Below are 144,179 nucleotides of genomic sequence, written 5' to 3'. Positions count from 1 at the left end.
ATGCACCCCTTAAAGTTGGCCGCGTTTATATTCTATTTCAATCGCTACTTTTGCGGCCGTACGTCGGTCTAATATTTCGGAGGAGTTATCGTCACCGCGTGCTCGAATCAGCGCGCTTGTTTGTAATACTCAAATGCTGGTGAGTGGCTCACTAATACTTCATTCAGTAGCCGCATGATGTTTCCATGTGAAGAAATCCTGTTCAAGAAGAAGACGTTGTAGTGCATCACTTATTTTTTATTAACGCATTCGTATAAAGAACAATAAGCATACCGTAATAAAAACCACCCACTCATAAACTTTCCTGAACTGATATCACTTAAGTGAACTAGCGGTGTCGCGTGTTGGTTGAAGTATAGCGTCGTTACGAACACTTAACAGGGCGCATCATTCTGACTTTTCAACATATTTCAGCGCATAGCTGCCGTGCACGCGCAATACGCGTTTTCATTGCATTTAATGTGTGGCTTGTATAGCGCAACTGTGGCGTTTTGCGTGCCAAATGTTCTACATGATCATGAGGCACGCCTTAGTGAAAAATTTTGGATCAATTTTGTCCATTAGGGGTTCATTTAACATGTACATACGTCATAAACACGGGTGTTCTTGCATTTGGCTGCTATCGAAATGCGGCCGCCGTGGCCGGGAATTGAACCCGCGTCCTCGAGATCAGCAGCGCGACACCTTACCTGATAAGTGTGACTTGTGGTCTTATTCTAAATGTATATACATCATACTATATCCGTTGAGCCACTGACCCTGTGGAACCGCTAATTGCAGTCGCACTTCTTTTCAGTTGCCCAGGCCGACAGCTCAACGCGGGCCAATGGCTACCTGTTGGCGCTTTACATCGCCATGCCGTATTGAAAACGAAAGCCTAGAGAATACTGCTCTTGGGTTCGTCCTTGGCTTTGGCATAGTCAAAGCCGTTCGCATGTTCGACGCCGTTCGCGTTCTTTACGATAGCTGCTGGCACGTGTTCCTCTGATGTTCGCTCGAACATGATTTTCTCAAGTTGAAAGACGGGAGCCTCGATGAGTATATGCAGAACGTAGGCGAACACGATGCTCAGAGCGAAGACGCCCAGCGCAGTGTTGAGCTGTAAGGAAGAGAGAAGGGTTTTGTCGGACACAGGCGGCCTTTTCACTTTTTACTTCAGCGAATAAAATGACAAATGCTCACAGATAGCGTGAGAATGGGATACTTGCTTACGTAATGACAGAGCTAACATATTATCTACAATTTCTGCTTTACTTATGTCAGTGCCTCTTACATGTTCGTGAAAATTGAACGGTGGAGGGAAGAGGAGGGAGGGGGGAGAGAAAGAGACAAAGAATGTCATGTTTGTTATCTTTTGTTCCTCACGTAGAGTTCGACGCTGCTCGCTTCCAGCAAACAAATTACGACCATTTCGGTTACTGTGACGTTGTTCCGTTCTTTTTTGTTTTATATTTCTCACCTGGTAGAATTCATCGGTGTTAATGTATGTCCGGAGACGAATCATGCGGACGATGTAGATGAGGACGTGAACAAGGTAGATGCAGAATGTCAACCTTGACAGCGGGATGAAAAACTTCCACGAGAACATCTTGTTCAGCCAGCCTGCATTGAAAAGAGCGAATGAATGCAGGCGCAAATTAACGAGCAGGTATAAAAGCAACTCAGCACAAGGACATGAACAGCGCCTCGCAATGATTCACCTAACACAAAATATAGCGCAAAATATGTCTGCTCTTTGCCATAAAGCAGTGTATTAGCAGCGCTGCGCTTGAATTCAGAATGGTTTGCCATGACAACGGCGTCCTCATACTTGTTTTCCTTCGGGGAAAAGAGCTGGGAATGGCGATTTTTAATATTGCATGTTGCGGCAGCAATGTTCAAACTCTCGTTTCCTGCGTTTGTTGCTGTTGTAGACTCGTGTGGGCCACGTACCAACACGCTCGCGCGAAACTCCGAGACTACAGAACTAAGTGGAAGACCACATATTGCTGCCATAATGCTGCCATTCGTGTGACACCAATGCAGTTTCTTCATTGGCTGAAGATGCTTATGGCAGAAGAAGATGAGAACGGCCATAGTCAATAGTTTCGAAGTGTTGCGAGTGGCAGTTCTCGTGCAGCGCGGCGCGGCTATCCTGAGCCCACTTAATTGGTCACGTGGATGCTTAACCAATTCAAAAAATAAATAGATATCATCATAATCAGGTTTATGCAAGACAGCTTCGCTGCCGGCCGGTGGAAGGAAAACTATAGATACGCCTTCAAGGAGCCAGCGCTGTATCGTCATCACGTAACGAGACATCGGCGTCCCAGCCCACGCGGACTGCCAATGGAACGGGGAGTACTACGTAAGGATGTCTAGATCTCAGCAACAGAAACGTTCCCCAATTTCATCATGATCGAGGCCGCTCATAGAGAGAGAGAAAGAGAAGAGGAAAGGCAGGGAGGTTAACCAGACGAACATCCGGTTTGCTACCCTGCACCGGGGATAAGGGAATGGGGAATAAAAAGAGGAAGAGAAGGAAAGCAATGCACGTTCAAAGGGGTACAATCAGTCACTGAGGCTGGAGCTTCTCTGAACTACATGACATCAGCGCTTTGACATTCCATTGGGGAATCGCGGCCTTTGAGAGGATTTGTGTGTGGGTAATGTTGAAGACAATCGTGCCAAAGACGCAGGAATTTTAGGCTAGAGAACATTAAGCTGCCCTATGAGCAAGGCACCTTGCAATTTCAATTATTAAAATGTAAAATGTGTTCTGCATTTTAAACGGCGGGGCTGTTTAAGCCGACCGTTAGTTCATGCAGAGCAAACAGAAGACTATTATCATGAACCAGCACGCACCCTCTTCGTCCTCTTCTTCATCGTCTGCTTCGCTCCCAGAACATGTGCACCGATTTGTCTGGGGTGGAATGCAGTAACGCTGATCGGCGAGAGAACGAGTACAGAGAGGGAAAGAAAGAGATAGAAAGAAAGAGAAAGAGAGACATTCTTGGCGAAAAAATTTCTTGGTGAGGTGGGATTCCAACCCGCGTACCCGCGATCCGAAGGCGTGCGTCGTAACCACTCGGCTATCCTTGTAGCCTTGTGTAGTATAGTATAGAAAAGGGGTGGGGAAGGGAAAGGATGGCGAGGAGGAGAGATGTGAGAGTGATTAGGAGGGAAAGGAGGAGTGGAGAGAGTAAACCTCAGCATAGAACGAAAGAGAAAGCGAGAAAGAAAGAAAGAAAGAAAGAAAGACAGAAAGACAGAAAGAAAGACAGAAAGACAGAAAGAAAGAAAGACAGAAAGAAAGACAGAAAGAAAGAAAGACAGAAAGACAGACAGAAAGACAGACAGAAAGACAGAAAGAAAGACAGAAAGAAAGACAGACAGAAAGACAGAAAGAAAGACAGACAGACAGACAGACAGACAGACAGACAGACAGACAGACAGACAGACAGACAGACAGACAGAAAGACAGAAAGAAAGAAAGACAGACAGAAAGACAGAAAGAAAGAAAGAAAGAAAGAAAGAAAGAAAGAAAGAAAGAAAGAAAGAAAGAAAGAAAGAAAGAAAGAAAGACAGACAGAAAGACAGAAAGACAGAAAGAAAGAAAGACAGAAAGAGAGAAAGAAAGACAGAAAGACAGAAAGACAGACAGAAAGACAGACAGAAAGACAGAAAGAGAAACAAATAAGGCCGCCCAGCTCCGCACTTCCGTCAGGCTTTGCACCCCTAGTGCGAAGGTGCCTTAATTTTTTGTTCCCGTTTCATATTGCCGTGATAGTGGATCAGAAAGCGCTGAGCACTGCACACGTTCACTCCTTATTTGCTCTTTGGCGCTAACGCTGCTGCAGTTCGCCTTGACAAGGTCACCTATCTGTATAGTTGGTTTATGCTAAACGAAAATCTGAAGCGGTAGTCGTTATGCTAGCCCATGGAAAATGTTACTGCAAGAATTTATGCGTAATTTAAATTCAGATCTCTTAAATAGTTGCGTATTTTAATGTCTAATAGCGAAGCGGTAGAAGGAGTGGCTCTGCTCAGCTTAGTCTCGCTTTGAAGGATATACCCCAATGCCATTCCAATTCTTTTTCTTTCTACGTATCGTCACTGGGCCGAGCGGCGCTCTCCCTATACGTGATCACTATAATCAGCCGGCCATTGTCGGCTGATTGTGGTGATAAATAAATCCTCGTATTGTACCAAGGCATTGGCCGCAAAGCTTTTATTTCTCAAGTAACGTTTGCAGTTCGCCAACCGCCTTTGCTGATTTCATCATCACGATTGGCTAGCCATGGTATTTACGAAAAGTTTTAGCGTAAGAACATTCTTGGGAATACAGGCCTGATTTCCAAAATTGCAGATTTGCCCGCGATAATAGCTTTGTACGTAAACTTCAATACTGTGACGGTATTATATATACTTGGGCCTAGATAAAATAGCATGATTATTGCCAGCGTTCAATACCGTTTGGGATACATTCATGACCACTAGTACTAGAAAGTAATGGCCAATAGAAGGATGCAGAATGTACTGGATAATGAACGAAAGGCGGGCGAGTTGGAATACTATCCGTTCTTACATTTAGTTATACACATTTCTTTTTCTTAAATGTTTTAAATACCTCAGCAATTTCCCGTGTGCGCTGATCGTGAAGTTTTACAATGATTGAAGCATCTTCAGTATAAGGCAGCCGTTTCATTCAGCCATCCGTTCCGATCGGTCAAACGAAGAGATCGCATTCATCGATTGCGCATGAATGCGTGACGATTTACTCACAAGCGATTTACATGCCTTTCACAAATAATCCCCACATGTTCTGTTGCTTCGAAATAAAAATTCCAGTTGCTAGACCAGCGATTCTCCTGTCCACTTTTCTGTTGTTTTGTTACCCTATGCGGGACCCGCCACGGTGGTCTAGTGGTTATTGTACTCAAATGCTGACCCGAAGGTCGTGGAATCGAATCCCGGCCGCGGCGGCCGCATTTTCGATGGAGGCGAAAATGCTTGAGGCTCGTGTACTTAGCTTTAGGTGCACGTTAAAGAACTCCAGGTGGTCGAAATTTCCGGAGCCCTCCACTACGGCGCCTCTCATAATCATATCGTGGTTTTGAGACGTTAAACCCCGAAAATTATTATATTATTACCTTGTGCGGGGCTGAAAGAACGAATATTAGAACGTGTGCAATCGATATAGGCGACATTGTTAGTTGTCTATTTGGAAGGGGAACAAGTGACGCAAGTAGCACACGTCCTGGCACTTTATGGTGCGGTCCTTGTCGTTTCGCGGTGCTTGCTTCCCTTAGAATGCATCGTTCGGCATTCTCGTACAGCCCATAGGCAGGTTCACGCGAAGTATTGGATGTTGTTTTTGAAACACGTTCTCATAATTTATCCGCACGTAATTGTATTTCACTTAAGGAACATTAATTCATGGTAAGCAATACACAGACTCGAACACAGACTTGTTGCTTTCCCGGTTTGTCCTTTACTGAAGATGCAAGCTTTTTCGAGTAAGTAAGTTCTATCAGCGTTATGTTGAAGAATATTCTGAAAGTATATTGACTTTCAATGAAGACCCTCTGAAGATACCATGCAGGTCTTAGACGAGAGTTATGAAGGAGCCATATAGTGCCTCTTACCACCTCTTCCTGTTGCGCATGCGTACGTTGGCCAGCAGAATCCGATAGCCCAGGCGATTCGGTGGAAGCCGCCATAGATGGAGTTGGTCACGTCCTCAGGAAGCATGCCTTGGTTCCAGGGCACAGTGATGAACATGACCGCGCAGACAAGAACCAGGGACAAGCACCACAAGAGAGCTTGCAGCATCTGAGCACCCATACATGCGTTGAATGCGTGAACGAGAAGCGACTTTACATGATGCGGTGAGAATTGAATACAAAAATGATTGCCTGATTATTCAAACCATTTGCTAAATTTTGTTATTCGCATACGCGCAACAGCTTCGAGTATGTGGCGTATTTGTCTCACTCTTTCCAAGACACCGAGGAGGCATGCTTCACTTCGGAATTCAGCTCCATTAGTGCCTCAGGTCACTGGGCAAGGCTCAACATGTGCTACCTTTAGGTAGCAGAGTTGCGCCTCTGTCTTCCAAACGCCGCTAGCAACCATGCATTGCGGAGAAGCTGACGCCTGGACCAATTTTTGTATTTCTCGACGCCGCCGCTGAAGCGAACTGAATTAACACTAGACATCGATAATCAATGTTTATCGCCGGTCTTCGACTCACCAGACATGTGAATCGGTGACACGGCAGGCATGTCGCCTGCAAAAATGGAGTGCGACTTCACCGCAAAGCTGTGGTTGCTAGCCAGGCCTATGCGCAACTTTGCTACCTTAAGGTAGTACTACCTTTAGTAGAGTTAATGTATATGCTCATATACAGTAACTCTACTCAACACAGATTTAGAGCGGCCTCTCCGCTTTGCTTCGACCAGCGTACCCTAGCAATTTTCTCTTAGCCGTCTGACGGGAGCTCTAGTGTGCGTGCGCACAACACTAATGATGGCAGCATAACGCATAGAACGTTGCGCGCGCTCTCCTTCTCAGCCGAGTGAGGTTGCGTCGGCTTGGCTGCTTTGATGCTGTGGAACCAAGCTGAGTACACCTCTGCTCATGCCCCGGGAAGTTAAAAATTTGATGTAAACATAATAGTTCTTTGCAGCCTTTTGGGCATAAGAAATTCAAGCGAGCAGTCACCGGGTGGAACGTAAGCGACACTCTGCTCTAGCTGTATCATCATCTTTCAACCGTGGTACTGGCTTAAGAACCCAGGGCCCGCATCGTCTTGTGCTAGAAGTGTTTGCAAGAGAGCATTTCCTCCTATCTGAAAGCTGAACATATCATTGGCTAAGCCGTTTGGCAGAGTTACGAACGAAAAGCTTTGTGAATTCGGCCACAGAGCTCGTATTCAAACGTCAGGCAGTGGGCAAAGCTGAAGCGCATATTTTCCCGTACAGGGGCGTTCAAGGCTCGTAGTCCTGCGAGAATTTTTGAAACTGTGATGAGGCAACACTTGGCGGTACACGTATCATTATTTCTTAAGCGAGGCGATATGAGCCGGACGAACCCCCTGAAGTGTTAAAAGCGCGAGGCTTCTGCCAGATGATAAAAAAAATTAAGGTCAGAGTCAGAGAAGAGTCAGAGAAGGCACTGTGATTTTTGCACCCTTACGTGTAGACAACGACGCAGCAAAGTAGAAAAGGCGAAATTACGCGAAGGCGTACAGTATTAAAAAATTCACATATTCCCGACGCATCAAGAATAATGAAAAAACCAATACTGTGTGGTTTTGTGGGTTTCTCGCTAACATCGGATCACGATAAAGTTAATAGGAATAATTTATTTTAGCTAGCTCGGGCGAACTATTTGGCTTCAACAGATTTGAGAGCAATTTTTCATCGCTTGAAAAGCACGGCGCAGCTTTCTGGCATGCTTGTTCGATCCTTGGCAGTACACTATAATTACACTTAATGCAAACTACCCGGTATAGTTTGAATATTCGCTGTTCAAATGATTTGGCGATCCAAGTATCTGCATGCCTTAACGTCATGTCTCAACGATAATGCGTAAGAAATTCCTTGTGTTTTTATTTTTCTATCGAGCTAGCTAAAACTGCGCGGAAAATACTTCTGTTTGTAGATTATGTGAACAAACCCGCGGACGTACCAAGTGGATGTGCTTATTCTTATGTTGACTTGCAGCGTAGCCGCAGAGAATACCCACGATGTATGTGGCCACATGGGTGAACGGCCGGATGTACAAGTATAAAAAGTGTCTTCTGCATTGTCCTGAGGAGGAACAAAAAAAATCACAGTTTCACCGCATGGGCGATGCAATAATGCGATAACGACAAATTGGAATGTCACGCAAAGAACGGCAAGCAACTCGAAACTTCCAGCGCGCTAGTCAAGCACAAAGGTTACGTAAAGAACACACACATGACGACCGCGAACTAACAACTGTCACAGCTCGACACTTTCAGCGCGCTCCTCAAACAAAATAAAGGACGCTCGAAAATAACGCACAGGTATACACAGGACGAGCGTGAACTAACAACTGTCACAGCTGTTACTTCATTGCGTTTGAGCAGCACGCTGCAAGTGTCGACTATGCACAACCAACTGCCCCTACTTTGGCTCTTTTAGCTAGCAGCTCACTCCTTTCGCAAACGCGGCCACTGACCTTCGTGCGCTCTGTAACTTCAACGCAAAATTTTGCGGTGAAAGCACAAGACGTACAAACCACCCTCCTCACGACATAAGCGCGCGCGCACGGGCGACCACGCCCTAGGGCAAAGTACAGGTGGTATAAGTAGGAGGCGCGCGCGCATCGCAACTCCGGTGAAAATCGAGCGGGCGACGACCTTGAAAGCGCGCCCTTCGCGCCGTCTCGCTGGTGATAAAGAAAGAGAACAAGCTGGAGCACCTCCGAGCTCTGGGCACCGCCAGCGGAAAATGGTGTATATAAATAGCTCGCCGTTGGAATGCTGAAGGATGTACGCTCCGTGGCCGGATCGTCTAACGCCGCGCGCTGCGGAGCAGAGGGCCGCAGGTTCGAATCCCGGTTGCGCGCATCGGAAAATATTTCCTCGGAGTTATTGTTCTTTGCGGCTTTATTTATATATATATATATATATATATATATATATATATATATATATATATATGTACAGGCCATTACGGCGACGCCGACGGGAAAAACCAGCCGAGAGTGTCCATATAATTGCTATCGTAATAAAAAAATTTTTCTTGCAATAATGTGCATCATCTCATAAACATGAACAAACAATTGAGAAAGCTGAAGAAAGTGGGATATTATTAATGCAGTGCTTCAATAAAGGACCAACTAACAGTGGGCATAAAAAAAAGTAACCGCGACGCAATGTATTCGCTATTCTTAGTCGACAGGCTGTCTGTCTGCTGTTAATCGCAGTCACTAGGTATGGTCGGAAATTGCGGCTATGCGCTGAATGCTATGCAGATGCTTGAAAGATGTGGCGTGAGGTTACAAAGGAGAAGGAAAAAAGACGGGACAGAAAGAACGCCAATAACGACTAATTTTATTTTTCGGAAGTAATCAGAATATGAAGGTTTTTGAAGACATGCGCAGACCTAGCCCATGTTTTCCTTCTTTGTTCTTCTCGTTTGTAACCTTTCGCCACGTCCTTCAAGTAGCTATGCACCAACTGGCACAGCATGGCGCGGTGTTGGGGAGGGGGGGTATGATAGCGAAATATAGTAGAAGAATGTTGGGAGGAAGCGTGCGGGGCTGTCTCCTCTTCCTTTGCCTTCACAGCGCCTACAAGTGGCATTCCTCTCTCGTTCTTCCATCTTGGATTCCACGGCCCCGTCTCCACTTTTGTCATGAACCCTGCGACATTCACCTCTTTTCTTCGGTCGTCTACCTTTTCTTGCTTCGCATTTAATGAGGAGCTTTCGTGCGCTCAGTTTCTGACGCAAACACCGAAGCTGCTCTCGCTATGTGCACACTGCAGCCGGGTGTCATAGGTGTCAGGCTAATAGATTTTTTTGCCATCGTGCAGTTTACACCTTCGAGACTTAGCGGAGACATTTAGGGGCCCACTGTTGAAGTATTCCGTGTATGGTCTATAGTCTCTAAAAGGGTTGAATATTTGGCTAGTTGGTGTTTTGACATTAAATTAATCGTAAATAGGGCAACGAAACACACAACAGAAAGGAAGACGAACAAAGGCGTAAACTGACAAGTGATTTTAATGAAGGCAGAGTCACAGGTCTGAAAGTCCACAAGCAGCGCAGGCGCACCGTCACAACGAACAATGGAGATTAGCAAACGGGAAATTATAAAAAAAATATAAATTAAAATCTTAATCTAAATCTAAAGTAGTGCAGAAATACTGGCTCTTGATACGTTAGAGGCATTTTTTTAATTAGTAAAGCGGGTAGGGAGTCCGTAAGCGACACATCGATCGCGCTGTACAATAGAGAAATAAAATTTCTTTCGCGCTTGCTTAGATCATTTACTGTTTTCTAATCTCCATTGTTTCTTGCAACGGCGCGCCTTCAACGAAATGAGTTGTCAATTTGCGCCTGTGCTCGTCTTCCTTTGTATTGTCCCGGTTTAGTTGCGCTGTTTGTGATGAATGTAATGTCTGCAATCTCTGTTTTCATTCTAGAGCTTTTAACGTTTCGAAGCAGAGCTGTGCATTTCACCTCACTTACCTCATGTCATTTGATCCACCGGTAAAAGCGTAGAAAAGGTTCCACGAGTGTATTTGAATACACGTCAGGATGCATAAGGCCACGGCCACGATGGCGCCGATCACATGAGACGTCTTCGGGTATCTAATTCACGTAGAAAAGACGGCAAATATAAGTGTTTGTCGATAAAGGACCACTATGTAATTACAGCAGAAGCGTGACCCATCGACGAACCATCGTTGCGCACGCAATAAACAGGGCCGTGAGCTCGGCCAGTTTTTCTGCGTGCCGGGCTTGGGTTAATTCAGCGCTATTGGGAATCATCTTAGCGCGTTGTGTAGGCTCTTGGTTATTAGGGTAACAGTGCGTATGTAGGCTTCGTCTCAATGTGAGAGTTGCATTTGATTACCATGAAGAACATAATAGCTTTTCTCATGAATTAAACAACAGTAGGCAGTTTGCTGTAATCAGCCTGCGTCATAATGGGCCGCCGTTTAAGTGGTCGCGCGGGAAAAAAAATATTCCTCTGAAAAATGTACTGACCGCAGGTGTTCGCATTGTCGAGCTGATGCGGCGTTACTTCGTCGCCTTGTGCAGTTGTAGAAACGCTATCTTGAAAGCCCCTTGCTATTTCTACGAGTACGAAATGTAAGTGCAGCTGCTAGCATGCAACGTATATGACGTTTTCCTTAACTCCGAGACGACATTATTATCCTATGTGCGCCTTCTTTATTTAGCTTCATAAACCGCCATGCGGCGTTATCCTGTTGTTATTTTGCAATCACCAACAACTTGTTTCACAATTTATCGCGAATTTATCCTGGAACATATATTGTCAGCGCTATAATATGGCGGCTGCTGCTAGACAGATCGAGATTTTGTTATAATGCTGTAATATGCTTTTGAAGTGAGCATTCATTGCACGCTTTTCATTTGAAAAAGACAGCAAAATGTTCTCAAATTAAAGAAAGTAGTAAATAGTCAGCCATCCGGCTAATGCAATCCGACATTTTTTTTGTAAATAAGCTCTTTCTACAAGCACTTAAGTTATTGACTCAAATATTCGTATAGGTCGTATATTGTTTTGCACTGACGTCCTGTGTATTTCGCAAACTGCAAGAGGAAGTTCCCTCTGTAACCATTTGTTATCATGACGGCTATGAAGGAATCTAAGGCAATGCTGTATTCGTAATGCGAATATAAATAACAAGCACGCAGCCTACCTCAGTAACATCAAGTTGCTGACACGTAGCCAAACGTGTGGTAGGGTTTTGATGGCGCGGTGTGTGTAATACTTATACATAAAATCCTGATTGTTAAAGTATTCAGGGGTTCTAATGCGAGAGTAGATATATTAGGTCCCCGGGTGTCACAGAGTGCTCGTAACCGGTCGAATTAGACGGCCATTACAAAGCTCTTAAAACTGCAACCTCAGGTACGTGGACTGCGTCCATTGATGTATAAACTGTAGGCTGTGCGACTGCCTCAGCACTGCTCGTGAGATTTGACTTGCTTACCGTCAGTTCACATTATACACCTCCCAAAAAGATATGGGGGTTGCATTTCTCGTCTCTCACTCATCATATTTCATGCGTGCGGCATCGTAAGATTATCTTCCTTTTTTTCCTACCATGTGAGCACTGCGACACTTGATTTTAGTGCAAGTCTGCCTGTTCACTGTGATGCATACGCAAGCGTTTCTAAGCGCACCATCATTTTTACATAACAGGACACTATGTAATCGTGTTGTGGGAGTGACGTAGTACGTTCCATTGTTCCGACTTGTAATTCAAGATATACGAGACCTTCTTACGAAGTGCCACACGCCACTAATTATGGTAAAGGTTCATTTCAGGTCGTTTCATTTATTATCTAATACATACTATTTTGGTTTACTTACTTGAGGAGTAGGAGACTCAGCGGAAAAGCGATGAACATAAATATCTGCAGGTCTGTGCTGACATACCACAAGTGCTGGAGGCACTGGAAATGACAGGAAGAAAATTCTGAGAAGAGTAATATTTCGCTTCAAGATAAAGGCGCTCAAAGCGATTAAAGTGTCTCTTTATTGCGACAGCAATTACATGGACAGTCTCGACGGGTTTTTGCCGTCGCCGTTGCCGTCATCTCCCTACCGTACGAAGTCTAAATTGATAAGATCCCCCCGCGCATCGTATGTTCAAACGCGGGTAAAAGCGCGCGAGCGAGGGCGACGAACGCGGCCGAAGCAGAGATCAAACGAGCCGGCCCATTTCCGTCGTTCTGAGGGTGCATGCGATAACATCACCCCGCTCGGGAGGTCTGCCGTCGAAACAGACAAGAAACACCCCGCCCGTCTTTAACGACCATGAAAAGACGCGAGGGGATGCGCGAAGGGGGGGGGGGCAGCGAGCAGCAACTTTGAACTTTGAATCTAATGGCGCAGTCGCGATCGCTGGCGCTATCTCGACAGCCATCACAGCGGGCGGCTCCTATACACTTCTACGTGCTGCGCTCTCAACGTGAAGTAGCTATGCGGAGAGCATCTCTCCCTCGAGCGGCCGTATTCTCTTACACCAGCGTTTTGTAGTTACGCGAGATCGGATACAACACAGTTAGCTGCCAGCCTCACTTCCTATAACACTACAATTTGTTGCTATCGCATTCGTTGCTTCGCCCTTGCGGTGAAACTGTGACATTATTTTCTGTTGTCGCGGAATGGAATGATCATCTCAGTACACAAAAAATGACAGCAACTGTCAACAGGCGTATACTGCGAGAAACGGCTGTGATCGAAAGGAAATCGCAGTTTCGCCGCAAAGGCGAAGCAATGAATGCGACAGCGACCGATTGTAATGTCATGCGAAGTCAGGCTAGCAGCTAACTGATTTGGATCCGATCTCGCGGAACTCTACAATTTATGCATGGCTTCAACTGAACGCTCGTCGTAAAGGCCGATGTACAGCGGAGCTGAGGGGAAGCCTCAGCGATTAAATACAAAGTGATGCAAAGCTAGGCGAACATGGGGATGGTTTAGAACGGAAGGAATCTCCTCTCCACTCGATCACTTGCATGTCGCCACCCTCCAACTCGCCTCCCGCCTCCACTCGCCTCCGCTTTACTATTTTATACCCACCCTCCTCCTTACCTTCACTTCCCTTTCCCACCCCTTGTTACACTACACCATACATGGCTATGCTACGCTCTGCCCTCTCACCTCCTGCTTTCTCTCCTCCTCACCCTGAATTCCCATTCCCACCCCTTGTTATACTATACATGGCTATGCTATGCTTTACCCTCTCCCCTCCTCCTTTCCATCCTCCTAAACCTCATATCATCATCCTCACTTCCATTTCTCACCCATTCCTATACTATACTATACATGGCTATGCCAAGCTTTTACTCTTTCCCCTCCTCCTCAACTATACATGGCTATGCTATGCTTTAGCTTCTCCCCTCTCTTCCACGCCCTAACCCTCGCATCGCTCCTCCACACCTTCGCTTTCCTTTCTAACACCTTCCTCCTCCACGCATCGACTTGAAGTTTCCCACGCCCGACACCGCCCTACTAGGTACGTGGGCCGTTGCTCCTCCTCCCCGCTCACCACTCCTCCCCTCCACTTGACCACTTTCATGTCTACAACGTCCAACTTGCGCCGCTATACTATGCTATACCCTCCGTTGTCATTTCACATACTCCTCCTCACCCCCACTTCCCTTTTCCACGCTTTGTTATACTGTAGTATACATGGCTATGCTATGCTTTAACCTCTCTTCTCCTTCTTTCCCTCCTCACTCTCAAATACTCCTCCTCACCCCCTCTTTCCTTTCCCACACGTTGCTACACTATACTGTATACGACTATGCTATACTTTTACACTCTCCCCTCCTCCTGACCCTCACATCCCTTACCCACCCCCTTGCTATATTATGCTACACATGGCTATGCTACACTTCACTCTCTTCCCTCCTCCTCTTCACCCTCGTTCGCTAGGTTGCGGACGATACTTCGCCCGTTTGAGCTCGTCTTTAACAGTTCTGCTGTAGAACGTTGCTGTATGTAAGGGAGTACGGCCGCTCCATGGAGAGAAGCGGCTTTCGTGCAGTCGGTTGTCCTAATGTGAAGCGGCTAGAGAACAGCACGTAGAAGGGTGTACAAGCCGTTTGGTGACGTCTGCTGAGATAGCGCGCGCGCTAACAATCGTGACCGGCCCCGCCACGGTGGTCTAGTGGTTATGGCACTCGACTGCTGACACGAAGGTCGCGGGATCGAATCCCGGCCGCGGCGGCTGCATTTTCGAAGGAAGCGAAAATGTTTGAGGCCCGTGTACTTAGATTTAGATGCAAAGAACCCCAGGCGGTCGAAATTTCCGGAGCCCTCCACTACGGCGTCTCTCATAATCATATCGTGGTTTAGGACGTTAAACCCCAGATATTATTATTAGCAATCGCGACCGCGCCCTTATGATCAAAGTTCCCAGTTGCTGCTCGAGCGATGCAGCCCCCGCCCCCCTCCCCCGGCGTTGATTCTTCGCGCGAGGAAAGACAGGCCGGGCGTTTCCTCTCTGCTTGAAGAGCAATCGACGGCAGGCTTCGCACGCGGGGGTATGTTATCACATGTGTCCTCCGTGCCACGGAGGTGGCCGGCTTGTTTCACCTCTGCTTCAGCCGCGTTCGTCACCAGCGTTCGCACGCTTTTAGTAGCGGGTAGAACATACGGTGCGCGGAGCGATGTTATCGATTTGAACTTAATACGGAACATAAAGGTGACGGTGACGGCAAAAACCCGTCGAGAATGTCTATATAATCGCTGTCGCAATAAAGCAGGATAACGATGTGTGACGCAGGTCGACACTGTGGCAATGCTACAGTGTAGGCTGAAGAGGACGTATAGGCGGGACAAATTTGGAGGTTTTTAGAGAGTGCACAAACTTTCTTTGCTTGTTCCAGTAGCCCGTGTGAATAAGCCATGAAACCATTAGAGCACCAGGAAATCACTGGCATGCTTTCCGCAGCAACCGGGCCAGTTGTCGTTGAGAGTAACGGATAATACTAACTGCTAAGGCCACATGACCGCCTTTTAGGTTTTTAGGTTCCTTTACATGAAGCGTTGGAACTTGGTCGCTAATAAAGGGGCCCTGCAACACTTTTCCAGGTATTCATCGAATTACTTCTTTACAGGAGTTTATTGCCTCACGAATCGACTGCCGCAAAAATGTTTAAGTCCGTCAAATACGAGCAGGGATTCGTCGCACTCTTTAAACGTTTTTTCACATTTTGTACCAGCGAGCACGCTGAAAGCTACGCAGGAGGGAGGGGGACATGACAAGGGGGCAAGAAGCTACATCCGTTCGTCAGCGCGCGTCATGATCTTGAGCGCTTTCTTTTTTTTTTTTTTTTACCTTGAACGCATGCCTTACTTTCAGTGTGCTCGCGAGAGCGCTGGTCTAATTCTATACTGTGTGTAATTGTAGCACCATAGAATACATTGCGGCCACGTCGCGCCATCCCGCAGGGGCCGCGGTAACTATACAGCTCATGATGCTCAAATCAGCCAATGGCCATGGCCTTTGTGTTTATGATGCGATCGTTTCGGGTTATGGCATCATTTGTCGAGAGATGAGCGAGCGATTTATAGCTGACTTTGAAAATCAATTGAAAATTCCAGGCCGTGTGCTGCGCACCGCCTGTCATCTTTGGCTCACATGTTCTCAGGAGCCTCGACTACCGATCGGCAGGCTTTTCTGACTATGCTGAAAAAATGTTGCAGGGCCCCTTAAGATAACTTCGGAAGAATCATTTTATGTTCGCTCGCCTTCTTACCATTCTTCAACTATTGTTTCTTTTCATTACTTGCAGCAATTTGTCCGGCGTATTACAAATTAAGGAATTATTCTTTTCATCGTCAGTATGTGGTGTCAGTACTCTTGTCGGAATGAGAATATGCCTGAGTATTTTTGCGAGAAAGTTGTAAAAGATTACACCATGAGAACAAAGTTTATGGAAACATATGTAGTTAAAAGTGACGCAAAAAATTACACACACAACAACTTCAACCTATCCTACAAACACTCTTCCAAACCTCATTTATCCATCAGAACAGATTGATGATGACGTTTTTTTTTTATGGCATGACGACAAAAGGATACAGAGAAATGTGGTTCTGAGGCCGCTGCTCACCAGTTGACCCTCCTCGACAAAGTTCTGTGCTTGTACAATCAACCTCCACCAGTTGTGGTAGCAACTTCTGATGTGCTGGTTGTAGGCGTCCTCGTCTGCAGGCCCCGATCCCGTGAGAGGGAGCAAGAATCCCGCCACCAGCACCACCAACGTTGGAATGGTTAGCCTGTGTAGCCATACTTTGATGAGAGACCATAGCATTTGCGCGCAAATGTGATGACGTCACCATATGACGTCACGCTATGTCAGGTTTCGGCGTCACCAGCATAAATAATATTTTGATACCACAATTTTCGAACAAGAAAGGAAGTTTTCAAACATTATATAAATCAAGACACCTTACCTGATGTAACGGCGAACTCCTCGGCTTATGTAAACGAGTAACAAATTATTCTTTAGGACAGATGACCGCGATTCTGTTGTCAGGTACGAAAGTAGAAAGCCGCTAGAAAAGAAAATGTGATAAGTAAATAATTTAGGCTTTACCGCCCGCCTACTAATTTCGAGCGCCCGTATTAGAGTACGTACAACATCCACATTCCTTACCTAATGAAGAAGAATGTTGTGACGCTGAGGAAAGCATTGATGATAAACTGGAACGTGAAATTCCATGTCATGTACTCCATGGTGTAAACAGAATCTGAAAATAGCCCCCATGAATCGCAGTGATTGTGCGTAGTGCTTCATGCTCTAAATGTCAGGTTTAACACACACACACACACACACACACACACACACACACACACACACACACACACACACACACACACACACACACACACACACACACACACACACACACACACACACACACACACACACACACACACACACACACACACACACACACACACACACACACACACACACACACACACACACACACACACACACACACACACACACACACACACACACACACACACACACACACACACACACACACACACACACACACACACACACACACACACACACACACACACACACACACACACACACACACACACACACACACACACACACACACACACACACACACACACACACACACACACACACACACACACACACACACACACACACACACGGGCTTGCACTATGTACGGATCGTGTCCCTTTCGATGTCCAGACTCGTCTCTGACAGCACAAAACTCTGCTCACTACGACTGCTAGCCTCCTTTTTGGATATAGGTTTTTTTTTCTTTAGCGGTGTCCGTGTAAATATCTAGGCCATCTTTCTGAGTGGCTCCGCAACACTAGGTTATTCTCTTCGACCTACATATTTCAGCCTGGACTTTGGCAGCGCTGTAACCGCGACACAAGCAAAGTGACGTGACCTGTCATTTATTGCCGTGACACTTACTCATACAGGGCACATTCGATGTTTCTCATAAGGGGTCTTATGTTCGTCGTCTTTACCTATTTCCATACATATCCATAAGGAAGCGAGTTCATAGCGCTGCTTGCATTATGCGAACCAAAGAAATGAGAAACGCGGCTTCGCGTATCCAAGAATCCGAACTCCATTGTGCCCTTGTCCAGCAGCCTCCCCTAACTTTATGCCCCCCTTACAAACAAACAAACAAACAAACAAACAAACAAACAAACAAACAAACAAACAAACAAACAAACAAACAAACAAACAAACAAACAAACAAACAAACAAACAAACAAACAAACAAACAAACAAATAGAACAGTTAAAGGTGAGCTTGGTCGCTGCGCTTTGTTGGTTTGTACTTCCTACAAAGCAGAATACGCTTGAAGAGTACCCGGGAAAACTGCAATATAAAACTCAAGTACTGAGACTGCTCGTCGGCAAAGTCTGCATGAAACTAGAGCTATAAGAAACGGGAATTAGAGTGAGAAGGCTTTTCTGAATGGTCTACATGTATCGAGGAACGCAAATGTGTCCGAGTCAAACTTCGTATTCAAGCGAAATAACGAGCTGAGCTACCCGCTTTTCGACGCCACGTACGGTGCATGCCACTTATATAAAAAATGAATGGTATGAAGCACTTCTGTAAGACCTTGGTCATTTATTCAGACGCGCGAGCTATTCTGTTTTTATAATTTTATTTCTTAAGCTGCCTTAAGATGCTACAACAGGGTCCTCGTGGCATGAGAGACCCCGTAACACCTGCACAAAAAGGGGTCATTGAGTAACTTCGAAATGAAATTACATTATGCAATGTACACTCTACTTTAGGAGGCATGCTGGATGAATCTGGAACATTTAAACCAGTATGAATTTTGGAGCAGCACAACGCTTATCAGCTGGAGATAAACGTAGGAAAGATAAAGTTTACCACAGCGTCGAGGCTTCGCATCTTCTAACATATATCGTTGTCAGGACACCCTTTGTAAGACTAATATGTTTTTAAGCTTCTCGACTAAACACTCAATAATTAGCAGCTTCGAATAGTAAGTAAACTGCCTACTATGCTTTCATTGGTCACTAAAACATGTGCTTAATTTCGGGCGAAAAAAAATGAGTTACCTTCCGAGAGGTCTGTCATAATAATACTTTTGATAGGAAAACGTCCTCTTAAGTGAACATGGCAGTCCCAAACTCAGCTCTACTTAAAATGAACTGCCGACTTTCGACATCATTCGTTTGTCGGCGTATATTGCTATAAATTGGTCACTGCTCTCTGCTGCAGGTAAAAATTCACTCACGGAAGAATCCGGTCGGTACAAGTATGTAGGCGTGGCCAAGTACAACCCAGAATGCCATAATGACCTTCAGGCCAGCCATGAATCCGAGTGCTTTGCGCTCTGGCTTTATTTCGGTCCGTAGCAAGTACCATGTATTCGTGATCGCCGAGAAGGACAAGATGAGTCTGAGTGGCCCACCTGTTTGAAGGTTTCAAGAGGCAAAGAAAATAGACATAGTGATATAAAGGTTATCAAGCAACAGTAAGCGGTCGGCAGCTACACTTTGTCAAGTTATGCAAAGTTATTTTTGAGCAATGCAGATAGTAACACGAACATCTAATAAGCTGTATAACTGATGCGAATGTTTTTCAGGGTAAAATGCGTAAATTTAGTTACACATTTTTCGCTAGTTGCCGGCTAGATTTGGATGTTGTATATTTCAACACACTAATAAAATAAGGAAAACATTGTTGTACGCGAGTACGCTCTTGGCAGTTTGCAATGCCTTAGTGGAGCTTTAAAAGGGCTCATGTTCACAACCCTCTGAAGGCAGTGCGAACGCTACATATGTGCTATAAGAGCTCAAGGCATTGACTAAACATCATAAATACGTACCGGCCTGAGGTGCCTCGATTCTTACCAGTGAAGCTGTTTAAGCTTTTCGTTTCGCCGTTTCGCGTGACCAGAAAACTAAGCTGCGCCTAGCGCGTGCAACGCAATAATTCGGCCGGCTCGCGCTCTCTTCGTCCTCTTCTTCCTTTTAGGATTGACTATATTAAAAGACAGTTTGCTCTCGGCGACGTACGTTCGAGAAATGAGGATAGATATACAGTAAAATACCACTTGAACGAGCGTCAATCGAACGAATTATTCAGTTGTACAAACTTCTTTTAAATCCGCAATGCTAACGTACTTCAGTTTAACGAAATTCAGTGCAGAGACATTTCAGTTCTACTAACATTATTCTGTGACGCCATCTAATGCCTCCCAAGTCATGTCGATCACTTCAACGAGTGCAACCGCACTTTGTGCAGTGTAGTCTTACCGTGGCCTCTGCAATCAGCTTCGCCAACGACGCACCACCGGAGCTAATCGCTGAATTGTCGGAAAGATTTGGTACTTTCCGACAATTCAGCGATGCATTTGCTTTTTGAGGACTATGTCACCTGTGACCATAGGTCGGCAAAAAATATGGAGCTCACTCAGACTCACTCAGAAACATAACTTATCCTTAGGGCTCACTCGGACTCAAACTCACCAAGCTTTTCCTCATCCGGACTCACTCGGACTCAGACTCACTATAATTTTTCTCAACCGGACTCACTCAGACTCAGACTCACCAAAATATATTTCACCCGGACTCACTCAGACTCAGACTCACGGCTCGATCTGAGTCTGAGTGAGTCGACTCATGAGTCCGCTAGCCTATAACTAGCCTTTTTCGACCGTAATGTCAATGCTCTTTAACGCCAATATCTCGCATAATCGGTGCGCTACTTAGCGCATTTTGATCTCGTACCTTCAAAGACGAGTTATCTGAGTTTGCAGTTAAATAAGGACCAATTTATTCAAAGAGATGACTCGCACGTGATATTTTTATCAGTAACTTCCCGTGAAAAAGTTTGCGGGGGGAGGTCAAGGCACCTCCTCCCTGCTCAACTCATGCCTCTGATCAATAAATATTGAGCTGACGTATGAACGGTAGTGCGTTGAATTATGTGTGAGTATACGTGAGTATAAACGTGAGCCGACATAAGGCTGCTAGTGATGCTGAACTTGAGTTGATAAGACCACAGGTCGGCAAAAAATATGGAGCTCACTCAGACTCACTCATGCAATATATTTCGCCCTTAGGGCTCACTCGGACTCACACTCACCAAAAGTTTCCTCAACCAAACTCACCCGGACTCAGACTCACCAAAATTTTTCCCAACCGAACTCACTCGGACTCCGACTCACAAAAACTTTACTCACCCGGACTCACTCAGACTCAGACTCACGTCTCGATATAAGTCTGAGTGAGTCTGAGTGAGTCGACTCATGAGTGAGTTCGCCGACCTATGCCTGTGACTATCAGGTCGAGACATGCTCAACGCTTACTACCGAAAAAAATTGACGCGTCCATACTACCTCGGAACAAGAGGAGGAAGACGTAACTCTTGAAGAGGAAGCACCAAAAAATTCAGCTAGAGAACTGATGTGCTTGGAGAAACTGAAGTCCTTTGCTGTCCAGCAAAAAGAGTTGTGCCGGGGAAGGTTTCTAAAAGCTTGGACACAGTGACTCAATTCATTACCACTGCAGTGTTACGTGAACAAGTATAGCAAGGAATTACTGCATTCTTCACAAGATACATAATAAGCATGATTCACACGCAAGTGAGCAGCATGACAAATAAATGGGTTGAAATTTCTTTTAAGACGACTAATGTTTTCCTTTAGCTTGTAAAAGCAAGCTGGAACATAGCTGTTTCAGTTAAGTGAACTTTCACTTTAACAAACTTTTTCCTGAGGTCCCTTGAAGTTCGTTCAAATGAAGTTTTACTGCAGTGCATTTTTCTGTATCGCCTAATAACTTGTCGGACAATAAGGCCTGTGGCCAGCACACCCACTGAGGTTGAGAGGATGGACGTGCAATGTAGGCGTTTCTTCAATTCCTTCTGAAGAAAACCTTTTGAAGAAAACAAAAGAGCTGCTCAGAACAGATAAACGGAAGAGAAAGGAGAGAAAGAAACAGAGATAGAAAAAGAGACAGACAGGAACAGAGAGAGAGAGAGAAGAACATGCTAATTAAGACCGTGCTAATTAGGTCATGCCAGTTAACACCATGCCAATTAAGACCTTGCTAATAATCTACGTCGGCCACAAGCTCCGCTGTTAGTCTAGTCTTGCACCACTACTGCAAGCTGGCTGCATTTTGTTTTCCTTTCTACTCTAACATATCCCTGGCATATTTGTAAGCCCTAGATGTGCACTTATCACTTTCTGTGTTACTCGACCATCGTACGCTTTACCTTTGGGCTAAAAAACTGTTGTTTTATTTCGCACGAATAATGTCAATCGCACTGTGCCACACCAGAGACGGAACAAAATGTCAGGTGTCAGTTTACAGGAGTCTTCGTTCCACCTTTCTGATATCTATATCCTAGATTTCGTCCTCCTCGCCCACTCCCCCTGTTAATAACGAACGCCACCTATAGTGTTCCACCGTCAGTACAAAACATGTCAATGTTGTCTTGTTTGCTGCTTTAGATCACTGGGGCTATTGCGAAAACACTTCAATATATTACAAGGCTACATTCAACGGCGCGCAGTTTATGTGCATAAATTGCGCACGGCATTATCTGTATTTGATAAACTTGCGAGGACTGCAAACATCGACAGAAGAGGCATACTTTAAGTGTGGTTAAGAGGCGTCAAACTGGGACTATTGGAAGCCGGGCGGATGGGGTATTGCACATGTAGGAAAAATATAGAGTTGCTATAGAGTTGCTGAAAAATATAGAAGCGCACGAAATAAAACAACACCTCAAGAGAACATCTTAATAACAAATAGGACACTTTTATTACTGTTACGCAACCTGATAAGAGAGAGAGAAGGAGGGATGGATGGAGAACAACAAATGCAGGAGCATGCATTGAATAGTGTGAATGGCTATTTTGGAGCACCTCAGGACCACCACCGTGAAGAAAAGTAAAGAGTTAACAAAGCAACGCTTACGAGCCGGCGATGTCTTCTTGGGACACCTCTTCATAATTATCAGCTCAGTCATTGTGCCGACTAAGACTAGCAGTAGCAGAAAACCAAGAATAGATCTGTAAGAAAACGTTGAACAAAAATGTAACACCAGTCATGAAATTTCAACAGACTATATTTCATGTATATTCGCCAGAAATCGGGCTTTAGCGAAAGTGCGACGGCATATTGTGAACAATGTGACGGTGTTTGACAAACAATGAGAATCTATTCGACGAGTAAGCTTACGATAGAGTCGCGTGCACTAGGTAAACATACTGTAGACATACTGCGTGTATGGCAACATATAAAATATTAATAAGGATCCCTTTTTTTGTACAGAACGGCTTACGTTACGTAATGGATGCGGTCGATGGACCTGCTTTTTCAGCGACGCTAACTTTTGCTCATGGATGGCTTCCGTAGGCGAAGAGCTCCTTGATGTGCCACTCGCGTAGGCAGCACACTCCAATTATCAAACATTAGTGAAAAATAATCGGAAGTGCAGGAGCTGTCGTTTTTTTTATCTGTATGAAAGGATTTATTAGCGCCTCGTAGAGGCTACTCCTCTCGCCCGACGTGCGATAAGAAAGGAGCGCTCTGGGAAGGCCGAAGCTCTTGCGATACAAAAACGCCCAACAACATGACCCCGCGTGTATAGTTTCCTATAGGCCGTGACACACAAGCTACAAGGACGCAACACAATGCTGTTCACAAGCTGCAACACAAAACCTAAGCCCAATGCAGTACATGCCACAAACAGAACAATAAACATACAGGAACCCATCTCACGCATCATGGGGAATGTCTTGCCATAGTTGTCGCGTGTGTGTCGATAGATATGTCCGAATATTTGTAAATGGAAAGCATAAAAATCGTATTTCTTGCGAATTATTTTAAAATCTCTAATAATCTTCCACGATTCTCGTTTCTTAAAAAAAAGGCTATTAATGCACGTACTGCCCGTATTTGTGATGTTCCTGTTGGCCGCGCCACCCAAGGGTTTCCGGACGACTTAGGTTTCACGGCAGGTTTCGGAGGCAGGCCCAGTATTTGCTACATTGCAAACGAAACTGTTCCATGTCTTTACAGGATTGTTCACATGAAGAAATAGTGCAACCTGTGTTTCCTATCCTGTATAAGATGCACTTTTGTTGGAAGTACCCAGTCGTAGTCTATGTATTATTGCTTCTTTAGCGCGTCCGACCATGACTGGCATGGTGAGTTTCATTATCGGATCTATATACCGAATAATATCGAACTCTGAGCCCTGTTATTAAACCATGTTTTCCTTGGAATTGGGAATTAGATTTTGTTAATAGCGCAACGCTCGTTCCTTTCTCTCTCTCTCTCTCTCTGACACACACACACGCACACGCACGCACGCACACGCACGCACGCACGCACGCACGCACGCACGCACACACACACACACACACACACACACACACACACACACACACACACACACACACACACACACACACACACACACACACACACACACACACACACACACACACACACACAAAATAGAGGAACGAGGCGTTATGTTTCTCGAGCGCTAAAGCATCTACAGCGTGATTCCCGGCAATTCCACAATGGTTTGATACAAAGTGTAATGCTAGATCAAGCTCCTTCTTTTTGGCAATGGTGTAAGCCAGGGGTCGGCAACCTTTTGAGGCGGAGGGCCGAGTGGCATGAAGCCGCCATGGCGGGGGCCGCATGACGAGGGGCGGGGGGCGCTTTGCAGGCAAAGAGAAAAAAATTCGACGAATTGACAAAAATGCAATAAAAATAGAAATATCGAAATGATGTTTATTTTCACGACGCATGTCACAGAGCTGCAATTTACGAACAAGTTGCAAGTAAAAACACCATTTGTGGTCTAAATTACCATGTCGGCGTTCAGATAATATGTGGCAAGGAGAGGGGGGTGGGGGAGCGTTCTGACGTCGCGCCGGAGGCCGCAGGTTGCCGACCCCTGGTATAAGCCATTTGCATTGCGAATCATTAATAGCAAAGCAAATTTGACCTACCTTTGAAGGTATAATGCTTGAGAAGTACTTAAAAATACCTATTGGCGTCATATTTTTAGGATTGCCTTTAGCAAATGTAAAATTAAGTGAACAAGCGGTCTTTGAGTGTCATACACTATTTACAGTTGCTTATAGCCGCTTGCTGTCAGTGTCTTGCTTATTGGCATTTGTATAACCAGTAGTGTGCACGTTATATGCATGGGAAACAAAGTAAAGTGTAATTGCATTGTCAATATATTGTGGATTCAAGTGCAATACTGAAGTAACAAAGATTGACAAGGCATTCTGCCTTACAGCACTATTTATAGCTCCGCACATTGAATAAAAATATAGGCATGGACATAAAGAAATCAGTAGCGAAGCGATCGATACCTACAAGCAAATGATGTGGACTGTGCTGAGCGTCTTCGGATCTTCCGTCCGGCATGAAACCACTGTGGCGTTTCCACCATACAGGGTTAATACTGAAAAAAAAAGCATGTGAATGGATGAGCCGAAAATTCATAATCAACACGTGCCTCTGGAGTGCTGTACTGAAAACTTCCTTTAGAAATGATAAACCCTTAACGAAAAGCCGTATTGACATGACTAACACCAACTATCGAAGACGAGTCAGGCATACAGTCTAGGCGCGGGAAGAGAATAATTCTTACTTGGGCGTCTTTGCATGTGCTACCATTTTGATGGATAAAAAATGAACCATGTCTCTATCCGATCGGGTGAACAAACGATAATAGCGCATGTCATCAAGCCGCAAGCCATGGGCACGAACAACGATTTGAAAGGGGCTTATGCGTTCTTATACAGGCAGTTTTTTTGTTGCCAATTATATGGACACTCTCAACGGGTTTTTGCCGTCGCCGTCATGTTCATTATAAAGTGCAAGCCAATAACGTCGTCCCGCGCATCGTATGTTCTCGTAAGCGCACGAGCGCTGACGACGAACGCGGCTGAAGCGGAGATGAAACGAGCCGGCCATCTCCGTCGCACGGAGGGCGCATGCGATAACATCACCCCGCGTGCGAGGCTTGCCTTCGATTGCTCCTCAAGCAGAGAGGAAAGGCCCCGCCCGTCTTTCGCCGGGTGAATGAGCATGAAGCGATGCCGGAGGAGGGGGGGCTGCGTCGCACGAGCAGGAAATGCGAACTTTGATTATAAGGGCGCGGTCGCGAGCGCTGGCGCGCGCGCTATTTCGGCAGACATCAGCAAACGGCTCGTATACTCTTCGACGTGCTGTGCTCTCACCGCTTCGCGTTGAGACGACAGAGTGCACGAAAACCACTTCTCTCCCTGGAGCGGCTGTATTTCCTTACACCAAAGTTTTGTAGAGTTACGCGATATCGGATCCAAAAGAGTTAGCTGCTTGCCTTACTTCCTATAACATTGCAATTTGTTGCCATCGCATTCAGTGCTTCGCCCTTGCGCCGGAACTGCGATTTTTGTAGCTGCAGTGCGAAAGCCTTGAGAGCGTTGTAAAAACTTTTAGCTCCTGCCGAACGGCATATAGAAGATGTTTTTTTAGACAATACAGGTTTTTAAAATAAAAATTGTGTGACAGGCCGGCTGTTGTCGTTCTCGCGCACGAAATTTAGAGCTATGTCAACGCGGAAATACTTTGTCGCAAATGATGACATTGGCACGAACTAGAATTAGCAAAAACCGGTTAATTAACTTTTTAATTATTGACTTGACGGCAGTTGAGTTGTAGTGGTTAACAATTTATGGCATACCCATTTTTCATAAATCACGGAAGTTGCACCTAATTTGAGATAACCATAATCGAATTTTACTGACGATATCGAAACTGATCGCGCCCAGCGCACAGGAAGTGCGGCCACTTTGTTGCGTCAGATCGGAATTTCCTGTGACAAGTGACGAAATTTGAATGAAAGCGAGTCGCAACCGCTATATTGTCGTGAAAAGCGGCAACTCATCTCACTTGCACCAGCGGATTGCCTTACCTTTCGGTGTTGTGTTTGATGCTTATCTGTTTCCTTCGAGGTGTGCGCAAGAAAGCAGTAACATCAACCTTTTCTTTCTCTGTGAAGCATAAAACGCAGGGGCAGCCACTGCAGCGCTTCTTCTTGCAGACAGGCCAAATAGGTTTTCGCGCCGGTTTGTAGCGTAATTACGAAGAAGATAGGCGCCACATCGCGCCCAAATAATAAGCTCTCTACCTATATATTTCAGAATACTTGCCGAGTTTCCTGACCAGATTCTGCTTCGGCGCGCATTGATTCAAGTTCCGTTACTTCCTTGTGACGTGTAGTTCCGGTCTGACATAACGCAGAGGCCGCGTTTCCTGCGCGCCGGGTGCGTCCAGTTTCGATATCGCCATTAAAATTCGATGATGAACATCTGAAATTACGTGCAACTTTCGTGAATTCTAAAAACAAAAAACAAACGTTACGACTAGTTTTGCATGGCGTTGCTGCTGCACGGTGAAAGACAGAGCGGAGCTGTATTTTCTATTATTCTATGGTTTTGCTAAGGTTTTGCTGTGGTTTTGCTATAGTTTTGGCTAGCTTACCTCTGGAACGCCTATCGCGCTCTGGAACGTCTGTGCTACCGTTGGTGAGCGTCCTAGCGCTCCGTCTCTGGCTAGCTTACCTCTGGAACGCCTGCCGCGCTGCAAGAAGAGAGCACGTGCGTGATGCGCGTTTTCGTGGTGGTGACTACAAATGCGCTTTGTGAAGTTTGCGAAGTGGAGAGCCGACGACCGCTTGGCGAGCCGTAGCTGTCCGCGCTATATGGCCTCACGAGCATGCTGTGTTGACGAATGCGAAGACAACGGAAACGGGAAGTCTATATAGGCAGGGTTGGCTCAACACGAGATAAAAGGGTGAGTAGCGCGTTGACGACCAACATTTGACATTCTGCAACTTCACACTGCAGACGCATGTTTATTTGCCTACCCGAGTCTTTTAGTATGCTTATCTGAAACAGCAATGAAACACAATCTTATTGCTTACTGAAGTAATCAGCGGAATTCACGAAACCAGAAATAATGTGAGCGTGGTGAAAATAAAAAATAACGCCCACAGTCTTCTAGACGACTCGGAGCTGAAGACACCGAGTCCTGCTAGCGACGCTGATTTAAAGAACATAGGTTCATGAAGCGTCTTTATTTCTGTTGATTAATGAGCACTCACAGACAATAATGCGAAGGAAAGTATAGGGGATGTTTTTAGTAGCAAATGTAAGGTAAATGTGAAGAAAGAAAAGTGGACGAAAAGATAGCTTGCCGCGGGCAGCTATCTTTTCGTCCGCTTTTCTTTCTTCACTTTTTCCTTACATTTGCTACTAAAAACATCCCCTATACTTTCCTTCGCATTATTGTCTGTTAGTGCTCATTATTATTGTGTATAACAAAGAAAAAGAGCCCTTAAAGTTAACACTTCTTTCCTTTATTTCTGTTTGTGATATGAAATTTGTCGTCTCAAAATATCCTGGCGCACTCACACATAGGTCCATCCGCAACGCTGTGTAGCTCATGAAAGCCTGGCGCGCACAATACTTTCTGTCTCTCGGTGCACACAATACTTTCTGTCTCTGGCGTCTCTCGGATGAGATCGTTACCGAAGCACACACATTCCGTTAACATTTCGCGCAGCGAAACTATGACGCAAGCAACGTTGATTTTCAGCCAGTGCAACTTACTGGATCGGATCATGAAAGTCATGTCTTGTTCAGTGCACGTTGAGGGCGTGCAGAGGGCACCTCTTGTGTCGACACTCTGAAATTCATCGGCCGACGTTGCTGTCAGAGGATTCTTCCGTCCCTGCGACAGTGAGATAAGACTTATAAGAAGCAAATGGTTAAGCGCTAACAAGTAAGATGCAATTTACTAAAGCGCCCCGCCACGGTGGTCTAGTGGTTATGGCGCTCGACTGCTGACCCGAAGGTCGCGGGATCGAATCCCGGCCGCGGCGGCTGCATTTTCGATGGAGGCGAAAATGTTTGAGGCCCTTGTACTTAGATTTAGGTGCACGTTAAAGAACCCCAGGTGGTCTAAATTTCCGGAGCCCTCCACTACGGCGTCTCTCATAATCATATCGTGGTTTTGGGACGTTAAACCCCAGATATTATTATTAATTTACTAAAGCAACATTAAAGGCTTTCCGGTCTGCCCTGGTGATGCAAATATTAGTCAACAGGTTTTCTATAGCTTTACATTATCTAAAACACTCATTCTCGTGGTTCGTTCTTCAAAGTGATAAAATAACAGTGAGCTGAGCTAGTTGGTAAGTATTCATGTTAAAGGAGTACTGACACAATTTTGAAGTGCAGCAAAACGGACGTTTTTGGTTTCCTTGGCATGTAGTGTTAACGCTCTCCCCACACCGCATCCGGGAAACACGTATAAATATTTAAGTTTGATTTTAAAGTTTTCATCTCCCAGCATCTGCAAGGCAGCTTCACCGCATGGAGAGCCCTATGACGTTTCAAGTCAGCTCACTTGGTTTGCAAAGTCTGGGTTCCGCATGCAGCCTAAATCACAGAAATCGCTGCCGGAGGCACTGGACGACAGTTCACTCATCATGAACCACGTTCGACTGACAGCAAAGGACAGCAGGTGCATATTTCGTGGGTTGCAGTCTGCCCGTGACGTCACGGGCAGACTTGACACGTCACTATGAAGCCGCAGTCTCGAAACCGAAACCGAAACTGCTGATTGAAAGAAGCGGTATTAAAAATATATGCAATGCATCCCCAGGCACCACGACACTCTTTTTAGGGTTCTCGACACCCGTGCTTTCATTTAGAGCAACAACCCGAAAAATTTTTAAATTCATGTCAGTACTCCTTTAAAGAGACAGGGCGTGCGAACACGGACACATGAGAGATGACTTCTCTCTTGTGTCCATGTTTGCACGCCCTGTCAAGACAGGTGTCTTGACTTCTCTCTTGTGTCCGTGTTCGCACGTCCTGTCTCTTAAAAATGATGATATTTTACTAAGAAAAAGAAATATTGCAATGTTGATGATATACTCAAAATCGTACTTCTTTTAACTGTCACGCTGCAACTATACCTTCAACTTTCTATAGAGGCCTGTTGAATGTTTTTATTCTATCAACCTCATCTTTTTTTGTGTGCAGCATTTGGGAGAGCCGACCGAGTTTGTAAAGTCTTATTCCTAGTGTTTTTTAAAGGTCACATTTTCCAGAGTCTGGGATGCTGGAAAGAAAAGAGCCAGTTGCGGCAGTGAAACGTTAAACGCTGTTTGTATCTAAAGCTCAATGAGCAACTCAACCTCCAATTAAATACGAAAAGAAATCAAGATTTCTGTGTCAAAGTAATCTGAGAACCACTTTTACGCTAACATAAGTAGAGCTTTACGAAAATGATATTTCCTGTAGTGCAACTTTCCTCGTAATATTGCTATGACTTCAGAGCTGTTACCCGCCGCGGTAACTCAGCAGGCAAGGTGTCGTGCTGCTAAGCTCGATGAAGCGGGTTCGACCCCGGACTCCCGGACCACGGTGGCCGCATTTCGATGGGGACGAAACACAAGAGCACGCGTGCACTTAGATTTAGGTGCATGTTAAATAACCCGAGGTGGTCAAAATTAATCCCGAGGCCACCACAACGGCGTGTCTGGTAATCATATCATGGTTTTGCCACATAAATACCCCCCACTCAAAAAAAAAGAAGGAAATAAACTAACAAACACTAGCTCACTGGCAAAACATAACTGACCGCAGGCAACAAAGCATGTGATACGGCACTTGCACACTTGTTGATCACCAGAAACAAAGGTAATACCACCATGATAACTGTTTTAAGCGCGTGAGTCGGCTTGGGATAAAGATGGCGGAAGCCTTGAAAAGCAATAAGTGGTGTAGGGACAGTGAAAAGCAATGCAACAAAGGGCTGCACAAAACTGACATGCACGTTTGATCATATTCAAGTACACCGAGCAAATCATGCTCGCAGTCGTCTAAACAAAATGCATGCCAATGTTAAATATCCAACTGAACAATTGTACGTGTAAAGATATGACTTTTGACCGTACTTGTCAGAACATTGCATATTAGGTCGTTCTAATTTCTATTAGGATGTTCCAATTTGGCTATTTTAATAGTTCAATGGTTGAATGTCTAGAAACATCACTTACAGTCAACTCTCCAATCTCGTGGAAACGTTTGATGAATGTCTCGAAGTAGGCTGGTGGCAGCTGGTAGAACAGAGAACAGTACTGACCCTTGAAGTCCAGCTCACCGTCGGCCAGGTAAACGCGCGTGCGCAGGCACTGGTCGTAACCTCCCATGGCCACGTACGTGCCCTCCAGTGGGTTGTTGGACAGCATGGCGTTCGACAGGATCACTGTGAAAATAGTGAGTGGCTGTTTTGTAAAGTGGCATAGCATCGTAATGAAAACTTCATGGTTAAAAAAAATGATACAAGGAAACATTAGTGGCACCGTTTACCAGCGGCATCAGTCTCACTTCCATCTATGACTTCCATGACGACTCATTGTCATAACTCGGTGATGTAATTGTGTGGTTATGGTAACCTTACGCGTAAGTCAACGTTGTTCTTAAAGATGGCTGTAGTACACTATTACGTACGTGAAACGTCATGTGTCTTCCTATTTCACTAGGTCAGTTAAAATTGCTGCTGCTTTCAAGATCACCCAAAGAATCGAAATTTGTTGTAACGGCGCTTACAACGCAAAAGCAATACGCTAGCGAAATTTTTTATCCATGAAGATACCTTAATTTACTTCGGCGGTTTTGTGACGTGGTTACCTTTAAGGGGATGCAAGACCGTAGTAGCTTCTGATGCCTAGAATAGGTAATGGCTGAATATTGCAAGTAGTGCATAAAAGTAGAACAGATGGGGCAAGAGAAATTACCATTCGCGAAATGGGTATTCTGTGTGGTGGCAATTTCTGTACCGTAATTTCTCAAGACGCCGTCTATAATCTAAAAAGAAATTTATAATTGACGTCAGCGCCAAACGTTCAAGGCACTCTCTCTGTAATGTATAAAACATACTCTAAAAAATTAAGGCATCATTGCACGCCAAGCCTGAAGAGAGTGCGGAGCTGGGCAGCCTTGTTTGTTTCTCTCCAGTTTTCTCTTTCTTTCCTCCTCTCTTTCTTTATTTTTCTTTTTTTCCGTTTATTTTCCTGTCCTTTTTCTCTTTTTATTTCGATTTATTTCTTCCTCTCTCTTTATCTATTTCTTTCTCTTACTCGCACTTTCTATTTTTCTTCCTATTTTTTTTCGTTTCTTTCTTTCTCTTTCTATTTCTCGCTTGCTTCCTCTTTTTTTCTATTTTTATACGTGAATTTGCCTGCGTTACGCCAAGCGACGACAGCATACGACAGCCCAGCAGTGGCGTAGCCAGGGGGTGGCACACCGGGCCCGTGCCCTCCCCCCCTTCCGCCCCTTCGAATATTGTCTTTTTTTTTGCCGTGGCATCCAGAGCACAAAATGACACTGGACCGCATCTGCCTGCCCGGCCCCCACTTCGTATCAAGAAGGTGCCCCCCCCCCCACCTCCCCGAAAAAAATTTCTGCCTACGCCCCTGCAGCCCGGGCCCCTAAAGTGCTCCGAACTTTTCGTCATCAAGGCACTCGAAGAACAAGAGGAAGAAGACTTCTCCTCGTCGCGAGTGCACGTTCAATATGCTACAGATCGATATGCTATTCGTGGTTTTGCCTGCGTTACGCCAAGCTACGACATCATACGATGACAGCATACGACAGGCCGGGCCCCTAAAGTGATCCGCGCTTAGAAGGGCGTGTTGGGGGCGTGTTTCTATCACACAAAAATAATTGCGATTTATTCAATGTGCCCCTCTTTGCGTTATCGCCACGAGCCCGGCATTCACAGGACACGAACGGCGTACGTGATATCAGCATGATATAACATTCTTAATGACAATGTAGCGAGCGCGAAGTTTTCGACAAAGGTGCCACAAATAAAACAGACGACGATTATTTCTGCGTGGCTGATGCCCATGTACGGCTGTGTTTAAGTAGATGAATTTAAAGATAGGTTGTTGCCTGTGCGTGGCCCCGAGTATTTCTCGTCCATTACACAGTAGTTTTCGTTGCAGGTTGTCAACAAACACAAAAAACTGACAGATAAACACAGGAACAAATATTCGCATCCTCAAAGTGTCAGCGCTAGAACATAAATGTTCACGCAACAGGTGAGTTCAGGAAGCACAAACTTTCACAAAGCCAGAATCTTCACACAACAGGAGTTTGGCGCTTGCAAATAAGGTCTCTCTTTAGTGCAGAACTCTAAAAACAACAGTCATACACTCATTCATAAATTCCACATAAACGTTAAACTACAACAAACATGTAATCAAGCGTACCTGCTTTTTTTAAAGGGTGTACCTGTTCCAATAGTGTTTCTGGGTGGCGTGTTATTGTTTCGTGATATAATGTATTGCGATTCGGTATCTTTTTGTTATTTTATGTTAATAATTACATACTGCATGCCCTTAGATCCAAGCGAGTGGGCAGTTTTAATATCACACGATTAATACAGAAAGTGACGCAAGATTTTCTTGAGATTGGTGTGAGTAAGTGACATAACAACACAAAAAGCGGCACAGAAAACTGTTTTACGATTAATGTGAATAACAGACACAATAAACAAATAAGCTAAGTATCACTAATAGAATATATGTCGAGGTCACTGTAGCAAGAAGAATTACAACAAAATGAATACAAAGCCACAACACAACCATTTTCGCTTTTTTGGGCACAATAGCGCCACAATGACAAAGATGTGAGAACTGCATTGGTGCGCAAATGTTACTTTGGTGAGGAACGAGAGACTAAGAGGAGAGAGAGAGAGAGAGAGATAAAGGTTAAGTGAAAGGCAGGGAGGTTAACCAGAAGTTTTTTGGTTTGCTACCTTGCACTGGGGAAGGGGTAACGGGGGATAGAAAGGTAAGGAAGGAAAAAAGAGTAACAAAAAAAAAACGCACACACACTCAAGCACGGGAGCATCATAGTCGTTTAGCGAGGTCGGTTGAGCGGAGAAACTGCAGCAGCGCCTTCGTCGCTTTCTGGTTGGAAGCTAGAACGTACCGGCACTCCAAAATTGATTGCTCAGAAAGCGGCTGGTCGTCGAGGCGTGCTAGCGTTGCTGAGAGCTGTTGTCTTTGGGAGCAATAGTGAGGTTAATGACACAGGACGTGCGCAATGGTTTCCTCGCTGCCACAGTGAGCACAGGCAGCACTGTCTGCCATTCCGATTCGGTAAGCAAAGCTGTTCGTGAAAGACACTCCAAGCCACAGGCGGCAGAGGACTGTTGTTTCGGATCGGGATAGACCGGACGGAATTTGAAGTTGAAGGGACGGATCCAGGCGGTGAAGGCGGGTATGCAGAAAACCGGACGTATTACACATTGAATGCGTTAGATCACGTGCGAGCGAGCGAATGTTTGCTGCTGTATCGGTTCGTACTAATGGAATGGCTTCCTGCACGCCACTTTCATGAGCATTCTTTGCAGAATTATTGGCATGTTCGTTGCCGTCGATGCCACAGTGGCCTGGAAGCCACTGAAAAGTTATGTCATGCCCTTTGTCTCTTAATTGCTGATAGGTTTGTCTTATTTCCAATACTAGTTGGTCTTGTGCACCACGACGTAAAGCTGACGACAGACACTGCAGGGCTGACTTCGAGTTTGTAAATATGCCCCATTTCAGTGGCGACTGTCGTTGAATCCTTCGAAGTGCACTGCGAAGTGCCGCAAGCTCCACAGCAGTTGACGTAGTCCTATGAGACGCTCTAAAATGATAGGTTTCGGCTTTTGCAGGGAAGATAACAACTCCTGCAGATCCCCTAGCATTTGTAGAGCCATCCGTGTAAAGTTTAACGTGATCTGCGTATTCCTCGTGTAGCATGAGCAGAGACAGCTGCTTTAAAGCTGGCGACGAGAGCTCCGCCTTCTTCCGAAGCCCCGGCACTGACAAACGAAGTTTGGGCTGCTCCAGGCACCAAGGGGGTGTCATGATTCTTTCAGGAGGTGTGTAGCTTGTTGGAAGGCACTCTCGGAAAGTCGAAATCCTCTTGAAAAAGGAGGCACCGGGCCGATCTTCTGGAAGTGAGGCTAGGTGGTGGGCAGGGGTGCGAGCAAGGTGTCTAATGTGTGCCCTAAGCACCCTCCAAGGTTATGTGAATGTTAGCAGAATGATCCTTTGCAATGGCAATGGTCTCCGCTGTTGATGCGCAGCGTGGCAGTCCGAGACAAACTCTGAGTGCCTGACCCTGAGCATTTTCGATTGTACGTATGTTGCTTTTACAAGTGTTCGTCAGCACCGGTAGACTGTACCGCATATACCCGAGAAATAGAGTCCGATATAACTGCAACATAGCGTGCACCGATGTACCCCACGTTTTCCCTCCGAGGAACTTGAAAAGATGGGAGATGGCTGTCACGCGCTTCTTAAGACCAGCCACATGGGGACTCCAGCATAGGTCTCTCTCGATGATGACGCCCAAGAATCTGTGAGTCCTGGCGTAACAAACATTTTGCCCATTGATTGATACGGCGTATGCTGTCATTGGCTTCCGCGTAAATGCGACCAACGCAGATTTCTCAGGTGAAATCTCGAGGCCTTGTTCATTAAGGTACGCCGATATCGACATCGCGGCTTTTTGGAGCCTTGCACGCACCTGAGGCTGTGTTAGACCTGACGTCCAAACACAGATGTCATCGGCATAAATGGATATATGAACTGAACTCGGTATACGTTCCACGAGTCCGATCAACACAAGGTTGAATAATGTGGGACTTAAGACGCCACCTTGAGGAACACCACGGTGTGTGTAGTGCTGAGACGTTGGCCCATCATCAGTTTGCACAAAGAATGATCTCATGTGCAGGTTGTCGTATGCTCCTTTTACATCCAAGAAGAGCGCGACGGATAACCCCCTGCTCAATTTCTGGTGTTGGACGTAAGTTACCAGATCAATGACATTGTCAATGGAGCAACGAACGCGTCGAAAGCCGTCCATTGCATTTGAGTATACATTATAGCGTTCCAGGAACCACTCTAGTCTGGCAAGGATCATTCGCTCCATCAGCTTCCCTACACAACTATAGCCAGTGCTATTGGGCGGTATGATGCCAGCTCTAGTGGGGATTTTCCAGGTTTTAGAAGCGGGACTAGACGGCTCGTTTTCCATTCTTGTGGGACTTGCCCATTTCGCCAAGATTCGTTGAACACATCTAGCAAAGCTTCTCGTGCCCGCTCATTGAGGTTGCATAACATGCGATATGATATGCCATCTGGACCAGGTGCCGACGATCGATTGCATAAGGCGATAGCCGCATCCAGCTCCTCAATCGTGAAAGGCATGTCCATGCGTGAGTCCAATGAAGGAGGTGTGAAATCAGCAGCAAGGGCTCCTGTGCAAGTCGAACGGCCCACGACCTTAAGGAGGAATAGATACCAAGAGGATGCCTGAGTTATTTCGTTCCAAACTGAGGCCGTGCGAGGAAAATATGAATACTTATAAGCGTCAGTTCTACGGAAATAAGGTGCTAAAGAATTTGCGTAATGATGCCTTGTGGCTTTGGTTATTAAGGGTGTCAGATACGGAGATGGGTCTAACGCAAGCTTGCGGTTAAGAAGCAGAGAAATAAAGTCAATTCTGATCTGTTTTCTACGCCTGCTAAAAAGGGGAATGTCATTGGCTTTCATTATTAAATGCGAAGCATTTCTAAGCGAACCTCAGGCACTTTAGCCGTTTCTATCTATCTATCTATCTATCTATCTATCTATCTATCTATCTATCTATCTATCTATCTATCTATCTATCTATCTATCTATCTATCTATCTATCTATCTATCTATCTATCTATCTATCTATCTATCTATCTATCTATCTATCTATCTATCTATCTATCTATCTATCTATCTATCTATCTAATCTATCTATCTATCTATCTATCTATCTATCTATCTATCTATCTATCTATCTATCTATCTATCTATCTATCTATCTATCTATCTATCTATCTATCTATCTATCTATCTATCTATCTATCTAGCCGCCTACGTCTGGGCGCTCTCCTGGTCGTCTCCATATCTTGTAATATACCAAAATTGGCATCGCAGGGGACCAGTGTAATACGAACATGATTCGCTGGTCATGACATGAATAACGCAAGACGGCTGTCGCTTACCTCATGAAATCCTTTCCCTCAGTCACGTGTGTCACATAGCCCCGTACCACAGTTCATGTTATGCGGATATGAGCCACAGGTGATTCACAGTCTGAATCAACGCCGTAACGGCGAACATACACATTGAAACGCAAAGCAAGTGAGGCAGCTGAAGGCAGAACTCTCCTGGAAGACGCTCCACTGCCATCCACTCGTCCACGTGGTCCGCCGGAATGACGCATTGTTCTCTTCACAGCTTATGAGGTTCATGCTTACACGCGAAGAAGCCGCCGCTAAGTGCCCTGATGGCATACGGCTATACTACAGCAATGCGGACGTCGGCCGCTGTAACGCACGTTGCCTCGACGCTGCGGACAACGTGTTAGTCATCCCGCATGCAATAAAATAACTGGCTATAAGAACGAGCAGGTACACAGGGATGCCCTGACCAAGGTGCCATCATGAACGCAAGCGACATGGTTAGCCTGCCGTCGTCAATTTACCTTAGAATCGGCAAGCCGTACATAATCACGGCCAACATCGACGTAAGCGACGGCCTCGTTAGTGAAAACATGGGTACCTTGTGGTACATCGAGCGTGATGAATACGGTCACATCTTGCGAGTGTGGCTTGAATTTCCAACGTCCACTGTAGGCATTGTCGTCCCAGCCAGGACGAAGCACATCACTACCTCACACCCTCAATAGAATTGAAATGAGTGCCTGTGGGACTGCGAACCACCACAACCATGACATACGCCAGAAAAATAGATCGTGTAAGAGGGCACAGTTTCCCCTTTCACAAGAAAAGGCCACAACTATATACGAGTCATAAAGGGCCGCATACGCCCAGGTAGTCTTCGTATGTATACGATAAGCGCCATCCTTTGGAGCTGGTCTACGATAGCACTTTCCAGGGGCTACCATCCTCGACGCCCTATACCTCACCAACGCAAAAGGTGACTTCAGGTTCCAACATGTCGTCGGCTCTACCGGCAAAGTCTGTCGACGACATGACACGGCTAGCAAGCAGGCCTCTAGACATATTCTTGGAGCGGGCCACCACCTTCATTTAGTGCCACAACCACAACAATCACTTCACGCTCGCCGCTCTCAATGTTGAGTCGGTGTACGCGCACTTGCACAACCTCGAAAAAGACGTTCTGCTCACAGAAACTGGCATGTTAACACTTTCTGAAGCCTGGAGCGATGAACCCACTGTGTTGTCCACAGCAAGCGGCTTCATTGCAAGTTAACCTAATAAAATGCTCTGTTGGGCGTGTTGGTTCATTATGTAATAGATTGAGCGCAAATGGACGGGACAAAAGAAGACAAGACGACTAGACGAGCGCTCACTACCAACTGGTTTTATTCAGAAAAACATAAGTATATAAAGCATAGTACACCACAAGCGCGCCTGCGCACACATCACGTGAGAAAGAATTATTAAAAAAGTTATCTTAGATACCGTTGAATCAACTGAAACTCACTCCCCCGCAAGCATACTGACGTTTGGCTAACACAATCGGTGCCTTTCTTTTGGATGTGAAAAGCCTCCAGAAGCTCACGTGCCACGGTGTCTCTACTGCGGCCCAGCACCTTCAGTTCAGTAAACAGAGGCTCACAGTCGCACTCCGCGCAGTGCGCCGGAAGGTGCGCGCGCCGATCATTTGTGAGCGACAGCTCATGCTCACGTGCCCGGTCGTTGACACACCGGCTCGTTTGTCCGGTATAGGACTTCCGCAGCTCAGTGGCAACTCATACACGACCGCCTCCGCACATTCTCTGTAAGGCCGGGTGTGCTTTTTACCACAAGACGCTTTCCTTTTTCCCTCTCCTGCTATGCGCGCACAAAGCTTTGATAGCTTGTTCGGCGCTGATATGGCGATAGGCACATTGTGCCTAGCCGCCACTCTCTTGAGGTTGTGCGTCACGATGTTTATGCATGGCAGTACTTCGGGCCTGATGGCGCTTTTCTGTCTAGCTTTGCTCCTCCCCTTTCCTTTAATTTTCTGGAGCAGCGCCTCCGCAGTGGCCACCAGAACGGTTTCCGGATATCCCGACGACCGCAGCCGTTCCACTTGCTGGACGAAACTGGTTGAGGCAGTGTGTTCGCAAGACTTCTGGAGCGCGGATCCTAAAACAAGTGAGGCAATTGCTCGCTTAACGGTCTTAAAATGGACCGAATTGAACGGCAGCAGAGGTTTGCGGGAGCGTGGGTTATAGGTCCAGCAAACATGGGAAGGCGACAGGTTAAGCTTTACGTCTAAAAATTGCAGGTGGCCTTCAGAGGGAAGTTCATGAGTAAATGTAAAGGCCATGCCCCAACTGATGGAAAGTGTCTAACACCTCGCGCACAACACTAAAATAGCTAAAATCACTAAAATCCTGCTTCTTAAGAACAACTGAAAAATCATCGACGTATCTGCATACCTTAAGCACTTTGTCCTGATTAAAAGCACGATCTAAGCGTCTATCTACAGCTGACAGGAAAATTTCGCACAGTATCGGTGCGACACATGACCCGATGCAGATACCGCGTTTCTGCACATAAAGTTTGCTATCAAAGGAAACAACAGTAGCACCTAAGTAAAATCCAAAAGAGACATAAAGTCTTCGACTCTAATGCCTGCTCTGTTCTGAAAGAGTACGTCCCCATAGTTCTCAATGCACTCCCTTACGGCAACAAACATTTCTTTATGTGGGATGGAATAAAACAGGTCTACCACATTAACAGAGAAGAAAAAACCCACCGAATCAATGTCACTTACAAATTCAATCACCTCAGATGAATTTTTAGTTGCAAAAGGATCATCGATAGACAGACTACCTAAACACTTCAGAAGGTACCGGCTGAGGTACAACTCCAAGGATCCCTTCTCGCTTACAATGGATCTAAAAGGTATGCCGTCTTTATGGGTCTTCGCAGTAAAAAATATAGACAGACACTTACCTTTGCATGCAGAAAAATTCTTTGCCAGTCTACTCATCTCTAGCTGGTTGCACTTTTCCACGGCTGCAGCTTTTGTCTTAGCCAAGCTGGTTTTTACGGGAACAAAGTTCTTGGATAAAGCATTGGCTACTTTTTCTTTGAAACAGTCTGACGACATGACAACGAACTTGCCTTCTTTGTCGGCTTGAAGCAGACACATGCTGTTTTCTCTGAAGAAATCAACGAGTCGGGCTGTGGGCACCTTGGGCCGTGGAGCGGGCTTCTTCAAGCAAGCAGTGGAAATACTGTCGACTCCCTCCAGTAGGCATCGTTCCTGTTGTTCTTTGTCGGTCTTGCTGGCAACTCGTCTGTTCATCGCCAGCAGTTCATGCACAGGGACGTTTGGTTCAATAGAATACTTCGGTCCCATCTTCAAAACGCTGGTGAACTCAGGTGGGACAACTACATCCCCGATGATTACCGGGTCGTGTTGAACTTCCTGCCTCTTCCTCGGCTACTGCCTTCGGAAAGGAGTTGTCCCCAGCGGGGTGCTCGGACTGTTTGGTTTGATGAAACCTTCAGCGAACCATGAAAGAAGTGTGTGCCGCATTATCCGTTCTGAGGTTGGTAGGCAGAAGAGGCTGCTCAACGATTTGCTTCGGGTCACCTGCTACAATAAGTGCGGGGAAGTGGTAGGGTCTAACGTTTTACGTTCTTGGCGGCAACAGGCAGCGACGAGCACCGAGTTCCTTTGGCGCAACACATTGGCACAGTTAGCCAAACGTCAGGAGAAGAGGCACGAAGTTCAACACGACCCGGGATATCGGAGGTCATGATTAAAGCGTCTCGATACCAGAGAGGTAGACTGGCCGCGCTGGCGTCGCCGAGGCACCCTTGACGCAGTTGCGTTCTTTGCCTTTGGCTTCGTGTTAGCGTGCGTCCGCTCATCAGAGTAGTGCAGCTTCCACGTGCACCAACGGGATTTCTCCGCCGCCGACTGCTTCAATTGCGAGAGCACCGACTAACAAAACTGCTGCAATATGCGTTGCAGAAAGGACGCGATTTCGGCGGGCGAATGTCGTGCCTTGGTGGAGCGAGAGCAGCGCCTGCGAGACAGATGCCAGCGGGACGCACGCGTTTGCGGTTCAGGCTACGAACCTCTATCTCCCGTGTTGCTGAAGCGCAGTGTGTGTTATGTATGCATGAGCACAGGCGTCGGCTACCCATTACTAGAAAACGCACACCGTGCCGTTTCTCTCCTTAACTGACGACGCTTTGAAGAAGTGCATACCGGGTACCAGTGTTGATTATGAGTTTGTTGATATCATCCTTAGGCGGGATTCACGATTCGCTGTGTCCAAATATATGTTCACACCGTCAGCTACCACAATGGTTTAATCGTGATCATGGGCGTTAGTCGTCGCGATAGAGACATGCTGTCAACATAGGTGCATCCACCTCAAACGGTGCTATAGTTGCCAAACACGAATGTACATTGTACAAGCTCTCATATATCACTACACAATAAGCATTACTTCTGTGAAGACACGTTTCACTTTCGTGTTATACCGATTCCTATGATGGAGGGATCAGCCATGTTTTTTTTGTTTTTTTTTTGAGATGGAGTCAGTTCGTGAGAATTTGTAACAATGAACCGGACTGCTTTACTCTGTATTATTTCAAGACACTTAATGTTAAGTTGAGTATATGGTTCCCATACTGTACTGGCATATTATAATTTGGGTCTTAATAAGGAACAATAGCAGAATAGTTCAACATTGCTTGGGGTGGTGCGAAGTTTATGTATTAGGAAGCAGAGCTTTCTAAAACATAAACTGAGGTATGTAAGTAATATCGCAGCGCCTCTTCAATTTTTTATGCGCATATCTTTCTGGGTGCGTTAATAAGTCTTGGAACGTAGTGAACAAGAGCATAGCGACAAGAAAAATTGTACAGGCGCTTTATCTACTCCATCAGATTCGAGATTAATGCCCATGGTCCGATGGGGTAAATTCTGTAACAGCAGATGCATGCATATTATTGTACCGAGCCTGTCTGCTGTTCGTAACTCAAAACTTCATTCCATTGTTGTTAACGGATTCAGTGAGTCACTTGTGGCTTCTTTCATAATTCGATTAGTCTGTGTTGCTGGCACTTGCCTTAATTGCAGCAGTTAAAATGTTTGCCAATAAGAGAATTAAATACTTCGTCACATTTTATCGCCAATTATGAAACAAAAAAATCAAAATGTGTTATGACACTGCGCCTCGAACTGTATACAAGTGGCGTCAATACTGGAGGAACAGAAAGCTCAGTGTGTTGTGCTTATCAGAGTAACAAACGTGAATATAGAACTGGCTTTCTGAACGCAGCAGGTGTTATAAGCAGGAAGCGGCTGTAGAAGCCTTGCGAATAATAGGCCGTAAATATGTTATCTTTTATGTACATTTAGAACTATACGCAGTCCTTGTGATCGCAAATTCTCATCGCTATGTATAGCTAGTTTCTCAAGCGTACTCAAAAGGGGAAATCCTGCGTGTGTGTGTGTATCTTATTGGCGTCTCGGCTGGAGCCAATTTACGTGTTTAACTCAGGGGCTTCCCCGATCATTGAGTGAGCTCTTGGCTGCTTTTATGCTAAGTAGGGCTGCAGAAGCGCAACATGAATGTGGAGTCGTGACATCAATTATTCCGGGGATGAACTCTTGGTTGGTCTCTCTCCAAGGCCTTCAGCCGTTTTGTACTCCATTTTTTTCTGACGTTCGTTATGACCCTGGGAATGCCAGTTGGCATGAAATAGTGCGTGACGTTGCGAAAAAGAATTATCTCGTGCGGCAACTGCATATAAGGAAGTAAGTAGCGCGTTGTTTACCGCCTACAGAAGCTTCACGCGTGCATGTATGAAGCGGCGATAACAAGAACCTCGTCCAGCGGGAAAGAACAGAAGATTCCGGTCACACATGCGCCTCCACATCATGTACCTATGTCCTGATATTGAAGTGAATTTAAACCTCTCTGGGTGTGAGCTTTAGCGATTTGTTGTCTTCGTACCTGGTGGCAAAGCGTTTCGATGCAAGTGTCACCCTACAGAGCAGCATGGCAATGCCAGACGCACAGTTTTTTATGCGGGAAAGCTACGTTCAAGTTCCGATCGCAAGTTTTTCATTCGTAAGAAAACTCCTGGTTACGTTAAATCTGAAATTACGTGCCCACCCAAGGTCACAGACGATGATATTAGCACGGCAGCGAGAATAATTAAAACTGAAGCAGCAATTAACTGTTTGCGCTGGCACCTGTAAATGGCGACAAGCGCAGAGGGATGCTAAAGCTGATCCTGACTCACTGCTACCACCTATACGACGGTGTTGTTTCCAGTGCATGCCACATTGAAAAGAAGAAAAAAAAGAAAGTGGTTGTAGAAATTATGGGTGCTGTCCTCCCAGAAGTATCGGGCTGTTCGGGCCCCGCTTTCTCTACATGTTTTAGACAATAAAGTGTGCTACGGCAGGTGCACTTAGAAGAGGAAACCACACTGCCGTAGCCTCCTTACATTCATAAAATATTTTACGTGAAGCATAAAGCCACTGGGCACGGGGGCCCTCCCGTATTTTTAAATGCGAAGCATTTCTTAACGAACCCAAGGCACTTTGAGCGTATCTATCTATCTATCTATCTATCTATCTATCTATCTATCTATCTATCTATCTATCTATCTATCTATCTATCTATCTATCTATCTATCTATCTATCTATCTATCTATCTATCTATCTATCTATCTATCTATCTATCTATCTATCTACGTCTGGGTGCTGTCGTGATTGCCCCCTAACTTAGCGTAAACGAAAATTGGCATAGGAGAGTAAGATGATTTGACGAATATGACCGTCTGGTCATGACATGAATAACGTGCAAATCCAGTCACATACGTCGTCAAACCCTTTCCTCCAGACACATGTGACACATACCCGTTTACCACGGGTCCCGGTGTACGGGTATGAGCCACAGGTGATTGACAGTTTATATCTACCCAGGAACGGCGAGAACATACATTGGTAATTTAAACGCGAGCACGTTAAGAAAAACGACATCGGCAGCGTTGACCCGACAATTGGATCCCCAGCAGGAATCGAACACAAGCATTCTTCGTGGAAGTCACGTATTCTACCACAGAGCCACGCCAGTTCTAGAAACCGCCTTGGAAAAACGCCCTATGCAGCCATAATGTCGGTGCAACGTCAATTGTGGTTGTAGTGTTGGCTACCTAATTTCATAAGAACGCAATTAGCGCTTCATATGTACTTCTACAATGCAAGCGTCTTGTCAGGTTAACGTCTGTGGTTCCCGTGTTGGCTCCGCTTGTATAGCAGTCTAATAAACATTACGTTTGTATTCCTATGACTCAGCAAGCTATATTCAAGCGTAACTCGACACCTAAGTAGCACGCAAACGAAAGTCGCATATAACATTCACATAATCGCACAGTAAAGTGCACTTCATTTCGATAATACTGACGTATGTGCTCTAACGTGAGTGCTGGCGTCACGTCAGACAATAGGTTATCCTTTAAACGCCAGTGTTGTCGACGTGCCTGGTAAGCCCACGATGTGCACACAACTACTACACTTACAAAAACACGTCGATCCACCTCGTAACACTTGGCTCAAAGCCAAAAAATGCAGCACAGAACTATTGGCTGACTGCTTCGCATGAAACCGATTCCCACAGTGCGTGGTATCTGCCGATCTGTTTTTCATAAAGAAAACGTTTTAAACTTGCAAAATATTGAGCGACCCTCCCCCTCCTGATCTAAGTGTCTGACCTACATACCTGATACAGCTATTCCTTCGTCAACGCCGAAGTGCCAACGCCGATGTGTTTATACATGCTGCTATGTTTTGTTCTATGGCGCAAGGGTCCGGTCTGTGTTAAGAGCGCCACATGCTCATGAATATTAAATGTAACAATCAATGACAAATTCTATGTGCAATATGGCTTTACGGGGGCTTCAAAAACGTGTTGTACACTGCGTAAAATGAGCATACAGGTATTTAGACTATGTTAATGACTCGCGAATGCAGTGAGCTTAAAGAAACCTCTATGACAGGACGACGTACAAAAATACGAAACTGCCAGTAGCACTAGTGCCTCTTCATTACCTTTGAATGCAAAGTGAGGCACGGCCGCTTGGCATGTGCTATGTGAAATGGTGTCGCAGCGGCATCTTCTGGTGAGAAGACGTGCTACAAATTGCTTGCGCCTGTAACTTGCAATGCATAAAAATATTGCAGAATGTCTAAAACAAATTTGGTGTTGATGCTTGTACATTCTGGCCTGTATTCACAGCCGTTGTTGTTGCAGTCTAGGCGTTTTCTGTTAAGCAACTGCTTACGAAGGACACGGTTTAGTGAATTCCTCTCCTGGTCCCGCACACTAGAAGTTTTTCTTACGGTAGAACTAATCACAAGAATTCTGTCGCTGGTGGTGCGTCAGCAGGATTACGCTGTTTTTATGAACCCCACCTGTGAAATCACCTGTCTGCTGGGCAGATTGGACGCGCGATATAATGCTTCCGATTCAGCTGGCCTTGTGCCGTCATAAGACGTTGTCCTGCCTCCTGCGCGTCATCGCTGCACCATGTCCAAAATGCTTGCATGTGCTGGTATATACTTTGGGGAGAACAGGAGGTACATTTTATTTGTCTCAACGCAAAATAAATGTTTTTTTTTCCCCGTCCAAGCTCTTTAAAGTAGCATTCGCTGCTGATTCGCATGTTAAAGCAAGTTTAGCCCTGGTGGAGAGGTAATCCGATGCATTCGCCACTCGAATTTGGCGAAGCACGAGTCCTTGAGTTCTTGAAATTCCTCGAGACCAAGCGTACGTACGACGTACATGTCACCTTGAAGGCGACAGAAAGTGAGACATAAAAAGTCATGAAGCCCGAGTCAGCATACAGCGCCCTTGGAGCAGCTCTGTTTGTGCTTTTGACCACGCGAACACAAGGTCTGTGAAAAATGGCTCCTTTTCGTAGAACGACGAGCCGTGGTTTTGCCAGCCGCGCCACTCAGGCATGCGACGCCTCGCATTTTGGACGGGAGTCCAAGTTGAGCCTGGAATCGGCTTCTCCGATTTGCGTGCGCCATTCTTTCGCGCGTGAAGGCCGGCATTGTCAGATGGAACGCTAGGTTTCCGCATCGCGTTTCGTTTGCTCTGACGGCACGAATTATGGAACGACTCAAAACAATGCGCAGTTCTACATCTCTCTCCTTCACAACTGTCCTTAGTGCGGAATCTCTGCGTCGAGCGCTTTGCGCAAGAAGTAGAAAAACGAAAAAAAAAACAACAGGTGCCTTCTCCGAAGGCAACACACACCCAAAGTACCGTTGTATGTTGCGTGAGACTCCAGAAGGCTGCATTAACTGACGCGGCGCACCTACCCCTTAATGACTTCTCATCGATTCTGCGCGGGTATAGCTATTGTTGCCTATTGTTGCTTAACTTTAGGTAGTAGTCGCTGTCGTCGTTTCTTTGTATTGCAGAATGTCTTCAAATTTTCTGCCGACCATAGGTCGGCAAATCATTTGGAGCTCACTCAGACTAACTCATACAACATATTTTGCCCTTAGGACTCACTCGGACTCAGACTCACCAAAAGTTTCCTCAACCGGACTCGCTTAGACTCAGACTCACGTCTCGATATGAGTCTGAGTGACTCTGAGTGAGTCGACTTATAAGTGAGTTTGCCGACCTATGTCCAAAATCGTTGCGTAACTGTCAAGAGAAACGTTTACATACAACAATGAAATGTTGCTAGATTTAAAGTAGAAAGCACATGCAGCCATTAGCGCCGCCGCTGTTCGGTGGAAACACTTAACCACTTTGGCACTTGCTTCTCTTTCCTTGTGACGTATCCTGACATGGAAGGCCCAGTTCATATGACATGAGCGTGTGCTCAGAATTTGAAAGCCAATGCTAATGTAAGAAGAAATGTGCCGATGGCAAAATGGAGGAAGACAATGTTCATGGTGGCGATAGTTTTATGTTTATATTATCAACAAGAAGAGACCTACAGTGAGGAGCAAATGCGAAATAAGTAGAACCGCCCAGCAAAGAAAAATGAAGCGATTGCATACTGAAGATAAACAGCGCAAAAAACCGGCAGTTCCCACGCACAGTGGGAATCAATGCAATGCGAATCAATCAGCAAGGAGCTTCACACACCCCATTAATTGGCCTTGAGACGAATCAAGGCATTCATATCATGGCGTGCCATTCGCTATCACATGTTTTCCATGCATGCATGTATATTCTGGTACATACCACGCTAATGAAACGACATGAAATGACCACCATGACACCACAATGGCGCCTTGTCATGCATGTTGGGACATACGAGGCATGAAAGTTGCTATTCATGTCATGACCTACAGCACCTGCTGGTCATCCACTAAAGTTACGGCATGCCAAATTTGGTATACACCAAGTCAATGAAACGACCATGAGAGCAGGAAGACGTTGTCATGACGTGGATGCTTGACATGATATTCATGTGATGACCCGTCATTTACATTCTTGATACTCATGCCATGACGTAATTTTTGTTATATATCAAGTTAGTGAAACTGCCGCGAGAGCACCAAGACCATGGCATGTAAATCCTAACGTACACGACATGATTTTCATGTCATGGCTTGTTAATCATGTTCGTCATGCACTCATGTGACGCCATGTAGAATTCAGCATGTACCAAAGTAACGAAACTCCCGCGAGAACGCAAAAGCCACATTATTCAAATCATGTAGTACATGACATGCATGACATGATATTCATGTCATGACCTGTCATTTGTCATACACTCATATCATGTCATGCTGCTCTTGCTATATGTGAAGTTAATGAAGCGCCCGCGTTAGCACGGAGACCGGGTGATGTAATTCATGACACGGCAAGCCGTGCCGTGATTTTCATGTTCTGACCTGTCAAGCATGTTCGTCATACACTCAGGCCATGTCATGCCGATTTTAGTATGTATCGAGTTAATGAGGCACCTACAATAGCGCGGAGACCATATCATGTAAATCATGTCATGCATAGCATGCATGACATAATATTCGTCATAACCTGTCATGTACGTATACACTCTTATTATCCCATGCCAATTCTGGTACATTTCAAGTTAATGAAGCGCCCACGAGAGCACGAAGAACGTATCATGGAAATCATGGTGTGCATGACATGCACGACATCATACCCATGTCATGACCCGTCGTTTGTATTCGCCATACAATCATGTCATGTCATGCTAATTTTGGTATATATCAAGTTAATGAAACACCAGCAAGAACATGGAGACCGTATCATGTAAATCATGTCGTACGTGACATGCATGACATGAGTTTCATGGTATGACCCGTCATTTCTGTTCGTCGTACACTCATGTCATTCCATACCAATTTTGGCATACCTCAACATAATGAAGCGCCCGCTAGAGCACGAAGCGCCTATTCTGTAAATCATATCATGCATGACATAATATTCGTCATAACTTGTGATTTATGTTCTCCATACACTCATGCTATCTCATGCCAATTTTGGTATACATCAAGTTAATAAAACGCCTGCGAGAGCTCAAAGACGATATCATGTAAATCATGTCGCTCATGTCATACATGGCATGATTGTCATGTTACAACGTGTCATTTATGTTCATCATACACTCGTGTCATGCCCCACAAATTTCGGTTGTATCTAGTTATTGAGACGGGCGCTTAAGAACCAAGACCATGCCACGTAAATCACGACGTACATGTCATGTTTGTCATGATTGTCATGATACGACCTCTAATTTGTGTTCGTCATACACTCATGTCATGTTATGCCGATTTTGGCATGTATCAAGTTAATGACACGACCGCGAGAGCATCAAAAGCGTGTCATGTAAATCATGACGTACATGACATGCATGACATGATTTTCATGTTACGACATGTCATTTATGTTCGTCGTAAATTAATGTGATGCCATACCAATTTTGGCATATATCAGGTTAACGAAAGGGCCACGAGAGCACTAAGTCGTAGGCATCTAGATAGATAGATAGATAGATAGATAGATAGATAGATAGATAGATAGATAGATAGATAGATAGATAGATAGATAGATAGATAGATAGATAGATAGATAGATAGATAGATAGATAGATAGATAGATAGATAGATAGATAGATAGATAGATAGATAGATAGATAGATACGCTCAAAGTAGTTGAAGTTCGCTAAGAAAAGCTTCGCACGGGCTACGAAAAGCTAACATACATGGTCAGCGCTGTCTGCTTATCTTCAGTATGAATAACCAGCCTGCCCAGCCAACTACTTTAGCAAGTTATATTTCTAAGCCATTACAGTTTTTCAGCATTCAGCTGCAGCGAGAATCATATTGGAGACATGAGCATACTGGAAGCGTTTCCTGGAATCGAGTAAGGTATACGGTTCTGGCGAGGAAGATTATAAGAACCTCTGGCCGAATTCACAAAGCTTTTCCTTTGTAAGCGCTTGCTGTCGTTGGCCTGCCGTATTCGTTAAGAGCATGCCCAACATTACCATAGGATGGAATTTTCTCTTACGGACAAGTGGATAGTGTACGAGCTTTTGTAATTACGACCTGTATTCACAGGAACACCTTACACCAAAACTGTTTTCAAGATAAAAGTTCTGTCAGCATCAGGCTTTGCAAATACGGACCTTGCCCTCAACAGGATTGCGTGTACATGTCTTGGAACTCGGACAAAGGTTTTTCGTGGGAACTACAAATGCCATGCCAGGATTTGTTTTATCGCACATCAACTTACTGAACTAGCTCCAAAAAGCCAGGCCTCGGGGTTGAAATCCAAGTTTTGATAAAGCATAAGCCCCGGCCTTCCTAATTGCGCCCGAAGAGTGTGGAGCCCCATTTGGCAGGACATTCGCTTGTTTCATTACTGCGAATAAAGGGGGTTGTTTTGAAGCGTTTCTCCAAAAACCATTTCACGAAAAAAACGAGTGACGCAGCCGACGTGGTACTTAACGGACACAGATTGGTAACATCAAATAAATTCAGAACGAGAGCGAAAGAGACATGAAAAATATTCTGAAAGTTTTCTCTGGGGTGTCGAGAAAAACTAAAGACTTCATGCGCGTCCAGAATGACAGCACGTCTTATATACTCTATGTTTTATCGCTGCTGCAGAGAGAGAGGGAGAGAGAGAGTATGATAGCAAAGTTGCGCGGTCGTCGTAAATAATAGCTTTTACCTCATATTTAGCATTGCTCGGGAAAAAAAGCGAGTAAAAGGAAAATCTGCGAAACTCTGGTTCATACGGGCGAAAATGGTGTGTCGAATGAGCATGGCAAGTAATCAATCGTCAAACTCTCAAGACAGGAGACAATTCGCTTGTAAAGATGCGACGATATCCTTTTGAATATCAGGTCAACAACACGGGTTTGGCCATTGCACCAGGACAACTTTTTCAGACAGACGCTGATGAGTGCACTTTGCCAAAGCACCAGCCAGTGGTTGTCATGCCGCAGCATACCGCGCATTCTGTAGAACACGTATGCTGTAGTTGCAATAATCAGCTACTGTGGTAACTATAATTTGAGGAAACCCCGGGCAGTAATTGCCAAACTGGTCGTATACATAAGTGCCGTCCCCTATTTGCCATCACTGAAGCAACTCTTTCGTTATCATGCGCATCATTAGCTTGAGATAGCAATTGTCAGGTTCACAAAGCCGTATTCACATTAGCTTGTAAATGCGACTTTATAGGAAGACAGAGAAACGAGAGAGAGAGAGAGAGAAAGCTGCAATCACCTAACGTAGCAGATGGGCAAAAACTGAACAAGGGTAGTGAAGTAGAAGTAGACTTAAAATCAGCGCAGCAGAATGAACGAATAAACCTGTAGGTCGACCATACTATCTGTTAATTGTCACATCAATATCATCCTGGTCACGAGAAAAGCGAAAGCCCGCCCTTGGGTTTAAAATTTGTTTTTTTAAGAGGCCGCCCTCTGTTCGACATACCTATACTTTTGATTTAACTGTGAGACGGTTTCAAAACTGCACGGAGCCGGTCTATTCTGATTTAGTGCTAGCTTTTGGTTTCCCTGTAAAGCCGACAATGAGGTATAGAGCGGCGCGTATTTCATACATGTTTTCATTGGGAGCGCTACTTTGCTTCTTCACATTCATTTAAATAAAGCCTGCAGTGCTATGAGGTGCATAATGCGTGTCATGTATAATTGTTTCTTTTAAATCCATAATCATTCAGATGTGGCTGGCGTCATAAAATATTCACGCCGAAAATAGATCCTAAATAAGCAACAATTGGCTTCCGTTTTTCCGACTCATTCCTCGACCCCGTGTCGACGATTTCGCGTCCTTCCTGTTCTGTAACATCGACGCACCTGTAAATAATGAATAAGCTGGCAGCTTTTATTTTTGACGTTTACTTTTCATGGTCACCTCATGTTTGTGCAGGATTGCCTACCTTCTTCGTGTATACGTGCATTAAAAAGTGAACGCCGGTACTCGCACATGTTCACGTGGCCCACTACTTTCACGTCGTATGCGCAAACCTTCTTTCCCATATATATATATATATATATATATATATATATATATATATATATATATATATATATATATATATATATATATATATATATATATATTACTTTATCATACTCATACTCCTCAGCGAATGCATGTGCTCGTTGCCACGAGTTTATGGCGAATGGCTTAGCAGGTCATGGACGAGTGCCAGTGTCCGTACGCTGGCACTCGTCCATGACCTGCTGTGCCATTCGCCATTAGAGAGTTTGGCTAATGCGTAAATGAGTACAAATTGCACGCGGGCTGTAGCGAAGCATCCGGTGCAGCACTGCGAAGTCGGTGTTTAGGCTTCTTAAAGGATTAGTTAGGCGTAGGAATATGCAGAAAAGACAGCGCGTAGGACGAAATATCGCCTGTCTAATTACTTTGTACGTCGCATGAACACGCGATTTTCGAATATCAAGATGATAGGCGCGTCTAGGCAGGAATCGGTAATGTAACCATGGAGCGAAATATGTAATAGTAGAAGTCTTGACTTCACCACCGGAGGCCGCACGGGTCAGTGGTCAGACGAGCCCTACACGATAAAGTAGTGTTCTTCCGACGTATTGTACGTATATAGTGGCTCTCCTAAGAAGGTGCACCACGTCGACTTTCTCCTGTGTATTTTTCCACGTTTTTCACGGGAGCATTTTTCCTTGTTGCTCAGGGGTCGAATTCACGAAACTTTTGTTTCGCAAGTGTTTTCTTGTTATAGGCTGGCTGGATTTCTAATGATATGCCGAGCATCAGGATTGTTTGATGCATTCTCTTACAAACATTTTTAGCGCAAGGTGTTTTCGTGATTGCGGTATTTGTGTGCGTTGTTGAACAACGTTCAATGTGGGAGCGACCAGACTGCGAAGTCATTGCCGAAACGTTTCTTTCCGGTGCGGAAGGTTAATATAGTGGCATAAGGTCACGCACGTCTCTTTCCGTTCTCAGATGACTGGGTTCGGGGAAGACGTTGTGTATTCGAGATACACGCGTGACCAAAAAAAAAAAAGCATAAAGAGACATATCATCGAAAGCTTATAACAGAGAAAAATATTGTCTAGTAATTCGATGTTATTCGCGCTGACAGGATCTAGAAGGGGGTTTCGATGGGCAAACTGTTCGTGCATGCGATAAAGACACCTGCGTACTTATATTTAGGTGCGCTTTAAAAGGACGCTAGGTGGTAAACATAATACACAGTCCCCTACTCCCGGCGTGCCTCATAATTATATTGGGGTTTCGGCATGTAAAACCCTATCATTTATTTTTATAAACATGACTGACCGTTGAAGAAAACAACGTGTCTGACTGGGGAGCGCGTACCGATGCTTATCTGTGGCCAACTGGAACAAACACGGCTCGTGTAGATGACATGTCGCAGCAGAGGCGTTAAAACACGAGTGCTTATACATCTTCGACCAAGCTATAAAGACAGCTTTCCGAGCCTTCAGTCCTCAAGGCAGGTGGTGGCGCGTTTTTCTAGCCCTACCAATGCCGCTTTATCGCTGATATTTTCGTGTGCAGCAGATCTCGCCGTCACGTCGAAATTAGAAATAAAAGCAATCCTGCCAGATAAGATAGAGCACAGCATGTGAAACCCCAGATGTATAGTAAGCTGCGTGAGCCTGCTTCTTTTCAAGCTGGTATGCGGAGGGTGAACGATCGCTGCAGCTTTCTTTTCTCTTCTCTTCTTCAGTCGTCTGTATAACATCGTTTGTCCGGTTTTGACATTTCATATTTGAACACTTAAGGTGTCGATGACCTGTTGCTCAGCGCCTTGTGCTGAGGTGGCACGGACATACCACTGAGCGCTCCATAACCAGTTACATGAACTTTACTCCGTTCAAAAAGGTGAAGGTCACGTTACGAGGTAAAGGGCATTTAGTTTGGTGGACACTAAAAAAAAGCAAGGTTAAGCGCGGAGAAAGAAATGACAACCCGAGCTGTCCGTTCTTTCTCGTGTGCGCTCTGCATTTTCACATAGCCTGCGCATTTGATTCTGAGGAACGAAAATGTCCCTCTAAAATAAACAAACAAACAAACAAACAAACAATCAAACAAAAAACAAACAAACAAAAAAACAGTTTTCGAGGCATTAATAACGCAAGCATGTAAAACAACGTAAGCAAACGTAAGCATGCAAAATACAGGCTTAAAATTGACCAACAGTTGAACGAATCGGAGGCATCGCTTGGAGCCGACGTTTCGACACGAGAGACGCGATCTCTCCACAGGGTTGCTTCCCTTGTTCACCCACTGCTCTCCACGCACAGAATAATGCTTATAAAATAAAGACGTTCAAACGGACGTTACTCACTTCGATACGACCATGCTTTGTGTTGCCGCAATCCTGAGAATGTCTTCAGTAGACTCGATGAGCAGTCCACGGATAGCTCGGGGCTCGTCACCAGTTCTGAGATAATGGGAAAGAACTTTTTGATCACCACCTGCGCGATTTCTCGCAGGTCCGCCTCGTAGCTCCTCGTGGCACTCTCTTGACTCGACACACAGAGTACGAGAACGCTGCAAACCAGCGCTCTCATAGTGACTCTCTTCGGGGATGCGCGCATGTTGTACGACTAAATTCTCCACTCTAAAGGAAATAAAACAACTGAAGTGTCCGAAAAGAATACTGGAGAACGATGAGTGGGAGGGCCAGCTCGTGAAGCGATTGCTGCTAGCCACGTCGTCTCTCGCGAAGTGCAGCAGCGTCCGCCCGCGGTGTGGGCTGTGTGCGAACACACGTGGATCACGGCAACATAGACATAACGTTAGTCCTGGCCTATTGGTGCGTCAGGGCGCGGACAGGTATGACTGTGTTGTGATTCCTCGCTTTCCAAAGTATCCGCTTTCCCGCGCGCGCGCCCTCCGCTTAATTGGTTTGAGTCGCCGGCCTCATGACTTTGTGGAGAGTCGCCTTTTACAGCGTCAGGTTGTTTGAGAGGGTTTTTTATCCCGACTAGCGCTCAGAGCGACGGCAGTATGCCCTCTACGGAGCGGACGCGCCGTCACTTTCACCCTTGGCTCGCTCGCTTAACGCGGCGCTCTGCGTATCACCTTGACCAACGCTCGCCGAGGAGCTGTGAATGGGTTGTTTAATGTCGCGTTTCGTAAGCGGCCAAGTGTGGTCAAAGTGTTTACTCGCCCTAACGGCACATATTTCGTGCTTTGAAACTTACTTGATTGATGGATGAATCTAGTGATGTACTTATTGATAGGCTGAACAAATAGTTTATTTTCAATACGAAAGAAGAATTCGCTAGGAGTCATTTGGTAGAGAAATAAAAAAAAAAGCAATAGTGATGGAAAGAGCGCTCGCTCGCCTAAAGACGCGTACGTCACTTGTAGCGTTGCGTAATCTCTCTTACAAAAGCAGCGCATGTAAGGTTACGTCGTGGTGTATGCATGGTTATAAAGGAAGTAAAGGTAATCTGGTACAACATTGGTGCTGCTGACTAACTTATCGCGCCTATGTCTCTATAGAACAACGTCACGATAAAGAGGCCACGAAACGTATTGTATATTGCATACAGCATTTATTCGTTTAATTTGCAGAGAACATTTGTAATGACAGATAAAAAAATATGGCCCGAACAATTAAAGTGAAGGCCATCAGATGTCGTTGTCCCGTCCGAAATAACAATGTAATCCGAGTGCCAGAAGCCTGAGGCAAATGCGAGGTGAGTAACCGGAGTTGTGCCCCTGCACTCGGTACAGACTACGGGGTCTAGCTCTACAGTGGCACATGCTAACAAACAGGGTTGCCAGGTCGGAAAGGCAAAAATTAGCCAAGAACTTAGAATAACTAGCCAAAAAGTAACTAACCTTAGCCAAGGGCAGCAAAGTTAGCCTAAAGTAGTCACGCATGTGTGAAAACAACTGCGACGTTTTTTACTTAAATTAGTAAATACGGGAGCCTTTCGGTGGAAATGTAAATAAGTACAGCAATAACCCTTAAAAGTCACACTTACTGAAATTAAAGCATAAATTGCTCACTTTAGCAATCACTTCGTGCTGGATGATGAAGTTTCTTGTGCTACTCAGAAATGACGCTCTCTTCACGCGTATTACGTACCTTTTATTAAAAGGACTAGAAGTACCAGCCCTGTGACAACGTTAAAAATTGGCGCTGCATGAGTGTGCTCAATATCACAGTTGCTGTTACTGAAGCGTATATTGTAGTCACATTCGCGATCGTTTCTGGCGTGATGACGAACTCCGTGTAGTTAATATTGCCAAGTTGCAGTCTAATTATAAGAAATAACACAGGCAATTAATCGGATATCCGATTTCCAATGTAGATGACTGCAGAGTTTCCTGGATGCGGAGAGCTTTCGATTGTCCTGTTACATCCCAATTACAGTTAAGTCGCGTTCAGCAATAGGTTGTCTGCAAACTGAGGCCCCGTGCAACAGTGCAAATGTTTTCTCCCGAGTTTTTCAGCCACGTATTCAAAAGTCTTCTCTTTGTAAAGTGTAATGCAAGCGCCACATTCAATTTTGGGAGCTTGAAAGACGCCTTGGTTCCCGTGTTTCCATACCGCTTAACTGAAAGCCAGCTTCTGCGACGCCACAAGATATTGCTAATTTGCTTCAAATCGAGGGAACTAGACAGTAACCAAAAATAGTCAAGTAGCCAAAACGCTTTTCTGCCGCCAACGGCCTGAAAAAGTAGCCAAAGTGGCGCAAAGCAGCCAAACCTGGCAACCCTGCTTAAAAAGCTCCGGTGTGACAAGCTGTTTTCTACGTCCGCAATCATTTCCATACGTTGGAGTAGGCGGAACACAATGTATTTGCAGCACTAACAAATCGTTTAATATTGAAGAAATGCAATCTTATCTGCGGTTCTACAAACAAAAGCACTAAAGCTACGGATAAGCTTTTGTGCACCGAGAACGAAATTTACGAATACTCATCCGTCTATTTTTCTTTGTTTCTTGGGAGTAGAAGGTGGTGTGTGTGGGGGAACGGGCGTGGGTGGCTAAGCCAGACACGGTGCTCAAGGGTCCCTGCATTAGAACACTCACATCTTCGAAATCGTTTTCCCCAGAAGTAGACTGTTTCATTCTTTTCGAGGGTCGGTACACAAGACCCAGATTCGCAACGTCGTTTGCTCACCACGAGAGCTTGCGCGTACAGGGGTCAACGAACTGCCGTGGCCGGTAAAACGGTAGCAAGGACATGGGCCGATGACAGATATGCCGAAGTGAAAGCCTCCTAAATGCACTTAATATTTGAAACTTGCTTCGGAATGCCCTGAGATGTTCAAAAAATTAACGAAAACGTTCCTTGCGTCATTAACCCAAGCGCTTCTAATGTGAGGTGCTTTACCTGGACGCAGCGCTACCTGCGGTGCAGCTTTAACCGCAGTAGACACAATAAACACTAATAGAGACGGAAACACTATTTTCATCATTGTAGGTGTACGGTTGCGCTTGTGAGATGGCATACACGCGAAAGGCGACAGGACAATGCTTGCGTTCGTTTCAGGCTCTCGTGTCAGTATTCCCGTGTGTGCCGACTCAGAAATGAAACCGTACACCTTAATCATACCTTCATGACAAGCCGCCGTCAAAGCAAATCTTAACGTATTTCTGATCGTTTTCTTTTTTCGTACACCCACGAAACGTAAGTCTGCGTCGAACAAGCGAAGGAGGACAGTGATCACGCCCACTCGACTTCGTCATCCTCTGAGCTAACCGCTCCCTTGACCGTTAGAGACGATACGCTTCACACAAATGAGAGGACGTCGCATCCACGCGTGTGTAGCAGGTTTGCACCACCTACAATCCTGGAGAGCAGAGAACAGAACGTCGTAGTTGCAGGGGCTACCCTTCCCTGCCCCTTCACCTTCCGCACGGCGCGCTGGAGAGGTCAATCGAAACGGAACCCCTCGCACTCTCGCGCAGCTGCGTTCAGCGTACCATTGGTTCTTTGCACTTACCCCTCTCTCTCTTCTTACGCACACAGCGCAGACACACGCACATTTAGTACGTTTACTTTCGGTAGCCCATAACGCAAGGCCGGTCTCTCAGGAGAGAGGTAAGAAAGAGGTAGAGAGAACGGGGCTGCCCGGCCACCGAAGGTCGTGCTTAACACCGCGTCTGTGATTTCATTTGAGCGCAGAGAACGGAACGCTTAAAGGTACCGAGCAATTTGGACATGTATTTTCGCGCACAAGCGCCCGACCTCATTACGAGGGGAGCAACGGAGAAGGTGTAGGTGCGAAAGCGGTTTTTGTAAACGTAAACCACCCGAGACAGGTGGGTTTCTCGATAAGCATGTTGCGAAGAGCAATTATAATAGGGAAAACAAAAAAAGATCGAGAAAATCCCTGCGGCGTTGTTGGCAAAGAAGACACTCGGTAATGACCCGGAAAGGAACGCGCGGCTTTTCCCGGCTCCTGTAAAAGCCGGGACTCACGCGATGCGCTGATTGCACGAGCGGCTGTTACCTACTTGCTGGAAGCGTAGCGTTTTGCTCGAAACAAAAAACTAGGAGCTCTGAGCTATGACTATCTTGGAAATAAGTTTTCGGTTACGGAACTTGTTTCATTATAATGAGATTATATAATCACATAATGGTTTCCCGGAGAAAAGAAAGGCTCACAGCACACACGTGCGACATTGTCGACATTAACAAAGAGCATGAGACATTCGGCCGCCTTCGTCTAGATTTCCTACTTAGTTGCCCACAGTCAGTAGTACTTGAGTACAAGCTTCCGTATATCCTGTCATCGAGACAGCGCCACCGATTGGAAATCATTGCAAATACAAGGGCTACACTATAAATTTTGGAACTGGATGCGGTATACCGCACCCAGTAGCATACATGCCACGTATTCACTCGTATTCCACGTTATTCACTCGTATTCCTCGTAATGCCACGTATTAACACGTTTGCACTCGCTGCGCCAAAACCTGACGCTTCGGGGTAATGTCGCAACTCCCTTAATCGTCACTAGAAGCTACGTCCTTCTCTTTCAAACGTGGTGGATGCAGTGTTCATTTCATGGTGAGATCTTTTTACGCTGTTGTAATGTTGTGCTGGTTGTGATCCACGGCGACCTCGCGTTGATAGTGCTGCACAATTAAGTTCTGCATGTTGTTAAAGAAACGGCCGCGGAAACTTAAGCTGATTTTACTCGTACATTCAGTCAGGATGTCATGTCTCACACAAGCTGTCGACGCTATCTCAATTACAATGAATAAGAAAGCTATGGCCCTTAGTTGCCGGGATTCCACGGGGCGTCATTTTCAACGTTTTCTTTCCTAGAAAGGCATAAGCAGAGCAGTTGTCATAATCGAAACCCATAGACACCTTTGTGATAGAAAACTTGCCGAGTGCAAGAGCATATCCTCTTCTAAAAACTCAGTGCACGGTGGATTCTTCGCCTGCTTACTCCAGTCTACAAACAAGATAATATAAGTCTCTGGAGTGTTTCGAGTGTCTTGAGTGAGAAGAGTGCATTGAAAAGGAAGCAAAATATTAGAAGACCTTCATTACAGCTGACGTGATCCGGTTATAGTTGACCTTGGCGAGTGAACACATCCCTCGACGAAATAGAAAAGAGTTTGTGCAGAAGTAGAAGCTGCACCACGGTGATTGCAGGGCCCACGCAACAAAAACAGCAACTCAATTTCTTGCGCGCTGAAGCATCAAAACAATCTCTTTGCACGCTACAGTGTCCACACCTACCATTCGGTCACATCTTTTCGTGGCCCACGGCAAAAAAAAAAAAGACACGAAATGACGTGGTCTTGGCACAAAACAAGGTGCAGTCGGAACACTGGAGGCGGTTCTCAAGAAGGTGTCAAAATAAGGCTTCTAGGCTTGTTAAAAACGGTGGAGCGTTTTCAATTCACTTTACTGGAGTGCACGTAGAAAGGGACAAAAGTGCCAATAAATAATTTTGCGAAATAAAGGTACCACAATTTCAATTTCGGTCTTATTTGGACATTAGAAGTGAATGAACAATTTCTCTCGGTTGCGCCTGCCATGCTGCAGCTCACTTGGTACCATAGTGACAGAAAGCGTTCGATGGCAGTGATATGTGAAAGTGGCTGAACGTTCGCTTGCTGCAGCTCACTTGGTGCCATAGTGACAGAAAGCGTTCGATGGCAGTGATATGTGAAACTGGCTGAACGTTCGCTTGCTGCATCTCACTTGGTACCATAGTGACAGAAAGCTTTCGATGGCAGTGATATGTGAGACTGGCTGAACGTTCGCTTGCTGCAGCTCACTTGGTACCATAGTGACAGAAAGCGTTCGATGGCAGTGATATGGGAGACTGGCTGAACGTTCGCTTGCTGCAGCTCACTTGGTACCATAGTGACAGAAAGCTTTCGATGGCAGTGATATGTGAGACTGGAGGAACGTTCGCTTGCTGCAGCTCACTTGGTACCATAGTGACAGAAAGCTTTCGATGGCAGTGATATGTGAGACTGGCTGAACGTTCGCTTGCTGCAGCTCACTTGGTACCATAGTGACAGAAAGCGTTCGATGGCAGTGATATGTGAGACTGGCTGAACGTTCGCTTGCTGCAGCTCACTTGGTACCATAGTGACAGAAAGCGTTCGATGGCAGTGATATGTGAGACTGGCTGAACGTTCGCTTGCTGCAGCTCACTTGGTACCATAGTGACAGAAAGCTTTCGATGGCAGTGATATGTGAGACTGGCTGAACGTTCGCTTGCTGCAGCTCACTTGGTACCATAGTGACAGAAAGCGTTCGATGGCAGTGATATGTGAGACTGGCTGAACGTTCGCTTGCTGCAGCTCACTTGGTACCATAGTGACAGAAAGCTTTCGATGGCAGTGATATGGGAGACTGGCTGAACGTTCGCTTGCTGCAGCTCACTTGGTACCATAGTGACAGAAAGCGTTCGATGGCAGTGATATGTGAGACTGGCTGAACGTTCGCTTGCTGCAGCTCACTTGGTACCATAGTGACAGAAAGCTTTCGATGGCAGTGATATGGGAGACTGGCTGAACGTTCGCTTGCTGCAGCTCACTTGGTACCATAGTGACAGAAAGCTTTCGATGGCAGTGATATGTGAGACTGGAGGAACGTTCGCTTGCTGCAGCTCACTTGGTACCATAGTAACAGAAAGCGTTCGATGGCAGTGATGTGTGATACTGGCTGAACGTTCGCTTGCTGCAGCTCACTTGGTACCATAGTGACAGAAAGCGTTCGATGGCAGTGATATGTGAGACTGGCTGAACATTCGCTTGCTGCAGCTCACTTGGTACCATAGTGAGAGAAAACGTTCGATGACAGTGGTATGTGAAACTGGCTGAACGTTAGCTACTGCCCAAGGCATTAAGGCATTAGCGATGTTCTCTTCTTTACTATTAGTATACTTTTTAACCAGGTCTGCAACCCCCTTTACATTGTTTTCACTGAGGAGTCATGTGCCACATTCAACAGATGAGGAAAGCTTCCTCTGGGCTTAAGTTTTGTTTTTATGTAAACAGGACTCAATAGTGCACGCGTTACGACGATGGCTCTCTTGGGTTACATTTAGACAACAAACGTCGCAAATGTTTCTTTGCATTAGAGCATTAGAATTGCAAGCCTTCATCTATGGTTGGCTGACGTCCTCGATTTCCAAAAGCCTGGGCAATTTTTTTCTGAGAAAAAAGTATAGAAGAGTATTGCATTGTGTACACCCGTAGAGAAAGAATGGCGCAAATGAACCGCGTGTTCATGAGTACCAGCCTTGTAGCGATGGCCTGTGGCGATTCGTTGTCGAAATGATAGCTGTTCGCTTTCGTTAGCGGGCTGCAAGTGGGATGCAAGAATGCGCAATGCAGCTCCATCGTGCAACTGAGACGGCTGCCATCCCTGTTCTCATACATGAATACTTCCACCGCACCCGGGTTCATGAACTTGAAACCGGTCTCCTGACTTTTTCGCTGCATTGCTTCTGACACACGGGAGCCGGTAAGCATAATGAGAGATGAAGGTTCCCGAACAGAACCTTGTTTTATTAAAGCGAAATCCCTAAGTGCCTCATCAGACGCTGGCCTTGAAAAACGCGTCGTGCGGTACGAAAACTAACGTGACCTCGCGCACAGTGCGCAACAAAAAACCAGCATTCGATCCGGAATTGAACCCAGGCACTCTGCGTTGCAGTCAAGCATTCTGCCACATAGCCATACCAGCGCTTGAAACTTCTTCGCAAAAAGACCCTACGCAGTTGTCAGGTCGGTCGCGAAGCCACGACAACAGGTGCAATATTGCGTGGCAGAAGCGTAGAACCGCACCATGCTGCAGGCGTAACATCATATGAATTTCGCAACGAGTAGGTGGTATTATAAAGCTGCGCAGCCACTACAAAAGGCTCCGCCTTAATACATCACCATCGTCATCAGCCAGAGCATCAACGCAGAGTGTAGCTATGTAGGTGAACACATTGCCTTATAGACACGTGGTGAGTACGTCGTTAATTTGCAAAATCATGATGAATTGTGGCCCATCGGATGGCTCTCGCCCTCGAATCGTCTTAGGCGAATGCATAAGACCTAGTGAGTTATCTTTTTTTTTTATGTGGTTTAGAGAGAGCTCACGGGGCAAGTAGCAAACTGTAATGAGATACCTGAAATTTGTAGCCGTGAAATTTAAAGTGGCTCTACTTTGTCAACACCGGACAGAAATGTCGCGAAATTATGCAAATTCGTAAATGCTACTCTCTTTGGGATACCTTAAATTCTTGTGTGTTCGTGCGCAGTGCTAGAGTTCCCGTGCTTGGGTTTCTGGGTAACCATTTGCAAAACAAAGATCAAAGTGAGAGAGAGAGAGAGAGACATTGGAATCTGAAAGATGGCGGTGATTTTATATCCTGTAGTGCAATGTGCATGGACAGCGAGTGCACTGGTTGCATTTTACTGTCCTGCAGAATCGCCGAAATATGTCTCGGAGAATGTTCATGAACGTACTATAGTTAAATGGGATTCAAAAACCGCCCCATACAAATAAAGATAACAGAGAATTTCGTCTAATGCGCGGACGAGTTAAAATTGTGGAGAGCTCATTCTCTCTTCCATTTGCTCAGTTCGTTCTATCATTGCTTTACCGAAGAAAAGGTTGTGCAATACAGGTATTTTTTCCCTTAATACTTTTATGTACATCTTAGTTTAACGTGCTCGTGGCGACATGGGGATGATTATTACTGAGCAGCCGTGAATATCACCGAAAAATTCTTTGTATGGTAGCTTTGTTGTCTTGCAGTACCGCCATAGAAGGTGAGAACGTCACTCCAGTTCTGATGAGAGCACTTTTCGGATAAACTCGCTCCGAGCAGCTTGGAACTTGGAAATCATTTGAAAGTGGTTCGCAATGCGCGCGGAGGAAAAAAACAAACAAAACGCCTGTAATGTGGTCGGGGCGAAGAAAAGAACGTGATAGCAACGTTCATTCCATTGCGTTTTTTCTTTTCTGTAGTTTTCCTATTTTCTTTTGTCTTTCCTCAAGAATCCGCAACTTCAGAGAAGCTAGCTGAGATATTCAAGCGGAGATCGGTGTACATCACACGAAACCATTCACTGTCGTTTGCACGCGCTTATTACTACGTGCCAGTTCAGCTGCGCACATGCTTTGCAACTATAGGATTAATTCTAGCGCTGAAAGCAGGATAAAGATATAACAGCGACAATGACGGATGCGAGTAATAATACGTGTGGCCACCCATCTCTTTGTTGCTCAACAATGACACGTGTTTTCCCTACTCCACTTTGCAAAACTGATGTTACGAGCTAGCTAGCCTTTAGCCAGCCACGGTATTTTTTTTTCAGCAGTATACGAAATGCACCCCAAAACTATCCATTCATTGTTTCCGAGGGAGAAGGCACCTTGTTTTGCGGAAAAAAAAGAAAAAGAATAAAAACGAAATAACGAGGAATGACGGATCCTTTAAGTAATTGCCCCCATTATTGCGGGGCTTAGCCACGAGCTCCTTTCGTCCAAGGATAATGACATTCAGTAGGGCTTGACAAGGACGCTCAGATTGGGAAGGCCGATTATGCGCGCCTAATAGAGGAGTCATGTTGTTGTCGCTCGCATTGCGCGGTTGAGTTAAGCTACTTTAAAGCGACATTTGAAGGAAGCGAACTAGTGCCCTTATACGCAACCCTTTGTTTTAACGGCCGCGCTGACGACCGTCTTCGCACGTACGCGGTAATAGAGAGAGAAAGAAAGAAGCGGGCGCCTTCCTTTCACAGCTCATTGGCCATGCACAAATCTCCTATGAGCACAACATGTTGCGCAATTATCGCTTTCAGCGATTTCTTCCATGCGCACTTTGCTGCCCTCGCCGGGTTCGTCTCTCTTTCCTCTCTGTTTGTGCTCGTCTTCTTCTTTGTGCGATCGTATTACCATACATTCATGGTCTCTGGTGACGCCAAGACGTGCGGCCGTGATTATTGTTTCGCGGTTTTCGTAAGACGCATTCAATGCCCCGTGGCTTGCGCTGAAGGTCACTCTAACGCGAACCAACTACGTGTTTGTATAGTTACATGCAACCTTTGGGGCTCGGAAGGTAGATTAGCCTAGGCGGACAACAATTAGCGTTTATTATTGCAAGAGATATAGCAACAAACGAAAATAAATTCCGCATTTGAGTATTGAGGCAACACACTTGCACGGAGGTGCTTTGTTGCGAGTAGTCAGGGCTCATAAAAAATGTGTTTAAAGGCGCCTGCCTAGGCAAGGGACGAATTAAAGCAGAGTAATAATTTGCACGCGGCCATGAAATTCACTTGTCCTAAAGGGAGCGTAAGTTCCTCGTTTTCGTCGTAGACGCTAGTGTAGTAGTAGTTTAGTATTGTAGGTAGAACAAGACACTCGGGGGCACTTTCTGCGGCTGTGCTTCAACAGATCAAGCGAAGTTCAGTTTGGTGCGCCTGCGTTTACTCCAGACGACTGACGCCTTATGTCCATTTATTTACTATTTTTCTGTGCGAAACACCTGGGATAAAAAGGTACCGCTCGTTAACTGCGCCAACTAACTATGCACATACCCGTAGAAGTGAAATGAAACACCGAAAGAGGAGCAAGTTTATGATGCTTTAAAATGATTTATTCTTCTTTTTTATCGCTAAGCTTAATGCCTAACTTTGTCATGAGATGCTTAGATGCAAACTAGAACCTCAGTTTAACCTATTAAAACTGTGGCTGGGGAAGGTACGGTCCGAGTATGACGATGTGGCAATAATCATTCCAGTGAACTATAGGAGTTACATGTTATAAAGAATGAACTGCTTGCAAAATCAATTAAATTGATAACAATATTGCATTTTTACTCTCAGAAATACTTGCAAAATCTTTGTGAAACGCAACTAAAGCCAAGATTCTGGTGCCAAGACACTCATTTATGTTCACCCGGCAAGAACCTGTGATCAGGACGTTCCATTTTAGAGGATGCATAGGAACTGTGCTTTCAAGTGATGATAGCAAAAGTAATATATATTAAATATTAAAAATGCGTCCATTAACTTGAAAAGTCGCATGTATTTGCAGTTAGCGACAGTGTTAGGAACATAGTTTTTAGGTAGAAAGGTGACTAACAACAGGATCGTCCTGCGAGGTGAGAAAAAAATGCTCTAAATCGCGCTTACCATTATTCGAAACGTTTTTTTAAGGGGTCCTACCACCCCTCGTGCTTGGTGAAAAAACAAGTACAGCGGAAAGCATAAAGTGCCGTGAGCACCTCAGCCAATTTTTCCAGTCGTGCGCGCAAGGAGAGCTTACGAGCGCAGCGCGAAGTTGCCACTTTCTCAGGTGGCCTCTTTTCATACAGAGGCCTGTGCTCGCCCTCTTCGGAGCTGCCGGTGGCTGCTGTATGGCGTCATACAGAAGATTGCTGCTATTGGTCGATAGCTGACATAAACTAAGAGCTGCGCTTGAATCAGATGCGCTTCTGGCCACGGGGTGCCGCCACGTGCCGGCCCCGGAATCACACGAAGAGAGAGAGAGAGAGAGAGAGCGCGCTCGCGTTTATGACGCTTGCTCAAGGTCATGATTTGCACTGACGTAGCTTCTTTCCTCCTTTTGTCATCACTCCGCCCCCCGCCTTTGTGTAACATCCAGTCGCTAGAGACTGAGCGTCTTTGAAAGAGCTATTCATTCCTCGTTATAGGACAAATGACAGAACTTCGGGCGACGTTTAGGATGTGAGGAGTCTATGCCGTATCTGTCTTCGCAATGACAATCAACGCCTTCTAGGACCCACCGCATTAGATCATCTAGATCCAGGGAGCGGATTCACAATGAAGCTCATGTGCTAGAACGCAGCCAGTCTTGATGATGACTCGTTAACGATAGTGACCGGCCAAGCTATGTCAGTTCGACCCTTAGATCAATCTCGGTGCCAAAATTACTTGGACTATAGCCACACGCCTGACAGGCTCATAAAGTTATTACGGCATTATCGCCGTGCAAGTCGACGGACCTCAGTGAACGACGGTGGTTTCAATTTGCACCTTCAATGAAAGCCAATCTTTCGTTCTTTTAGATGCGAAGCAGCTTTTGCTCGGGGATGTGTTGGACGTCGGTGGTGGTGTCCACGCTCCACTGCGCATGCACCTACTCTCTCTCCCACTCTCCTCCTTTACGCAGGTGTTCGGTCGCCTTCTCTCCTCCCCCCCCCCCCTCCCGCGCTGCAGCCGCGGCGCAGCCTCTCCTCCCACGTGATGCAGCCGCGCCGCAGCCAAATACAGCCTGTAACCCACTCTCTCCTCTCCCTCCCCCATTTCATATGTATATAAGCGCGTGCGCTCGGTCGGCTTCCGTCCTTCTCGCTTCGCTCCCGTTCAGATGAGTTGTGACGTCAACGTCGGCGCCACTCGTTCACTCGGCGCTAACGGAAAGCAACGCACAAACACAACGTAATAACACAAACATTAAATACAAACCTCACACACTAACGGAAACGCCGAGTGCACGTAACGGAAACTTTGTGTGCGCCCCCAATGCTGCTTCGCATCCCCTCATGGTTCCCTTGAGTGGGAGATGGTTCTCTTTCTTTCTTTCTTTCTTTCTTTCTTTCTTTCTTTCTTTCTTTCTTTCTTTCTTTCTTTCTTTCTTTCTTTCTTTCTTTCTTTCTTTCTTTCTTTCTTTCTTTCTTTCTTTCTTTCTTTCCCAACCACCATCTCCTGGCGTAACCAGACGGACGTCTAGTTGATGGAAATTATAATAAAACATTTAATCCAAGGTAATCCACAGGCATAAAAAAATCTATTTCAGACAAACAGTGATGCGGAAGCTTCGAGTGTTTCATGACATAGATGCTAAAATTGTGCTAGATATAGCGCTGATTGCGTCAGGTAGTACACAGTGCTACTATCTGCTACGTACCTTAAGCGAACGTGTAACTTTATGTTTTGTTTGTTTGTTTTTTCTCACTTTTTTCAGGCTACTGGCTACTTCTTTTACTGGCTGCTGCTGTCATGAACATCTGACCGGTCCACCGTATAGTGCAAACCAACGCCGATGGGGCTAACGTAAACGAAGGTACAAAAAAGAAGAAGAAGGGGAAGAAGAAACGCCCAATGAGGCAGCTCGTCATCATTCGCTCTCTCTCTCTCTCCATTGATATAACATGTAATGCATTGTTTAGTTCATACGCTTCGTTCGATATTCTTCACTTGCGCTTATATTTAAGATTACATTCATTAAGGTTAATATTCAGGTGTTTACGTGCTAAAGCTGAGGTATCATTATCAGGCACACCGTAGTGTGAGACTCTTGATTTTAACCGTTTTGGCGTTCCTTTAGCGTGCTCACACAGGCGTTCTCGCATTTTGCCTCCAATGAAATGCGTCCACCGCGGCCGGGAATAGAACCCGCGCCCTAACGCTTAGCAGTGGAACACCATAGCCGCTACATCACCGCGGCGGGTCATTCAGTGAGGCACAAGTGGAATTTAACACTTCGCTATGTTATTGGAAACGACAAAGGTGCGTTCGTACTGGTTCTTTCTCTCTCTTTTGCCTATAATACTCCCCTTTTCATTTATAGAACGCTCAATTATGCCGAAAAGCTGCACGTTTTAAGGTACGAAAGCAATTCCATGTGTCATATTAAGAGGCGCGTTGAGTGCGTGGAAATGGGATTAACTAACTTCTAAAGTAATATATTCACAACTATATTGTCGCGTTGGACGCTTTTCACAGAAGCTTTTATAATGCAGTAGTCGTGAAAGGCCACACAAACGTCGATGTACGACAGAAAGCATATCCTCCTCCTCAAATAATAATTTCGTTCTCTTTGAAGGGGATAGACTGTGATATGAACCAGGTCAAAGCACCATCTCAAGGTCAAAAAAAAGAGAAGGGCAATAAAAAACACACGCCCCGATTCGCGCAATTACATGTTGCCTTCAGTCGAGTCGGCCACGTGCGCGTAGACTGTTTCCCAATCACGCGCAACTTTCGGCTCCACCACCTCGCTATTTATTCCGAAAGCGTATTCGCCCCGTGTGTGTTGGAATTATAGGTCTACAATTTATGCTCACGAACTCAGTTGCACCTTCTTTTTGCACCCCCGCCCCCTTTTTTGTTTTCACTTGCGCTGTACAGTATATAGACACGATTTTACGAAGGCAAAATAGGCAGTCGGGGTAGGCCGGAATGTTCTTGCGTCCCTACTTTTAACGCCCCGTCTTTAGCCAATGATAATCGCGTCAAGCCATCACTAGAAGGCCGAGTCACTAAAACTAAACAAGCATTTACATGTCACCCACATGCCCTTACATGTATACGTTCAATGTGTTCGCTGGATTTTTTAAAAGTATCGCCGTCTGCTCTCTTTCGTCTTTGCGCTTTTTTCTGACTTACCGAGTCTGCGGGCTCACATAAGCATAATGCTTTTGCTATTTCAGAAGTGCGATACAGCGTAGCCTAACACACCCCTTTAACGTCACTACAAGGTAAACGAGCCGCACAGAACCAAACAAACTCGGATAACTAATAAGACCTCTGAGCTGAAGGAATAGCTAGAAAGACCTTCGGCCGCATAGTAGTATAAGTTTCCTGCAAAGCCGCCGGCATAACGTGATAATTGAAGTAATTGTATATACAAGACGCAGTTAATCAACGAAGCATCGCTCTTAACCGGTGCAACGCGACACAAGGAAATGTCACCTTCATAGCCGGCGTTTGCTTTCTTTCCTCGTACAATCACATTTGCCTGGAGCCCGCAGGCGTACCGCTATTATAAATGTACCCGAAGCATTAATCGGTGGCTCTGTGAGGCAAGCAATTTCCCATTACACACCCTGGCGCGAGATCTCTATTTAAATCGTTGACTAGCAACCCGGGAATTATTTTTCATTCCTTACTGAATCGAACGAAGCAATCTGGAAACTGGCCTTATTTTGTTTGTTTTGTCACATAATGTCTCTAAAATGGTTCACAGTGATGCTATTAAGGGCATTTCTGCCTCGTTCGCGTGAGGCACTGAAGGCCGCGTGCGGCAGCGTGATCGATATCAAATGCAAATGCAAGGCAACGCGGTGCCAGAGCACGAAATCTGCTTTGAAACGTAATTATCAATGAGTATGACATAAGGGTTACCTTCCGTATATCTCATTCAAATAAACAATAGCTGACAGGTATGGTTATTTTTTTTAATTAGTCATGTGCTATTTTGGTTTCTCACGTCATGGTTCACCTGCTCCACGTTGGAGGTCAGGTAAGAGTTCGTACGGTTGGCGGTGCTGAAATCTTACTCTATGATGCTGCTTTGCAGACTGCGGGTGAGTCGTCATGGCTGCGCTTGAGCGCAACGGCAACGCAGTAGCAAATCTGCTGCTGCGTTCAAGCGATGAAAGAAAGCCACCACACAGGCTGCTATAGTATATCCGTATATATTGTTAGACAACTCGCTTATATGCACCTTCGCTGTCTTTGACGTATCAGCTGCTCATATATGTTGATGTTCATCTATGAATAATTTTAACGCGACAGCCTTAAAGGACCCGTGTCGCAGAAATTCCCGTATCGGAGTCGTCGATTGTGAGCGAAAAGTCGCCGTGGTCCGGGAGTTAGTCCTCGTCCTGTGATTGTCGGCACCAGGGCTTCCAAGACCGTGTTGACAGGGACTGTGCCGTTATGCCAAGTCATGTCTGTTTTACGGGTATAGGTATTTTACACTGAATTATATGTATTGTAATATTGACAACCGCTGCTTCAGCGGAAAACTGCAAACAGTACGTACCTGTCACAGCTTATCCGAGTTCACCCGAGTGAAGAAAAGGATACGTTTTCGTTTTGTTTGCGGGCAATCAAGGTTCTATGGTGTTCGGAAAAAAACAAAGAAAAAAAAACACGATGGCACCTACAAAGTAGGAAATGGAAGTCGGCATGCTTCCTCGTCCTGCTGTTTCACACTCCTCGTGACTTAAATAGTTCTCACGTGAACGACTGTACGTGCAAGCATGAATTAAAGCCGAGGTTCTCGCTGAAATTTTAGTACGCACAGTGTACAACGTACGTATAATACAGGCCAGTCACGCAGCCGTAGCTGCGTGGAGCGCAGAGCCTGTGCACCGTCACGACTGCGTTCACTTTATTCTCAGTCTGCACCTGTGCTTTCGCAAAAAAAAGTCAGCGGTGGAGAGAAGAACGGAGGTGGTTCGGCTTTCGCTGAAGATATTAAGAAACACTGATTAAACTTTGGCCGTTGATGGGCATCTTTCCAATCTTAAGTACATGTTTGACAACCTGCGTTTTTTTTTTTTGAAACTTGGGTAGCGCAGAGCTTCTGAACGCAGTGGCCGTCAATAGAGTGAAATTGTAGTAATGCTCACGGTCACATTCAACACGTTGGTCTTGTGAGGTAAGACCGAGGAACGTTTTTCGCACAGGTTATCCCTTTATGCCTTTAGGAAGCATATATACACAACAAGCTTCAGACATACTACACAGCTGCCGCAGGTCTCCACACGTTCAGCAGTGCTCCGTATTTCTTATGGGTATTGTTATAGCTTGTTTTTGTACTTAGATAAAAAAGCATGTATGGTGAGTTGTGCGAACATTACATGTATATTGCATGACCGTCGTCTAGCGCGGAATGTGTGCATTATTTTACTGAATTTCGGTGTAGCATTGCCCGAACTATAGATGCCCAGTTATGATCTATAGTATTATGTTTTCGGGAACCGCTCGCTCTACCTGGCACTCTTTTCTTTTTTTATCAGCTCTAATTGCCCCAAGCATAAGTTTACTACACTGAGGAGATGAAAACACACAGTTCAAGTTCAGAAGGACATTTATGTACAAAAGGACATCACGTACGCAAACATTTCACTGCAGAAATTGTCGATTCCAAGTTAAAATCCTGTCGACTGTCCATTTCATATTACGCAGAGAACTTGGCCGTACGGCCAGTCGTGGCACGCTAATGCGACAAAAGTTGCAATATATAAATAAAACTCGCGCGCTGGGCACTGGTCAGACCGCCTTCTGCATTTCTAGACGCCGCTACACTCTTATTAAAATTTCCATCCCCTTTAGCGTCGGAAATTGGCTGGCAGCGTCGGCGGCCATAGTGAACCATCCTTAGCTCATGCATGAGTTGATGCCGTTGGGTTGCTTTCGCTCGCTTGCAAACCTGGCTACAACGTACAGGTTATCGTGAAGTAGCCGCGCCATACAAGCCGCAGTTTGTTTTACAGCCCGCTGACAGCTGCCAAGAATGAGCTCACCACTTAATATGTAATTCGTAATGGCCGCTCCTGTCGCTCTCTCGCAGCGTTCTGCTTGATAAGCTTTTGCACCTATTTGGCATGTTTGAGAGCTGGTGCGAGACGAACAGGTCAGAGATGACTCCTCTGGGTGCACTCTTCGGCCGCACCGTTCGTCGTAGGTGCGGCTAAGCTAGCCGGGACTTCGCAGAGGCCGGAGCCGGTATGCTGATCCACCGCCTTGGGGACCACCACGGTCAGGCCTGAGGCGGCAACAGGAGAGCCTCGGCGCGGGTTTCCGATGCCTCCCAGCAGCGTACGCTCAAGCGTCGCCACGGGAGCTTCGCAGAACAGGTACAGCAGGTAGGCACACAGGTACGACGCCATCACCACCGCCAGGTAGTTCATCGTCTTTAGAAAGGAGTGTTGGTGAGGATTGACATCAACGGGGTGAAACACACACACACACACACACACACACACACACACACACACACACACACACACACACACACACACACACACACACACACACACACACACACACACACACACACACACACACACACACACACATATATATATTATATATATATATATATATATATATATATATATATATATATATAGCTCTGGAAGCACTGTCCAGTTTATCATTTTGTTCGAAAGTCAATGGAGGTCGATGATTGTACACCTTAAGGTAGATTTCGTACATGACTGCAAGACGCGCGGCCTCCCGCACGGGTTAGCACTCAGTGTGCCCTCTATCCTGCGCGTCTCAACAGATCACCATGAAATATCACACCTTGACAATGTAGGTGTAGGCGACTCTCTCCCGGCTGGTCATCACTTGCGCCATCAAAATGACCACGTGTGACAGGAACGCTCCATACGACAGCCGGCTCAGGGGCACCAGCGCTGGCCACGACAGCAACGACATCACGATGCCTGCACAAGGCGAACTTGGAAGTGAATGGACTCACATATGCGTGCCTAATCAGAAATCCTGATTCGTCATCGACGATAGCCGTTTTTACCGAGAATGAAGCTCGTACTTTTAATTTCTTTTTTTTTTTGTAGGTACGTCGAAACCAATGAAATCGAGCAGCTGAGAAGTTTGCAACTACACCTTCGCACAACAACGAAGACTAGAAAAAAAAAAAAAGGTTTTCTGCAGGAGAACTAATAACATGGCATCTCGCCTCGTATACAGCCGACCCTACAGAACTTGATCTTGTTTACTCCGTCATTTGATGAACAACCTGCAGTGTTCACAACTTTTGTTCGTTCCCTGTAAGAACACACCTTACCAGTCGTTGGCATCACTATACGTTAGTGGAGAGTGTCCAAGCAGTTCAATGTAGTTGAACCCGTTCCAAGTTTACCCAGCCGCTATCATACTCCATGTATCATATAAAAGAAAGGAGCTCCTAATTTTTTACAGTTCACATGAGGTAATCCTGAATGCTCATGAATCCTAAACTATGTTATCATAACGCAGCTTTGCGGCTCTTGCTATTCATTTTCTGTCATTCCACTTGCTGCGTCTCGATTATCCCAATAAAGGTAAGGCACAGAATCTTAACACCGTTGCGTAATCACACTTGAATAACCTACCCGCATATACAGAGCCCCATGTCAAACGAGGTGAGGTACGTTAACAATGTCTGCGGTGGTAGCCTAGTGGCTATGGCGTTGTGCTGCTGAGCTCGATGCCGCGACTGCCTCATTTTGATTCAGGCCAAATGAAAAAGTGCTTGTGTACTTAAATTCAGGGGCAAATCAAAGAACACCAGGTGACGAAAATTAATCCGGAGCGCGCCACTGCGGAGTGCCTCACAATGAAATTGCGCCGCAAGTGCACTGGGCGCATCTGTTCCGACACAGCACTATATTGCAATCGTGAAGAAGTCTGGCGTAACCTAAATATATGAAGAAGTATCCATCACCACGTGTACCTTCATTATTTCAGAAACATACTGAACACTCATTGACAGGATCGTTCGCGGGGATCGCGCATTCTGAACGAGCGCAATGAACATCTGTGACAGTGTTCATGTGATCGGTGTCTGTCTACTTTCTTCTTTCGGCCTCTCCGTCCCAAGTGACTCCACTGCTCCCTTTGTAGGGTTGCGAAGAAAATTTTATATCCGTTCTTCCCCCCTCTCTCTATATATTGCAGACGTACAATTATTCTCGTAGGAACTCTTTCATTTCCTAAAGGCGAAACGCAGAATACGTAAATAGTATGTGCTTTATAACCACGCGATCAAAATTAATCCACGGTTATTGCTGCAAAGACAGCGTTCGCAATGTAGAGTCGTGAGATAGCCCTGCTCCCGAGACGACTGCGTGTGCGTACGTACCTCCGCGGCCCGTGGCGCAGGCGAGCACAAGCCAGGCGACGCCAAGTGTCCAGGCGACACGATGGAGGGCGGCGAAGAGCAAGCACTCGGGTCGCTCGATGGAGTACGTGTGGTCCGTGTACCACTTGTGTGGCGCGAACACAATGGCCAGGTTGCACGCGGTCGCAGCGCACCAGCACAGTGCCTGCACAGGCTGCGGTCCGGTGGCGCAGCCACGCGGCTTGTATTAGTGGCTGAAAGGGGCTTCGCTTCAGAGTTGCTTTCTTGATGAAGTTTTTTCGCTAGCCTCCGAAGTAGGTAACTCACTTTTGAGATGGGCTATTCGCGCCACACTACAGACTGGATCCATATTGAAGAGATAGAATATGCGTAGTCGATCCAACGTTTTCAGTACACGTGCTTGAGGGCCTGCTTGTTTAAGATACTGTAAGGATTAACATACCCCGGCTGGCAATGGTAATTTATTCAAGACTAGAAGAACAGCTCTGCCGGGTGTAGACTACCCTAGTTTTCCATAACATACACATGACCACTACAGTTTATTGGTACGATGACCACACTTCATTACTCTCCTAAAGTGCGCTTACGTAGCGGAAGGAGCGAGAAAGCGGATAATGAGGAGTGCTGATTAAAACAAAGCAGAGATGGAGCGCACCACTGATGGACTTATGCACCCGTGCGTCAAGTTGCGTGTTCAAGGATTCGGATTATGGCGCTGAAAGTTCAAGAGAACGCCCTAAGGCACCGGCTGATTACCGAGTGTTGTCAAGGACAAAGCGAACAGCTGCATCTTGGCGCGTTGTGGGAAAGGAAGAAAGTGTTGCAGTGTGTCGTTCATGCCACTAAGATCGCAACTATTAAGCCTACAGGCTTGAGGGGAGGGAACTGATTGGTCAGGCGCCCCCGAGGGAAGCCGTCACGTGGGGCGAGAAGTAGCAGTCTGTTGTGAAACTCTTCAAGGACAATGGGTTGAAGATATAAGACGCGAACAAGGACATGGGTATTCTTTGTCTTTCCGAGTGCGTCTTACTGCGCCATAACGAAGCAAGCAGTTCTGCAGAATTTCGCATGTGAATAGAACTGTGACAAGGGTAATAAAAGATCCGGCAAAACTGTGTGGCTGGCACAAACGCATATCCTAAGCGTATTTTTGACGGCAAGAAAACACGCGAACTGGAAGTTACTTTCAGGTCCATTGTAAGTGACAAGAAACCGCAGCAACAAAGTGTCAGCGCTTGTTCCTAGAAAAGTGGAATGTAAGGTTACTGGTTCTTTCCATACGAAGAATCCCGACGAGATGGCTGAGCTCTTGCAGAGCAACCAGTGGGCAAGCTTTGATTTTTCAGTGGTCAATAAGAATTTATGTCAGTGTTTCCCACGACGGCCTATTCGAGTCAGTGCGATTTCGTGTCAATGATTACGGGAGTCTAGATTTTCAGGATTCCATAGGCAGGCGTGAGCTTCATTTTTTTAGAACCTGCTATCCCTCAGCAGGGAAGAAGTGCCATGACATAATGCGCTCCTGTTGTTGGGCATAACCTGCTTATAGGAGAGAAGACACGGAATAGAGGCATACAACACAGCCGCTGTTTCCCTATAATTAATAGAATAAGACTAAGCTCGCTTTGTGAGAAAAGAGAAAAGTTTTCTAAATACATTTCCTGTTTGTAATAGCATATTCGCTGTTTCGGTGCGTGGATTGTGAGAACGGAGTAACAAAGAGGGCTCTGTCAGAATGTTTTCAACAATGCGACGGTGTTGCCGGATCCCCAAAGTGAGAAATCAGTGGGTGGTGTATCGATGTTCGAGATTTTCAGTGACATTTAGCGCCTCTACATCGTTTTTGTCCTTCACGCTCCAAATACGAAGGCACCTTCCTTACGTCGAGGACGAAGGCTTCAAGGATGATGGTCATATCTTGAGAAACACGTGTGCCGCGACGTGCTTTACCATACAACGCGGTCATGGTTCAGTTTGCAGATCTGCCTTAACCTCATTGCCGTTAATTAGTTTCTTTTTCCTTCTTTTTTTTTGAGAGAGGTAATTCCTGGAAGGAAAGCTCTCTCTCGTTAAGAAAATAATAATAGTCAGGATTATATATGTTTAGAACGACACAGCCGTCTGCTTTCGAGGTCATAATTATTGTGCACGTCATACCTGTGTCTAGGGCATATTTTTATGCAGCACTATAAGAGCTGGCTCTGTAATCGGTCATGTGTTCGGGCTCTGTAATCGGTTGTACTGAACGACTCTAGGCTTCTCAGTTTAGTCATATCGTACAGCTGGTCAGGACACTATGCCTTGACAAAGATTTAGAGTACGCGGTGCATCATAACAAAAAGAAGCGAAATATGGCCTGCATCACAACAACAACGAAAGAAGAAGGTTTGGCAACCCGAAAAACGTAGAAAAAACATTTCGCGGCAAGCATTGAACAACTAGAAGAGAAGGTGGTGTAATAATAAACGACGTAATGGTTAGGAACACTCACAGCTGTCTTAAATTTTCTACTCGGGACAACTTTAACGATTGAGAATTTCGTATAAGCTACCAAAAAAGTGGTCATTTTACATGCGAAGCATTTCTTAGCAAACCTAAGGCACTTTAAGCGTTTCTATCTGCGCTTTCTATCTAGCCGCCTACGTCTGGGTGCTCTCGTGATCGCCGCCTTAACTTGATGTCGACCAAGATTGGCATGGGGGGGTAAGAGAGTTCGGCGAATATGACTGTCTTGTCATGAAATGAGTAACGTGATAATACTGTCGTACACGTCGTCAAACCCTTTCCTCCAGACACGTGTGGCACAAACCAGTTTACCACGGGCCGCTGTATACGGGTATGCGCCACAGGTGATTGACAGTTTATGTCTACCCAGGAGCGGCAATAACAGACATTGGTAATTTAAATGCGAGAGCTTTAAGAAAAACCGACATCGGGCACCGTTGACCTGACGAACGCAAAGAAAAAAAATTAGGGGCCGAGCAGGAATCGAACCCAAGCATTCAGCGTGGCAGTCAGGTATTCTACCACAGAGCCACGCAAGGTTTATAAACAGGTTTGGAAAAACAGCCTATGCAGGCGTAATGTCGGTGCAACGTCAAGTGTGGTTGTGATGCTGGCTATCTAATTTTACAAGAAAGCAATAAACCCTACATATGTACTCCTACGATACAGGCGTCATATGAGATTAACGTATGTGGTTCCAGTGTTGGCTCCGCTTTTATAGCAGTGTAATAAACATTACATTTTTATTTCTATGATTCAGCAAGCTATATTCAAGCGTTGCTCGACCCCGGAGGAATACGCTAACGAAAGTTACGTATGATATTCAAATCATCGCACCGTAAGGTGCACTTCGTTTGTATCATACTATAACGTATGTGCTCCAACGCGAGTGCTGACGTTACTCCAGACCATGAATTCCCATTTAAACGCCAGTGTTGTTGACGTGCCTGGTAAGCTGACGATGTGCCCACAACTACTATACTTACAAAACACGTCGGTCCACCCCCTAACGCTTGTGTCAAAACCAAAATATGCAGTCACAGAGCTACTCGCTGACTGCTTCGCATGAAACCGATTCCCACAAGGCGTGGTGGGACCTGCCGGATTTTTTTCTTTATAGTTATCAACTGTAGGTGTGACGCCTATAGCATCTTTTCTGTCCTTTTAATCTTATTTGAGTACGCAACTTGCCGGATAGCTGTTCTCGCCTGCATACTACAGTGTGACGGATGTTGTGCGACAGCAGTTGGTGCACCTGTAGCCACCTATATGCATGGAAACAGGAAGCGCGAAGAAACCAAGTGATGTTTCTGCATCTTAGCTGTGCATCTTGTTCTCCGGCTAGCGTGCATGTAGAGCGACGGTACTAAGCTGGGATGATTCATGGAGCAAAGAAAGCTGATGCGTACACCATCGAAACTTCGGTTATATAACAACGACTGTTGAAACCTTTCCTGCTAGACAGCGCCAACCATACATTGCAGAGCTGTATGCAGTAGTGTAATTAGCATCGTTCTGGTTTTCCTATTATACACCCTGGCGAAAATATGCTGAGCTTGACGCAAGAAAGGTACAGTTCGGATTTAAATAATGTGCTTGGAGATAGAGTTCGTGCTCAAGCTCAAAAAGTGCTTACAACTGCAGCACAAGCTCCGCCCAGGGAGTCGCTAAGTTTGCACCTTGAAGCTCAATTTCATTGGTTCCTCTATCTCGAAATGAAAAATGAGGTGCAATTAAAACGTTGTCAAATACACCAATGAGGGAGGTTTGCGTTATTTGATTGTTCGGTGGTTATATCAGAGGCATTTTGGGAGAAGCTATTTTAACAAACGTCGTCAACTACACACGGAGTTGGAGGATGAAATCTATCAACGAACACTTGCACTTTTTGTCAACTTCGGCTGGGTGTTTCCCATAAAAGCAACTTTCTATTCAAAATTGCGGGCCTACAGTCGTCGTACCTCTGTGGCGAGTCGAGGACTTGTGTGCGGTTACAGGTCAATTTTGTGACGCGCATAGGCTCGTTGTTCATTGTAGCGCTTCATTTGGCAGACTCATGACTTCTTGCAAGTGCCGCACGCTGCCATGTAGCTCGTTGCTGTTTACATCATGATCACCATCGTCGTCTCCTTCTTCCTCGCTAACCACCACCGTCGCCAAAAGGAACAACTGCTGCTTTTATGTTGCCATGGTCTTATATGGAGCAGCAGCCGCTGCGGCTGCTGCTCAATATAAGACATTTTCAAGCGAACCTTGTATTCACTGACCTGTGTAGCTGGTGATGGTGGGGTTCCAAAAAAACCTTCTCACCCACAGCAGGCGCACTCCAAATAAATAATAAATAAAACAAAATAAATCTTCTTTTTGGGTCTGGGGTTTGAACTCGCGTTCAGACCCCACACCAGAAAAAGAAAGAAAGAAAGAAAGAAAGAAAGAAAGAAAGAAAGAAAGAAAGAAAGAAAGAAAGAAAGAAAGAAAGAAAGAAAGAAAGAAAGAAAGAAAGAAAGAAAGAAAGAAAGAAAGAAAGAGAAGCAGCATGTCAGGCGCCAAGCTTCGCTTGCCCGCATGTCCCCAATTGGGGGAAGGGCTCCTGAATTTATTTCCACTAACTATTTGGCCTTCGTAGACGCAACAGTCGGATTGTGCATTTGAGCTGTGTTGCATCTTTCAACTCAATAGCTCAAGCTTGTCAAAAATAAAAAAAAAGATGAAAAAAAAACATTCATCCAGTTTTATGCGACTCCGTACAATTATTACACATAGCTCAAGCGAAGATGCCACCTTCGCCTGCCAAAGATAATCATGCTCACTGGCCATAATTTTGTTACGCGCTGTTGATGCAGTCCATTTTCTCCGCTGAGTCCCCGCCAGTCTAATGAAACCGTCTATTTAAATATTTCCAATCCTTAAAGATATTAGAGGTATACACAAAGCAATAACGAAGGTACTAAAGCATACTACCCTGTTGACGCAAAAATTTTCAAGACTGCAGTTTGTTTTGTTCCTTAATAGAGTACGTAACCAAACATTTGCAACTTTCAAACAACGGCGTATGGGAGCGTTACACCAAAGTATATGGGCGTACATGAACGTGTAACACCCCAAAATAGGGGCAGTATGCTGCTCATTAACGGGGTATCAAAAAGAAAAACATACTTGAGAATGGAACTTCACTGCGAAAGATATGTATTTGAAGTAAACAAAAATGAAAATGTAGTTCAAATGAAACAAAAAATAATAAAGAACTTCAAAAACAGCCATCAACTCTCACTTTTCGGTCACCTAGGAGCGTCACAGAAGCGTCATAGCAGCTTCTAATGAAGAGCCAGGATGACACGAATTCAAACCAAATCAAACCAAAGTTGAATAAATAGAAGTAACTATAGATCAGTTATAAGTGCATCATAGTAACGTTACTGCTTTAGAACCAAACGGTCAAGAAATAAAAGCAGAGAGAGAGAGAGCTGAAGAAAAGACAGGGAGGTTAACGAGAGGAAATCGCCGGTTGGCTACCCTGTAGTTGGGAAGGGGAAAGTCAGAATCGCAAGAGGATAAATAAGGCGACAAAAAAGTACTATTCTTAGAATAAATTTATTACTTATAAAAAAAACCATAATAAAGCAGCTTTAAGATGAAAAGCCACACATTCAAGTGTTTATGAAGTACATATAGGGCGTGTTATTTCTTTTCTCGGCAGATAATAATCACGGTTTAATGACTCGACTTACTAAAAGAAATGTTAAGGTCGCTTATACATCTGAAAATAACTTAATGAAATGTGTTTCCTAATTCGCACCTTGGCTATACGTGACTTGTCCATCTCAAAGCGGCTACAACTACTCACGGAAAGGAGCTAGAGGTGCCGCAAGGCTGAAAGATGCGATGACTATGTAACGGTCACTGGGTTCATCTTGTGCAACGCGGAGTGATAGGTACACCTAGAATAGGCATTCTCAGGAGTACACCCTCTGCGCCGGCTACTCAGAAATTAGTTAATTATTACGGCGAAAGCCTTAGATGCCTCATCAAACACGAAAATTGACCGTCGGCGGCGGCGGCGTCAACGCGAGTGAAGCGAAAAATCACCATCACGTGATTACGTCACCATAAGATGTCACAGGTCGCCAAAATTTGTGGCGTCATCAGGACGTCACCATGAAGTTGTCACATGACGCCATCATTTAGTTAAAGGTGGGCCGATCCCGGAGGCACTGCAAGACCCAGTGAGGTGCAGAAAGCTTGCAGTGCCTGCGATCTCAGAGGCATAGCTACACCACGTAAGGTGCAGAAAGTTTTCCGTGGCTCCCGGGGGAAGGAGGGGGGGGGGAGGGAGGAAAATCAGTAAAATCGACTGAGAAGAAAAAGAACATGGATTTCGCCTTCGAGTCGTCTTAGGCGAATGCATAAGGGGCCATATGAATTTTAATGAATTAATTATCAAGGCACTTGTTAGAAAAACTTATAAACACACTTATAATAAGGTTTGTGATCAGGATCTGTTTACCTTAGAGAGCTTCATCTTCGGGGCGACGTAGATGTAGTAGCCCAGCAGAACGCCGATACAGAAGGAGCCGACGTGAGCGAATGGCTTGAAGTAGATTTGGTTAGCAGTTCCAATGGTGTAACTGCGCGCAATGGCGACAATTTGTAAATACGGATTTGTTATTTATTTGCTTCCCCGTTTTTCTCTCCTCTCGGTTCTGCTTCGTTATTCGTAAGCGAGGGCTTCGAGTTCGTGCATATCACTCGCTGTTTTTTTCTTCTCTCTCTTTTTCTTAACGCGCACCGATCGGGACGGTTAGAACACTTTTAAACTTATATTAGAATCCTTGGCACACACGATAGCAAATAATGTCTACTCTGCAGCCTTGTCGAATATGGCACTCTTCATATTTGTACGCACTCATGCCAAGGATTGGCTTAACATAATATTCAAGCTTAGAATTAGGGTACAAGCGTACCATGCGTCCACTAAAGCACATATTTACGCGTTAGCCAGCTGGTGCTCCGTGACTAAGCAAATCCAAACATATTATTGGCCACAGATCTACGCGTTTGGTTGGACATGGTATTATAAAAAAAAGTGTATTATAAAGAATAACCGTGCTAACCTGACATCCGTGTGGGTGAAGATCACAGTGGGCTGATAGTTGTTTAAATAACTTACTACACCAGTGTAAGCGGACGACACTACCGTCAGCAAGGCTGCCAATAGTGCTCCTAGATACGGTCGTCTGGAATAAAAAGAAAAAATTATAGGAAGTACACTGCGACACTGTTTTGCCCTCGCTAATGGCACATTTCACTGGAAGTCTCGGAACACTGAAGCAGCACTTCATGGAACGTGTGAGACAGCAATTATGACTTACTGAGTGAGCGCAAGCGGGCAATGATGAAGCACGAAAGAAAGCTTATTTGAGTTATTCTCGTAAAAAAAAAAAAAAAACTTCAAGGCTTTGTTTCACGCCCTTACAACCACTGCCAGAGCGCTTTGAATAGAAGAGTTGATCATACCGTACGTTTAGTCGGGCTTGTTGGTTACTTGCGACAAATTTTGGAATGAAAAGCTTTTATTATTTTTTCTTACCGTATCATAACCAGGGGGATAAACAGCAAGGCTACATAGAGCTGAAAGTCTATGTTGATGTACCACAGGTGTCCCAGGCACTAGAAGCAAAAAAAAGTCACCACTCAAAAAGAAATAATAGGAGTAAAACGCATTTTTCTTAAGCAACACCGTTTAAAACTGAATTGAAATGGCGAGTACTTCCACTGTCGTGCGCTCTTCTGCGTTCTGTGCCCTTTCTTTCATTTCATCAGTTCGTAATTCGGCTCATTGCTGATGCAACATGGTTTTATTGTCTTTTCTAAAGTACATTACTATTGGGAGCTCTTTAGATAGTGCACTGTGGCATTGATGATAGACCCGGTAATTTTTGGCCCCGATGTCTTTGATAGCCAATCGCAAGGTATCTTGTGAATATTGAACAACGAGTTGTGAAAAAGCCATTATATAAAATATTTCTTAAATAACATACAGCTGCATCCGGCGTTTAAGATTTGCAACGCGTCTTCGAGAAAGATACTCGCTTTTCTTTTTTTTTTTAACACGAAAGTGTTTTATGCCGGGGTCCACCAAGACTTCACTGGTGCAATTTCCGTCACGGAAATGACGTCGGTAAAATGCACACCATCAGATGACAAAGGAAATTAGAAAAAACGTTCTGTTGACGCAGGAGTCGAACCCAAGACCTTTGGGTCCGCGACGATAGGTGCCGGGCGCTCTACCAACTGCGCTACCGACACGCATGCACAATGCTTTACAAACGCGCCTTTTGTCTCTCTAACTTCCTCCCTGTCACGGCGCTCTTGGTTGGCGGGGGCGGTGTCACCGTCTGCGAGCGTTAAAGAGAAATACTGCATGATGGCACTAACGAGCGTCGACAGATAGCGCTTCTGTAATCTCAGCGCAGCGACGCGGTGGTTCGATTCGGTGGCGACACAGTTACGTTCTTTGCCATTCGCATCGTGTTAGCGCGTGACGGCCCGTCGCCAGAGTAGAACTTCCACATGTACCAACGGTGTTTCTCCGCCACCCACTGCTTTGAGTGCGATGGCACCTACTAATAAAACTGCTGCAATAAATGCCGCAGAAAGGCATGGGTGTCAACAGGTGAATGTCGCGCAGGTGAGTGATTTGGCGCAGCAAGAAACAGGCCAGCGGGAAGCGGAACGCCTTCTTTCGTTCGCGACTTAAGCTACGAACTGTGCCTCTCGCGTTCTTGAAGCGTTGTGTGGTGCATGAGCGCAGGCGTAGGTTTATGTGGTGCATGAGCGCATGCATGAGCGCAGGCGTAAATTACCCTACATATTACTGTGGATCGCAAACCTTTCCGTTCCTCGCCTCAAATGACGACGCTTTGAAAGAATACATATCAAATACCAGTGTTTATTATCTTCATTTTGATGCCGTCTTTTCGCGGGATTCAGGATTCACCATATGATGCGTCCAGGTGTATGCTAACTACTACCGCTACCACGATGGACGTTAGTCGTCGGGATGGAGATGTTGCACCAGGCGTCGACGTGGCTGCATCCCCGTCAAATAGCGCTGTAGCTGCCAAACACCAATAGACATTTGCAAGCTCTCATTTGCAAGTCCTCGCTGTGTTGAGGTCTCTCATGACCACGATGCGCACTCTCCTCAACGGAATGACAACTCCGTCAGCTCAATGCGCTCTGCAAGTTCTCGATTCCTTGGAGCCAGTCCTTGCAAGCCTTTTTTAACATCTCGCAGAGGAACCGATGTCAAATATTTCTTCGTTGTGACTGTCTGTGTGTATGCGGTGAACACTGATGTGTGTGCGCGTATAACTTGTTCCCTATTTCCTCCTCGCTCTCTCTATTCTTTTTTCTCCCCTTCCTCCTCCCCCCGTGTAGGGTAGCAAACCGGGTACAACCTGGTTAACCTCCCTGCCTTTCCTTCGCTTTTATCTCTCTCTCTCTCTCTCTCTCTCATATATCAATGCACAATAAACATTCAACTACTGTGAGGACACGTTTCACTTCCGTGTTGTGCCGACTCCTATGACGGAGGGATCAACCATGTTTTTAATAGCGAAGCTGTTTAAGCTATCGATAACTTGTGCTCCGTCGTGCAAAACCCCTTAGGTGGGTATGTGCCACAGGAATTGGGCAAGCCCCACTACCCTGTACAGCAGGTGCGGGTGTCAAACGAAAATGAACACGTGAAAAGGAGAGAGAGATAGAAAGCGATAGAGAGAAAGAGGAAGAGAAAAATAGGGAGAAATAAAGGGAATAAAGACAAAAAGGTAAAGAGACAGAGAAATACATACAAAGAGAGAGAAAGATATAGAAAGAAACAGAGCTGAAAAAGAGGTAGAAAAAACAGAGAACAAGAAAGAAAGAGATAGAAAGAGAAAAAAAAAGAAAAACAGAGAATGAAGCAGAGAGAGAGAGGGAGAGAGAAAAAAAGGGTAGAAAGAGAATTGAAGATAGAAAGAGGGAGAAAGAGAAACGAATAGATAGAGAGAAAGAGAAAGAAATAGAAAGATACAGATACAAAAAAGAGATACACAAGAAACAGAGAGAAAGAGAAGGAAAGAAAGAAAAAATAAAGAGAAACAAGGACGGCCACCCAGCTGCGCTCTTCCTTCAGGCTTAGCACCACTAGTGCGATGCTGCCATAATTTTTTTGTTCTTTTACGCTGCCAGAACGGTGCCATACAAATAAATTTTCGGGAAGAAAGTTTTTGATACCGTATCATGATTATTCTAACAAAACTAAACCAGTAAGAAAATGTAGACCATCCTCGCTCGTGAGAAACAGCATAGCAATTCACGATATATACGGTAGAAGTGGTGTAGCCGAAGTTGTTCTTGATGAACTCACTGCATAGAAAAACTTGGACAGAAAGATGAATCTAAATAAATGAACCTAAGTTTATTTAGAACGTTCCTTTTTATTGTCTCACGAAGCAGGGCAGGATGCGGGCATAACACGAACTTCATAAAGTTCTACGGTTTGTTTGGGATCTTCCGGTGAGCTTACCCGCCACGGTGGTCTAGTGGTTATGGTGCTCGACTGCTGACCCGAAGGTCGCGGGATCGAATGCCGGCCGCGGCAGTCGCATTTTCGATGGAGGCGAGAATGCTTGAGGCCCGAGTACTTAGATTTAGGTGCACGTTAAAGTACCCCACGCGGTCGAAATTTTCGGAGCCCTCCACTACGCCGTCCCTCATAACCATATCGTGGTTTCAGAACGTTAAACCCGAAATGTTATATTATTATTATTATTATTATTCCGGTGAGCTTGTTTTCATAGCGTTGTCTTTTGGTCCTTTTCTCGGGTTTGAATGAAGGTCTAGAACAATATTACTAATGCCAATAAAGAGGAATGCGAAAGCGTTGTTCCGTGCTTACGGGCCTAAATCACAGCGCCCCTGATCTTCTTTGTGAACTGTACCACGTATAACAGTATATCCTGCGTCACATATTAGCACTGTTGGGAAGATGGACAACTCTGTGAAGTAGCAGACAACCGTTCGAAGTGCATCAAAGCATTGGTCAAAACACAACGGTGTAGAACGTATTTTCTGCGAAGCGTGTTAGTGGATTTCAGGGCAATGCTACTCAGAATAATAACGTATCTCGTGGCGCATTTCGGAAACTCATATTTCCTAACCGGCTTTCTGATGCCGTCGCGCGAACAACCCACTGACTTACCATCTGAAGAAAAGGGGAGAAATTGTTAGTGTGCAGCAAGACAGTCCACCATCTTTGTTGGCAGGTGTCCAGGAACGTGGCCTTGTAATCGTTGAGCACGGGACCATCAGCCATAAGTGGTAGCAGGAGCCAGACTCCTACCACAAACATGGCAGGCACTGTCAGCCTGCAAAGCATTGCGTTGCGCGGTCTCATCCACACATAGACGGGAGCCCTCACCAGTTATAGGCGATCAGGGTAACTTACATTAAAAGAAAAGTGAAAGGCAGTGCTTCACCTTTCGTCAATACATATCAGCAATGAGCGACACTTTATCTAATGGATTAGCCTCTTTGTACCAAATCAGAAGAAACGTTGAAGTTAGATTATGTTGAATACTGATGATGTGCTACTCCCAACGGTGGATGACCGTGTGCATCTCTCACTGTACACTCAAGAAAAAAAATGCTGCTGGACTCCCATAACCATTAGACTCTTTGAATATAGTTACTGCGAACCACAGTTTTGAGGTCTTCATATGGTTATCTTTGTTTTCTGTCCTCTGTCGGCTTCGGGCAATCAGTGTGAGGGTCCTTGCTGCGGTTCGATTGCGAGTGTTTTCAATTTCGCAGCGGTTTACTAGTCTCATAGCGAGGGCCAACGCGAGACCCGCGACATCTAATGTGGAATACATACATGGAAAACAACCTAGAGCTCTCAACATGTAAGAAGCACGAGCGCTGTTTAGTTCTCCTCACCGAGAGCAATTTTTTAGCGTTGCATAATAATTGTTTGGAATTCCTGTCAGTGGTCAGGAATGACCAGCCCTTCACTTGCTCATAACTGTCGTACGCAGTAAATGCAACTCGCTGACATCCGGCGAAATGCTTAGTCAATGTTAATAACTGAGGTACAGACCATGTTCATGATGAACTCGGTTAAACTACATTGAAGATTCTGAACAGAAAGCTAAATAATTCACTGGACATCATGTACAAAACCAGGTTACCATTCTATATATGTGGAGCCTTACGGGTTAAATAAACTTCTGAATAAAAAAAAACACTGAGCACGGCTGAGCTGATCAGCGATACTGATTATTCGAGAGCAAGCACATTGGGCGACAGCTTACGTGATAACGTCTCTTCATGAAACCGTAGACGTACCTTATGTAGCGACGAAGGATAATCAGCGGTACCCAAAAAATAAGCCTCGTTTTTTTCCTTAACGATTTTTGCACGTTGTACGATAGCAGAAAGCCACTGCAAGGAAATGAGCAAATGAACAAAATGCATGACTTGCGTTTATTCTTAAAAATTGGTTCAGAGTGCTTCCGTTTTCCAACTACAATGGGCTTCAGAAGTTGAGTACGTACCTGATAAATAGGAATGTTTCAACTGAAGGGAAAGCGTTCGCTATAAGTGTGGTCATGAAATCTTCCACGAGATCCACGACGTTCATTAAGGACCCTAGCGAGAAGGAAGTAGGAAAAAAACGCAAGAACGCTTTGTTTTCGCTAATCTCGGGAAAACGTATGCATCTTGTGTTTCAAAGAAGTAGTTGCAATGCGTAAGCGCGGCACACGCACAAACTTGCGTACATACTTGGGGGCTACGCACGCACGCACGCACGCACGCACGCACGGTAAATCTGCACAATGGGTCCTCATAGAAGTTAGGTATGCTGCTCTTCATTCGAAGGGAATGTACCTATGGCGGATATGCTCACTGGTGTTATCAAATAATTAGATCACTAGTTGTACCAGCGAAAACAGCGCAGTGGATTATGAGGGACGCCATTGTGGAGGGCTATGAAATAATTTTGGGAAGTCGATATTCTTTAACCTGCACGCAACTCAACGGTACACCAACATTTTTTTTTTTTTATCTTCCACCGCTATAGCAATGCGACCGAGTTGAGCGGCTATAGCGTTGCGCTGCTGAGCACGAGGTCGTTGGTTTTGACCCGGCCATAGCGGCTTGTATATCTAACCCACGATCTCCCTTTCAGCAACGCAACGCCAGAGCAAGTGAATGAGCTCCTGCGGCGGGTCATCGACGTCTTCGTTCGGCATCTTTGTTCTTCGTACATGCGGGATGGCTCATAATGATTCGTCGTAGAAGGAACTAAGGCGCGCAGACGCGGACAAAAGAGAAGATCGTTTGTGTTGCTCGCTCCCCTTCTCTTGCGTCCGTCTCTGCCTCACTTTCCTCTACGGTGCATACCTGCCAATTAGCTCACCTTTCTTTCGTTCTAAGCTTCACAACGACCGTTTAGCTCATTAACATTTATGCCATATCCGTAGAATGCAGTGTTCAACATTATCGTTTTTACAGTACGCCTTTTTATATCGCGAAATTCTAAAAAGAAAAAAAACGCTGCATCGAAATAGCCGCCATTAACAACTTTTCTTTTTCCTGTATACAACGTTCAAGGAGAGGGGTACCAGTGGCTGTTGGGTCTGCGATGAGAAAAGCATGGCCTAGCATCACCCATGTTGAGCTGTAGAACCGAATTCCGTGCACAAACATCAGCTTTGAGTCAGCGGGGTCGCTTGGGTCTGTCTTGAGCAATTTCTCGGTGTTGGAAATGATCGAGAAACCCAATGCCACATTGCGCAGGTGACCTGTTATTTAAGAGGAAAGACAAAAACACACACATTCTGAAATAACGAAAGAAAAGAACGAACAAGAAGTTCGTTCGTTTGAGGATACGAAGAGCGCATCGTAAGCATGAAATGTATCGCGAAATATCTAGGTGTTCACATAGATAACAATTTAACATGGAATAGTCATATCAGTTATGGGATTAACAATGCTCACCGCACTCTGGACTTCTTGCGCCGTAACTTTTCATTAGCACATGTTTCATTAAAACTTCTTCTTTACAAAACACTAGTCAGATCTAAACTCGAGTACGCCTCATCAATCTCGGATCCTCATTCTTGTTTACTTGTTAATGCACTAGAAGCCATCCAAAATCGCTCACCTCGTTTCATTGTCGCTAATTACTCCCGCACTGCATGTATCTCATCAATTAAAACTTCTCTAGACCTTCCTACCCTTTCTAACAGGGGGAAGCAGGCCCGCCTATGTCTCTTCCACAAATTTTTTTTCATGAATCCTGAAATAAAACGCACATTGTTCTCGCCACCTTCTTACGTTTCATCTCGCATCGACCATAACTTCAAAGTCCATGTGCCATTCTGCCATACCAACGTGTACTTTCACTCCTACGTGCCGAAGACTTCATCCGAATGAAACCACCTTCCTGCCTCCATCGCCAGCAACCCTGATCATGCATCATTCAAGACTGCCATCTATAACTTGTAACCACTCCTCTCTGTAACGCCGCAAATGGCACTGAGAGTATTTAAATAAATAAATAAATAAAAATAAAAACGTGCGCTTCGCCTAAATGGTAGGGGCACATAAAACACTACATGTTTCTCCATGCACGTTTTGCAACTCAAATGTTCTCCCGCCTCTTCCGATGCAGACCGGAACAAAGGGAAGTTAAGTCAACAGCGTTGGTTCTCGGTAAACAGCTTCATGTATATGACATTGCAGCGCCCCAGCACTGCGATTCGGATATAATTGTCAAGGTGTAATTGTGTAAAAAATAAGGTAGAACCAAACATAGCAAGCCACGCGACAAAATTCTGTCCATCATTAATTTTGTCTAGTGCATTTACTTATTTTTGAGTTTCATCCACAATCATCCACAATCCCGGAAACCGGTTCCCCTGCTGTCATGCAGTAATGGACACGTGGGAAAACTTCGCGGTTCCACCTCTCAAGCAGAGCCTTCCGCTTTTGAGGATCACGTCGGCAAGATGTTATATGCAGGGTGTTTCAGTTTACTTGTGCTGAGCCAAAACTTTATAAAAAGCAGGTCCACGGTACCCGAACGAAGACAAATCATGCACTGTCCTCTTGAGCAAATTGGCGTTTTAGCGATGAGCCATAATTATCGAACTAACGATCTGTCGTCTACAAAAGTATTGATTTAAACGCACTATAGTAAATGCAATTGGGGGGGATCATAACAAAAGTTCAATCAACTTGCTTTCGTGAAAACTGGGCTCTTAATATTTCTGAGCACTATATAGAGAATGCGCGCAAAAAACACAAAAATATACCCGATTACATGCTCGCACGCAGCGACAGCGCCCTCTAACTTCAGTTGTAAGTGAACAATGTCGGTTGTACGAAGAATAAACGTACGAATAGACCACAAACGAAACTTTGAGCACGCTGTACAAAAACTTTCAAAGCAAGGCTATTTCCAGAAGATGGAAGTTACCTTGCTACACTGATTTCGATCACGACCTTCGTCGGGAATTCGCCGTTCCCGCTACTATGGCCCATTTATTGTAGGATTTTCCAGCTCACGCAAACTCTTATAATCAAGGCTTATTGCCAAGTTCCCACATAAGCTAAATAGCCTCGGAGAGAGCGCACTAAGTGCGACAAGCCAGGATGGCTCTGTATAATTCTGTCAACGATGTGAACGTGGACACAGGTAGCTGCCATTTCCGAAGTGGGGAAAACCGCCGAGAATCGTAAAACAAGAGTGGACGCTGATGGCACTTAGCCAACAATAAACGTTTGTTTTTACATTTTTTTTCTCTTTTACAAGGCTTCACAAAATAACGTTTAAAGCAGGGCGTACTATACTGGTGCTTTAGAGCAGTGCGTCTTCTGTTCAGTATTTAATTTCAGAAAAAGCAGCGTGAGAAACCTCAGTGGAAGACTCAATGCATTTCCATAGTGACTTTATTGCTTCCGTATGTCTAAACTCAAGGCTACTGCATGAAGTCTAAACAACCCAATTGCTTTTACTTCCTGTTTTTTTTTTTCATATTAGAGATCATGGAGTCGCCAAGAACTTATATAAATAGCCATCAAAAAAAAGGAAGAAGAGGATGACCAAGAATGAACGTCGCAAGGCTAGTAATTTTTCTAGGTAGGTCCACAGTTATGTTGCTCTGTTGTCTTTTCAACGTGTCTGTACGCCGAATTTAGGATTGTCGCCGTTTGCAGTTGAAGAACAAAAAAAGCTTTATTTCCTTTTTTTTAGATTGTGACGATAGACAAACCGTTGTGCAGCTACTGTAAAATGCGGACAACGATTCGCATTTTGGGTTGCGCCACCTCATTTTAAAGGATTGGACAAGCCACTGAGAATGGCTTTCATACTGCAGTGTGCGTAAATTGGTGATGATGGTGGTGGTGATTACGACAGAAACCAACTTGAGATGTATACAGATACTCTACACTGCTACTCTTTAGTGTTTAAATTCGGTGGTAGCTTTCCATATTTATCCGTACGGCTAAACTTAAGAACATCAAGTTTTAGTTATAAGGCACGAATAAGAAACAAAAGAGGAAAAGGGGGGGGGGGGCTATGCCGTAATTCCATCAACGACCTTGCAGCGAAACCATGTGATCTTGATCGCAGACCTTTTCTTTTCCCGTGCATTTTTTTCTTGAGAACAGTCCGTAACGCAACATCAGCCATTGTGCCAGCCACTACCAGAACCGCAACAGTAGCCAGGGTGTACCTAAAAAAGAAATAAAACAGTATGCACACTAGCCGCAGCATTCTCGTGCTGATTCATATTTATTAAATGCATTATGCCAGCTAACATGTATCTCACTACAAAAGACGCGCATTTCTTGTTTCCAAGTTATGCTAGAAATAGAGCTTGCTTTGCAGCTATTTTTTGTCGGTAAACTACCGGTAGATTTAAAGAAAAATGTAGCAGTACCAAGGCAAAGATGGAGCAAGTCATGCCTTGTCCACCCTACTAAAGAGGCCACGTAAATTTCGGTTAACTTTAACTTCGCTGTAACTCTGCTAAACCACAAATGGAACTTCTATGCGAGTAAGTTCGCTTCTACGAAAAATTGCGCGCACACGCAACTCACAGTATGCCAGCCTGCCAACCGAGGATCTTTGTTTCACCCTTAGCCTTGCAGCCGCGTACGTGGGCCTTCATTCCTATTTTCTTGCCAACTGAAAATAAAAGAGAGAGAGAGAGAAAAGAAGAGATGCGTCCGTGAGGCGCTCATTCTAGGAAGCACAGAAAATGCACAAGGAAAGCCTTAACAAGACAGCTATACCTATAACGAGTAGGTTCGCAGTTCTTTCCGCCATTGTGAAATATGCGTGGCTTAGTTCTTTCGACAGCGCGTAGTAAACTTGTCACGTGTCTGTCTAGTTTATACGTAATTACTGGGTCCAACTTTAGCGTCGTGTATAAAACAGTCTTGCAACACCTGTTGCCGGAACAGAGGGCAGACAAGTAATTGACGCCCTTCACTAAACCGACGTTACCTCGCAGCCGTTTATGCGATAACGCCGACCAGTTATCCCGAGAAGCGAATACCTTCCTTGGTATCAAGGTCTTCCGCCCACGTTTTTCACTGCTTGCCACGTTTTGCGCTCGGTTCAAGAACGTTTCACAGTGGATTTCCCGTTTCTTTTGTTTATTCGTACTTTAAAATTTTAATTTGCACAGCAGATTAGCCTTTGAAACGCGCACGCACAAATCAAGGTCCGAAATCCAATTTTATTAGCCTATACTACTTAACTTTGTTTAACTATTTAAAGTCATGGAGATATCAGTGACAAAACTAACATAAAAAGAAGCTTTACCTTCAGCACACATAACTGTCCATCTGACCAGTAGCGTAGCCAGAAATTTTTTTCGGGGGGAGTGGGTTCAACCATATTTTATGAATGTTCGTGTGTGCGCTTGTGTGTGTGTGTGTGCGCGCCTGTATATATACAAATGCAAAATTTAAAAATTTCGGGGAGGGGGAATTAACAGCCCCCTCCCCACCCCCTGGCTACGCCGTGTATCTGACTTCAACCTACTTTGCTGCAGTCACGGTTGGGGAAACGCTACACAAAAGGCGTCAATGAAATTATTATGCCTTGAGAGAAATGCTGTAAGCAGTTTTCAAACTGGAGCACGCAGATTTTCGGTTTGCTTGACTAAGAATAAACTTACTATAACGCCATGATTTGTGTTAAGCTTCAATACAGCACTCCTTAATTGTACCCGGTTATGAATAATGTTAAAATTATAAAACAAAGCACGTGCGCCATAAGTAACTGAAAACGGGTACAGTCGATGAACAATCAGCAACTATGACTTTTTTTTTATTTTGTGCCATGCGCTTGACAAATTTAAGACGGCGGAGGATTCTCTGCGACGGCTACAAACAAAATGGGCACGTATTTAAACGAGCTCTCGCGCTATAATTGGCTCGTGAAAAATATTTCCAGCCAATCTTGACGCTGCGCATATCACAAGCGAATGCGGCCAGTCAGTGGGGAAAATCGCGCCCGAGACAAAAGTTTTGTGAATTCGGGCCATTATCTTGTTATTGCTCGTAGTGCAATTAGTATTTTATTGGTTGTCCCTCGTACATACTTTTAAGACCTGTGTCCACTGTCTCTTTTAAGGATTCTTTGCGCAGTAAGTGTTTCCCCGTGTAACTGTGGCTTTCAGCACGTTTACGCATTGCTACCGTATACCTTGCAGGGCATGATTATAACGTGTTACCGCGGAGTTCCTGACCGAGTGGTCAGGGAGGTGGAGCCACCAATAAGCTCGCAACTTTCTTGACGCCTTTTCCATTGCAAGTTCTGCACTGCATCTGCACTAAATGCTGAAAATAAGCTCCCACGCGAACTCTGCATACAATTACTTTCTGGGTCTTCTTCGGTGACGATGAGAACGTAAACATAAAATGGATATTTTCCAGGAAAATTTACTGCTTTCATGCATTTCTGGCTGCCTTCTTTTCACCACACAAGAAGAGTTTACTCATGTTTGTTCAGCTCTTATAGTGAGAACACATGACTTTAGATATGTACCTACGGCTTGAATAAATATTATCTAATGTCCTCACTGACACAAATAAACCCAATTCCGTGCTATGGGGCAGTACTTGTTTCAGGACGCACTAGCGTGCGCATTAAAACATAAACTGTGGCTACGGAAAATGTCAGTGGGTGTTTTTTTTTTTCTTCTTCTTCCCCAAAGCCCGTGAATCCAGCTCAGCGTACGTGTGTTCATGATGTACGCAAGGTCCTCTGCCGAACAGGTGGAAGGAATGCACGCCGACTGTCGGACGCCGTGGGCCATCTTGTTCTTAATCCAATTGAGTGGGTTCTTGTAGTCCTGCATCGTGATGAAAAAAATAAAATAAAATAAATACGGCTTCGTTTTAGACCGGACTAGAATTAATGTAGACGTTGCTGTCGTCATTGCTTTCTCTAGCCAATAACTGGCGTTTTCAAGAAAATGACTTGAAAGTGCGGGACTAATGGGCCCGCAGGAAAAGTCTTGAGTTGGAATTGTTGATTATAGTGAACCTTTCAACCGATCCTGATGGTCGTCATATCATTTGTGAGGGTGGTCAGCCCTCGCTAACGCGAGAAGGACTTACTAATGTGCGAAGGACTTATGCGAGGACTTCTCGCTAATGCGAGAAGGACTTTCAACTGCGCCCCAGTGGCCGAACTTACAACACGTTTCGTTCGAACTGCTCGTCTCCGTCGGCCAATCGGCACCGCTAACGATATGCGCAGCATCATAATCGGCTGAAAAATTCTCTTGCGAGAGGTTCTAGCTGAAACGTTTTTGTGAGTACGGGCCCCGGTTATTCCTCAGATGACAACTGTAGGCGTACGTACATGTATATGGACCGCGCTCACATGTGCTAAAAAATGATTTTACATTGTCAGTCAACAACTGTTAACCATCTCAGCGACTTGGCCGCCAGCTCTTCGCAGACGTAATATCTGATAAACCTAATGAGAACAATATGTCCTGTGCTCATTACCTAATGAGCACAAACCTAATCACTACTGTATGTCCAACGCTACATGTGCATGTTACTTAAGCAAGACTTCGTCTCTGTGATCAGCGTTTCATGCAAACAGAGGGTTCTCTTTGTTGGTAGATCTTGAGACTTTCGTTCTTTCATATCCAGCTTATAACAAGCGTAAAAGAAAGCAGGAAATGGACTATAGAAGGGACAGTGAAATTGTTATTCTGATTATTTTTAGTTTTTTATTATTTTTATTTGTTTATTTTTTAGCGGTGGAGGTTCACTATAGAAAAGTTCGCATCACTCGCCGATAGCAGCGAAACTCCATCCTTAACTTTAAAAATCCACCCTTAACTTTAAAAAACAAAAAACAAAAAAAGCGATATGAATCTTATTTCTCTAAACAACATTGTCAGTTTGTTTAGTTGCTATGGTCCATAAAGAGTTGTAGATTATGGGTACACTTTCGGAATGGATATTTAGATTCCTAAGCATTAAATAACGCTCAGATATTAATAGCTCTCTCGATGTGTAGTGGACTTTAGCAGGCTTTTATGGCTGAGACGTTTTATTTTATCGCTAACATCACTAAACATTACGCCTGCGCTCAAATTAAGCAAGAAGAAGGAAATGCCATCCTACGTTTACAACGTTTCTCTCTAAGCAGCGCAGATTGCAGCAGGATAATCAGAATTCATTTAGCAATTGGGCTAGGTGAGAAGTATCACTCAGGTGCACGTGACGAGGAAGGAAATGTACGATTTATATCTGTTTTATCGAAGGCTCTGGCACGGTGGTCTAGTGGTTATGGCGCTCGACTGCTGACCCGAAGGTCGCGGCATCGAATCCCGGCCGCGGCGGCTGCATTTTCGATGGAGGCGAAAATGTGTGAGGCCCGTGTAGTTAGATTTAGATGCACGTTAAAGAACCCCAGGTGGTTGAAATTCCCGGAGCCCTCCACTACGGCGTCTCTCATAATCATATCGTGGCTTTGGGACGTTAAACCCCAGATATTATTATTGTGTTTTATCAAAGCGTTTGTAAGGCAACGCTGCAATGCATTACAACACTGCAGGTGTCTATGTGCACAGAAGATTGCAGCGGGAAAACTATTCATTCTAAAAAGACAGGGAGTGCAAACACGGACACAAGAAAGTGTCCATGTTTGCACTCCCTGTCTATTTAGAATGAATACTTCCCACCTAGCTCAGCTCTCTGTTATTCTAAGGAAAAACCTCTTTAAGGCAAGCAATGCGACTTCGCAAAGTGCTGTTTCCGCTTCCGCAGCCTGTGACTCGAAGGAAGAGGAAGCGCGAACGCCGACACATGTGCTATCTCGATATGTCGGGTTGCTCGTTAGCGAATTCTATATAGCTGTCCTTCACGGAAAACAAAACAAGCAAGCGAACAAGCTCTCTTGCAGTTCGACGGTCATTAAGGAGGCTTCAGCTTGGAGGAGTTCCAAGCACATGCACGCCCAGCTGGCAATGCGGGCAGCGCACGCAAGCTGATGAATTAAAGAAAGCCGAGCCGTGATTGCGAGCGGTGTGCTTTCCTTTGACAATTATGTCGATAATAACCTGCCGTGTGCCAATTCGCGCACAGTCGCCTCGTTTGCGTCTTTGTTCTTATTACGAACGCAGACAGCAAAAAAAAAAAAAAAAGAAATGAAAAGAAAGGAGACAACACAAAGGAGCAGTAAAACGAGTTCTGCAGGTCGCGTGATCTGGCGGATTTCTTGATGGCACTATGCGGCAAACTATAGTCACGGTCGCGGACTGGGAACTGTAGCCGGTGCGCACCCACATGTCGAATAACGACCATGTAGTGCCGTTTAATGAGGGGGGCCTGCTGGCAGTCACGCGGCGCAATATGGCTGATTAACACCATCCATCTCGTCCAGTCCGACGCACGTGCCATTGTCCTGAAAGGCGAAGAAAATATAAGAAGCTGACATTTTGCTTCGTTGCTTGAGTGTTCCCTCTAAATACGTCCCACGGGTGACCGAGGATAATCGTTTAAGTTAGACAGTCAGCACTTGGAATTGTAGAATTTCACATCGTCAGCGTATACATGGTGCGACCACTAGAATATGCAGTCCCGTTTGCTCGTGTTGGTTCATTCCTGGTCAGGAATACGCACGAGAGCGCAGCACTTGAACCGTGCAACTTGCCCCTCTCTCTTGCGTACATTTACCCGCGTTTAGTTCGGTCACATACATATATAGCCATACAGCACTGTAGTGCGGAACTACTCCGCCTTCGAATCGTGCACGAAGGCCGGGATCATTAGAAGTGTGCAAGGACACTTACTGCATTTCCTTAGAAATGAAGAAGCAGATCGCGAGAGTGGATATGGTGTAGTACAGTAGTTATTCGGTAGCCTCAAAGTCAACGGAAAACCAAACGCCGACCTCGGATACTCAAGGTGACAACGCGTGCTTTCACAACACTTGTATATGAACAGCGCGTACAAGACGCTATTCTATCCATGGTATAGTATAAGCGGAAGCTCCGTCAGCAGCACTGCTTTTAAGGTTACGTAAGTAAGATAACGCCATCTGTGCTAACAGTGCATATACACACGTCGTATACTTCCTCTTAATTATGATGCAGAGTTCCGGTGCGGTGTCTGTTCCAAAGTTCGCCTGCAAGGCCATGGCGACCACAGGCCACCGCTATCGGAGTATCACGCACAGCGCGCCCTTATCACATACATCAACTATCCCACTAAGCTCCATTACTTCAGTCATCGGGGTGAGATATAAAGACAATTATTCGTAACAAGACGTGTATTATTGTCTACCACTGCACCCGCGTTTCGCTGCAGCGCGTAAGGCGTGGGAATAGAAGAAACATGCGCTTGTGCACAGAAACGTGGTTTTACTATAGCCCCGGCAGATACGGCGAAAACAATGCATAGAAAACGTGACGGACATAAACGATTTGATATTTCAGCTCTAATGAAGGCGAAGAAGGGGTCATTTAGAGGTTTAAAAAATGAAGTAGTCGCTCAGTGAGTCGAGAGAAATGTCGCTGTGTAGCATGACAAATGAAACTCGTCGATGCCAGCAAGGATGCAAAACCAGGAATACGATCTACGAACGCTTTATAACGTCCCCTCAGTCAATAACATTTTTGTAAAGCCATGGACAAAATATTTCTCATTTAAAACAGGAGTGCATCGGCTCCGTGAGGATTCTCACCGAGGCCGCCAGCTATATACTTCCCCGCAAAACCACTCTCAAGGCACTGACCCTGAGGTATCCCTTTTCCTGGAACCTGGCCACCATTTTGACGACGAAGGTGTTGTTCTTGAAGTTCATGTAGACGGTGCAGAAACGGCCGGTGAAGTCTTGCTCACCGTACATGTTTTCTACGGTGGTAGCGAGGCACTCGTCGAAGTTGCCCAAGTCTCCGAGTGTGCCCATCAGCAGACCCGACGCCACTTTGCCCGAGGCGTCCAGCACTGCGTGGGAGGAAGGGAAGGACGCATGAATACAATTACGCACACGTCTTTGACGCGATATTGTGTGTTAGAAACAAAGTTGCATGGATCTTCTGTGCGACAACGCGATGCAGTAACAGCTAGATTACAGACGTATAAGCGAAAAAACTTGTAAAAGAGATAAAGTTGTATCGTTAAACGACTACCAGCTTTATTAAACAACTCGCTAGTAATTATTCTAAAGACAGAGGACAAAACCTTTATTCCTTACAGGTTAGTAACTGATCAAATCCTTCGGTTCAGAACCTCGATGGGGGCTCGCATAATACCCATTTCAATGAAAGCGGCGAGGTACTCTTGACGATGAGTTGATCTGCCCTCAGTAACTCAGTAGCTGGAAGTGTGATGACCTTAGGGAGCGTATAGGCCGGAGTGAAAATTCCTATAGAATATGCGTGAAGTAGCTCATAACAGTGTTCGCACATTCGGGGAGAAAGGCAGGGGGGAGGGGGGGGGGGAGGTCTGAAGTACACTCTCGCACATAACGCATAATTCAACGAAACAAAAAGAAAGTGAAGGTGGACGTTTTTTCTTTTTTTTTTTGGGGGGGGGGGGTGTTGCGTCCCACCACCACGATATGATTATGAGGGGCGCCGTAGTGGAGGGCTCCGGGAATTTCGAGCAGCGGGGGTTCTTTACGTGCACCTGAATCTAAGTACACGGGCCTCTAGTATTGCGTCTCCGTCGAAATGCGGCCGCCGCAGCCGGGATTCGATCCTTCGGGTCAAATGTCGAGCGCCATAACCACTGGACCCCCGTGGCATATTTACGGACAAGAAAATATAATAAATCACTTCCTTCCTTGTGACTCAGCGGTTGTCGCATTTTTTTACTGACCGGAAGGTACTTTAATGAAAAAGGCAAAGGAGCACAATTTGAATATTCACAACAAAACGGAACGCTTTTTAGCAGAGCACTACAAACGACACGGGCGCGTGTCTATCTTCGAGAGTAACTGAGTAACAAGTTTTTTTAAAGAAAGAGACAAAACGGAGCGTGAAATTCTTGAACCGTTTTTCACCAATAAGGCTGGAGACAGTTGCATTAGCAAGCCTTCTGGTTTATTTACTAATGCTCAGATGGAATAGCCCAAGGGCTTCATTTAATGCGTTTCTTTTTTCCGTGTTCTTGTTGGTGATGCACTAGTTTCATAAATTTATTGTAAATGAAGTGTTGCATTAATGTAGGTGCCTTTTTTTTAATGCCTTGTTTTTTTCGTTATTTTTTAGTTCTTCGTTTTCGTTTTCCTTTTCTTTTCTTCCGTTTTTTTGTTGAGCGTGGTTGTGGTGCTTAAAGTGCTTGCCGCACGCACGGTGATGTTAAATAATACGTGCAGACGTTGCGTGTTAAGGTAGACTTTACTTTCTGGTCTTTCGCGAAGCAGTCTGCGTGCGGAAACGTGGTATGGCTCTGCGCACGCGTAAAAACACGGTTGGTGCGATAAAGTTCAATTGTACGCCAGCGCTCGTCCCGTGTACTGTGTGTCCTTCGTAGCTGTCCCTTCGAGCTGCGCTCAACCTAGTTAACTATGAACCAACTTCCCCAAATCGAAGTCCAGATCAAAGCCCTACTTGATTCTAAATTAAGCCCTTTGACTAGGGCGAAAAATAGTGCAAACATGTTTTGCGGTATTCACGTGAAGAAAGTTGATGAAGGGTTGAATAGCTCGCAACGCCATAAGACACGCTGCCTGCTCGGGTATAATGAAGCCAATGACAAATGGCATAACTCTGCCGCTTTGCAAACACGAGTCTAAAGTATTTTGCTTTGTTTTTTTATTTACTTATAGTCTGTATTGTAAAGCACCGCAACAGATATATCTACGATGTGTGGTGCCAGGGTGGCGGGGGGGGGGGGGGGGTGCACCTCCCCCCCTAATTGCCGAAACGGTGACTCAAGTTAAGCGGTAAGCTTCTTCCTGCACCCCCCCCCCCTAGCTTTCCGGTAGAACTCGCTTAACCTGGCGCCGCCCCTAGGCGGTTTCCCTGTGTGTTGCGGTACATGGACCAGCGTTATTCGTCGTGTTCGTGAAGTTTACTTTAGCGACCAACAGCCAGGCTGTAATAGAATACTTGCGCTCGAGGTGGTGAGAAGGCCACTCGGAGAGCGGCACAATTCAGAGGAAAGACGCATAGCACGGAGTCGGAGAGTGTCACTCGAGAAGGGCGCCAAGAAGTGGGTCTTCCGTCTCGCGCGTGGCTCAAGCTAGACGGGAATAGCTTCATTTGCAACCTTGAGCCGCTGTTGCGCTCGTGAGGCGTCTATAACGAGGCACAAAGGAAGAAACGTGTCCTGTAATTATATATATATATATGGGTGGTGAGGGGGGGGGGGGATAATAGTGTTCCACATTTACCGGCGTTCGATGGCGAGGAGCCTGCGACGTAACTGGCGGCTTCGTTTCCAATAGATTTTTGTCCCTTTACCTTTCGCGCTGCGGTGCTCCTCCACTCTGTCTTGTGGTTAATCCTTGTCGTTTCGCTGCGCGCTGCATGCTTCGCTCCACAAAGCACGCGAATAAGGCGTTATTTCTTTTTTTTTTCCCAGCTATATACTTCATCAGCTTTCTCTGCCACGAAGAATCAGCTAGATAAAATAAAAAAGATCTGAAGTGTCATTCAGTATTGCGTCCAACAAATGCCTGATATAAATTAAATAGATCGTTTCTCACGCTTTATCAGCAAATGTCCCTGGACGATATGACGTTTGAGATAAAGACAACGACACGTTTCAAGCCAGATTATTGTCTCGAGCCGCATTAGTCCTCATATCTTCGTGTCTATCTGTGTTAAAGTGAGCACTAAAATATCAGTCACGCATTTCGACTTACGCGGACAATACTGAGAGAAAACCATGCGTTAACAATGTGTCGGGAGGCAGTCGATGATTCCAAGACTGGAATAATAATAATAATAATAATAATATCTGGTGTTTTACGACCGAAAACCACGATATCATTATGAGGGACGCCGTAGTGGAGAGCTCCGGAAATTTCAACCACCTGATGTTCTTTAACGTGCACTGACATCGCACAGTACACGGGCCTCTACCGTTACGCCTACACCGAAATGCGACCGTCGCGGCCGGGATAGAACCCGCGACCTTCGGGTCAGCAGCCGAGCACCGTAACCACTGGTCCACCGTGGCGGACCCAAGATTGGAAGGAAACTGGGAGCTCTTTCACGAATGTACCTTCTTTCAGCCTTGATTATAGGAATGAAATTATGACGCGTGCCGGAATATCCCCTCAATGTAATATGCTATAATTGATGGGGTTTTACGTGCCAGAACCACGATGTGATTCTGAGGCACGCCGTAGTGGCGGACTCCGGATTAATTTCGACCACCTGTGGTTCTTTAACGTGCACCTAAATCTATAGGCACACGGGTGTTCATTGCATTTCGCCTCCGCTGAAATCCGGCCGCCGTGGCCGTGAGTCGAACCCGCGTGGTGCTCGAGCTAAGTAACGCGACAACCTACGGCTACGCTACGACGGCGGGTTCCCTTTTATGGATATGCTGCAAAAGAACCGACTGCTGAACGGAGTTGATAAGCATTCATAATTTCGGAGAGAGGACGGTGAGGTTACGCGCAGTGGCAAAGAAATCTAGTTCATCATACAAGTTAGATAATGCTGCATATCTGGTATGTGGTGCTATCTCCTTTTTTTATGTGTGATATATCGCACTATCTAGTGCTATACAGAAAAAAAAAACTGATTCTGCGTATTCTCAGTAACCAACCGCTTCCTTGCCCAGCAACTTCGTCGTTACAGCTTCGTCCTTACCTCTAACCGTCAAAAATTTTAAATCGATTAAATAATACTTTTTATTGTGTGAAAGGTCTATGTGTATGAATGACTGATTTATTTTATACTGGAAGAGTTGCCAAGTTTCGTCGTCGGCTTCTTCGCAACGTTAAAATGTCATGCGAACAACATATATATATATATATATATATATATATATATATATATATATATATATATATATATATATATATATATATATATATATATATATATATATATATATATATATATATATATATATATATATATATATATATATTAATATGTCCGCAAACTCATGTGCAAATTGATGGTATAGTGGTCAAGGCGCTCGACTGCTGACCCGCAGGTCACGGGATCGAATTCCGGCCGCGGCGGCTGCATTTTCGATGGAGGCGAAAATGTGTGAGGCCCATGTAGTTAGATTTAGATGCACGTTAAAGAACCCCAGGTGGTCCAAATTTCTGGGGTCTTCGACTACGGCGTCTCTCATAATCAAGTCGTGTTTTTGGGACGTTAAACCGCAGCAATTATTATTACTACGCATACGTACATAAACACTTTATGTACGCGAATGCACGTATGGCTTTGTTAGTGTTGTTTTTATTACTGGGTGGGCGGGGAAGGGGTGTTTTGTTATTGTTGTTGTTGTTGGTGCGGGCATGTAATGCTTATGCACTATGCCACTGCTTCCTGCTGAGATTGTGAACATCTTTTCTTTTTTTTTTTTAAATTTGCGATCAGCGTTCAGCCTGCTATTAAATAATTTTGTTGTTGTACAACAATGCTTGACGTGACTCGCTGCATCTTGTTTACGTATCTCTGCATGCTCCTATTAAAACGCCAGAGCCGCATTACCACCGAACTTCGCTATATCCGGGATGAGCGCACCTTTTCTCTTGCAGTCAGGATTTTTCGGGGAGCTATCAATATAATCCTAATGCATTAAGATTATATTCTAGAAATTTACTGGCCGAAATCACGAAATGATTATGAGGCGTGCGGTAGTTGACTGGATTAATTGCGACCAACCGACAGTAACGACGGGAATGGATAAGCAAATTCAGAAAACTTATGCGTGTGAGGCGCGTTACGTTAAAATATATAAAAAAGGCTGACGCATTTGCCAGTAGATACCATCTAATCGCCGAATAGTCAGAACCTTTTTTTTTTCTCACTCTCCCTTTCTACTTTCCCCAGGTTCTCCTCAAACAAGGTACAGCTGCCGGTTTCAATAATGCCTCCCTATACATAAAGTCACTTGGCACGCCAAGGCAACTGCGTGGTGACACTGTCACTGGATGGCTGGCATGCCGCTGCATGTAACTAGCGAGATAGGACACCCCGGATACGAGTACGGCGCGGATACGAGTACGGCGAGGTAAGTGCACTGCGCAAGTACTGTTACGCAAACCATGCGTGCAAGGCTGATTCCTCCAGATTAGCCTTGCGTAATTAGGAGTGAAACGCGATAGCGAAAGTGCACCGTTTGCGTCTTCCTGCAACCCTGAGTGCGAGAGCGGTTACGCCGAATGACCGCTATAACGTCACGGCAGTTAGACCTAGCGGCTTCGGGCGTTCCCTGTTGGGTGCGTTTAAATTGGCTCAAGATCACAGATAAGGTCACACTCCGCGGTCGCGCTCACTGGAGCGGAAACACCGTAAGGACGCTACTTTTGAACAACGCAGGGACGTCGCCGTAAGAAGGCTGATGCATTCTATCAGCACTTGACGTCACGTACATACGCACGCGCGCACGCGCACACATCCGCATTCTGCCGCGCGTGTTTTTCCAAGCAAGTCGTGTTTGTCCTAAATAAATGATTAAGCATCCGTTCCCATGGCGACGCATCAAGTAGGAAAGACAAGAGAAAAATAAGAAACCAAGATTAAATAATAAAGTTATAATCTATGTAGCAGCACAGTTATGAAATAAGATTATTCACAGGGCTGGCGATATTATCGTGATGCAGTTGTCGCCTTTACTGGCTCCACCGGATGCCGGCACTTTCCCTGTTCCGCTGTTTTCGTGTCACCTCAAGCAAGAAGAAGAAGAGTGACCACGCGTTCGAGGCTCTTGTACGGTCGCGATCTCAAATGATAACTTAAAGGGGCCTTAACTATCGTGGGCATCTCTGTTTTTTTTTTTCTTTTGCAAAGCGTGCTTTCTATTTCTGTCGGCGTTCAGATAAGCGCTGTGACGCATAACGGAATGGGCGCCGCATACACAAACGTTAGGCCTCTTCGGCAAGCGCGCATACTATGCGCTATTTTTGTCCGCACTCAGACCACTGATATTGTGATCTCAGAGATTGTTGTGTAAGGTTACCATTAACGTATCGGATTTATTATTTTTTTGTAATAAACACCGCAAACTTACCGAGGCTGCACAATAAGTAAAAGAGAAAGGAAGTTATGGAGAGGGACGAATTCGTTAGAGGGACGGCGAACTATAATAATTGCTATGCCGCCTAGTGTTATTCAGTGTACCGTGGTTTTACACTGTACACAAATCTTCTTTTATTTCGCGCAGTCATTACATGGTCGCCGTGCCGAGAACCGAACCCGTGGCCTCGTGCTGAATAGCAGGACGCTATAACTAAGCAATGGCGGCAAGGTACGTCTGAAGCGTGTGCTTAACAACGTTCCCTGCTTTCTGCTTGATAATTTATTAACGCGATAGCGTTAAAGAGGTCGTTCCGCAGAAATTCCGGTGTCGGCGTCGGTGTTTGTGAGCAAAAAATCATCATCTTGTATAAAATAAATAATTAAAAAACCCAGGCCGTCTGCGTGGGAAGCAGGTGTTCTACCGCACAGCCACGCCTCTGCTTGGAACTGCACTCAAAGTACCTTTCATGCTTCACAAACATACGCGACCTGTATACAGGTGTCACAGTACGAGATGTAATATCGCAGTAAAACGGGGTACAAGCGTATATGGCCATCGGGCATCACACCATGTGAACTGCATAACGAGTTGGCGGTTTAAAGCCGGCCACCCATTACAAAAGGCACACAGAACACCACGCGTATTCCCTTACGAACACTAGTGGGTGCATCGCAACTTCGAAAAAGTATCGCGGCGTGTAATTGCTGCTGGTTTAAAGCATACCACCCATTACAGAGGGCATACACATTAGTGCGCGCATTCTCTTACACACACGTAGTGGGTACACTGTTGTCATGCATCGCATCTTCGAAAAAAAGTATCACGCGCGTAATTGCTGCTGGTTTAAAGCATGCCACCCATTACAGAGGGCATACACATTAGTGCGCGCATTCTCTTACACACACGTAGTGGGTACACTGTTGTCATGCATCGCATCTTCGAAAAAAAAGTATCACGCGCGTAATTGCTGCTGGTTTAAAGCATGCCACCCATTACAGAGGGCATACACATTAGTGCGCGCATTCTCTTACACACACGTAGTGGGTACACTGTTGTCATGCATCGCATCTTCGAAAAAAAAGTATCGCGGCGTGTAATTGCTGCTGGTTTAAAGCATGCTACCCATTACAGAGGGCATATACATTAGTGCGCGCATTCTCTTACACACACGTAGTGGGTACACTGTTGTCATGCATCGCATCTTCGAAAAAAAAGTATCACGCGCGTATTTGCTGCTGGTTTAAAGCATGCCACCCATTACAGAGGGCATACACATTAGTGCGCGCATTCTCTTACACTCTAAGAAAAAAAAGAGTATGCGTGACTCTTTTCGGAGAGTTCTGACTTGCCACGTATACGACTCTCTTTAAATAGTCACGGTGACTCTCTTGGTGGGTCAGGGTCGGCTCGCTCTAGGACAGTCCCCTGACCCTCTAGGAAGAGTGGAAAGACTCTCATCCGAAGGCTCACGTTACCACTTATAGGGAGTCGGACGACTCTTGCCGGTAACACTCCTACGGGGGTCAAGAGACCCACACCGAAGCGTCAAGCGACTCCACAAGTATTTTAAGCTACTCATTGGACCCTTGCTCTACTTTTGCGCGACTACTATTGAAAATAGTGGAGTATTTATTTTAAGCAAGTCCAATAATACTTGCCGTTCTGCCCAGCGACCTGCAATAAAAGAATAGTTCAGTTTTAGCATCATTTTAATAGAACTCGTCAAAACAACACATATTTTCCAGCAAAGTTATATAGAAAGCGCGTAAAGATGGTCTTTGATTTCCAATTAAGAAGTTTGGGTATTCCTCATTTACATGCTTCTATGAGTAGAGCCAACTAAAATGTGTGACTGGTGTGCATAGTGCCATATAGTGCAAAATTAACTGCAGAAATAGGCATCGTGTTTCAATCTTTATTCCTTATGATTAAGAATAAATAAAAAAATGGTGACGGCTGGAGGCATCAGACTTGTGGCTTGCTAGGTTGTCGCTCCTGTTCAGCGTGAGCACCGTGAAAAACGGTATCTGAAAAGCAGAACGTGATATTATGATGAGAAAATGAAGTTGCAGTAAAGGTTAGCAAAACCTACAAAATAAGTGGTTCACATAGACACAATGAAAGCTCACAACAAAACAACAAATGCAAACACGCATGGTAAGGAGCCAAGTTTTTTGCCGTTATCGTGTAAAACACAACTTGCAAATAGTACCTTTTGTAACACGTCACTTTCCGACAAACTTGTAGCACAAGATGATGTGAGCCTCTTTTAAACAACAAACGAAATTGGTTTAGGCTCCTTTGCGTGGGTGCCACTCACCTCTTTTTCGACGTCGTCTTGTCCAACCAAAAGAAATGTAGGACCGACTGCCTTGTTGACACGGCGAACGCCGCTGTTGATTTTCCCATCACGAGCGGTGAGGCGCCAGACCAACGGGGCACCTTCGTTTCCCCGAGTGTGGCTGTCAACTGGAGTGAAGAGGCGGCAGAAGTGATCCGGGATTCTGGGAATAACCAAAACACACACATTATTTGTATTTAAAATCACCCTTTGTTCAACACACCGTTATTGTACACACATCTGCCACGAGTGTTGCGTTCAAATTTCGCAACGAAAACAAATTTTCACGTAAAAGGCAGCGGGAACCTCGTGTCGCAATACGCACTGGCTATACACGAATGAAAGCACTTATTTTCTGAGAAATCGCTTCAAAATTTGGTTTCAGAATAAACACGGTTTTGCGCCGGCTTATCCCGACACCCAAGCACATCCTCCGGCAGTCAGGGGCACGCCGTGAGCGGTTACTGACCGCATGTTTTACAAACGTAACCCATACTCAGATAAACACATGCGAGTACGAGGGCCCGAACGACACCCAGCGCGTGCGGACGCCGTCTACGTCGAGATCAGACATGTCACATGCTAGAATTAGCACACATAACTCCCACAATCACGTACACTCACTTGATTCTGTTATAGCGTCATCGCAGATGTTGGCAAACCATGAAAACAGCGAACAGTAACGAAGGAAAAAAGTGCACGGCGGCGGGCGCAACGGGCGCCGTCGAAAGTCTCTAGCATTTTCAAAAGCCTTACCGGCGAGGCGTGTTCAACTTGAATGACTACCGAGTACGTTCTGCAAGCCACCGTACTATATCTGCACCTCAAACTACCGTCTTTAAGCCAACAAAAACCATTATATATAGCGCGTGTGAGCGTTCTGTACACAGGCTTTCTTTTTTTTTCACGTTCCCACGCGAAGAAGCACGCTGTACACACAAGGTCGATGGAAATGTTATTATGAAGTAGACTAAAGTGCATCTCAAAACGACATCTTGCAACTTCAGTAGTGCTGACACAACGTGCGATCAGCAAGAAATGATCCTCGATAATTGTTTGCATCGCTCACTTTATGGGAGCTTGAACAGCAACGCGCATAACGGTGGCAACTCGTTAACTGACAGCTTTAGTTGGGCATCCGCAACAGCCCAGCGGACACAGGCTGCTGTTGGAAATGGCTGGCAGATAACTTGCGCAGAGCTGCTGCAGACGCCCAGCTAAAGCTGTATAATTAGTGCCTACGAAAGCAGTACACTCACCGTTAACTGGCGCCCTTTGTCCGTATCCGCACCTCCATGAATACTCCGCCCTCCAAGCGTCACTTCGTGCACGGAGCCGGCGTCAACACCACCGAAGACGCGCATGAACATGAAACTGATGAAACTTCAAGACACGCAACCCGGGCTGTCAACGCAACCACGCAACGCATTCCAATAGACGAAGACACTGAGACTGAGTGAGACGACTGAGAGAGAAGCCAGAAGCGGCGCGCCACCCCGGCGCCAACCCCGTCTCCGTCGGCGAGCAACGCGCCACAACGGCGCCAAAGGGCAAGCGCGCGATATGTATGGCGTATCGGCGGCTCTTTCATGACGGAAGCCATTCGAAACGCGCTTCAGGAGCGTCCAGTGACTCCTTGCAAAATGTTAACTCTTTTTCTCTGCCTGTACCTTCCAAAAGGGGTCACATGGACGCCCGAAGAGGGTCACGGTTCCATGACCCTCTTTTGACTCTTTTTTTTCTTAGAGTGTACACACACGTAGTGGGTACACTGTTGTCATGCATCGCATCTTCGAAAAAAAAGTATCACGCGCGTAATTGCTGCTGGTTTAAAGCATGCTACCCATTACAGAGGGCATACACATTAGTGCGCGCATTCTCTTACACACGCGTAGTGGGTACACTGTTGTCATGCATCGCATCTTCGAAAAAAAAGTATCACGCGCGTAATTGCTGCTGGTTTAAAGCATGCCACCCATTACAGAGGGCATACACATTAGTGCGCGCATTCTCTTACACACACGTAGTGGGTACACTGTTGTCATGCATCGCATCTTCGAAAAAAAAAGTATCACGCGCGTAATTGCTGCTGGTTTAAAGCATGCCACCCATTACAGAGGGCATACACATTAGTGCGCGCATTCTCTTACACACACGTAGTGGGTACACTGTTGTCATGCATCGCATCTTCGAAAAAAAAGTATCACGCGCGTAATTGCTGCTGGTTTAAAGCATGCTACCCATTACAGAGGGCATACACATTAGTGCGCGCATTCTCTTACACACGCGTAGTGGGTACACTGTTGTCATGCATCGCATCTTCGAAAAAAAAGTATCACGCGCGTAATTGCTGCTGGTTTAAAGCATGCCACCCATTACAGAGGGCATACACATTAGTGCGCGCATTCTCTTAAACACACGTAGTGGGTACACTGTTGTCATGCATCGCATCTTCGAAAAAAAAGTATCACGCGCGTAATTGCTGCTGGTTTAAAGCATGCCACCCATTACAGAGGGCATACACATTAGTGCGCGCATTCTCTTACACACACGTAGTGGGTACACTGTTGTCATGCATCGCATCTTCGAAAAAAAAAGTATCGCGGCGTGTAATTGCTGCTGGTTTAAAGCATGCTACCCATTACAGAGGGCATATACATTAGTGCGCGCATTCTCTTACACACATGTAGTGGGTATACTGTTGTCATGCATCGCATCTTCGAAAAAAAAGTATCGCGGCGTGTAATTGCTGCTGGTTTAAAGCATGCCACCCATTACAGAGGGCATATACATTAGTGCGCGCATTCTCTTACACACACGTAGTGGGTACACTGTTGTCATGCATCGCATCTTCGAAAAAAAAGTATCGCGGCGTGTAATTGCTGCTGGTTTAAAGCATGCTACCCATTACAGAGGGCATATACATTAGTGCGCGCATTCTCTTACACACACGTAGTGGGTACACTGTTGTCATGCATCGCATCTTCGAAAAAAAAGTATCACGCGCGTAATTGCTGCTGGTTTAAAGCATGCCACCCATTACAGAGGGCATACACATTAGTGCGCGCATTCTCTTACACACACGTAGTGGGTACACTGTTGTCATGCATCGCATCTTCGAAAAAAAAGTATCACGCGCGTAATTGCTGCTGGTTTAAAGCATGCCACCCATTACAGAGGGCATACACATTAGTGCGCGCATTCTCTTACACACACGTAGTGGGTACACTGTTGTCATGCATCGCATCTTCGAAAAAAAAGTATCACGCGCGTAATTGCTGCTGGTTTAAAGCATGCTACCCATTACAGAGGGCATACACATTAGTGCGCGCATTCTCTTACACACGCGTAGTGGGTACACTGTTGTCATGCATCGCATCTTCGAAAAAAAAGTATCACGCGCGTAATTGCTGCTGGTTTAAAGCATGCCACCCATTACAGAGGGCATACACATTAGTGCGCGCATTCTCTTACACACACGTAGTGGGTACACTGTTGTCATGCATCGCATCTTCGAAAAAAAAAGTATCACGCGCGTAATTGCTGCTGGTTTAAAGCATGCCACCCATTACAGAGGGCATACACATTAGTGCGCGCATTCTCTTACACACACGTAGTGGGTACACTGTTGTCATGCATCGCATCTTCGAAAAAAAAGTATCACGCGCGTAATTGCTGCTGGTTTAAAGCATGCTACCCATTACAGAGGGCATACACATTAGTGCGCGCATTCTCTTACACACGCGTAGTGGGTACACTGTTGTCATGCATCGCATCTTCGAAAAAAAAGTATCACGCGCGTAATTGCTGCTGGTTTAAAGCATGCCACCCATTACAGAGGGCATACACATTAGTGCGCGCATTCTCTTAAACACACGTAGTGGGTACACTGTTGTCATGCATCGCATCTTCGAAAAAAAAGTATCACGCGCGTAATTGCTGCTGGTTTAAAGCATGCCACCCATTACAGAGGGCATACACATTAGTGCGCGCATTCTCTTACACACACGTAGTGGGTACACTGTTGTCATGCATCGCATCTTCGAAAAAAAAAGTATCGCGGCGTGTAATTGCTGCTGGTTTAAAGCATGCTACCCATTACAGAGGGCATATACATTAGTGCGCGCATTCTCTTACACACATGTAGTGGGTATACTGTTGTCATGCATCGCATCTTCGAAAAAAAAGTATCGCGGCGTGTAATTGCTGCTGGTTTAAAGCATGCCACCCATTACAGAGGGCATATACATTAGTGCGCGCATTCTCTTACACACACGTAGTGGGTACACTGTTGTCATGCATCGCATCTTCGAAAAAAAAGTATCGCGGCGTGTAATTGCTGCTGGTTTAAAGCATGCTACCCATTACAGAGGGCATATACATTAGTGCGCGCATTCTCTTACACACACGTAGTGGGTACACTGTTGTCATGCATCGCATCTTCGAAAAAAAAGTATCACGCGCGTAATTGCTGCTGGTTTAAAGCATGCCACCCATTACAGAGGGCATACACATTAGTGCGCGCATTCTCTTACACACACGTAGTGGGTACACTGTTGTCATGCATCGCATCTTCGAAAAAAAAGTATCACGCGCGTAATTGCTGCTGGTTTAAAGCATGCCACCCATTACAGAGGGCATACACATTAGTGCGCGCATTCTCTTACACACACGTAGTGGGTACACTGTTGTCATGCATCGCATCTTCGAAAAAAAAGTATCACGCGCGTAATTGCTGCTGGTTTAAAGCATGCTACCCATTACAGAGGGCATACACATTAGTGCGCGCATTCTCTTACACACACGTAGTGTGTACACTGTTGTCATGCATCGCATCTTCGAAAAAAAAGTATCACGCGCGTAATTGCTGCTGGTTTAAAGCATGCCACCCATTACAGAGGGCATACACATTAGTGCGCGCATTCTCTTACACACACGTAGTGGGTACACTGTTGTCATGCATCGCATCTTCGAAAAAAAAGTATCACGCGCGTAATTGCTGCTGGTTTAAAGCATGCCACCCATTACAGAGGGCATACACATTAGTGCGCGCATTCTCTTACACACACGTAGTGGGTACACTGTTGTCATGCATCGCATCTTCGAAAAAAAAGTATCACGCGCGTAAGTGCTGCTGGTTTAAAGCATGCCACCCATTACAGAGGGCATACACATTAGTGCGCGCATTCTCTTACACACACGTAGTGGGTACACTGTTGTCATGCATCGCATCTTCGAAAAAAAAGTATCACGCGCGTAATTGCTGCTGGTTTAAAGCATGCTACCCATTACAGAGGGCATACACATTAGTGCGCGCATTCTCTTACACACACGTAGTGGGTACACTGTTGTCATGCATCGCATCTTCGAAAAAAAAGTATCACGCGCGTAATTGCTGCTGGTTTAAAGCATGCCACCCATTACAGAGGGCATACACATTAGTGCGCGCATTCTCTTACACACACGTAGTGGGTACACTGTTGTCATGTATCGCATCTTCGAAAAAAAGTATCACGCGCGTAATTGCTGCTGGTTTAAAGCATGCCACCCATTACAGAGGGCATACACATTAGTGCGCGCATTCTCTTACACACACGTAGTGGGTACACTGTTGTCATGCATCGCATCTTCGAAAAAAAAGTATCACGCGCGTAATTGCTGCTGGTTTAAAGCATGCCACCCATTACAGAGGGCATACACATTAGTGCGCGCATTCTCTTACACACACGTAGTGGGTACACTGTTGTCATGCATCGCATCTTCGAAAAAAAAGTATCACGCGCGTAATTGCTTCTGGTTTAAAGCATGCCACCCATTACAGAGAGCATACACATTAGTGCGCGCATTCTCTTACACACACGTAGTGGGTACACTGTTGTCATGCATCGCATCTTCGAAAAAAAAGTATCACGCGCGTAATTGCTGCTGGTTTAAAGCATGCCGCCCATTACAGAGGGCATACACATTAGTGCGCGCATTCTCTTACACACACGTAGTGGGTACACTGTTGTCATGCATCGCATCTTCGAAAAAAAAGTATCACGCGCGTAATTGCTGCTGGTTTAAAGCATGCTACCCATTACAGAGGGCATACACATTAGTGCCCGCATTCTCTTACACACACGTAGTGGGTACACTGTTGTCATGCATCGCATCTTCGAAAAAAAAGTATCACGCGCGTAATTGCTGCTGGTTTAAAGCATGCCACCCATTACAGAGGGCATACACATTAGTGCGCGCATTCTCTTACACACACGTAGTGGGTACACTGTTGTCATGCATCGCATCTTCGAAAAAAAAGTATCACGCGCGTAATTGCTGCTGGTTTAAAGCATGCCACCCATTACAGAGGGCATACACATTAGTGCGCGCATTCTCTTACACACACGTAGTGGGTACACTGTTGTCATGCATCGCATCTTCGAAAAAAAAGTATCACGCGCGTAATTGCTGCTGGTTTAAAGCATGCCACCCATTACAGAGAGCATACACATTAGTGCGCGCATTCTCTTACACACACGTAGTGGGTACACTGTTGTCATGCATCGCATCTTCGAAAAAAAAGTATCACGCGCGTAATTGCTGCTGGTTTAAAGCATGCCACCCATTACAGAGGGCATACACATTAGTGCGCGCATTCTCTTACACACACGTAGTGGGTACACTGTTGTCATGCATCGCATCTTCGAAAAAAAAGTATCACGCGCGTAATTGCTGCTGGTTTAAAGCATGCTACCCATTACAGAGGGCATATACATTAGTGCGCGCATTCTCTTACACACACGTAGTGGGTACGCTGTTGTCATGCATCGCATCTTCGAAAAAAAGTATCACGCGCGTAATTGCTGCTGGTTTAAAGCATGCCACCCATTACAGAGGGCATACACATTAGTGCGCGCATTCTCTTACACACACGTAGTGGGTACACTGTTGTCATGCATCGCATCTTCGAAAAAAAAGTATCACGCGCGTAATTGCTGCTGGTTTAAAGCATGCCACCCATTACAGAGGGCATACACATTAGTGCGCGCATTCTCTTACACACACGTAGTGGGTACACTGTTATAAAAGTGCTGCTGTATGTCGAGTGTGTGTGTGTGTGTGTGTGTGTGTGTGTGTGTGTGTGTGTGTGTGTGTGTGTGTGTGTGTGTGTGTGTGTGTGTGTGTGTGTGTGTGTGTGTGTGTGTGAGAGAGAGAGAGAGAGAGAGAGACCGGGCGACTGAACATAATGACAAGCGAAACAGAGCACGATGAGGATGGGGCCGGATATCGCTATCGTGCTCAAGTCTTAAAGGCGAAGCTTAAGCGTCCCCCATTTTCATTTATTTATTTATTTATTTATTTATTTATTTATTTATTTATTACACCTTTACGGCTCGAATTCGCTGCAGAAAGGGGTCGGGAAATAGTCACCATACTCTCCTTGCGCTATACGGTGACTGTTCCAGCTTTTGGAAGTTACAAAACCGCTTTTCAGCGCCAACGACAAAAAATGCGCAGTTTTTTTTTTCTCATATAATAACGCGATAGCGTTAAAGATCTCGTTCCGCTAAAATTCCGGTGTTGGCGTCGTTGGTTGTGAGCGAAAAATCATCATCTTGTCCATGATGGAAAAATCGAGAATGATGCAAATAAAAATAAAAACTTCGGTTCAAGTGCGCATCGAACCGCGGCCGTCTGCGTGGAAAGTAGGTGTTCTATACAGAGGGCCGCTATTGCTTGAAACTGCTTCGGAAGGAAAAAAAAATACTGCATGAATGTCATTTAGCGGAAGGAGGCCCTTTAACGCATGTAATATTGCGTGGCAGAAGCGCAGAATCATGCCAGGCGTCAAAATATGTGATTTGCGCAACGAGTGGGTGTTTTAAAGGCCCACCCATTACAAAGCCGTGTTGCCTTACGGACGCGTAGTGGGCCCTTCGCTGATTCGCAAAAGGGAGAATTATGGCGTGTAGCGGGCACTTAATAACTGTACATGCAGTAGGCATTCTAGGATAGTTTGAAACGGCCAATATTACGCATACAGTCGTTCGTTTCCTGACGGCACGGTTGAGGCATGCACCGAGAACCGAAGCCAGGCTAGCAATTGAGAAGGCGATGCGCACGGGGCCCAATTACGCTATCGCGTTCCGCTCTTGAAGGCGAAGCTCAAGCGTCCTCCAAGGTTTTTGGTTTTGTTGCGTGCTCAACGGGAACTAAACCGAGATGTCGGGCAACGCTTAGCACAATATACGGAGACGTCAGGCGAGGTATCCTATAGAGGTCACGTGTATACACTTTCTGATTCATGAATGAAAAAAAGGATCGGCGGCAAAGTCACGTAAAGTTCTGCTTGAATCTGGGATTGAGAAGTTATCTTCCAGTGTCACGCACATTGGTGACAGCTGTGGACGCGGAAGGCTATTAATTTTCACGGAGGATCACCGGGCGCAAGTGCGATCAGAGGTTATTTCAAAACTGTTATCATTCGGCCTAGGTGCCAAATTCTGGACGCAGTAGCGTTTCCCAGCGAGCTAATAGAGTCCCACGGGAACTTCGCAGACGTTCATGCTGCACATGGCGCATCCGTGGGTGCACTAGCTTTCCATTTTATTAGCGAGAATTGGGACCCAGGACTGTGGGTCCCCAAGCTGCGTTGGGTAAGCTGCTCTTGAGTTCGGAGGAGCAGCAGTGTTTGAGAGTTGGGTCAAACGCACGGAACACCACACGTAGGGAAATTAAAATAATGCGACTATTATGCGAGACGTGGGCCACACTGTCGTGGCTGCGTCTGTGTCGCCTCGCTGGCGACGCAAGACGCCTTGGGTACCCACGCTAATTTTCGATTTTTAGGTCTTGGGCGAACGCGAAAGCAAGAACCCACGTGTGGCTTGGGTTCTGCGCATGCCCGCTGGCGGCCCACAAATTTCTTGGGTCCGTAAGCCTCTTGGGGTCCCCAGTTCTAAAACTCTCCATTAATTATGGCTTGTGGATACTCGTTTCATTCTCAGAGCAATAGAGTCCCCATTTGCTTTCGATCAAGGAAAATCAAGTCTAAAGCCGAAGAACCACCTGCCTGCCTGAATATATACCGCAGACAGAATCGAAACAAACTGCTAAATTGCTAATACACGAATGCAGACAGCCATCGCAGTGAGCGTACTGAAAACCAGCATATGCTTATTTTGCGAATCGTTACGCATAGAAGGCGCGTATAATTGCTATGATCCAGCAATAAATGAAAGACCAAAAAACTCCATGTCTTTTCGTTAATGCAGATCTATGTAAAGAAGCAACTCGCGAGTGAATAAAAATCAGTTGCGCCACTCTACAACACTGAATACAACGTCATGCTGTGTAGATACAGCGGAATGAGTGTACCGCGTTTAGTGAAAGACTTCGCTTCTATAAATCAACGCGTCCCGGTGGTGTCATCTCGACACCTTGTACAATACTACTGCTAGTGTACCATTCTGTGTGACGTCTGTTGTCACAAAATGAGCGTGGCTCATTCTGTGCAAAAATGAATTGCTCGAACTCGGCGCGTACTTCATCGCTGAGAAATAGTGTAAACGCTTTTAGCAATGCACTGCCCACTGTATGCCATCGTGCATTAACGTGACACAGTAACCATACACTAGACACGCTGCATAGGAGACTGACTTCGAGAACGTACACCCGTGAGCAAAAGTATACGCACCACGGAAGCGCGAGCCGAAATCGCTGTCTACGCCGTCTAGTCGAGAGCCGTCTGCTCTCGAGATCATTGCTTTGACGGAATAGCCGTCGAAAGCATTACTGTAGGTAATGGAATTTGTCAGATAAATGCTCTTGACAGCAGACGGCTCACCACTAAACAGCGCAGAAGGCAAAGGTATACGGACGGCAATGGTCAGTTATTTCTGCTTGCGGCACCGACACCGTGTCGAATGAGTCCCCCCAAAGAGTGTACTCTTCCTTGGCTTGCTGTTAAGATCGTATCAACGCATTCGCCTCTTATTTGCCTCCACAGCGTGGGAAAACGACGAAATCTCTCGAACAGATGATAATCCACACAAGGCGTTGATTTCCAGACACGATCACTAACATTCTTGCCCCACGTTCTCGACATCTTATTTGCTTCTGTTTCTTATCTGATTCAGCAGAAATGCCTTATGACGCGCGTGTGCGTCCATTTCCCGCGTCCTGCAGTAGACATCTGCATTTACAAGTCGTGTAAGGGATCGTATTGATATTCTCAGGCGCCTGTTCGTAACCTTCAACACTCCCCTTCGTCCCCCTCCGCTTCTGGGTATGTCCCCATTCCAGTAGAATAAGATTGCTTAAAGTTACCCCTACCCATCTTCGCCTTTTCTGTTTTGAATTTCTGAGCGAAATCTGCCTTCGTGGAGCAAGATAACTTTCGAACGCAGTTTCGTTCGCACGATCACAGTCCTCCTTGTAATCATCAGTGACGGAACGCCACCGACGACCTTGTCACAATTACCACCAGCGCGTTGCAACCGCACGTGCCACTAGAAACAAGGGCACCCGATAAGATGCCGCAGCGAGACATGCCTTTTCTACTAGGCAGCACTCTGCACCATCTTTTGTCAGGTATACATGTTGCGATCGCCTCGGGGAAGTCTTCGATCACGGGGTCGTCTTGAAGACGCGCTGCCCGGAAGGACGACAGGGGCGTAAAGTGTATACATGAACGCGGTCCACACATGGACGGGGTCCAGGTGGCGCTGGTTCTCTGCGCCAACGAGGAGCGGGCTATTTTCGAGGCCCGATGCCGTCCTTCGGAGCGTTTCGCGCCGCCGAGCGGAGGCCGCTGCTCGGCTGCGCTGATGGCGCATAATGAACTTCACGTGCCGGTGCCTTCGGCCCCCTCTTGGTGCCGCTCTTATTCACCAGTACTTTTGCTTTTCCTCTTCCATCCTAGAGCTCACGTGCGCCCGCGTCGGCTCGCTTTTTGAAGAGCGCGGCTCTTCAGTATACCACTGAAATTTTGTTTTATTTTGGGGTTTAAAGCATCGCACCGACTCAGTGTCACTTCCTAGACGGTTTGTTGGAACCACCATGGCGGGTGCGCTATGCGCACGCTGTGAGGGAAAAAAAACTGTTAATGCGTTTCGTCACGACAGGCTCTATTTGAATTCTGATAGGCGCACCAGACTTCTTGTTTAGTTTTTTTCTTCTGTGACGCCATGACGCAGTGTATACAAGGAAGCAGCGTTTGACGCTTGCAGGCAAACTCAGCGCCAGTGCAGATTTTTCGTTTAGGAAGTCCACCTTTTCTGAAGCTATATTTCTTTTTTTTGCGAGACTCCTTGGTACAGCAATGAAGCTTTGAACACGAGTCTACATGCATGCTTTGGCGCAGCGCGTCACCGGGAGTAATGACCATTGTAACTTTCCCAGGCACCTTGCGTCCTTCGTTTGCTTCGAGTTTGTTAACGAAGCAACGACATACATATAGGCTATGCATCTGACGCTTGTTCAAGTGGGCACTTTCATGAGCTCTTCCATTAAGTGGCTTCTGAAAGGAGCGCGGCCTTCACAGTAGCCAGTAGCCACACAGCCGTTCTGCTTACAAGAATATGCTAAGGCTTTTGATCAGCCAGTGATCCACGCACAGTATTCTCCGAGAAATATTTTTTTAAACGGAGACTATGAATCATGGAGAAATCAATGTTGACTCCGCCAAAACAGTATGTGCTGGTTACACTGAGCCGCAGTTTCGCTGGAAAATTCCCTCATGGAGTGGTAGACGTTCGCGCGTAAAGGGATACAACGCAATTGCCGTCAATTATTTTAGAAGTTAGTCACTTTATGTGGAAGATATGGACTTGTCCGCGTTGCGTTTGTCTTGTCCTGTGTGTTTGTATTTGTGTGTCCACGGAAGTGGTTTAGTCATACGAAGTTGTCTGCCTTTTTTTTTTCTCCCTCCTTTTTGACGCTATAAAAGACAGCAGGCTTCAGAGATTCCTGCAGCTCTGAACTCATGTACCACGACGGCAGCACTTTCGATCCGACTTTTATTTTCCTTTTATATGCGTTGTTTCTTTTTTGTTTTCGCAGTGAATATGGCTTACACACTATGTGCCTATATCATTAGTGCAAACATATGCTATAATCTGGCCGCTGACGATAGCGCCTCAATAAATGCACGTACAAGTCAGTCTGCCGCCTTGTTCTTCTGACGATTTCGTTAGAGATCGCTCTCCGCCAACTTCATCAAGCAGCATCCTCTTAGATTGTCCGTCGGGTTAAAGCTTCTCTTACCTCACTGAAGTCGATGTTTCCTGTATGGACTTCAATAACATTTGCTGGCAGGCTAGTTGGTGATGCATAGTTCGGAGGTAAAAAAAAAACAGCAGAAACGAAACGAAACACAAGGAAGACACGGGACAGAGAGCTGACTTCAACTAACGGTTTATTTTTGGGTGAGCTTGCCTATTTATGAAATACGATCAAAATCAGACATCTCCCAAAATAACAGAACAAGAAAACATATGAAGCCCTTACCACAACTAAAACTTTTTGTTGGGCTAGTTGGTTCATTTGAGCAGTGAATAAAAGGCGTCAACGAAACGAAGACAAGAAGAGACAAGGACGTACGCATACTAACAACTGGTTTTATTCGAATAAAACGGGGACATATATATGCTCGAATCTTGTCAGCTCTGATCACATGGTAACCATAGAATCGATAAACGTTGTACGTGATGACGTATGTTTTAACATGCCCGTAGGAAGGTCGAACCGCCCCGAAGAGAGCGTTGATTTCACCTGGGACGAGGCCGTTCCTGATGCAGTACGCGTTGTGTCTCGCACGACAGGTTGACCATGTGATGTGGGTGACGAGAGTTGTCATTTTTGATGAAGGAGAGGAAACACATATTGAAGGGCCCACTGTACAAGAAATGTATTCAACTAAAACTTTGTTGGGATAGTTGGTGCATTTGAGCAGTGAATAAACGGCGTCAACGTGAATAAAAAAGGCGTCAACGTGAATAAAAGGCGTCAATTGTTAGTAGGCGTACGTCCTTATCGCTTCTTGTCTTCGTTTCGTTGACGCCTTTTATTCACTGCCCTTACCACAAACACGTGCGCCACTGCGCCATCCTCTCCAGAACATAAAATTCATCCCCAACGTGATGACAAAAATTCGAGTTCTTTTTTTGTTAATAAGATCGAAGGAGCGCTTATGCACAAGGATCCTGCCTTGTCAATTTCCCGAGCCTCAATTATTTCGCGCGCTGTCTTATCCCGGCATCTGCGCACAGCAGAAGTCTGCTCAAAGATAGGGTTACAGCCACAATCCCGGCAGTGTATTGCCAAATGCCCTGACAGAAGTCTCGTCACGTTATATTGATGCTCCTTAAGCCTCTCATAAAGGCACCTGCCCGTCTGGTCGATACTATATCTTTTCCCACAGGTCAGCGGAACGAAGTATACCACTTCATCCACGCATTCCACCAATCGTGAACGGTGTTTCGTCGTGTATCTAGGTGCACGTTCAGCAGCGTTTACTGTCTTGCATATCCCAGACAGTTTTTGGGGCACGGAAAAAACCACTTGTACACCTGCGCGGATTACCCACCTTTTTCAGGTTGTGGGAATTCATGTGGCAATACGGAATGACGGACACATTCCGCGTCTCTTTTGCTGAAGATTTGGCCTCGGAATACCTAGCTTTTTTTAACTTCTTCAGAAGGCTTTCAGCCACTGCTGACAGAAGAGGCGTAGGAAAACCGGCATGAGGCACCAGTTGACAACAGCATAAAGTTTCTTGATTTAGCTGTGCTTTTTGCCAACGAACACGTTTGATGGGAATTTCAGCCACGCGCTGGGAAGCCGTTACTTCCTTTTAAATCGGCTCATTCTAAACTGGTCAAGAGAGCCATCGTTCAGTCATCCCTGTCCTGCGCATTGAGGAAGTCGTGCGTTCATAGATTAGAGAGCAGTCTCGGTGCCCAAGTACAACGTCTCACAAGTGCCGGTATTCTAGACGTTTTTAAGGCCCTTGATTTCGATAAGTAATAAGTGAGCTGGTGCTTTTGCTCGGGAGGCCATATTTTCTACCTATTCAAACGGCTGCACTGCAAGTGCATGGGTTAAAACAGGACCACCTGCTGGATGAAAAAAGAAATAATAATAATAAACTGAATTACTAGAACGACAACGACGAATCTTGAAATGAGAAAGACAGTATCTATGCACCTCACCAGATATTTCCTCAAACTGCGAAGCCAATTAACAAATGTTTCTCAATTTTGCCTGAAGACTTACAGGCGCCACCGCAGCTGCCGAGTGGAAACAAGCTTCAGTTATTAACATGCGCAGAAATTTCAAGACGCGGGTGTTTAAGCTTGCTTCCGAAATCCAAAATGCGGCCACATTGGCTACAAATTTGTTCAACAAGGCACAGGTAAACCTCAATGTAACGAACTGTTTCACTTTTTACAACTTGATGTCCATAGAACATATGTATTGTGAACCTCACAGCCGCGAGGCATGTCGACCTGTGGTTTCATAACAACGAAGTTTTGCTGTGACAGCAAAGGAAGGCCGAGGCGATAAATCCCGATCCGGCTCAATCGTGGTCGAAAGTGCCCGTGTGACAGGGATCTTGTCATTGCAGGGGTGATCCTTCAATTAAAGTTAAGTATATCCTGAACGAAGCATGTCGCGATAGGAAGTGCACACGTGTGCGCCACTCGGTCAGGATCGAACTTAATCAATACCGGACTCAAACATAATCTTCGTCGGTTTTGATCGTGATTCAAAGCACCTGTGCGACGGGGTGCTTTTTGCAGACTCTGCTCTTTAAGAACACAGAAGTCGGCGGCCGGCATGCGCGCTGCGTCTAGCTTTGCTACAAGAGGCGTCGGACAGTACGCCAGGCCATCCTTTCGCAGTAATCTCGCTTAGAAACCGCACGTAATCTCAGCTACAGCGTTTTGCGTTAAAAACTGAAATGATCGCCTCATTAAGTTCATTCCGTTGCATTTTGCGAGAAAGCACAAAACAGCCATCGTGCAGCACGAAGTCGGGCGGTAGCGCGGCACGAAAATATCTGTCGCTGCTGCCTTTCAGAAAAAAAAAAGAAAAAGAAGATACAGCTTACTAGGTTTCATCTGGCCGTTAAGTTTAAAACGTTTCTTGATATGATACAGTTCTAAAAAAAAACAAAAGAATGGACAACTGCACGGCGTTGCAACTATTCAAACCTTCGTGACGATGTTGCTGAACGTTCTCGCGATGTTTGGCAAGCTCCCTGGCACAATTCCACTGCTCTAAAATGTAGTCGCATGAAAGAAGATGCACGTTCCGAGATTCAGAGAAGACTGAGCGGCTGCAGCGCTTGCGAATCCGCAATTGCGCGCTACTGAGAGCCACGAATGTGGTGCGCCGTGCTGTACGCCAGAGCGTTTCAGCAGCCCCCAAGCAAATGCTCGCACCGCGGCGCCTCGGTCGGCCAAACATGGCGGCCCCCTACGAGCGCTGGAAATTCTGGCCTATAACAACCGAGTCGTCAATTGCCGCGCCAATCCCAGCCCACCAGTGACGTGGCGGATTCGGTGCATGTGTTTGACGCAATGATGGAGTTCCGGTTGATTGCAGCAGCATGTATGGCGTCAGAGAGGTCATTCTCACCTGCTGGTTTTGTGACTACGCAAATAAGGCGTCGGTCCATTGTCACCCGAACATGTCAGCTAATTGACATTCATTCGCTCTGTAGGAAAAATGCAGTGGAGTTCAGAAAACCTAAAATCAGTGTTTCTTTTCAGCTTCTTCTTCGCATATTTTCATTATTCGCATATCTTAATTGAACCTCACCTTAGACTTGTGCCACTTTTTTCTCATTGCTTGTTTCATTTGAAGTGTCTCGCTCAACAAGTTCCATTGTATAACATACGTTGCTTATTTCCTTACTAATAACTAGCACCGATTATATTTTGTAGCCCCGCCACGGTGGTCTAGTGGTTATGGCGCTCGGCTGCTGACCCGATGGTCGCGGGATCGAATCCCGAGCGCGGCGGCTGCATTTTCGGTGGAGGCGAAAATGTTTGAGGCCCGTGTGCTCAGATTTACGTGCACGTTAAAGAACCCCAGGTGGCCGAAATTGCCGGAGTCCTCCACTACGGCGTCTCTCATAATCATATCGTGGTTTTGGGACGTTAAACCCCAGATATTATTATTATTATATTTAGTACTTAATAAATTAGTCTATTCCTCATCAAATGTTCACAGACTGGTATTCGTTATTCTGGTTGCTTCTCTTAAACGTTAAAATGTTTAATTGAGCAGATAATTGTGTTTCCCTCCTTTTTTTTATAGGCGTACGCAAATATGTCTTTTAAAGAGCCGGTTAGTCAAGAAATACTCCGGCGTCGAAAGTGCTTAATGTATTAAAGGCTAAACCAATGAACCGTTAGTCGGTAATCGGGGGAACAAATCTATCGGCAAACCCTACGTTCCACGTGACTGCGACTCTATAGCTCCTGTTTTAGTAACACCTCCGGGCTAATTGCGTCTTGAGGGGGATCTATAGGCTGCCCGTTTAAATACATCCATAATACAGAAATGCTCTTGTGAGATAACCACAAAGCTTTTTCGAATCATTATCATCGTCATCACCACCATTATCATCAACATCAACCTATTCTATGTTTACTGCAGGACGAACGCTTTTCCCGAAGACCTCCAGTTCACCCTATCCAGCGCGGGCTGATTCCGTTTTACTCCTTGCGAATCTGCTAATTCCATCTCCCTACCTAACTCTCTGCCGAACTCGGGCTGTGTTTCCCGTCTGTCTGTACTCATTCTGTCATTCTCGCTTATCACCGGCTGTCAGTCCTGCGCATAACGCGGCCCGCCAAGGTCCATTTTATCCCCCGCTTAGTGTCAACTAGAACATTGGCTACCGCTACCTTTTATCCTGATCCATTCTGCTGCCCTACGACCTCTTAATGTTATGCCTTTAATTCATTTTTCCATCACACGCTGCGTCGTCCTTAGCGTTTTCTCGAGTTTCCCTCTTATCCTCCAAGTGTCGGCCCAGTATGCTAGTACTGGTAATATTCAATGATTGAGATTCGTTATTTTGAGAGAGAAAGTTGGGATCCAGCGAATGTTTGAAGCAACGTTTTGATTTTTGATTTATTGCCCGATTAAAAATAAATAAAACAGCCCGGAAATGGTAAGCTAAAAAATTCGACAGATCCCACGCCTTGTGGGAATCGGTTTCATGCGAAGCAGCCGGTCAGTGGTTATCTGGGCTGCATTTTTCGGCTTTGAGCCAAGCGTTAGGAAATGGATCGACGTGTTTTTGTAAGTGTAGTAGTTGTGTGCCCATCGTGGGCTTACCAGGAACGTCTACTACACGGGCGTTGAAAGGGCAACTTATGGTATGGCGTAACGTCAGAACTCATGTTAGAACACAGACGTTAGTATTATTGAAACGAAGTGCACTTTACGGTACAATGATGTGAATATCATAAGTAACTTTCGTTAGCATATTACTCTGGGGTCGAACAATGTTTGATATAGCTCGCTGAATCATAGGAATACAAATGTAATGTTTATTAGACTGTTGTAAAATGAGAGCCAATACTTGAACCACATTTGACATTAATCCGACTTGACGACTGTATGATAAGAGTAAATATGTGATGTTTATTGCTTTGTTAAACATTATATAGCCAGCACTGCAACCACAGTTGACGTTGCACCGACATTACGCCTGCATGGGGTCTTTTTCGAAAGCAGTTTCGAGACCTGGCGTGGCTCTGTGGTAGAATACCTGACTGCCACGCAGAATGCTTAGGTTCGATTCCTGCTCGGATCCTGATTTTTATTCTTTACATTCGTCGGGTCAACGCTGCCGATGTCGGTTTTTCTTAAGGCTCTCGCATTTAATTTACGAATGTCTGTTCTCGCCGTTCCTGGCCAGATATAAATTGTCAATTACCTGTGGCGCCTACCCGCATACCGCGGCCCGTGGTATACGGGTATGTACCACACGTGTCTGGAGGAATGGTTTGACGACGTACGCGATGGGATTTTCACGTTATTCATGTCATGACCCGACAGTCATATTCGTCAAACCCTCTTACGCTCCCATGCCAATCTTGGTCTACACCAAGTTAAGGAGGCGATCACGAGAGCACCCAGACGTAGAAGGCTACATACGGACAAACTTGGCATGTGAATTTTCATCTTACGCGAACTTTTTTACAGCGCTCTTGAGCGTTTTACAGAATTCCTGCTCACATGTTAAGTAGGAGGCTTTACAGTTGATGAGAAATCGCTGAGCAGAGAGTGCCGCTGGAGCCAAAGTTTTAGCAAGACTTGTCTTGGTTAGCAACTGCTAAGCAGTTGCTGTCGTCACGAAGACAAGTCCATTTATTTATAGTAAGGCAGCGCTAGACAACGAATACTCAAGGAACGAGAAGAAGGCAAGACATGCGCTGTTCTTCGCATTCGTTGTGTATTCGTTGCCTAGCGCTGCCTTACCATAAATATGAACCAAAACCAGCTTTCCCACCTATCCGTTATCTTACAAGTCATCTTGCCGAAACGTTGGCTCCAGCGCATTCCATTCCCTGCTTAAATACTTCTCATCACTTCCATCCTCCATCTTCCCTTGAACAAATTTCTTTTTTTAAGGTTAAAGCCTTAGATGCCTCATCAAATGCCTCATCAAACGCCTCATCAAACACCGACGCCGCGGCGTCCCACGGCGTCGGCGTCAACACGAGTTATGCAAAAAAATAATCACCACGTGGTGACGTCTGCATATGACGTCATCATGACGTCACAGAACACGAAAATTCATGACGTCATCATGATGTCATTACATGACATGGTCGCTTGGTAAAAGGTGGGCCGATCACGGCGGCAGTGCAAAACCAGATGAGGGGCAGAAAGCTTTCGGAGGGTGTCGGGGGAGGATCAATACATCGACCGAGATGAAAAAAAAATTCCCGGTCGCGGCGGCCGCATTTTCGATGGAGGCGAAAATGCTTGAGGCCCGTGTGCTTAGATTTAGGTGTACGTTAAAGAACCCCGGGTGGTCGAAATTTCTGGAGCCCTCCACTATGGCGTCTCTCATAATCATACCGTGGTTTTGGAACGTTAAACCCCAATAATTATTAGAGAATAAAAGAAAAAGACGGCTTTCGCCTTCGTGTCGTCTTAGGCGAATGCATAAGGGACCCTGGGAGTTTTACATTTTAGAGGTGTGTATTGTATTTCAGATGAGTTCACTTTAGATAAACTGTTGTGTGTAGTTTACAGAATTATATTACAATTTCTCGTTGCCTGATTACCAAATTGTAAACTTGGTAGTATCCATTTTTCAACGTTACGATTTTCAACAATTTTTATTAAAAAGATGACTGCCTAAACTAAAGAAAGATCAGCTTGATATTGTCACTTGGTTTAAACATTTCAAATGCTAGAAGCCTAGTCGAATTTTATGCAGTGGTTGATGAAAAGAAAATGTCTTCTCCGTTCTGATATAATTAGATAGGATCACTCGACCACCAGATTCGCCTGCGCGGGCTGCTGTAGGCAAAGTTGAGTCCGACCATAGTTACTGCTTGTATCTGAAACAGCCAACTTCCTGCACCTTTTATTCGCAGCCGCTGTCGTCCGTATTTAATATTTCTCCTTTAACGACAGTTGAAGATGTTGAAGAAGCTAAGCTCCGGAATGCCAGGGTGCTTGTCCTGTCAAAATGGGGAGAAAATGTGAAGGGAGAGCCCACTCCGTTTGAACTGCTTCATATGTAGCGTTCGGAGACAGGGGCGTAGCCAGAAATTTTTTTCGGCGGGGGGGGGGGGGGTTCAACCATACTTTATGTATGTTCGTGCGTGCGTTTGTATGTGTGCGTGCCTATATACGCAAGCAAAACTAAAAAATTTCGGGGGGGGGGGGTTTGAACCCCCCCAACCCCCCCCCCTCCCTTGGCTACGCCCCTGTTCGGAGAATTATGCTACGCAAACATTACGTAGATGCACTTGTGTAGCATTCTCTGCCATATCGTATGTTGCCGACCCATGACATGAAGTGGAAAATAACGCAAACGGCAAGCGATAAAAAATGGATGCATGTACGCATTATCAGATGATTCATATTCGTACGATACGTATAGTATAAAACATAAATGACAGCAGCAGCAAAAAAGGAAAGAAGAGACGCCGCGAGTGCGATGTCATCCATGATACAAAAAGGGTAATTCGATCAACACACCGTAAAACTAGGGAACGACCGAAAACAACAAATTTAAAAGACTACCACAGGAATGAACAATGTCAACTAAACTATTCTTCAACGCGTAGCAGCAATGGCAACAATAGAATCAGTGCACTTACTTAAGTGTTACCCAAACATGCCCGCTAGGTGCGTCACTCTAAAACTAACTCTTCCAGTTATTTTCCAATCTAGTCGTCTAAAATAATAATAGCTAGTACGCTGAAGCATGCCAAATCGGTGCCCGCCTTTCGGCCCTTTTTACGTATGATGTATTTAGCGCGCACGCTCCAATGCCAGGAGGTTTCTTCGCCGAGCAGAATTGATTAACGAGGGGCGCCGCAAGTCAGGATGCTGGATTGATTTTGAACTCCCGGAATTCTTTAATGTTCACCCAAAGCGAGGAACGCGAGCATTTTTGCATTGCGTCCGATCAGAGCGCAGCAGCCACGGTCTGATGCCAAACCCGCGACCTCGCAGTCAGCAGCTAGTGTTACGCCGTATGTAGCCCATGAGCCACCATGACAGGCGAGCCCAGGTTATAACTTTCGTGCAGCCCATTGCTTCCCGCCTTCCAAGTGAAAGACACAAAGAGCACGCAGGATGTTGCTTGGATCCCGCTGAGGCTAGCACACCTTTCTGTTGTTATCTTTCAGTTTCTTTCACTAAATCTTTCAGTTCTTAGACAAGTGCTTGTACCGTCTTCTTCCTTCCTGTTTCGTCCGTTTGTGCGTTACCCAAGAATGGATAGGTTCCAACTCGCCCGCCTTTCGGTTGTACTAAAGTACAACTACTATTCTGGTGTAACAGGACATGCGGAGCCCCTCAGACATCTCGCATTTTTACGCCACACTTAATTGATGGATACGCGATCAAAATTATTCGTAAGTTGGAAACTGGGGAAGAGGCTGCCACGTTAAACAGGATTATCGCCACCGCAATTCCACAGTGTACAGCGTAGCCCCACAAGCGCGATGTATGAGAGAAGTTCATTTTATAGTACCTAATGCAACCTATGGAAGACGTAAAATACGACATCGAGCATTGCAATGCCTTCAGCGCCCAATATTTGCGAGTGTACCAACAAAATGTTGTTTGCGCATGCAAAAGCTAGCGTTGTTTCTTTTGTAAACATGCAGTGCGTTCACTAATGCTTCAAAGCCTAAGCTGCTGACGCCTTGCCGCTGAGATCATGGCAATTCTGGCTTTCCTTCAAGATACTGGCCTAAATAAGGCGCTGTAAATAGCGCTTTGCGTGTTCGCGTCCGCTAATGTTTGCTGTGCGTGTGTCCTTGTCTGCGCATGGCTGCCAGAATGCGTAGCCTGCACCCATTACTTCCGTAAAACGTTTTATCTAAAGAAGTATGATAGGCTTTTGCCACGACACCTTACTAAGCTAAAAGCGTTCAGCCTTCAAATACTAAAGGCGTCCGGACAATTTTCGCGCAAGTTCTTTTTCTTTTTTTCGAAAGGGTATTTTGTTAAATCACAAGTGTCTGCCACATGGCTCTTTGACTACATAACACGTGGTCGCCGGAGTGCATGCATCGTTGGCCAGCTATAACCATCACGCCAGTTTTCTTTTTTTTTTCTGCACCTGCTGACGTCTAGCTATATAGTTCGTCCGAGTGTGACTGGTTGTTGCATAGTGTGCATATGCGTGCAATGGCCGCGTCGGCGGAACAGTGGTTGCGGTGCTCATTTCATTTCACCCCTCTCGAAATGCGGCCGAGATCGAACCCGACACTTGGAGCTCAGCAGCGCAGCTCCATTGCCACTAAGCTACTGCCGCGGGCTGCTGTTCATAAAGCCGATAAATATGATGTATAACGTCACCATAGGGCTCTCAGTGACACTTTCGGTCCTGTGAGAGACGCCGTATGCAGTGCTCACCTCCATGTGTTATGAGTAGTGAGTGATAGGGCTCATGGCATTTCAACTTGCGCTGTCTAAAAGCGCGATATAGGCTTTGTCTCACTCTTCACGATGGCAGGCGACGGTTGGGTGAGTTCTGACATTTAACATTTAACCCCAGAATTGAGTTAACCATATCTCTTTATTGTGTCTGTTTGTGGCGCTGCTTCTTGTCGTGCTCCTCTCGTCGGCATGCTACGTATTTACGGTGCCTGAGCAATGGAACTATTTTGTTAGTTAGCGTTCTTGGTGTCAGTTCGGCATTCTTATGTTCTTAAGCTACTGCTTTAATTTAAAAAAAAAATAACAAAACAATTTGGTTTAACATCTCGGACCAATAAAGGGCTATGAGAGGACGTATTCAGTGTCGGTTTCCGTATTAATTTAAACTACCTGGGCACCTAAAACGTGCACCTAAACTCACATGACCTTATTTGTATTTCGCATCCATCAGAACGCACCATCCGCGGCCGTAAACTGAACCCATGACCTCCTGATGAACAGTCGAATGTGAATCGCAACTGAGACACCGCATCAAGGGCTGCTTGAGTGTGGCTGGAAATAAGTTCCGGGCCGCACAGCGGTGATAAGAGACGGAAATTAAGTTGGGGAAAAACAGCAGTTCGTTTATATAGTGTAATCTCGTTGATACGATCCTCAGGAGCACCAGAAAATGAAACGTGCCATCCGAAAATTGTATTAACCAAAGCAAGCTCAGATAAATGTCGAAATAGGCGTACTCGGTGACAAATTCAATAGCAGTTTCGTGTGGCGTCGAGTATACTGTCATGTACAACACATTATGCGGAGAAGCATCACCCGAACCCACACGAACCGCAGTCAAAGCAGTTACTCAACAATGTTTAAATGGCTCATAAGATTACGCTGAACTTTGTTCTTTTCTATGTCCGTAAAAAATCCCTTCTGGAAGTCAAAAAAATAGCGAGCTGTCGTTTCCTCATACAAGTAAAAATTTGCGATGAAGCTGCGAAGTGTCTCCATCGTTGTAACAGGTTGTCCGTGGGCCATTTCTGCGAGTTTCAGAAATACCAGTAAAAGCCCACCTTTGAAGTATTATTATTCAACCTCAGATGAAAGTGCGATCGCAATAACCATATGAGAATACATCGCTCCAGCAGGATGTCGGCCGGCAAAAAAAAAAAGGAAGAAACGTATTATCCAGAGAAACGTATTATGCAGAATTGCATCAACAAGATTGCATTTACTTTTTTTTTCTCATCTTTTTTGTTTTAGCTTTTTCATATAGTTTGTCTAAAGCCGGCCGAGTACCTGCAGCTTGCCTAATAGTGTATGCATTGGCAACAATTTGTCTTTACATGTTCTTTTCAGTTTGCTTTTTGTAGAACCGATAACAATTCTAACGACAACGACGATTATAATAAAACGAAATATGCATACATTGGACGAAATCCACTGGCGTCATGCGAGAAATTAAGTAGGTAACATGCTAGGTAAGAGGTAGGTAAGATGAATGAGAGACATTCATCGTACCTAACCACTTGAGACCCGTTCCTCTCAAGGCACCATTATCCTCGTGGAGCTATAGATTATTTGTACGCAACGATAATCAGTTACATTCGTAGCTCGGAGCTCACTGGTAATACGGAAGTTAAATGACCTCTTGGAGATTATGGCACACGTAAGCACCCGACAGTGAACCACCAGCCGCGACATTTCGCAGTTGTGAAGTATAGGTTTTCACGGCTGTTCCATCGCATGAAAAAATCTTGAGGGAGAGACAAAAGCGGAGTGGAAACAGCTGATTCCCACAGCTTTGTGTTCGTGAGTTGGGGTACAGTGGTACGGCATATTAGTGAGTGAGATAAGGTTTTATAGCTACAGTGCAGTTACTGTATGCGCTGATCCATATGCAAATAAGGCAGAAGTTCAGGGCAAGACGGAAGCTTGAGGAGATGAAAAAATTGTTGAACACGCGGTGTCGCTGAAGCCAACATTTCGACAAGGGGGACTTGTCTTCTTCAAAGCTGCAACTACCTACCTCAGCGCGTGTATGTGTGTGCTTCGGACCCTCTCCTCCAACCCAAACACAAGTTGGAGGATAGGGTACGAAGATCTGTGCGCAGTAGCTCTAAACTGGAGCAGTTATAGTATACAAGTCCATAATGCAATGGTATTCGAGCGCACAGGTTCGGTCTTGTCGAGGCGTCCTGTTGAACGTTCAAGTACTACAACATTCGAGCGCCTTAACGTCAATCGATCATACTGCGATATGTAACGTCAATTTTACTCGAAACATGTATGCCTTCCTATTTGAAACTGATTATGTACCCACCTGACTTTTTCACGCGACACTAAAATACTTTAATGCGTGAACATTATCGGACTGTTTCACTCGGAAAACCGTGCGCCTGCACGGTAACGCGTTACGGTTCATGGGAATACATGGGGTCTTATGTAGATGTATATGACGATGACGTATAATTGCAGAAACAAAAAGGACAGCACAGTTCCCGCAGCAAGTGACCACACCAGAGTCGGCGCATAACGAAAGCTGTACAGTGCAGATGTTTCAGCAACTGCTGTAACCATACCATACATTCAGTACAACTAAATACATTGTTCGTGATGGCTTGTAACATATATTATACAGTCGTAACAAGGAACCATACCATAAATTCGGCGAAGAAAGAAAGCACGACAATAAATTTTTGCCGCAACAAGTAGCTATACTATACAGTCGGCGCAGAAAGAAAGCAGGCTACTGTAGTTGCCCAAGGTAACCGTGTCATAGAAGCTATAGTATTTGCTAACGTTGGCTTAATGATGACTATTGTCGGCTAGTGTTGTCATGTATTGGTTGAACAATGGAACTCCATATTATGTTTACGCACTATCTGACAACTCCCCAGTAGGGAGCTTCAGCGGCAAATTTTTCGTTCGCTACATAGTGGCATTTATTTCATATGCGACACAACATGTGACAAAGCACGTGCGACTGGGGCTCTTTGAAACAATTTATGAAGCCGTGCGGAGGGCATTAAAGCGAGCCACACAAGTTTTATGCCATGCTGGAAAGTGTTCAGTCGGCAATGGCTCTCCATGTTTCTTTTTTTTTGTACGTATAGTTTTCTTTTATTTCTTTCTGCAGATGGCGAAATAAACGGCTGCAGAAGGGAAATTTTCTCTTCGGCAGCCTCTTAAAAAAACTCTAAGAATATCTTAAAAGCTCACTACAAGAGAGATGGCACTGCTACCATATTACGGCTCAGAAATACCATACTATGCGAGTAACTTGTCAAAGCGCTACATGTTTCGCATGTGACTGATTTTACCGTAAAAATGCGGTCAGGACGCATCAGGTCAGCCAAAACAGCCCTGAAGATATGCACGGCCTTGTATTCTTACGTGGTAACGGTCAATTTAGCCATAGAAAAGGCCGCCTCGAGCCCGTTCTGTGGCTAAGATTTGAAGGCTAGCACGCACATTACGACGTTCCGTTGAAGTCGTTTCCCGCAGCTCGCAAGGAGCCAATTTCGCGCCCTCACGCTCTAGCGAGAGGAGTAATCGTGTCGCGGCACTCCGCCGACTTCGATGCCCCAGCGAAAGCGAAATAGGAGATAATCAGCTTTTAGTACTCACTGCGTATCGCCCACGGTTCCAGGCGGCGGAAGGCCAGGGCCATCTTGAGCAGGCTTTGCGAGCACTCGCCCGAGACAGCGGGGTCAAAGCCGAACTTGGTCACCATGGGCAGCGCCTTTCTATACGCGGCGTCTATAGTGTCCTGCACGAGGGCCTCCACGTTCGGTGCCGGCTCGTCTACCGATTCGCCATCGGCACCGTCCCCGCTCTCCGATGTTCCTGCAGGCGCGGCGACATTCTGGAAAGGGACCGCTGAAGTCGCCGACTCTCCGTCAGAAGGCTGGCCGACGACGCCCGACGGGCTCGGCAACGCCTGTTCCGAGAGGCCGTCGATGGTCCGCTGCGACATTGCGCTCTCGACGAAAAGCACGGCAAGGACAAGGACCCACAGCGCCATGCTTCAATGTGGATGGTGACGAGTAGCATTCAACGAACGCTGCCGACGCGAGTTGCGGTTGTGCAAGCGTTTGTCTAACTTTGCTGAGATGGAAGCTGGAGTGAGCTCCTGTGGGAAATATGAGTACTCGTGCAGAAGAGGCGCACGTTAAAGATAGAGGTTTGCGACTGCGATGCGGGGAAGTGGGAAATGAGGACCAGCTCGCAGCGATCAGTGAAAGGCAGGGTGCTACTTAGCGAAATTGCAGAGCACCAGCAGAACAGCACCGCATGTTAGTGCGAGAGACGCCGGCATCACTGCAGCAGCACGTCGTCAACTGAACGCACACTTAGAAGAACCGCACGCGGACATTCACTGGCTCGCGCGGCCCGTGTTGCCAGGATCAGTGATCGCGAGGCATGCCGGCGCGCGCGCGCCGAAATTTCGGAAGCGCACCGCCCCTTTCCGAAAGAGGAGAAGCAGATGCGCCCTGGCACAGTTTCTCTCGCAGCCGCTTTCCTCGCGCCGTGGTCCAGGAAGGAGGAGGAGAAAGTGGTCCCCCGAAATTCCACCCGCCGTTTACACTTGGCGCTTGGAAAGGAAAAGTTCCCTTTAAATGCTGCGCGGGATGATCGATTGTTCTACATTTCTTTGCAACCAATACACTGAGCTTAGAAATGCATTCCTTTTCATCTTTACTTTTGCTTGTTTGTTTCCTTGTATATCCAGGAAGGATACTCGTCCAATGATCGTACGAGAGCCCGCATGATGTGCACGTGCACCTCTTTGTTCTGATGTTACGACGCTTCGTCGTTCCCTCAGCCAGTTCACATCAGGGCGTGTGTATGTCCTACTAGACAGTATGCGTCGATGGGCGAGTAGGTTCATATTGCTTAAATATATGAAAGAGGGGAAAAAAATGGAAAAAAATTGTCCCGGACAAGGAAAGGACAGAACAAGGGCTTATGAGCGTTTGTCTTGTTTTCTTCTTGTCTGTGTTGTTGCTTGCGCTCTGTGATATCTTTAAGTTACATAATCGTCATTTCAGCGGGCAAACGCAGAGAAATGTAGCATGTGAATGAAATTTTGAATTTCGATTTCCCTCGGGCATAGAAAACAGCTGTACGTATTCGACGCAGAAGTTCCCAAATAACTGACTCAAGACGCCAGTCTTTGTTTATTGCCACCGCATTGGCCTTACCTTCCTAAGGCGAGTGAAAAACGCGACGAATTTCCCTGCGCTAAAACGTCTGTCGCAGAGGTAAGGTGGGGTAGTAGTCGGAGATGCAGCTCTCGCAAATAAAGAGACTGTTCCTGGAGTGGCTATGCGATCAGAATACGGCCACAGCACGTTGGTCTCGAGCGTGGGCCACTGGCGCTTTTCTTCTCCTCGAGGTCCTTGCCGTATTTTCATCTGCTGGCCGCGCTTTTCTCTTCAGCCACATTTTGTACATTGCCTTCCCTGGAGTCATGCGTGCTGTTTTCAGAGCGTACTACATGCCCGTCCAGACGTTCTACAAAACGGCCTCCACTCAAATGCGTGTCCGTGACGAGAGGGTGACCAGGGCGACGCCCATCCCTGGTCGGAAATGGAGCGCGTGCGTTCCCTACGCGGATGCGCATAAAGGGCGGCGCACAACGCCGACGAGGCGTTCTCTTGCGGTGGTGCGCCTGCACACGCACGAACAACCGACGCTGCGGCGGTCATTCTGCAGTGCTCGCTGCGCAGAAATTACGTTACCTTCTTTCTGTCTTTTCGTCAGCTTGGGAATTAGCTCAGCTAGCCGCGAGTCTCGTGCTTCGCAGTGTATAGTACGCAACTTGGCAGGTGGCGGACACGCGTTTTCGGCACCGCCGGAGCGTAACCTCGCGGAAAATCCGTAATCGTCACGCCGGCACGCGTTTCGCGTGCCTCTTTTTCTTCATTCTCACTTTTTTTTTTCTTCTGCCTCTACCAACCCCACCCTCCCTTCTTTCATTTTTTTTCTCAGACGCCTCACTCCTGCTCTCACCAGAAGACGAAGGGAAGTGTTTGACTCAAGCACACAACCTGGCGTTCGCGTGTGCCTTTCGTGCATGTTTGAGCGTGTTTATTTTTTCATGCGCATGTATAAAGAGTATATACCGGGTGAGGCACCAACTCCAGCTTTATGCGCGTCAGAAGGGAAAGCTCGCGCTCTTTTCGCGTCCCGCGTCGCGGAACAAGTCCATATTTCATCTTCCTGGTACGGTAGAAAAAATAAACAAGAAAGAGATAAGAAAGTAAACGGGGGTGCCGGACGCGCATACTTGGCTCTGCCTATAGGTTTGTCGCCTATAAAGCCGTCACTTCCCAAAGCGCCGCTTTAGCAATGCCGGTTTGCTGCACGTTCTCTTCAGAACACCATCTCGTTGCTATTTTTTTATTTTTTATTTCTTTCCTTTTTTTCCATCTTGCAAGCTATTTGAGTCGTTTTATTGATGTCCGCGGCACAGGATTCCAGCACAGTAATGCATTCCTATGCAAGTGTGTGACATGTTGCCGAAAGGAAAGAAGCAAAAAAGTTTAGCAAAGGACCAAGTGGAAGCAGCTTTCGTAAAGACGTATGTTACGTGAATAAATCTTGTAATCGCAAGTCGAATTTCATTTATACACACGAAGAGGGGATGGAGGTGGAGGAGGGGCGACCTTCGAGCTGCTAAACGCAATATGTCTATTCGTGTGACGGGGAACTACATTTCTAGATGAGCAGCGGAATGGAGGAGAGCCCGGACGCCTTTTGGCAGTAAAACATTCATTTCGTGTGAATATTCAATATTCACTTCTCAAGGACGCCGGCCTTAGAATAGAGTACGAACGCACGGCTCATTATGCGCGAGTATGCGCCGAAAGAGAAGGGAGACGATGGCGACGGCACCGCGTTATTTCAGATCGCCGGGGCATACTGAGCTGAAGTCAACTTGCGACGATTATGAATCGAATCTGAGAGAAACAAGGGCGCATCCGTGGGAAAAGTACACGTACGAGAACGCAGATATCGCCGTCTTCATTTCCGACAGCCGCAACACAAAATCGTATCCTCAGCTCGTCGATGGGACGGTCATGGCTAGTAGGCCGCATCCGTAGAACGCTCGGAGCTCCCCGGCAGTTCCTGCTGTGCAGACACGAACCCCTAACGAGCCCTGATGCGTCGAACAGGTGCTGCTTCTCACGTGAGGTCAGCCGTCAAATTATACACGGGACGACCACGATACTGTACACCCCGCTCTTCCGCATTTGGGCCAAACACACACAGGCGTGTTAGGCATCTCTCGCTTATTTCTCGACTGGCTCGAACACTGGCTTTGAGAAGTGGGCTTCAGTTTCAAAGTTCTTGCCCTGCATTCCGGTGGCGCATGCGACTTGCTCTGTAACATGGCGCCCTGGCACTCCCACCTGAGACGATGTGAGTGAGCGCAGCGGCTGCTTCGACAAGCTGGTGGTTGTTAATACTTTATTAATGAAATGTGCATTAAAAAAACACTGTAGTTTTAAGCTACAGGTTGCGATGTGCTTGTTACATATGCACTGAAGTGTTACTAACCGCAAGTGAAGCAACAGCTTTAGCTGCATCTACTTATTAGACAAGAATCTACAAACTGCACAAGAATTCTACATATAAGCTTATAAAGTGGGTCAGTGACATCCAGGCGCAATGAACGTAAATAAATAAATAAATAAATAAATAAATAAATAAATAAATAAATAAATAAATAAAAGTAACATTTACAACAGCGAAAAATTTCACGTTTTTATATTTACCCGGTGTTGTTATTCGCCAATAACTGCGGTTGCCATGCCGGGTAGGATGTTCGTGTCGATTGGCCACTGGCGGCGACGGTTGTAGTGTGTTATAAAACTTAACACCTATAGCGCAGAGAAGGGACAGAAACACAAAGATCAACGTGGGCGCAGCGCTGCGTCCACGTTGTTCTTTGTGTTCCGGTCCCTTCTGTGCGCTATAGGTGTTAAGATGGATTACCATCATGCCCAAGCTCACGTTCTTTCGTGTTACAATATCTTACAGGGCTAAGTGATATGCCCTTTCGCGTCAAGCGTCATGTTATGCATGCTGTAGCGCGACACCATGTGCCTCAGTGACATAATGCTGGACCACATAAAGTATACTTAGATTGACGTGAAGGTTAGGGCTGACGTTACCAGTGCGAATTATTTTGGCAGTATTTGTGCGAATACCACGACATCATTTCGAGGCACACCGTGCATAGGGGAAAACTCCGCAATAATTTGGACCACCTGGGGTTCTTTGACGGGCAACTAAATGTATAAGTACACGAGTATTTCAACATTTTACCCAGATTGAAATGCGGCCGCCGCGGCCTCAAGCATAACAGCGCAACTGCCCCACGGCCACATGGGGCACCATGGCGGTTCGGATAGTCTTATTAGCACACTTTACAATAAATTACCGTTATTTAAGGCAAACAGCGCAGTTTGCTTACAAAAGAGTTAGAAATCACACACTTATAAAAGCTACTGCTCCTCCGCAGCATGTCTGTGTAGCCTCCTAATAGCGCATATGCCGTGTATAAGCGCTACTTCCGCGGCCGTAATTAGGGGACGGCTATTTTAAGAAAGGCACTGATTTCGAAGGGAGGCCCACAATTTCCCATTTTCTTCATCCCGTATTTATACTATGAAGTGATACACATGCACAACGAATACGTTCTTCTGCAGGTGACTGCACTGCGCGAAGAGAAACACACGATTAAGTACAATACTACGACTACACTACGCAACATGGCTTGAAGCACCATCTCATGTGTACGTGTGGATGAACTAGTGGGAGCACAGTAAGTACCAGTGAGAGGGTTTGGATGAGTAAGCATGAATTTCGGCAAGCTATCGGTGCGCCTGAGGGTAGAGGGCATACTTTGCAATACCGTGTAATAAAGAAAAAGAGTTAACCTAAATATTGTGCATTAGAAGTTCCACAACACAGCGTAATGGGCTACGGCCAATGCGAAGAGGCCGCCTTTACTAAGTTTTCCTTCGAGCACCCGTAACTTCATGGTGTTATTAAACAGGTAAATAATAATAATAATAATTGCGCGTGGCCTAAAATGACCAAAATTGCAACTGTTTGATTATTTTTGAGTTCAAATTCTCCAAGTTCGAGAGAGAAACCTGGAGAATTTCAACTCAATGTCAGTCAGGGATCAGTTTACTGTATTTTTGAGATCCATGATAAGTTGTTGGTCATTTTACTGACATTACGATTGATCTCTTTTTAAGGAATCATTCTGAGCAGCTATTTTTCCCAAATCTTCCTCATCTCTCTAAAAGAATTGCTGCAATACCTTTATTATTCTCGCCAAGAACTGAAAGACATTTTCTTTCAGAAATAATCTTCAAAGGTGCTTTTGTATATACAAGTGAAGATACGAAGAGCTAAAACTTTCCCTGTGTTATCCTTCAGTCATTGTGATGATGAATGAAACTTGCAATGAGACAGTGCACAAGCCAGTGAGTAGCTTGCTCGCTTCTATTTGACAAAGGTCAACCGCATGTGTGATCCACAAATGAAATTCCGATTGCCCCAGAGCATCGTTATAAAATTTCTATAAAGACATGCTTCTGCACGTAGTTGCAGTTATATCAGACCGAATTATGTATTGTCAAGCGCCTGAAGCATTTGCTACATCTGTTGCGTCATGCACACGCACGCGCGAGATGGGCCATAGCTGGTCGCTTCGAACGAACAGTTCAAGAGCCAACCGCTATCAGAAGCCTTTGCTTTTGGTGCCTTGGCCTGGTGCAGACTGTGCAGCATTGACTATAAGGCCAGCTCGATCAATTTACGAGACGCTACACGGCACGCGTGGCTTCACTGGTGGCTCAACGTAGTGCACTTGTAGATACGATCTTCCTTTTCTTCATCAAGACCAGCATCCTCAGTCATCCCTTGTTCCTTTCCCCGTTTACATTCTGTAATGCAGAGAAGCAGACCAAAGCAAGCTAGCCGAGTTGGCCTTTATGCAAATAAATCATTGTTCACTTTTGTGTTGTTTTTAGTCATTATAGAACTAGTTTTTCGTCAATATTTCGATAAACGCTTTCTTTATGTCCGCATCGATTCTAATGCTGCATGGTGTAAGGGTGGAGCTGCCTCCCAGGCACTGTATTCTTTTACCATGACAATTCCTTTTTCCTTTTACCAAGACAATTCACTTTAGTAAATTATCTCGAAGAAAGAAAGAAAGAAAGAAAAATAAACTACCCCAGGGGCCGAATGCACAAAACTTCTCATTCGTAAGCGCGTTTTCTCATTGGTCAACCAGCTTCGCTAATGATGTGCACCGTATCTTACAAAAAATTTAGCGTAAGACGTTTTTGTGAACACAGGCCCAGTCTTTTTTTTTTTACTTATGATGGTCACAGATCTGCTATGAAGAAAATGAGTCAATAAAGAAAATGGAACGCATCTCCACTAAGTGAATTATGACGAGTGGGCGAAGCTAGGTCCTAAGGTCCATAATTTCTACGTTGTAGTCGCCGACTAGTATGAAGCGTTTGTGCTTGTAGGAGTTTTATATAGCTCTGTCGCAGTTATGATTGATATTATTGTACTGCTTAACCTTTTTTTGTGTCTGACATATGTTACCCGAGCGTTACCCCATATAATGTAAATTGAGTGTTATAAAGTGACATAAAGAGTCGACGACGAAGTTCGGTCCTAAGGTCCATAATGTCTACGTTGAAATCGCCGACTAGTATAAAGGGTTTGTGCTTCTAAGCGTTTTATATTATTCTGTCACACCTATGACTGATATTAGCCTATTGTTAAAGCTTTTTTAGCGGATTTTACACGGTGCTGTGCCGTGAGCACGGACACCACACAACGGACAAGCCTAGACCCTGAGGTGCTTCGCCCCTAAAATTAGCACAGCTTGCACTAAGTCGTGCAAGGCTGGGTCACAGCAGAGCTGGTGGGCACCGAGCTCTTCCTGACTTGGCTCGGCTTTTACGCTCATGTTGGGCGATGACGGCCAGCGCAAACGGCACACGGAGGAGAAAAAGAAACGACGACACAGGCGCTGTGGGTCGTCCGTGTCTCGTTTGCGCTGGCCGTCATGAGTATTTACCCTCTCACCTGTTCCCTTCCCACCCCTTGCTCTGCTGTACTATACATGGCTATGCTTGCTCTCTTTTTTACGTTGTTTTAGTCTTTGTCTTTCTCATAGGCAAATCTCGACCATAAAAGCTCTGCTGTAAAACTCCTATAGTGCGTACGTCCCACAGAAATTGGGCAAATCCCACTAGTGACCACACTGATTCACTAAAAGTTAACAAGGGAACACACGGGCGGCGAACACCAATTAGGGGCCGAACGTTGCAGCTTCTCTTGTTGACCATCTGTACCGAGTGCTTAGGCGGTGACTGAGTGTCAGAAACGAGCGTGTTATAAAGCGCGCGCGCGGCCGCTTTCAAGCAGCTGCGAGACAGAACGCCGCGAGCCGCGCGCCCAAGAAGCGCGAAAGACGAAAAAACAAGCATCAAAAGACGCCGGCGCGCCGCATTCTCCTCACCCACTGGAGCCAGACGCAGACAACGTGATCAAACGCCCGGCAAAGCCTGGATGTTTCTAGAAGGAAGGGGGGACGCATCCCTGAGCGATGCCGCCGCGATTCGAACCTACGAGAAAGCTCTCGCCCTTTCTCTAGCCTCAGCTGTACTGCACGCCGAAGAACTCTCCCGACGCTTCTAGAAACCGGGGGAGAAGGGATAAAAGCGTGCGACGACGACCAGACAGGGGTCGTGCGGTCGAGACAGTCGAGACAGGAGTGAGTCAGTCGGCCCGGTGATGGTGAAGTTATGCTACGTGTGGCCCCGTTAGCCAAGAAGACGTGTTTATGATGGTGTGCGGTCTGTCGATCGTCGATCTGGAAGAATCCGATGACGACACCCTGTGAGCCGTGACAAGTCACGACGACGGTTGAGCTACGACGATCAACGCTGGAGCTGGCGTGAGTGTTTCCTTGAAGAGAAGCATTCGATTACCGTCCAAGTATTGTGGACTGGATACGCCACTGTTTATTCAGGACTTTAACTGTCGTTGAATAGTTGTAATGCATGCGATGGCATTCGTAGCGTGTGATCTGTTTGTTTAGCTCCCGTTGTGTAAACACCATCTGAGTTATAGTGTGAAGTTGTAACTGGTACCAGCCGAGTGTGCATGTGTTTGTATTATTTGTATTGCCTTAACTGAGAATATATTTCGTTTTCGTTTGTGTTATCGACTCTCGGCTCTGACTCGGTCTTTGGACCACAACCGGCGTTCGCTGGCGCACCAAAGGACCAACTCTAAATTGTCCGCGCTTTCGTGGTGCGTTTTCGGAGGGCCTTGACGCCAGCCCTTAGAATCCGCCCGGCGATTGCCAACCCGATTAACGGGATAAGTGACACTGAGCGCGTGCCGATTCATGATGCTGGTTATTTTCTATCTAGGACACATGGCAAACCTGGACCATAAGAGGTCTGCTGCAAACTAAGCGCATACTTGGCCTTTCTGTTCCTTTTCTTTGTGTAAATAGGACGATGTTTCTTTCATGTGCGTTCCGATTTTAAGCAGAGACCATTCGGGAGATGTGAAAGAAAGTCCGTCGCCAACAGAAGCGACGCGTTCCACTTTTCACAAAACAGGGAAATTGTGGTTGGCAGTGAAGAAAAAGAATGAGTTTGTACTTTAAAATACGGCAAGCGCTGCACTCTCCATAGGTACATGGTTAGTTAGAAGGAAGTGCAAAGGTGGGTCTATGCGACAGCAAGGATGACAGGACGTGGCTAAAGGGCGAGACAGACGGTATGATTTTTCATGCGATTCGACGTCCGACACGGCGGAGGGGAAACCGGAATGGTGACCTTTCATAGCATCGTACAGCCACCATTCCCTCTCCCCCACCGTGGCGTCGGGCGTCGGATCGCATGGAAAATCGGACCGTCTGTCCCCCGCTTAAATCTGCAATCCTGCTCCCACGAGGCTAACTCCATCGTCCGGCTCCAGTTTCTTGCTCCGTATTGTATAGAGACCCCCAAACGATGTCGCACAATATGCCTTCAGCTTGGGGAGGTCTTAATAGACCATCTGCCTTCTTTAAAACATTGTGAAATGCGACGCGCACAAGTTCTCTGTCTGGCCTAAACTTTATAACGGCGAGTGCGAATGTTTAAAAAAAGGATTTTAAAAAAGAAGGAAAAGTTTTGAAAGTTGGTACAGATCTTGCTACAGCGCTTTGCAGCACAAACACCGACTGCTCCACTTTTCTAGCCGAATAACGAAAGATCGTAGTTAACAATTTGTTGAATGCATTCTCAGCGTATGAGGCAAAGTGCATAAATAAACAAACAAATAGATAAAGAAATGAATAAACGAATAAGTTACGGGCACTTGTAGGAGCTAAAGAATGCTTATGAGTGGATATGATAAGACGATCATGACGACTCTGAACGAGACTTGTCGACCTTGTTTTGAAGGCAAGTTCTTCTGTGGCGACTTCTTACGGCTTTGACGAGTGTGTAATCTTGCGTATCTGCCGGGCCTCTTGGTCAAAACACGGCCTTTCGGATTGCGCATCCGCATGGTTGTGCTTGGTTTATGATGGATAATGTGAACAAGGCGAACAGTAGAGCCGCCGGAGTCCTCCAATCGATGCAAGTGATTTAGCGGTAGTTCGTTGTAGTAATGGCACCTTAGGAGACGGAGGATATATGGCAAAAAAAAAGTCAGGTCTAAGAATGCAACGAAGAAAATAACATCTTTTTTTTTACAATTTTACAATGGTATTACCCCATTATGTCAAATTATATAATATTTAGTGCCCGTCTGTGCATATAATACATATATAATGTACGTCAATTTTCTTTGACACACTTTTTTTTTTCAGACCAAGAGAAACCCTTTCAAAAAACTGCGGCAAAACAACATCACCTTTATTAAGATATATGCCACTGACAAGGCCGTGGTCTGCACCTATTCAGAATGTAGGACCATGGTTTAAAAGTTCAAAAAAAAATTAATTTCAGTTTTTCTGTGCTGACGTAGTCACGGTACCTTATAATTACCTGATTGCTACCTGACTGAGAAGATGTACTTCCACGTCGTAATATATTTCTTTTGTCAGAGCAAATTGGCTGCAAAGAGGTATAGAACAGAAAGCAAACTATTCATGCTGCGGAATTACACGGTGCCGGCTCAAGAATGTTTCTTTGGAGTAACAATAAAGAAATATCACGGCTCGCCCTAAAAATAGGAAACAAATTTATTTTCATATGGTGGGCCATAACGCAAGAATACAAGAATAAAAGAATTCAACAACAACACAGACAGTTGAAACGCCAGTTGCACTGCAGTAACCCTTTCTTTATTACCAGAGGGATAAGAAAGAAAGAAAGAAAGAAGGAAAAAAACAGCTGGGCTATTTCTGCCATGATGGAGCGCGCTTAACTCCACCAGTCTGTCGAGCAACATCACACTCGCATAATTACGATAAGTGCCAGCAACAGTGCAAACACGACAAGATCTATTGCATAATGGCGGGGCGGAAAGCAGAGCGGACCATCGGATTACGATAGCGATCACTTACGCCTGCTCAACGGCTCGAGGCGTGTTACGAGCCCCGCTACGATCGTTGTCTCTGACGCGTGCCAGCGTCCGTTTTCCCGCCGTTTATTTCCATGTCTAACTTTCTCAATGGGACTGTTCTATTTCGTTTTTTTTTTCTGAGTATAATATCCCACGCTTATCCGGGCGATAAGACGAGGCGCATTCAATTAGAACATGTGTGCGTAACTGTGGTCGTCTCATTGCTTGGTGCGAGTTAAGGTTTTGCTTGCTTTGTTTCTTAGGTTACGCTGCCTGCTAGGAATGATTCGCGCACCGACGCACCGCTATTAAGGCGCCCAACAAAGCATGTGAGCTAGCAACGAGTGGGACGGAAAAAATTAAAATTATTACTCTTTTTTACAGAATGCTTTACACACAGTGCAGAGGGGGGTTCTTTTTTTACGTTACTTTATATTTCTAAGCCTGTTTTTATAGGTTTAGCGTTCTACACCAACAAAAGCCTCCAGCTTGCATTCTTTGTGGGATTCGCTTCAGGCCTTGTTGAGTTCCGCATTTTGTAATCAAGAAAAGCTGAACTTTTCGCATCCTCTGTTTCCGAGCAGTGTAACGTAGAAAAGACGCTGCTTTCATTTAAGTGACTATAATTAGGCGTATCGAATGAACAGCGCATATTAAAGGATACAAGAACACGACAACACGGACACTGCTATCAAGTGGTGGTTTAATTCAAGGAAGAGAGATATATAAAAGAAAAGAGAGGCAATCAATAGTTACAGCAAATGTCACGATCACAAAGCAGCGCAACCAAAACGGCGAGTTGCCAGACTGAAAAGTAAGGAAGAGCTACGGCCGACCGGAAACAACATATCGCTTACTGTATTACAAGGGCAAACTGAAGGTAGTATCTCCAAACAGCACAAAAGTCAGGCAAAAACAAAAAAATATGTAAGAATAATTAACTGCACATGCAAATCCCGAAGATATAACCACAAATAACAACCAAAATTATCACAAAAACAATGGTGAAGGTAACGAAGGGGAAAACATTCGGCAGATCCCACGCGTCGTGGGAATCCGCTTCGTGCAGGGGCGTAGCCAAGGGGGGGGGGGGGTTGGGGGGGGGGTCAACCCCCCCCCCGAAACTTTTCAGTTTTGCTTGCGTATATATACACGCACACATACAAACGCACGCACGAACATACATAAAGTATGGTTGAACCCCCCCCCCCCGAAAAAAATTTCTGGCTACGCCCCTGGCTTCGTGCGAACCAGTCTGCGAGTACTATGCAGTATTTTA

General features: G+C 45.6%; 2 protein-coding genes across 2 annotated transcripts; both read right to left on the bottom strand.

The window, feature by feature from the left end:
• Positions 1 to 5,627: 5,627 nt before the first annotated feature.
• Positions 5,628 to 54,096, bottom strand: LOC119401294 (uncharacterized). The gene is made up of 13 exons (XM_049417388.1): positions 53,796 to 54,096; positions 30,898 to 31,106; positions 28,439 to 28,559; positions 25,155 to 25,242; positions 22,725 to 22,819; positions 19,028 to 19,204; positions 16,893 to 16,986; positions 16,690 to 16,791; positions 16,347 to 16,512; positions 12,088 to 12,170; positions 10,200 to 10,331; positions 7,675 to 7,786; positions 5,628 to 5,814 (listed from the first exon to the last, which is right to left on the bottom strand). The coding sequence occupies exons 1-11, from the start codon at positions 54,046 to 54,048 to the stop codon at positions 10,205 to 10,207; spliced, it is 1,515 nt and encodes a 504-aa protein (XP_049273345.1). The 5' UTR covers positions 54,049 to 54,096; the 3' UTR covers positions 5,628 to 5,814; positions 7,675 to 7,786; positions 10,200 to 10,204.
• Positions 54,097 to 71,203: 17,107 nt separating this feature from the next.
• Positions 71,204 to 132,299, bottom strand: LOC119401286 (nose resistant to fluoxetine protein 6). Its single transcript, XM_037667979.2, has 15 exons — positions 131,903 to 132,299; positions 97,367 to 97,578; positions 93,344 to 93,458; positions 91,192 to 91,279; positions 90,724 to 90,824; positions 87,705 to 87,884; positions 86,634 to 86,727; positions 86,425 to 86,520; positions 85,280 to 85,445; positions 81,620 to 81,699; positions 81,144 to 81,266; positions 80,537 to 80,657; positions 73,528 to 73,720; positions 71,967 to 72,109; positions 71,204 to 71,572 (listed from the first exon to the last, which is right to left on the bottom strand). Exons 1-15 carry the CDS (start codon positions 132,297 to 132,299, stop codon positions 71,294 to 71,296), a joined length of 2,388 nt encoding a protein of 795 aa, XP_037523907.2. The 3' UTR covers positions 71,204 to 71,293.
• Positions 132,300 to 144,179: the final 11,880 nt, after the last annotated feature.

This window comes from Rhipicephalus sanguineus, chromosome 1, assembly GCF_013339695.2.
Source record: "Rhipicephalus sanguineus isolate Rsan-2018 chromosome 1, BIME_Rsan_1.4, whole genome shotgun sequence".
Classification (NCBI taxonomy): domain Eukaryota; kingdom Metazoa; phylum Arthropoda; class Arachnida; order Ixodida; family Ixodidae; genus Rhipicephalus; species Rhipicephalus sanguineus.
This window is presented reverse-complemented; position numbering and strand designations above follow the sequence as displayed.

Coding starts and splice junctions, on each gene's coding strand:
- LOC119401294 (XM_049417388.1), bottom strand. CDS start 54,048: ATGCGCGCATCCCCGAAGAGAGTCACTATGAGAGCGCTGGTTTGCAGC. Junction 31,107..53,795: donor CAAAGCATGGTCGTATCGAA/GTGAGTAACGTC, acceptor CTATTTTCACAG/TGATCCTGTCGAACGCCATG. Junction 10,332..12,087: donor CTGAGTCTCCTACTCCTCAA/GTAAGTAAACCA, acceptor TACGTGAATTAG/ATACCCGAAGACGTCTCATG.
- LOC119401286 (XM_037667979.2), bottom strand. CDS start 132,299: ATGGCGCTGTGGGTCCTTGTCCTTGCCGTGCTTTTCGTCGAGAGCGCA. Junction 91,280..93,343: donor TGCGTACATCATGAACACAC/GTACGCTGAGCT, acceptor TTTTATTTTCAG/TTGGCAAGAAAATAGGAATG. Junction 80,658..81,143: donor TTCACCCACACGGATGTCAG/GTTAGCACGGTT, acceptor CATTGCGCGCAG/TTACACCATTGGAACTGCTA.